Here is a 127,561-nt window from a genome sequence, read left to right as displayed (position 1 = left end):
ACATTTAAAAATATGTTATAATTTATTTAATAAAATTATAAATAAATTCTGAAAAGCCCGCAAAATAGTGAGGTAAAACCCAAGTTAAACCCCGTAATGTGTGAATTTTGGACCTAATTACAAATCCGCGATAAGTGAACAGCAAAGTAGCGAAGGACCGCTGTATTTCATTTTAGTATACTAAAGTACAATATAGTGTATTTTGAATCAGCAATTGTAAGTAAATTTTTGCTTTTTTTGGATTATATTATATTTTTGTAACTACTGAGTTTGAAATGCTTTTTATTAATTTCAAAACACACACAGTATAGTATCAGACACATACTGTATAACATTCTAATAATAAAAAAATCAGTCCGAATTTAATTTTTTTTATTTTTTTTGTTAATATACATTACAAATTTCATTTGTCTGTTTTTATTTTTGTTATCCTTATTTTCAACTATTGTCAGTTTTCAGGATATCTTTTCATTTTCCCATTCATTCATTCATTTTGGATTTGTTTTGGTATTTTGGCTGCCATGAACCAGTTTTCTTTCATTTCTCATGTTGTAATATACGCTTCATATATATTAACTTATTCACTGCCATTGACGGCTATAGATGTCAAAAATTCATTTGAACCATTTCTATTAGTTTTACATTTTTTCCATTTTTTTAACAAGAGTTTGAAAACCTAGAAAAAATGTTTTTTTTTATTGTACATTTAGAAAATATATAAAATTTGTGATTAATTGTGAGTTAACTATTGAAGTCATGCAATTAATTCCAATTAAAAAATTTAATCGCCCTGAAAAAAAAGAGAAAAGATTATTAAAAATTAGGCGGCGTCAGGCGATTAAATTTTTTAATTGTAATTAATCGCATGACTTCACTAGTTAACTCACGATTAATCACAAATCTCACAAAAAATTCTAGATTTTCATTCTCTTGTTAACAAAAGTGGGGGAAAAATGTTAAACTAATAGAAATAGTTAAAATGTTTTTTTTTTACGTCTATAGTCGTCAATTAAAGAAAATAGGGGCATACGCAAGAGTTTACTATAAATGGAGTTTTAAAAATAATAGCTGATTCGAATTAGGATTGCACTCCATTTTTTTTCCTCTTAAGAAGTACTAAACTTTTAATACACAATGACAAAAACAAATGCACGAGTGAAGCTTTAGGTTGGCGTGTCAGTCAAGCAGCAACACACTGGAGACAACTTAACCTTTGACCCCGGCCCTTTTGAAATGAGTAGACTACTTGACCCGAGGTGACAGCAAGCCCATGAGTCGCTGCGCCTTCCAAGCACTCAAATTGAAAGTGAAGTAAAGCGGACAAAGGAGTTGAAAAAGAAATGTTTGGCAAGAAAGGCAGCCAATGCTTTGAATCACAATGACGGAGCGGAATGTGGATTGTAGGATAACTTAAAAAAAAAAAAAAGGAATTCAACCTGATAAAGAATCAAAGTGAATCAAGGGTCTTCTGGTATGATGTGTTCAATGGGAATCAGTGCAAGAGAAACTATATCAGAACTTTCAGCATCTCTTTAAGTCATTCACTTCCTGCTGTGTTGGCTTTGTGCTCCTCCCTCCATGACACTTTTTTTTTTTTTTAACTTTGTATTCATTTGAAAATAACACTCAGCTCAACCGTCCAGCACGGCTTTGGACATGAACCAGACGCTCCCGACCGCTGTATTGTCCGGATGCCAGCGGGCACCACTTCAACCACAGCCCGATTTCCAGCCAGCCGAAAAAACAGGAGTGCTACGTCAACGTTTACATCTTTTTTTTGTCATGTTCTAACATAAAATTATTGTTTTGGTGCCATCTTGTGGCATCTTGATGGCACCAAAATCATCAACGTGCAAACTCCACCCAGGAAGGCCAGAGCCCGGAATCGAACCAACAAGAGCAATTTGAATTGAAAATTTTTTGACTTAAAAGATGAGTGCATTGATCGTATCGAATTGAATTGCAACCACACTGAATCAAACCGATTCAAATTATTCTCCTTTAAAATGTATCTTGCTTGAATTATATCACACCACATGTCTCGAGGTGCATATCATCAATTTATATTTGCACATTTGCAGTACTGACAAGTTTATTTATATTGCAAAAAAGCAAAAAGAAACTCCCTCCTATCCTCTCAAACTGAGCCGGACCGAATATCGAATTGAATCGTAACCCCACTGAATCGAACCAGAAAATGTTCAACACTCGTTTGGTGTGTAATGTACCATTAGCCAACATGTCTGCGGCACATTTCAATTTATATTGTGCTTTGTAAAAATGCCAGTGCTAAATTAATATTTTATTACAAAATTATAATTGTAATTAATTATAATAAATGCAATGAGAGTAAAAATTGGCCCGATTTTTTCCCCGGCGTTTTGGCTTTCGGTCAAGCATTTTTCATTTTCGGTTTGAGACTGATACGTATTGAATTGAGTCTTTCATTAGAGCGATGCACAACCTCAGATACAGCATCGTAGTTTGCTGCAAAATCTCCAAACTCCGACTTGCGGACTGTTTGAGTGTTCGGAATTTTTTGATAGTCACCAAGCCAAAGAAACGTCAGCCAAGACCTGCTTGTGATTTTGCAAAAAAAAAAAATATAAAAAAAATGTACTAAGGGGGTCTCTCTCTCTCTCCCTCTTCTCTCTCATCCTCTCTCCCTTTCTCTTCTCCTTTCTCCCCCTGTTTCTCTCTCCCTCATTCTCTCCCTCATTCTCTCCCTTTCTTTCTCTCCCTCTTTTTGCCTCTCTCCCTTTCTCTTCTCCTTTCTCCCCCGTTTCTTTTTCACTCATTCTCTCCCTTTCTCTCTCTCTCTCTCTCTCCCTCTTTCCCCCCTCTCCCTTTCTCTTCTCCTTTCTCCCCCGTTTCTCTTTCACTCATTCTCTCCCTTTCTCTCTCTCTCTCCCTCTTTCCACATCTCTCCCTTTCTCTTCTCCTTTCTGCCCGTTTCTCTTTCACTCATTCTCTCCCTTTCTCTCCCTCATTCTCTCCCTCTTTTTGCCTCTCCCTTTCTCTTCTCCTTTCTTCCCCGTTTCTTTTTCACTCATTTTCTCCCTTTCTTTTCTCCTTGCTCCCCTGTTTCTCTTTCACTCATTCTCTCCCTTTCTCTCTCTCTCTCTCTCCGTCTTTCCCCATCTCTCCCTTTCTCTTCTCCTTTCTCCCCGTTTCTCTTTCACTCATTCTCTCCCTTTCTCTCCCTCATTCTCTCCCTCTTTCTTTCTCTCCCTCTTTTTGCCTCTCTCCCTTTCTCTTCTCCTTTCTTCCCCGTTTCTTTTTCACTCATTCTCTCCTTTTCTCTCTCTCCCTCTTTCCCCATCTCTCCCTTTCTCTTCTCCTTTCTCTCCCTGTTTCTCTTTCACTCATTCTCTCCCTTTCTCTCCCTCTCTCCCTCTTTCCCCCTCTCCCTTTCTCTTCTCCTTTCTCCCCCGTTTCTCTTTCACTCATTCTCTCCCTTTCTCACCCTCATTCTCTCCCTCTTTCTTTCTCTCCCTCTCTCTCTTTTCTTCCCCTGTTTCTTTTTCACTCATTCTCTCCCTTTCTTTCTCCCTTTCTCCCCCTTGTTTCTTTTTCACTCATTCTCTCCCTTTCTCTCTCTCTCTCCCTCTTTCCCCCTCTCTCCCTTTCTCTTCTTCTTTCTTCCCTGTTTCTTTTTCACTCATTCTCTCCCTTTCTCTTTCCCTCTTTCCCCCTCTCTCCCTTTCTCTTCTCCTTTCTCCCCGTTTCTTTTTCACTCATTCTTTCCCTTTCTCTTTCTCTCTCCCTCTTTCCCCCTCTCTCCCTTTCTCTTCTCCTTTCTCCCCGTTTCTCTTTCACTCATTCTCTCCCTCTTTCCCCCTCTCTCCCTTTCTCTTCTCCTTTCTTCCCCCTGTTTCTTTTTCACTCATTCTCTCTCGCGCTCCCTCTTCCCCCCTCTCTCCCTTTCTCTTCTCCTTTTTCCCCCCATTTCTCTTTCACTTATTCTCTCCCTTTCTCTCCCTCTTTTTTTCTCTCTCTCTTTCCCCCTCTCTCCCTTTCTCTTCTCCTTTCTTCCCCTTGTTTCTCTTTCACTCATTCTCTCTCTCTCACTCTCTCTCCCTTTCTCTCTCTCCCTCTCTCTCTCTCTCTCTCTCTCTCTCTCTCCAGCTGCCTCTGATGATCGCAGGGATGGGTGGAAACGTGGAGAAGTGCGGGTCAACGGCAGGCTGGAATCTCCTCCCGTGAGGCCCAATCAGGATCAATAACACACAAACCACTGGGAAGCAGTGATGTCTACACAACTTGATGTGCGCTGGCGTTGGTAGGATTGAAAAGCAGTTTTCATTTTATTCAAAAGGAACATGGGTCATCTAACGGGATCTAGAGATGTAGCCGAATCAACAATAAAAACAGAACTTTTCCAGAAACAATACATAGTTCCCATGTGACAGCATCACGTCGTGCATCCGCCATTTTGTTTGCTTGTCGTACGTAGCATTGCGCGCTAGTAAATTGCAACAAACAAGTGTTCTTTTTCAGAACCGATATACATGAGTTGTTTCGTGTTGGGTACGTGGTTGTACTAATAAAGCTGATGGAATTTATAAGCCGGTTTTCTATTCCATTCCAAAGATCCGAGAACATGAAGGTGATTTCACTGAATCGCTCAGTGAGGAACATCAGAGACTGCGGTTAGCCAATATCAACAGAAAGAATGAACCTACAAAATATCTGCTCAGATCACTTCATTACTATTTATCATTTGTTCTTTTACTAAGCATATTTGCATTTTTTGCACACTGTCTTAGTCCGTTCCTGTTCAGTCTAGCCTACTGCCTACATGTTAGCTTGCGGCGGGCTAAATGTGTTAGCTCTTTTCAAATCACGACGACAACAGAAACTATCAAATGTCCCCAAACAAAAGTTGATCAACAAAAATTGTAAGCAGAAATACACTGACAAATTAAGCAGCTTTGGATCAGGGACATTTTGGTAGTTTTGGTTGTCATTGTGATTTAAAAACAGTAAACAGCTTTGGCTTCTATTGTTTTGAAGGGATTTAGTTGTTAAAATGAGGTCGCATTTATAAGTCGATGTAATGTCGATTGCATGTAACATCGCCCATCAGATCTTTCTTCTCCGGTGTTTCGGGAGCTCTCCCTGCGACCAGTCCAATTTTTGCACTGTACCTTTCGTAGACTTTTTCTGTACAATTTTGTCTTTTGCGTGTTTAATGCTGCCCATTAAACCTTTTTTTTTTTTAGAAGTGTCTTCTTATCAATTTGTCTCGGCCTTCAAACTGTGAAAGACCAAACAATAAAGGCGGACGTCAGCTGGACACGCCCAAAAGCTGAGTGCGTGGGAAATATTAAATATTCCTATCAATAAATATTACAATCCCATCTGGAACGCACAATTTGTGAATGTAAAATATATCAAATTTGAAAGTAAAAAAAAAATAATAATAATAATTTTCTTTCTTTGCAAATAAGTTTCCGTTTGAAGATCTATTTATTTTATTTAAAAAAAATAATAAAATAATAATTTTCTTTCTTTGCAAATAAGTTTCTGTTTGAAGATCTATTAATTTTATTTAAAAAAAAATAATAATAAATGTATTTCTTTGCAAATAAGTTTCCGTTTGAAGATCTATTTATTTTATTTAAAAAAATAATAAAATAATAATTTTCTTTCTTTGCAAATAAGTTTCCGTTTGAAGATCTATCTATTTTATTTAAAAAAATAATAAAATAATAATTTTCTTTCTTTGCAAATAAGTTTCCATTTGAAGATCTATTTATTTTATTTAAAAAAAATAATAAAATAATAATTTTCTTTCTTTGCAAATAAGTTTCCGTTTGAAGATCTATTTATTTTATTTAAAAAAAATAATAAAATAATAATTTTCTTTCTTTGCAAATAAGTTTCCGTTTGAAGATCTATCTATTTTATTTAAAAAAAAATAGTAATAATAATTTTCTTTCTTTGCAAATAAGTTTCCGTTTGAAGATCTATCTATTTTATTTAAAAAAATAATAAAATAATAATTTTCTTTCTTTGCAAATAAGTTTCCATTTGAAGATCTATTTATTTTATTTAAAAAAATAATAAAATAATAATTTTCTTTCTTTGCAAATAAGTTTCCATTTGAAGATCTATTTATTTTATTTAAAAAAATAATAAAATAATAATTTTCTTTCTTTGCAAATAAGTTTCCGTTTGAAGATCTATCTATTTTATTTAAAAAAATAATAAAATAATAATTTTCTTTCTTTGCAAATAAGTTTCCGTTTGTAGATCTATTTATTTTATTTAAAAAAAAATAATAATAATAATTTTCTTCCTTTGCAAATAAGTTTCCGTTTGAAGATCTATTTATTTTATTTAAATAATAATAATAATAATAATAATAATTTCCTTTCTTTGCAAATAAGTTTCCGTTTGAAGATCTATCTATTTTATTTAAAAAAATAATAAAATAATAATTTTCTTTCTTTGCAAATAAGTTTCCATTTGAAGATCTATTTATTTTATTTAAAAAAATAATAAAATAATAATTTTCTTTCTTTGCAAATAAGTTTCCGTTTGAAGATCTATTTATTTTATTTAAAATAATAATAATAATAATAATTTCCTTTCTTTGCAAATAAGTTTCCGTTTGAAGATCTATCTATTTTATTTAAAAAAATAATAAAATAATAATTTTCTTTCTTTGCAAATAAGTTTCCGTTTGAAGATCTATTTATTTTATTTAAAAAAATAATAAAATAATAATTTTCTTTCTTTGCAAATACGTTTCCATTTGAAGATCTATTTATTTTATTTAAAAAAAATAATAAAATAATAATTTTCTTTCTTTGCAAATAAGTTTCCGTTTGAAGATCTATTTATTTTATTTAAAAAAAATAATAAAATAATAATTTTCTTTCTTTGCAAATAAGTTTCCGTTTGAAGATCTATCTATTTTATTTAAAAAAAAATAGTAATAATAATTTTCTTTCTTTGCAAATAAGTTTCCGTTTGAAGATCTATCTATTTTATTTAAAAAAATAATAAAATAAGAATTTTCTTTCTTTGCAAATAAGTTTCCATTTGAAGATCTATTTATTTTATTTAAAAAAATAATAAAATAATAATTTTCTTTCCTTGCAAATAAGTTTCCGTTTGAAGATCTATTTATTTTATTTAAAAAAATAATAAAATAATAATTTTCTTTCTTTGCAAATAAGTTTCCGTTTGAAGATCTATTTATTTTATTTAAAAAAATAATAAAATAATAATTTTCTTTCTTTGCAAATAAGTTTCCGTTTGTAGATCTATTTATTTTATTTAAAATAATAATAATAATAATAATAATTTTCTTTCTTTGCAAATAAGTTTCCGTTTGTAGATCTATTTATTCTATTTAAAATAATAATAATAATAATAATAATTTTCTTTCTTTGCAAATAAGTTTCCGTTTGAAGATTTACTTATTTTATTTTTTTGAGCAAGTGTATCTAATGTTGGGGCCAATGAGTGTGCGCACGTGCATGTCAGCATCGCTTCAGAGTAAAATACAATGACATCCCACACTCAAATTGGTTCTAATTAAGACCAACAAAAAAAAAGAAAATAAAAAGGCAATAGTCACCAGAGACTGGACGACATTCCTTCACCATTACATGGTAACTGATATTCGGCGAGTGGACGCGCTGCTACGGGGTCGTTTCAACCTCACGCTGACCCCGAATGATCTAAGTTTACAAAGTGGTGACGAAACGTGAACCACGGTCTGCGGAATTAACTTCAATCGCACAGCCGGATTGTGGAGGGGGGTGGGGCTGAAGGGCGGGGTGGAGGTGGGGTTGTGGGGGTGGGCGCTTTAAAAGAGAACACACGCTTCTAATTTGTGCACGCACACACGCGCACGCACTGCAAATATGACATGTTCTGAACAGGGAGATGCCGAGCAGAGGTGGGAAGCAACAAAGTACAAATTTGATATTGTACATTTTTCAGGTATGTTTAAAGTAGGATTTTTTTTAATGACTTTTTACTTTTATGCTGTGCATTAAAAAAAACAACTGTACTTTCTACTCCTTATTTTAAGCTTGTTACTTTTTTCAACCACTGCAGCTGATGATGACACCTTGTCCTAACCTCCTTGAGCTTTTATTTTGGTTTTGCCAGAAACTGGACTTTTGAAATTGAAATTAAGAATTTAGTTTCATTCAGAATTAGATTAAAATGTTACATTTAGACTCAAAATTTAAATATAACCTTAAGATTTAGGTTTAGCATTTAGATTTAGGATTAACATTAATTTATAACATATTTTTTTATATTTATTATTTACAATATATTTAATTTAACATTAAAAATTTTATGTATATTTAGCATTAAGTATATCAAACATTTAAATTTAGACTTTAGTATTGTTATTTAATGGGATACTTGACTCATTGAACCGTTTTGTCCAGAATTAATTTGAGTACTTCCTTATTTTTCATCTACAATTAATACCTTTAATGCGATGCACTGTTTCCATGGAATCATTTTGATGGTCTAAACATGCAACATATGACGTTTTGCACACACATCAGGCCTGGCAAAAATATTTTGCATTGGAGCCATACCCTGAACCTAACAGGAAGACCGCCATTAAATATTTTGATTGTATTTTTAAATATAGTATCATAAATTGACAAATATAATTATCAATATGCAACAAAAAAAGACCTACAAAATTCACTCGTTTAAAAAACAACAACATTTTATGTATTTTATGTAGCTAAATGTGACCAAATGTTGCTGTAATTCTCAGTGTGAACTTACAAACAACACTACATTAAAAAACAAGAGTTGAATCTTTACTATGTACCTTTTTTTAATTGTTATTATTGTCGTTTTTTAATTTTATTTTTTAACACAAGTAGGTAAGCCGATTAACTGCTTGATACCACGAGATTCAACGAGGGGAAGGGGTGAAGAAATGCACTCATTTACACATGCTCTTCATGCAATTAAATCAGCGAGGTCAAAGGTTTGTGAGGATGGACAGCGCTTGTCTAATTTGAACTATCCGCTCAGAGAGTTTGAGGCAATCCCTGGGGCCACTGGGACCTGCTTCCACTTCCTACGCCGTAATTGCCTCATCCTTTTTTAGATGTGGAGGTCAACATGTAAACTACCCCCAAAAAGTAAATCTCTGAAAAATTATGTTTGTATTTTGGTGTTTTTTTGTTGTTGAGAGAACCTCAGTGGATCTATTGCAGCAGACAATTGAGTCTTTGATCAACCAAACATACATGTTTTTTTTTTTATTCTTGTAGGAAGCTGGCATACATGGAGAAAATCCACGCAAGCAGTGGGGAGAGCATGCCAAGTCCACAAAGCAAGGCCGCTTGTGGGAGATTCGAAACCAGAATCTCTTGACTGCGAGTTGGACTTGCTAACCAACGGCTAAATATATTCAGTATTACATGAAAAGGCCGCCCATATTCTATAATGTTTCTGCATAATTTTTTTTAAAAAACAGTAGTGACTTGACAGGCCTTCTGTGCTAGCAGCATCACTTGTCAGAATCATTGACCTACATTTACAAGTTATAACCCTAAATGCTAGTAGATAAATCTTGTTTCTGAATGATGTACGTAGCACAGTTGGGTGCTATTATATTTCATTTTTGTAAAGTATTGATGGGTTCTGTAAATGTGACATGATAGTGGTGTAGAGAGATCTTGTATATTTTATTAGCTCATTCCCTCCCAGTTATTTTCACTAAAACAACCCCCTTCACTCCCGGCTGTTTTACTGGATTTTGACTGATTTTGCAAGGCCCGCAGAATATTGTGTTCTATTGCTATAAAAACATGAAACCTACCAAAAGAAAGATTAATGTCTCTTTATCATCAGGAAAAATATACATTATAAAAAAGTATATTTCTATCAGTTTCAGTTTTGCAGCAATTAGCATTAGAATATAGCTAAGTTTAATCACAAATCTATTTCGAATTTTGAGTAATTGAGGGTTTTGTCAACGTGGTCTTGGTTTATTTCCTATGGTCTGCTGCCACCTGCTGGCCGTTTTGTGTAATAGCTACCCATTTCTTCAACTGTTCTTTGCAGTTACAAAGGCTGCTACAAAGTCTTCAAAAAAAAAAAACATGTACAAAAACCGTATAAATACATCTTTGGGACACTTCAAACGTTTAAAATAGAATGTATTCATACGTTTTCGGAGTACTGTACTGCACTTCTGTTGAGTTGAAGTCGAAGGGTTGGGGGGTGCTGAAAATAGATGAATAGTGCAAGAAATTGATAGAGTGTGTGTGTGTATGTACACGTATGTAGATATGTGCATACATACGTGTGTAAAAATATCCATTGTAAAATTATTAATTGAAATATGGCTAAACAATAAATCACACCATTAAATTATTTGTCTGCAATGGCCATTCATCATTAAAAAAAACAATCAATTATGAACAACACATTTACATAAACAAAAAATGATTATGTCGAATGTACATGAAATTTACATTTTAAGTAACACAAGCAATTAGGATTTTCCTATAGTGCATGAATGAGCATGAAGCATAAAAAATGTCATATTTTACATTTAGCTTCAAGTTAGAACAAATGCCTTTAATTATTTTTCAGCAGGTGTAGATGTTAATATTTTATTGTTGGGACTGTACTCAACAATTAACTGTCACATCTCGGCAAGCTAGATTGTTTTTGATAAAAAGCTGTGATATTTTTATTTATTTTTATTGTCCCCTTAATTTCTGAAGGCACTGCTACTTTTTGTCTTGCAAGGCAACAAAATTACTTTCACAAACAAAAGAAAAACTAATCACAATATATATATATACTTTTAAACCATTAATAAATAGATAAAGGGGCACTTTGGGGCAATACCCCCCCCCCCCCCCCCCGCAAAAAAAAGCCCCTTTAGCCATGTTGTGGCTACTACATTCACCATCAAAACTAAACAAGACATCAAGTAAAATTAGAATAAAAATATAAATTTGTTGGGAAAAAAATATATTAACAATTTTTCAGGTAATACCACATGATGTCCAAATACATACATGTTGCTAAAAGGGTAAAAAGGGTCTTATTTCAATTTTATTTTTTTACATAGTTGTGAGACACCTGATAGATGCTCCCATGGGTTCTTGGTTGTCTTGTGGATGATACAAACTCCTGTCTTTAAATGTATTTCAAAATAAAAGTCCCATATGGGCTATTTCTTTTTGGTTGAACCACATGATGATTCAATGGGCCTCGTCTGACAAATGCATCTCTCAATGGCCCATGTATTAAAAAAATAGCCTTCAACAAAAAGGGTTTAAATAATCAAAGAATAACCTCATACCCTCGTACATAAAAAAAGACCGTTCAAGGTCAAGGATGGCATAAAACGGATTCACAGCAAACCAAAATTAAGTGCAAAAACTTATTTGTCCAGAAAAATCAACTCACTCAAAATATGAATAATATTCTGGTATACATTTGTCCTGCATGTCATTCCAGATGTGGAAAAAAAAAAGTCTTTCTCATGTATAGTAGTATATAGCAATATGCTGATATACTCTTTTATTGCCAGATTTAGTTGAGCATGCCTTTAAGTCCTCCCTATGTGCATGACAAGCATACACCGCCTCTTGATAAACTGGAACCCTTGGCATCTCCTCTGTTGCACATGGAGAAGTTAGAACTCCATCAGTCTACGGGCAGGATCTGCTGTTGGGTTACCGTTGCATCGACATCAATGTCGCAATCCATGCATAATCCACGAGTTACATTAATGAGGAACTGTGAGAGAACAAACATTCATAATGAGAGCAAGAATGTGTACTTCTTTGCTGCGCGCGTCACGTATTGCATGCACTTACTTGTTGGATGATTTCTGTCGCGTTAACTCCCAGGGGATGGATAATCCGAGCTTTTATATGCCCGTACACTGTTGGGCAATACGAAGAAACTCAACAACTAAATACTTATTTCTTTACTCTTTAGTTGAACGTGACTTGCTTTTGTCCATAACAGAATTATGCATAATGTAGATTGAAAACGGCTGTTTTTCTCTTTGAGTGGCAATATTATGTCATCAGCCCAATTAAAGTGAAATCTAGACTACTATAACTATTAAGTGGAATAACATATAGACGCTTCTGTGTCTGTTGGTGAGTTTTCACAGCATTTTCTCACAGTGTATGAGTAAGAGCAACCATTTGTAGATGGTGCTTTGCTGCCATCTACTGGTGATGGCAGAGCAATGCTAGTTGTTTTTGATGAACAAGTAGATTTGCTCCCAGTGATTGGCAGTACATGGACCATGTGAGCACATGTGCGTGTGAATTTACAGTACCTCTTCCTGCTCCAGTGGTTTCCTCTTGAAGAACTACCAACAAAAGACAACATTTCTATTATTTCACATCTGAGTGGTAATAGTCAAAATTTATTTAGCTCCTTTTAAGAAAAAGCCCGACATGTCTTCTTTAGCAAACTGTTGTTTCGATTTTAGTCAACTGGTGGAAAACGTTTGTTAAAATTACTGTGTGGTAGAATGTGGGAAATTGAGAGCTTTACATATTAGTTGATGATGGCAAGGAAAATGATCTACTAATTAATCAATTATGTAACTGGTGAGGCATGGGCTTTTTTGAAGTCAAGAATAAAACTATGAATCCAAAATAGAATATTAGCCTCTATTTCAATTTTTACCTTAATTGGAACATTTGTTTTCAAAGCTTTTAATTGTGCTTTAATCAACACCACACTGTAAAAAAAAAAAAAAAAAGGTTTTACATTCCAGAATGAAGATTTCTGGTCAACTGCTTGCATATTCCGATCTTCCGTGTACATTCTCCGCTACCTTCATCAGATCAGCCATTTTACCGCCGTGGAGATTGAGGAGGCACGCGGAGATCGATGTAAACATGTGATTTATCAATACGAAGTTCATTGATCTGTTCTATAGTTTTTACACTTAAAGCAACATCTTGATTGAAAACAAGCTACTAGTACTTTAAAACAAGTTCTCCCATCGTAGACGTTTTTTTTTTTTTTTTTTTTGCTAACCTGGTTATGAAAGCCCCGATTATAAATGGAACCACTGGTATCATAACTGCATGTCTGTTTGTAAGTTGTGACAAACCAATCCGTGTTAAAATCAGCAACAATTTTTTTACAAGTTAGGATCAGTGTTCCTGATAATTTTCTGTGTGTGTTCCATGTTTCTGGGGCAATGTACAAAGTGTAGGTGTGGGACCTTACTTATGTCGCCGGTATCTGAAAAGGAAATAAAAGAGAAAAACATGTTATTTATCCCATTATGCTTGAGGAATGTACAGCATTGGTTATACATTAGGATTTTGTGAAAAAAAAAAGTGGAAATGACTTTGGTTATGAGATAATGATGAAGGTTGAGAAGTGGCAGCCAGATGCATGGCAAGTAGTGCATCCTTATAGTTTTAACATAGCTAGGCTATTTCATGTAATAATAATCATCATTATTGTTTTACTCTTCACACGCAGGACGGAGTAAGCTAAAGGAGCCTCCCCTACCTGCCTCTGACCGCAAGTCCCTGATAATAATGCATGCTATTTGTAATGTAGCTAGCTGTGCAGAGTGTAGTGTAGCATTACCTCATCTATTCATTAGGCATTTGAAAACAAAGTGAAAACAACTTAGGTTATGAGACAATGACGAAGTTTGTGAGGGGGATATTAGCTGGTGGCAGACAGATGAACTGCTAATAATCAATCCCTTCACTATATTTACAGTATAACGTAACTAGGCTTAAACTATTGGTTAGTCATCATTAGTAACTACAACAGGTTTTATAATAGACCTTAGGCATTCACTAAGCCTTTTTACTGGAGGCAAATGGACACTTGTGTCATACCGCGGTGAGGTTGTCTTGTCATTTCCTGTTTTATTTTGAAAATTTGGACTCCTTTCGTTTCAGGTCACTTGCTCTTCCTCATGTGGTGTCAGTGTCAACCCTGATTCCTGATTGTGTCCACCTGTTTCCCATTACCCTCATGTGTTAAATGGGCTGCGTCTCCCGTCTTGTGCCAAAGTGTTTTCGTCAGAGCCACTCAAGCCAGTCACAGTCCTCAGCCTTGTTGTTCTGTCTCTTGTGTGAACTTTGGTTTGTAACTTTGTAAAGCCACAGTTTAGTTTTAGTTAAGGAGTGATATTGTTTTGTTTGTAGTTTAGACATCCTCCCTTTTGGAGCGCCTTTCGTTTAACATTTAATAGCTTTTGTTTTTTCCCTCTAAACGAGGAGTTTTTTTTTTTAATAAATATCTGCCTCAGCCTCAAACTCCTATCTCTGCGTCTAAGTCCTAAATCTGCCACGTCGTGTCAACTTGTATGTTTGAGCTTGCCTTGCAAATATTTTTTCTGGTGTACAATGTGCTAAGTGTTGGTATGGGAGGTTACCTTCGCCGGGGATGGGAGCTGAAAATTAAATAAAAGGGAAAAAACAAGTTATTTATTCCATTTGAATTTATGAATATACAGTATTACTTTATCGATACATTAACCATTAGGTGAAAAAAAGTGAAACCTACTGAGTATTTGAGATAATGTGGAAGATAGTGAGGTGGGTATGAGCTTGTGGAACCCGGATCTAATAATGCATCTGCATACCTACACTGTAGGCTCAAATTATTAGTAAGATACTAAGTGGCAGCTACAACAGGCTTCATCTAAGACAGGGATGGGCACACTCGGTCCTAGGGCCAGAGTCTGGCAGGTTTTAGATGTTTCCCTTCTCCAACACAGATGATAAATGATCAGCAAGCTCTGCATAAGCCTGACAACGATCCTGTTGATTGGAATCAACTGTGTTGGAGCAGGGAAACATTCAAAAACTGATTGAAAACAAGCTACTAGCACTTTAAAAAAAGTTCTCCCATCGCAGACGAGGGCTGTGTCCGAATGCCCACCCTTAACCCCTAACCGCTCATTCACTATATAGTCCCAATGCTGCCATTTTAAAGTGCATATACAAAAATGTCGAGACGGAGCATTCACAGACCGGACGTAGCTTGGCTATTCTGACCAAACTTGCCAGATGAACTGCTAGTGGTGCATCCCTATGTTGAAGTTATAACGTAGCTGGGCTATTTCTTGTTGTTATTATGATTATTATCACTTTTATTTTTGGCCCCCGGTAGCGATACCCAGCTTTGCAGTATCGGTCAATACTGATACCATACCGATACCTAGTTTACTTTTTTTCTAACATGAAAAAGCTGCTCTGCTATTGGTTCGGAGCATTCAAGGGCCAATAGGATATCTTGGCTCGGCATGCAGTGAACACGTCACACAGCAGTGAATGTCGTGCACAAGCAAGACACAAAATGCTGCATCGTGTTTTGGCGTGGTTACGCCGACTGTAACCATTGCAAATTAAATTGGCATTGAATAATTGTTAATAACTAGCTCGTCGCTTGGCCTGATCATTTTTCAAACGTTACAATATACATTTGTATGATGCAAGCTAAAGACCCAGAAATGGCAGCTAATTCTTTTTTCCGCCTTTCGCTTCGTTCCGGAAACGGAAAAACGACCTCTGGAATTGCAGAAAATGCAGAGCAATCTCCACTCTGTGGCGTCTGAGCCAATACCAGCCCTAGCGACACCCGTGACTTGGAGTGGAACTGCAGCTTCCCTAGTAGATCACTATTGTGGTGTACAATGTGCAAAGTGCAAGTGTGGGAAGTTACTTGAGTCGACAGGAGCTGAAAAGTCAATAAAAGAGAAAAACATGTTATTTATTCCATTATGCTTCAGGAATGTACAGCATTACCTTGTCTATACATGAGTACAGTATTTGGAGAAAACGACTTAGGTTATGAGATAACGACAACGGTTGTGAGCTAGATATTAGTTAGTGGCAGCCTAACTAATAATCCACCTGCTCACCGTAGTTATAACGTATAGCTAGCCTAGGCTCCAATTAATGGTTAGACTACATCAGGTTTCACATTAGACCTTTAGGCATTCGCAAACGACTTATTACTGGAGGCAAATGGGCACTTGTGTGTTTAGTTTCCCTTGCAAATCCTCATTCTGGTGCGCAATGTGCAAAGAGGTGTGGGAGGTTACCTGGGGGGTTAGTATCTGAAAAGTAAATACAAGAGAAAAACATGTTATTTATTCCATTATACTAAAGGAATGTACAGCATTACTTTGTTTATCTGTGTCTTTGGTTATAAGATAATGACAAAGGTTATGAGGTGGATATTAGCTGGTGGCAGCCAGATGAACTGCTAGTAATGCATCTACTGTAGTAATAACGTAGCTAGGCTCAAATTATTAGTAAAAATCAGGGCGACTATCTAAGACTTTGAGAGAGACAATAATTGAAGTCTTTTGGCTGGGGACAGTGTGCACTTGAGGGTTTGAGCTTCCCTTGTTCTAGTGTAGAATGTGCAAAGTTTAGGTAACGTAAAATGTATTCAAATTTAATTTATGAATGTACAGTGTTTCCTAATCTATACATTGGGTTTTTGGTGAGAAAAAAAGTGAAACCAACTGTATCTATGGGATAATAGAAAACATGAGGTGGATATTAGCTGGATGGATGAACTGCTAACAATGCATCCTTAAACTGTAGTTTTTATGTAACTAGGCTGAAATTATTGGTAAGATATGCAGCAGCTACAACTTGTTTCATCTAAAACCTAGACATTCACTAAAGACTTTTGGCTGAATGCATTTGGACAGTTGTGTGCTTGAGCTTCCATTGTCGATGTTTTTTTTTTGGTGTACAATGTGCAAAGTATAGATGTGGAAGGTTACCGATCCGAAAAGTAAATAAAAGAGAAAAACATGTTAATGATCTCAGTTTTACTTTTGTACAGTAGGGATGGGATGAGAATTCGTAATACGAGATCTTGCGGGATGAGAATGGCACGAGATTTATCATCCTGCAAAGCACGAGATGTATTTTTTTCCGAGGCATAAATCTGCTTATTTGTGACAAAAGTGTGCTCACTGGTTAAGAAAAAAAATACATAAATAAAAATTGAGATATTCATATATTCAAATTCTACACTTATTTTCCTTTCAAATTATTTATAATACATGGACGTACCTAAAAAATATACAAAGTTACAGCAATTTTAATGTTGGCACGATGAAATTAGTTAAAAAAAATAAAATAATCGATATTGAATCAATTTTCCTTTTTGAGCCTGATATCAATTCATAAAACCATGAATCAATTATTTTAAGAAAATATAATTTTCAAGGCCATTTTTTAGGTATCTTACGGTCTTCTTGGAAAGTATTTGTAACCCACTCAAGTTGTACACTTCACTTGTTTCATATTGTTCACATGAATTTTAAAGTATTTTTTTACATTTATGAAAGACCTAATTGGTTGAACTTTAGAATCTTTATTTACAATTATTGAATTATAATTATGGAAATATTTTCATCTCATCCTTGCTGATGTGAATGTTTGTGTAACACTTAAGTGATTAACACATGTGTTACTTTCATTAAACTAAATCATTTAACCACTTACGACTTCAAAATAATTTAATTTGTAAGTTGTTTGTGGCGTTTTTTATCATTCCCTTGATTTTTAAGAAGAATTGATGTTCCATAATTAAGCAATATTGGTTGAATCGAAGCGGATCGAATTGGGAAAAATTTAAATCGAACCGAACTGAACTCCTGTGAATCGAAATCAAATCGATTGAGGAAATTAGAATCGATACCCAGCCCTATTACATTATGTACAATACATACAATACATTATTACATACAAGGTATTTAACAAATTTTATACTCATCCAGAGTCTGTCACTCTGGTCTGTTTGGATTACAAACCTTCGCCCCGGACCGATGATGACATTTCGCTGTTCTACTCCAATGTTGGATGCCGTTGTTATGATGTGTGTCTTCTGTTCACGTTCATGCTGAAGGGTCACATTATGGTGTATTTTTTTTTTTTTAACTTATTTTTGGTTTCCATTAATATAAATTATTTGTTAAGTGACATTAGAGGCGAGGAACTCTGGGTTATTTTGAGGCAGGTTTCCGAGACGGGCTACTAGCTAAAGTCAGCTAAAAACACGTTGCCCAAGTTGTTCCAATAATGACTTATTTTCATTCATTTCTATTACAAATTTAACTTTGGTGATGCTGGGAAATAATAATAGAGACATTAAGGAGGCTACTTTTTAGAAAATTTCAAAATCGACATTTTTGTCTAAACAATTTTTTTGTTGCCACAAACTCAAAACTAATGTCACCGTCATGCGGACCCTTTTTTTGGAGCAGGTCAAATTTAGCGTACACTGTCAGGAAGACAGTCGCAGCAACTTTTTATGACGGGAACACGCGGTGAGAAGGCCATCTTCAAAATAAGCCTTACTATACCAATAATATATGGACATTAATGCCTTGCTAGGCTCTTATTTTGAAGTTATTCCCGGCAGCGTGTCACGGCCTATGTCCCGAAGATGACTGGTACCCGGCTTCTTAGTTCTGCATTATTTTCAACGTTCTGTACTACCTTAATTACATATTTTAATAATGCAAATTTGGACGTTGTGGATCAATTCAGATTTGTCCCCATCTGAATCGGAAAGAATCTGAAATGTTCCCACCCCTGGTGTTAACGTCATGACGGCTTTTGACATTTGGTGAATCAAAGGTTAATATTAACTCTGAAACCCTGACAATTTGAGTTGAATTTAAATAAATTAAACATTTCAAAAGAAAATAAAGCAAGTAACTATTCATGTATTCAGTGTAAAAATTAATATACATTAAAAAATAATTCCATACCCTGTATTTGTTTGTTTTCATGTGCTACTAGCCATTTTTATCAGAATAATAAGAAATACACTGCAATGTAAAAAGTCTTGACTATATACAGTTTTCATTTTCTGAAAGACAGATACTCTAAATACACTGGATTCTCAGTGACCCTATAAAATGCATAGAGTACATGGATGTTGCAGTGGATGTTACCTGGTGGTGGAGGTTGGTTATCATCGTCAGTTTGCGCTGGAAAAAATGAAAGAGAAAAGTACGTGAATTACTGTATGACTTGCGCAAATACAATAGTTGGTGTCTTTTGATGCTGTCGAGCAAAATCCTCCATCACCACACAAGGAAAAACAAACATGTTTATTGAGCCATGAACATTTAATTGCTCAAAGATAGCGAGCCAATCTCAACACTTTATATTGGTCATCAATTTGTAAAAACAAAGCAACAGACCCATGTGACTGACCGATAGCATTGATTTAGAAAATAACAAATATACCAAATTTGGATATAGGAGATTTCGCTCCAACACCAGCTATTTTCACACACACGTGCGCGCGCACGCACGCATGTTTGTTTAACTATCTTTGTGGGGCCATCTCAATGACGTAATGCATTTCCTAGCCCCTTCTCCTAGCCCCAATCATCAAAATGATTGCCTAACCCTATTCCTTACCCCAGGGGTGCTCAAGTTTGGTCCTTGAGAGCCCCTATCCAGCCTGTTTTCCATGTTTCTCTCCACTAACACACCTGATTCATGATCAGGATCGTTACCAGGCTTCTGCAAAGCTTGCTGATTAGCTGATCATTAGATTTAGCTGTGCTGCAGGAGGGAAACATGGGAAACAGGCCGGATAGGGGCTCTCGAGGACCGAACTTGAGCACCCCTGCCTTACCCTAACCTCAACCATAACCCATTTCAAACCTAAACTCTAAAACCAAGTCTTGATCCTCAAAAAGAGGTCTAAACTTGTGGGGCACAGCTAAATCGTCCCATAAGTCTGTGAAATCCCAAAATGTTGGCCCCACTATGTAACAAAAACAAGACCAGAACAAGACAAGCCAGTCTACGAAAATAGAGCACATAATCTTTTTCACATCCCAGATACAACACATCTTCTAGATTCTAGAAGATGGGTCACAGCCGCTAATCTTGCACTGAAGGGTGAATTCTTTTTTAAGCGGCTGTTAACTTGCTCTTAAAGTTAACACACCTAGGGACCACCTCTAACTTTTTAACAGTGGTTTACTCTGTGTTGGCTTATGCTGCCTTCATGATGCCCGTTCAGTGCAAGGAAGAGAGTCTATCGAGGGCTTGACTTTGACATTGGTGATTATTCTGATGAAGAGTTACGTGCACGCTACCTCTTAGCAGTAATACAATGCCAAGTCCCATGCTGAGTCAAAAGATAAAGAATAAAAATGTGTTTTTTAAGATGAGAACAGAGACATTTAGTGGGAGGTGATTCCAAAGAGAGGTTACCTGTAATGTTTCTTGTTTGCTTTCACGTCAATAATCAAACAGACAACAACACTGTGAATAGAGGCAAATTATTTACGTTAAATTAATTATTTTATCCGTCCATCCATCCATCTTCTACCGCCAATCCGAGGTCGGGTTGCGGGGGCAGCAGCTTTAGCAGGGAAGCCCAGACTTCCCTCTCCCCAGCCACTTCAACCAGCTCTTCCGGCGGGACCCCAAGGCGTTCCCGGGCCAGCCAAGGGACATAGTCTCTCCAGCGTGTCCTGGGTCGTCCCCGGGGCCTCCCGCCGGTGGGACATGCCCGGAACACCTCTCCAGGGATGGCGTCCAGGAGGCATCCGAACCAGATGCCCGAGCCACCTCAGCTGGCTCCTCTCAACGCGGAGGAGTAGCGCCTCGACCCTGAGTCCCTCCCGGATGACCGAGCTTCTCACCCTATCTCTAAGGGAGAGCCCGGACACCCTGCGGAGGAAACTCATTTCGGCCGCTTGTATCCGGGTTCTTGTTCTTTAGGTGAGGGTAGGAACGTAGATCGATTGGTAAATCGAGAGCTTCGCCTTCTTAACCACAACGGACTGATAAAGAAAATCTAGTTGTGTTTATTTTATTTTATTTTTTTGAGGGGGCATTGAGGAGTCCTTGAATGTGGACCTCTTAAAACTTCACTGTTGGGTTTGTAAGGTCATGTTACTTTTAAACATGTCTCTTGTTTACAGACACAACTAAGACATAAAAAAGGTGTATGGTAATCTATGTTTATTTACTTTTTCCCCCAAAAAGAATCGAATCGTAAAAATCTTATCAATTCCCATCCCTATTGTGGGCTTAGCTTTTTACACCACAGACACACCGTAGAACTGGTGAGACAAACAAATGGTGTACATTGAAATAAACTTAGCTTTACAAAATATACATAAACATAAAATACAAATAAAACATATACATACCAGTTTGGCCTGCTAATGGACCAACAGGGGTAGTTACTTGACTTAATTAGCTTTACTTTAGTATCTGCAACTTGCGTGAGGTCGAGCGTTCTGCGAGGTACATCGGACTACTGCTTTGCTATGCTAGCGGAAAACAGGAAGTGACCTAATCATGCTCTAAAAGTTAGACATGTAAATTTTACCCTTTTAATTTAACTTTCAACTAGTTATTATTAACAATGTAGGCCTACAAATTAGGGTTAGGGTTAGATAGAAGATAATAGGAAAATAAAAACAATGCACATAAAAAATAAGTTGCGCACCATCTTAATTAAACGTTCAATTAGAATAAGTGAAACAACAGCTTCTCCTACTGGTGAAACACAAAATTACAGGTAGACGTCACTGTGACACCTTACAGTTGCCACGCAGCTTCAGGATCATCTCACACATAACAATTTGTTTGAAAAGTTGCAGTCCGGAGACAACCCTGCTAAGGGTGACAAACGATCTTTTGATAACTGCTGACTCTGATTCACCATCACTTCTTATCCTCCTGGACCTAACAGCGGCTTTCGACACCGTGGACCCAACAATTCTCCTTGAGCGTCTCTATAACACCGCAGGAGTGACTGGCAATGGATCAACAGGAACTCCTTTCAATTGAATAGCAATAAAACGGAAACACTCCTCATTGGTACATCTCATCAGATACTTTCCTCAGCCCCCCGAGCTTTTTGCGCAGCCGCACCGCGACTCTGGAACAGGCTCCCACCCAGTTGAGGGCCACCCCAGAGCCTGGACTCTTTTAGGCCGGAAAACCTTTTTATTTAAAAAGGCCTATGACATTTAATTATGAACATGATTTTTTCTCTCTCTCTGTAGCACTTTGAGATCATGTTGATAAAAACTGCATTACAAATTGAATTTATTATTATTATTATTATTATTATTATTATTATTAGTAGTAGTAGTAGTAGTAGCTCTGCGATGGTCTGGCAACCAGTTCAGTGTGTACCCCGCCTACTACCCGAAGCCAGCTGGGATAGGCTCCACTTGTGAGGAAAAGCGGTTAAGAAAATGGATGGATGGATGGATGTATGATTCATCCATCCATCCATTTTCTTAACCGCTTTTACTCATAAGGGTTGCGGGGGGGTGCTGTAGCCTATCCCAGCTGGCTGCACTCACGACAAAAAACTTACTTGGCCTATGTACAAGGGCAGGGCAAAATTGGAGCCTATCCCAGCTGGCTTCGGCTAGTAGGCAGGGGTACACCCTGAACTGGTTGCCAGCCGATTGCAGGGCACACATAGACAAACAACCACACTCACAATCACACCTATGGACAATTTGGAGTGTTCAATTAACCTGCCATGCATGTCTTTGGAATGTGGGAGGAAACCGGAGTACCCGGAGAAAACCCACGCAAGCACATGCAAACTCCACCTAGGAAGGCCAAAGCCCGGACTCGATCTCACATCCTCTGCACTGGGAGGCGGACGTGCTAACCAGTCAGCCACCGTGCTGCCTGGATGAAAAATTCTTATTATTATTTTATTATTATTATTATTATTATTATTGTGTTCGGGGGCGGGGACGAAAACAAGAAGCGCCGAAGCCGTGGGAAAAAAATTAACCTAATCACCGTTTCCTTGTTGAATGATATAGCTGTCCGTGCTATTTTTTATTTTTATTTTTCAACCTACAATGATAAGATTTTCATCCATAGCTGTGATTGGTCAAAACAAAAGTTTGGTAGACATGCATGCACAAGTTGCCGCATTGCTCAATCAGCTTGAAACTGAATGTGCCGCCTTTCCCGAGAAGATCACGTTGGAATGGTCCCAGATTGATATTGTGGAGAACTCCCTTGAGTGAATCCGGAAGGCCTCATTTGTGCTTCGTTTAACAAATATTTTAATAACTTTTTTTGGGCATATCTTCGTATATACCCATCGTTTTTTTTTAGACCCAACCCTGCAAAATGCAAAAAGGGGAAGGAAGTACTGCTTGTTTTTTTTGTTTTTTTTACATCGGTATTACACAAAGTGATAGGGTTAAATATGAATTAGACCTGCTACTTATAATTATTCAAGCCTTTAAATAAGAAATGTAACAAGAACTCACCATTAATCAGAGGTATAGACACCAACAGAAAGAAACACCAAACAAACTGATCCATCACTGAGTGTAGCCTCTCGCAACGTCTCACAACAAGGACACCTTCATAAATGGTTTCTGTGATTTTTTTGTTCCTTGTTCTCTACTCGTCGTCCACTGATTTGTTTTCATCTCAGTAGGCACACCCTCTGCTTTTCATTGGTAGGAATGTTGTCTGGTTACCCACAGGGGGAAGTCAGCTTCATGTAACTGACTTTACTTAGCCGTTAATGATCCAGACCTTTCTGGTTTTCAAATCAGCTTGTATTTACTAACAAAACACAAGTACAGCATGTTTTCTAGCAAAAGTCAACCGACAAACTGCAATAAAACATAGAACAGACACTGGCCCATTGCTAAACCGCAATTCTGTGGTCCGAAATCTATTTACTATGAGGCCATGTGCACATTTAAATGTCGTTGATATAAATGAGCTATGTGATAAATGGTGTACTTTAATTCCAATTTGATATGTGATTTTTACATTTATATAGAAAAGAGATACATTTTTTTCTCCTTCCAAAGAAATTTTGATATGCATCAGCATTATAGTATGGCAACAGTTGAGTTGAATGAACTCAGGCAATGTAAAAACAAACGTGATGTTAACTGTATACAAAGATGGGATTGACTATCCAGTTTTCTCAATGATGACTTTGTCACACTCAGGCTTGGGGAGTAACGGAATACATGTACTGCCACTACCTAATCAGATTGCAATTTTTAAAAAAAACTATATTCCATTACAGTTACAGGAAAAAAACATGCAATCAGATTACAGGTATTGTACATTTATTAAAAATGGGGATTACTTCGAGGGATTACCATTTCTACGATGAGAGACAGTGCGAAAGAGGGCGAGAGCGAGCGAGAAAGAGAGCGAGAGAGAGAGAAAGAGAGCGAGAGAGAGAGAGAGCGAGAGAGAGAGAGAGAGAGAGAGAGAGAACGCCCGCGCGAGTGGGACGGGACGGTTGCTACATGTCGGGGAGGTGTGAACGAACGAACTGACTCTTCGTGCCCTCCACACGCGGGCAGTTTGAAAAAGCTTCAAGGACGGGAGGAGGAAGTGGCGACCGGTAGTCACTGGAACTTGGAGCGAAAGTTTGAGCTGAGAGTCCAGCGGCATGCTACGCGCTGTAGCTTCTTGCTAGCCTGCCCGCTAGCCTACAACCATAATGTGAGTGACACCTTCCAAACAAATCTTCCTCCCACCAATTCACTATTTAAACATCATACACAACATATACACGGCTAAACTTGTGACTGGGATAAAAGTTCATTTTGCAGTTAGTGTCATACATTGTCATCCTTATTGGATGACTATCTGTCTATCTGTCTGTCTGTCTGTGAGGTGTGGTTGCTTTCAGTGACAGTTCGAAAACAGCAATGGCCTTAAATCAATCAATCAATCAATTAATTAATCAATCAATAGCCTACATGCTTTTTAATTACACAAGGATTTTTGCTATTTGTAGGCTGCCCCGGGTCCCTATCACCCGCAAATAGCAGGAGCACATTGTATAGAATATATATTGTGGTGATATTTATTTTTATTTTGTCTTCATGAGCATGAATATTGGAGTAATCCAAAAGTAATCCAGTTACATTAATTTAATATTATGGTCATTGGATAACATTACTAACTACATTTTTTAGCAGGTAACTTTTAACTGTAATGGATTACATTTTAAAGTAACCCTCCCAACCCTGGATATAAAGTACAGTGGTGCCTTGAGATATGACTTGCCAATGGTGAAGGAAGTATTATACCAACCAAGAGCTCAACTACATTAAAATAAAATATGGCTGCGTAGTCATCATTGAACTTCATTTCCAATGGTATTGTTTGATTATTAGTTACTGCTGGTTTCCCTCACAAATACAGGGGCTCGTTAAAAAATTTGAATATCCTCGAAAAGTTGAATCATTTTTGTAATTCCATTCAAAAAGTCAAACTTTCATAGATTATAGATTCAGAGCCCACAATTTAAGTGATTTCAAGTATTTATGTGTCTATTTTGACATCCTTTTGAAAATCATTCATCCATCCAGTATGCATGGTCATTTCTTCACAGTATTCAATTTTTTTGACATCCTGTTTTCTTGTGTTTTATGAGCTGGAAGCACAAATAATGTATAAATAAACAAATAAATACTTGAAATCACTTAAATTGTGGGCCCTGAACCCATAATCTATGAAAGTTTGACTTTTCAAATGGAATGACAGAAATGTTAACTTTTCGAGGATATTTTTTATTTTTTTGGACGAGCACCTGTATGTAGCCATTTTCTACCCCCAAGGCCGATTCAATCAAAGTGAAAAAGTAGTAGAACTAATCATGTTGTTTATTTACATATACCATTATAACAGAAGAGTCATGAAGGGAAAAACACAGTTGACCAATGTTAAGGACATCCTCTGATCTTAATTCCAAAGGAGGGTAAAGAAAAACAAAAACAACTACAGGCGAAAATGAGAAATCTTGAGAAGGGGCCGTAAGCTGTCGCATACTGATAAACAATTGTGTCTTTTAAAAATTAAGAGTAACAAGTAACCATTCAAAAAGAAAGGCGTGCCTCACTTTTATTATTTACTTCTTCTGTAATGATCACATATACCTTGCAAGCCTAATTAATGGTATGTAAAACTTTACTGTTGATGGGTCAGAAGGTTAATTACATCCTGTCCTAAATGTAGGGGTAGAGCTACTTTGTCTTGTCCAGTCAAATACAGTACATCAATAACGAGCTGATGCCATTAGCATATAGATCTTTCTCAAAATACAGATGAGTTGGCTGACTGGAACCCCCCCCCCCCCCCCGAAATATTACTTTTATTGACAATTAATTCAAAAACGAGTATTGAAAAAAAAAAAACATACCTAAAAGTACAAAGTATCTGTCCAAGTACCTGAATGTGGTAGTTTGTTCTGTCTATTCTTAGATTAGTTGTTGCTTCAGTGACTGGCGGTACGGTGGCATTTGCTACAGGTGGCCGAGCTGTCGCAGGGGATTAATCTGGAACATTCGCTGCAGGAAGTTCTGTGCCTGCAATTACATACGATGTGATACTTGGAGGAGGAGTTTGGCATTTTCTTTCAGGTTTGGCAGGGTGTGTCGTCACCACACCACTTGGCTCTAAACAGAAGTTAAGGGTGGAATTTTAAGGTCTTTTAAACAGCCAATCTTTTATTTAAGAAACGTGAACATTACCCATTGTAAAGTGTTACATGGTCTATGGCGATTTCAGATTCTTCATTGAAGCCTCTGCACCCTTCAATAATGATCGTTCCTCTTCTACCATCAGCTCTTTTGTCCTTTTTTGAGACAGCTGTAACAAAATATACTGTAGAGCAGGGGTGGGCACACTCAGTCCTCGAGGGCCGGAGTCCTGCAGGTTTTGGATGTTGCCCTTCTCCAACACAGCTGATATATGATCAGCTCATCAGCAAGCTCTGCATAACCCAGGGAATGATCCTGTTGATTGAAATCAGCTGCGTTGCAGAAGGGAAACCTCCAAAACCTGCAGGACTTTGGCCCTCGATGACCGAGTTTGCCCACCATTGCTGTAGAGGGAGGCCCATGGTATCGTCCGAGCCGTACATATGGTACCAGAACTGCTAGCACAGAGGACCGGAGGCAGAACATTCGGAACTGATGAGACGAGCTGTATCATGTGATGCGCTTGTTGGCTTCAATGTAAAGATAGTGCCCATGTGGATTATGAAATAAGACTTGTATGTGTGAGCTCTTCATTGTATAAATTGCAAATCATTTTTACAGGTAACTTTCCCACCACCAAAAAAACAACAGCAATAAAAAACAACAACACATCCTTGAAATACAAGGAAGTCGGTACCAAAAGGCGTGTCTGACGTAGACATCACCCTGACATACTTCTTATGTAATTTCTTTCCAGTCTAACAAAGTGTGCATCATCAGTATGGTTGAGTCCACTGGCGTGCACAGGTAGACCCCTAGTGGTGTCCCTGTGCCCTCTCAAAAAAAAAAAAAGTTTGGAAAATTAATTACATTTTTTTTAATTTTTTTTTTAATAAACACTTTATTGAGGACAGGTCAATGCTGACCCAATCTTTTAGAAAAGCTGGGTATAAAATAAATAAATAAATCCAATATGCGTTGCCTGCGCGCGCACCCGACCTAGCTCTCTCTCTCGCTCGCTTCCTTTGTCACGTGAACGCTAATTACCCACAGTCGCGGTGTGGGACGCACACGCGCATCTCCTTCCCCTGCTGCTCCACCCCAGTCAGGTAACTGTTATGAATCCAGTAAAATATAATTTTTTGTTTGCCTTCTATACATAATCATTTTGTTGTGAAGTAGGATGTCTCATCCAGCACAAACAACTGAGCATAAATTAGCCACCTAATTTAAAATGCTATATGTTTATGGTAAACCTGATTTAGAATCAGTATACATTATTGTTGTCTGAACATTTTGCACAGGAATCCTTTTTGAATAAATGAAACCTTTAAATAAATGTTTGTTGGGTTTATTAGAATAAAATCAATTAAAATCATAAACATCCTGAATGACTGAAAAATAAAAAATAAAATCAAGGTTTGTTTTAGCCGTATCGCCCAGCCCTACTTTTCACTTTTACGCCCTACATTTTAAATCAATATTGTTACTTACCACTCCTTGCATCATCAAAATAGGCTTGTTACTTTTTCAACATGTGCGGTTGAGGACACAACCGAAGATTGTGCTTATAATTTCCTAACCTCCTTGAGCTTTTGTTTTGGTACTTACAGAAACCGGAATTGAGAAATTGTACTGCATTACTAGTTAAATCTTTCTTTTGTTTTACCAGAAGCATTTAGATTTAGATTAACACGTTCGGCATAGCATTGTACCCTTATTAATATGAAAGAAAATATATAAATAAATAAATAAATAATCAACTTACAGTAAATAAATTTATTAAAATTGTTTTTTTTTAGTCCGTAAGAGAAAATATTTGAAGTGCATCAATTTACATGGAGTAAAAATTAGAGCACTACTGCCATCTACTGTAGTGGATGTGCAATTACATCTTATTCTAGCCAGACAAAAAAAAAAAAGAGCTATAACATATTTATAATTTATTTATAGGTGACAGTTGGCCTCAGGAAAGGATTAAGTGCAGATTGATATACTCTTATTATTGTCATAGATTTATGCGAGCATGCATTTAAGTCCTCCATCTGCGTATGGCAAACACACCATTCTTGATAAACTGGAACAGTGGGCTTCTCCTCTGTTGCGCATGGAGAAGTTAGAACTCTGTCAGACCGGCGGGGTCTGCTCTTGGGTTACCGTTGTATCGACCTCAACTCGGCAATCGGTGCAGACATTGCGAGTTATGTTGAGGAGGAACTGTGAGAGAGGAAACATTTATATTGAGAGCAGGAATGTGGACTCCTGTACTGCACGTGTTACGCAATGCATGCACTTACTTGTTGGAAGATTTCTGTCACGTTAACTCCCATGGCGTGGATAACCCGAGCTTTTATATGCGCGTACACTGTTGGCAATTAGGAAGAAAATAAATTATGAAGTGACTCTCAAACTAAATATTTTTCTCTGCTCTTGCTACTTGCTTGTGCCCAGAACAGAATTGTGGTTACAGTCAATAGATGGAAAACTGCTGTTTTTATCTGTGAATGGCAATACCATGTCATCAATCCAATTAAAGTGGCATCTAGACAAATATAACCAGATAAAAATCGAATAACATCAAAACACTTCTAGGTCTGTGTTTCTTCCTGTTGGTAGAGTTTTCCCAGCATTTTCTCACATCACAACAGTAATAGCAACCATTTGTAGATGGTGCTTTGCTTTTGCTTTGCTACTGGCGAATGCACAGCAATGCTAGTTGGTTTTGGTGCTTCCAGTAATTGCCAGTATAATGAGCATGTGATCATGTGTGTGTGACGAGATACCTTTTGCTTCCCCAATGGAGTCATTTTTGATACCTACAAACAAAAGATAAAATTCAATTATTTCATTATGTTTTAGTGGCAGTAGTCAAAATTGCTTTTGTTCTTTCCAAGAAAAATTTGCTTCTGACAATTGGTTGAAAAAAATTGCTAAGATTCCTGTGGCTATGGTATATGTGTGAAAATAGGAGGTCTGTATGAGTTGGTGGCTGGGAGATGAACTCCAAACTACTTTCTCGGCATATGATCCTATACATTTATAGTATCAAAAAATTGGAGAACATTTTAGACAGTATGTAGTAAAAACAGAATGATTTATGATGTTTTAAATTTGTTAAACATAAACAAGAGGACTTCAGCCATTTTACAACTTTCCTTAAATACATGTATAAATTATATGCTTGATGATCTTTACAGGAGGAAACTTGTATCTTTTTTTAAATTAAAGAATTATAACTGTAATTCAACAAAAGATGCCTCTGCCAAATCTAATATTGGGGTCTAAGGAACTGAGCGATAAAAGAAAAAGGCGGTCTTCAAGGCAGCACATACAGTCCACTTGTTTAACTCTTTCACTGCCAGACGTTTTCAGAAACGGGATGTCGCCAGTGCCAGCCGATTTAAGCATTTTGACTGATCTTTCAAGGTCCACAGAAAATGTTGTGTTTGGACTATGGAAACACACATACTACCAAATGAAAGATTGAACTCTCATCTTTCATCAGAAAAAAAAGTTTGTTTCTACCTTATTCCGTTCTTCAGTAATCAACAATAGAAAATGGTTAGTTTCACCGAAATGCTCTGTTTTGAAACAAAAAGTGGAGAAAAAGAGCTTTTTGTGAAATAATGTTATTTCATGCACTCTAGTGAATTGTACACTTCTTTTTGTCCATGAATGATGCCACAAACACCTAAACAGTGCTTTACTTCTGTAAAACACTATCACCAACAATGAAAAAGTGGTTTTAGATTGCAAAATACGTTTATTTCCATTCAACAGTGTAACAATTTGACAAAACAATTTCGCAAACTATTTACAAATGTGTGCAACTGTGGTACTATTTACAATTATGTGGATGTTTCAAATACAGTTTTTCTTTTTGCAACGCTCCCCTGCGTGCAAGGAGACGCAACAGGATTTGCACAACAGATTACTTTCACTTTTGATTGTCCGTTTCGCGTGCAGACGTTACACTTTCTTGACTGCCTTTTTTTCCGGGGAATAAATAGCAAGTAGCAGACTGTACACACTTCTCCGATGAATATGCATTGGACTCGGGGCACTCTTCGTCGTCCGATTGAACGTCCGCCTGAGCGTGCTTGGTTGTGCTCCGTGTTATGACGTCGTCATAGCCGCCGCGTCAACGCTTCCAACTTCGCCGTCAACCTCGGAGTCACCATCATCATCATCGATGATGATCATCGTCGTCATCAATGTGCTCTTTTAGCATTGGTCGATGCCTTTCGCCTTTAAAAAAAATTCCCAAGTGTAGAGCTGCTTGCAACCGGTCGCCATTGTCCGCTTCCTCAGCCATCTAGCTCCGCCTAACGTCTCCTACTGCCGCGTCAATGCTTCCAACCACGGAGTCACCATCATCATCATCATCGATGATGATCATCGTCGTCATCAATGTGCGCTTTTAGCGTTGGTCGATGCTTTTCGTCTTTGAAAAAAACTGCTCTAGCATGAGCTGCTTGCAACCGTCGCCATTATGGTTTCTTCAGCCATTGTCCCCTCACCACTCTAGCTCCGCCTCACGGTCTTCTGCTGACGCCTACCCAATCTTGTCAAAAGAGAGTCATTGCTGCCATCTAGGGGCCAAAAATAGTCATTAGGCTCACTAGACCTGCTTGAAACTTTCAACACAGCTGGGGAAGGGTTCCCTGCACCCGTTTCAAAAAAAAAAAAAATTAAAAAAATTGGATGACGTCTTTTAACGTCATTGGCGGCCCTCCGTAGGTTTTTACTTGATGTCTTTTAACGTCAGTGGCAGTGAAAGAGTTAAGAGCTGTGTTGGAGGAGGGAAACCTCTAAAACCTGCAGGATTCCGGCCCTCGAGGACTGGAATTGCCCACCCAGCCTTTCTTTAGTGTAAAGAAAATATTTGGGTTGACTTCTCTTTTAAGCATTTGTTTATTGAGCTTTCAGATTAGCAAAATGTTCTTTTTTTGTTATCTTAGTCAGTAGTGCGTACTGCGTAGCTTAGTTTCTGCTCATGCACATTCGTCAAAACTACAAGACTACACAATGGTTGAGATTTTAATAGCAAGCACAAGCAAAGCAAACTACATCAGCGGGACATTATTTTTTCCTTTCCTTCGTGGTGACTTCAAAGGAACGAGCTGCTGGGCCAGCCACTTCATTAGGGACAGTTAGATCGATAGAGTAGACATGTTCATGGTTGTTATTTTCTGTATTCAAAAGAGGCTTCTGTGCTTTGTTATTTGAAGAGGCAAAGAAACATGACTAAATTAGAGAAACTAAATCGATCACGCCGATAATTGAAGGGGACCCGCATGTTTTGTTTTGTTTTACACGCCCTGAAGACATAGTAATGGACTATATGCCACGGAGCAGGCGGGACGTCTGGGTTTTCACTCATCAACTTTGTTTCCGTTTCCGGTTTGTAACAAGTGTTGGAACGCGGCCAGCAGTGGCCGGAAACGGCGCTGATGTGTAAAACCCGGAAGTCGGAAGTCCGTGGCATCTACCCCATAGTGCACATATATTTGTACACTGGTGCAAGGGACGAGCAACTCCTCCCTGAAAAGTTCTTGGCAATAATATGTTGAATTATGTTACATGCCCACAAATCTAAATACGGTATTCTGGTTAACTCTTTCACTGCCACTGACGTTTAAAGACGTCAAGTAAAAACCTACGCTTCACTGCCAATGACGTCAAAAGACGTCATCCAATTATTTTTTATTTTTTTTTGAAACGGGTAGAGGAAACCCTTCCGCATGTCTGGTGAAAGTTTCAAGTCTGTCTGTTGTGCCTAATGACTATTTTTGGCCCCTAGAGGGCAGCGATGACTCTCTTTTGACAAGATCGGGTGGGCGTCAGTAGAGGCGGAGCTAGAGCGTCGAGCAGGAGATGAGAATGGAAGACAAAGGAAAAATGGCGGCCGGTCGCGAGGAGCTCACGCCCGAGCCGTTTTTTTCAAAGACCAAAAGCATCGCTGAAAGAGCACATTGTTGACGACGATGATCATCATCGATGATGAAGATGAGGGTGGTGACTCCGTGGTTGGGAAGCATTGACGCGGCAGTAGAAGACGTTAGATGGAGCTAGATGGAGGAGGGAACGGGCAATGGCGAGCGTTTGCAAGCAGCTCTACACTTACAAGACGAAAGGCATCGACCAACGCTAAAATAGTACATTGATGACGACGATGATCATCATCGATGATGATGAAGGTGAATCCGAGCTTGACGGCGAAATTGGAACCGCTGACGCGGCGGCTATGACGGTGTCGTAACGCGGAGCGCAACCGAGCACGCACAGGCGGACGTTCGATCGGACGACGGAGAGTGCCCCGAGTCCAATGCATATTCATCGGAGGAAGTGTGTACAGTCTACTACTTGCTTTTTATTCCCCAGAAAAAAAGCCCGTCAAGAAAGTGTAACGTTTGCACGCAAAACGGACCAATGTGAAAGTGAAAGTAAACTGTTGTGCGAGTCCTGGCGTCTCCTTGCACGCAGGAGAGCGTTACAAAAGGAAAAACTGTATTTGAAACATCCACATAATTGTAAGTAGTACCACAGTTGCACACATTTGTAAATAGTTTGCGAAATTGTTTTGTCAAATTGTTACACTGTTGAATGGAAATAAACGTATTTTGCAATCAAAAAACACTTTTTCATTGTTGGTGAAAGCGTTTTACAGAAGTAAAGCACTATTTAGGTGTTTGTGGCATCATTCATGGACAAAAAGAAGTGTACAATTCACTAGAGTGCATGAAATAACATCGTTTCACAAAAAGCTCTTTTTCTCCATTTTTTGTTTCAAAACAGAGAATTTCGGTGAAAGTAACCATTTTCTATTGTTGATTACTGAAGAACGGAATAAGGTAGAAACAAACTTTTTTTTCTGATGAAAGCTGAGAGTCCAATCTTTCATTTGGTAGTATGTGTGTTTTCATAGTCCAAACACAACATTTTCTGTGGACCTTGAAAGATCACTCAAAATGCTTAAATCGGCTGGCAGTGGGCACAACCCGTTTCTGAAAACGTCTGGCAGTGAAAGAGTTAATATTGCATTTGTGGAATATGAGTTAAGCAGCAAAATCTAGGAGTTTTCATCAATCTCAGACGGCGGCCATTTTACCACTTGCTGTCGAGTGAAAATGACATCACAGATGCTCAAATCTCAGGTAACCATTCACAGCTCAGCTTGAGAAAACAGGTGAGCTGTGATTGGTCGTTGCCTGAGCCCTGAGTAACTGTGATCGTCACTCGACAGCAAGTGGCAAAATGGCCGCCCCCTGAGATGGATAAAAACAGATGGATTTTGCTTAATAACTCATATTCCACATATGCAATATTAATCAGAATGTCATGATTAGACGAGTGAGGTCACATATGACATTATTGTCAAGAAATGCAAATTTAACATTAATCATGAGAAGAGCAGTGTAGAACGTTGAATACGTAGACATGTATTTTGGTCAGCAATTGTTTTCTAGAGAATTTAGCTGTTTTTGAGTGTAAAACGATTGCTCCGTTTTCAAGCATAAAATGTAATGTAATGTAATGTAATGTAATGTAATGAAATTAATGAATGAGGCATCCCGTTTTCACCCATTGCCACATCCAATATGGCGATGGCATCAACATACAGTACTACTTAGCGCTCAAGGCTGCATCTATTTGTCTGGACTCCCACCTGCTATCTCCTCCACCATGTCACAGATGCTCGTGATGAGAGAGCCCTCAATGCCGCTTATCACATCGAAGTCCACCACGTTAAAGACGTGCGTTTCGGGGGGCGGTGACGCAATCAGCCTCAGCTCGTCCTCGTTTGCATTACCCACACCTTTCCAATAAGAAACAAAAATCAACGGCACCTAGCGGGAAACCTCTTTGCCCGTCAACCGCAGAAACGTACCGACTGCGAATACTTGGATCCCGGCGTCTCTCAGGGCCTGCGCAGGTGCCCTCACGTTGCCGTTCGATTGCCCGTCTGTGATTAGGAAGAGAACCTTGGGAACATTGGCTCTGGATCCAAATTCTGCTGTGAAGCTGTTCTCCAGGACAAAGGTCAGCGCCGAAGCTGTGTGGAGGTCACAAGGGTTTATCAAGGACACCTTACAATCATCTTGACAGCTAAGAAATTGCTAGCATGTGATGCTACGTTAGTATAGCTGGCATGTACCTGTGGCTGTGCCTCCGGTTGCGTACGTCAGGTTCCTGATGGCGTCCACGACGGCCGCTTTGGTCATGTGAGTGGTCAGGTTCCACTCCAGCCTTGGCTGGGTGCTGAACTGCACCAAGCCTAGGAACATGCACTTCATCGTCACACGCACGTCACATGAACAACGCCGGCTATGACGTTAAAGGCACAAGCGAGCGAGCAAGTGAGCTCACCGACGCGTATTTGGTTGATGTCCACCATGAAGCCCTGCACCAGGTTCTCCAGGAAGATTAGGATCAGTTGGAAGTTGCTGAGGCCGATGCTCCCCGAGCCATCCACCAGGAACACCATGTCTGCGGCAGTCGTCGTGTCACATGTGACATTTTCCTCTTCTGAGCACGCCCGCACATGCAACACACAAGCGCTCACGTTTACCGATGCGGAATTGGTTGCTCCAGACAGTAGAGTGTTGGAACGCGGCCAGCAGTGGCCGGAAACGGAAACAAATAACGTGAGTATCGTAAGTTAAATAGTTTAATTATAAACAGAGGTAGCAAATCCATGTCCAGAAAGAGAAAAAACTCTGCCACAGTTTGGCTTTTGCCCCAGGTACTAGCTAGCTAGCTAGGCTCCCATGGTGCTCGTTTACCTGCTAGGGAGCTAGCTAGCTGGCTAGCAAGCATCAATGGCTAAAGTCAAACTGTGGCAGGGTTTTTACCTTCTGGACATGGATTTGCCATTTCTGATTATAAAGGACTCACTATTTTACTCCAGTTGCCATTTTAAAACACATGGTAGAATGCTTGTTACCATATTTTAGCATACATGCTACCATTTGTTTTTAGCATGCATGCGCCAAGTATGGTGCGGTGCGCTCATTCCAGAGTTGCAGTTACCTACAGTTAGCCACCAGGAGCTGTGTGTGTGTGTGTGTGTGTGTGTGTATGTGTTAAGTGAGCACTTGTGTGAATTGGAAAAAACAAGGCATTGCATAGCTTGCGGCATTTGGGCAGGGTGTGAGAGGTTACCTGGGCTGCCGGTAGCTGAAAAGTAATAAAAGAGAACACCATTATTTATTCCATTTTAATTTCTGAAAGTACAGTATTAACATACTCATGCATTTAGCGAAACAAGTTGACGCGACTGTGGCTAATGTAGATAATTTACAATATTAGCTTTTGGCATTCTGATGAGCTACTATTAGCGCATCGGTATACTGTAAGTAAGTAATTTGTGAAGGTGTTATGCAGCAGCCAACATGTTTCATCTTAAAGCTTTAGGCTTGGCTGGAGGCAATTGGACACTTGTGTGTTTCAGCTTCGAATGTAAATCAATGTTTTGGCGTACAATGTGTAAAAGTGTAGGTGTGGGAGGTTACTTGTGTTGACGGTAGGGGTGCGAACCTCTGGGTACCTCACGATGCGATACAAGGTTCACGATAACGATTATCTCACGATATGACGATACCGCGATTATCGATTTAGTGGTCAGGTCATAAAATCCACGATAATCTACGGTTTAACTACTCAAGACATAAATTGATGTTTTTTCAATGAGAAATTTGTTTATTTTTGTACCAACAGAGAAACTAAACATTAAAACTGGTGTCTTCTTCACAGTGAGTACTTAAGTATATATTTTTTTAAACAAATACAAATGTCTTCTTAACAGAGACCACTTTCTGTGAACAAATTTGTGTCTTTCTTAAACACTATTGTCATGCAACATGTCAGTCAGTTACATAGTGAATTGTTTTTTTGTGTAACATTGCAAAATTAAATAAATAAAATTACTTAAATATTAAATTTAATTAAATCAATATTAATATTCCTCAGAAATTGTCTGCTTCAAAAAGTCTAACCAGAATTATTATTATTTTTTTAAATGTTACGTATGCAAAATTGAGTCAGTTGCTGGACAGATAATAACTGTTACTCAAATAAAAGCTCATGAGTCTTCTTCGCCTGAAGACTTGCATACATTTCCCCGCCACTCTTATGAGGCGCTCCCCCTAGTGGCCTGCCAAGTAATTGCTCAATAAGTAATGAACAATGCAGCCGTTATAGTGGCTGTATATTAACTACAAATATCGCAATACTTGCGTAGGCTTATCGATAATCTATCGGGAAACAAAGTATCCCGATTTATTGCGATATTGATATATCATCACACTCCGAGACTTGACGGCAGCTGAAAAGTAATTAAAAGAGAAAAAAACATTTATTTATTAATTTTTATTCATGATTATTATTACCTTGGGACTTTGGCATTTATTGAAAATTTAAAAAAAAGTTCAAACAACTGTGGCTATGGGATTGTTATGGTGTACAATGTGTGGAGGACAAGTGTGGGAGGTTACCTGATCCGTTGGACTGGGCTGACAGATTTACTAAATAAAAAGAAAAGTTGGGGGTGGGGGGACATATTATTTCTGATTAACTTGGCTTCTTGTAAATATTGTTTGAAGATATTTGGGTGGTTACATCGTCCCATTTATTCCGGTGTACAATGTGTGAAGGACAAGTGTGGGAGGTTACCTGTTGTTATCTCGGACTGGACTGACAGATCTACAAAATATAAAAGAAAAAACATGTTATTACTTATTAACTTGGCGTTTTGTAAATATTGTTTGAATATATTTGGGTAGTTCCATTTTCCGACTCTTATGGTGTACAATGTGTGAAGGACCAGTGTGGGAGGTTACCTGTTGTCATCTCAGACTGGACTGGCAGATCTACAAAATATAAAAGAAAAAACATGTTATTACTGACTAACTTGGCTTCTTGTAAATATTATTTGAAGATATTTGGGTGGTTCCATTTTCCGACTGTTATGGTGTACAATGTGTGGAGGACAAGTGTGGGAGGTTACCTGATCCGTTGGACTGGGCTGACAGATTTACTAAATAAAAAGAAAAGTTGGGGGTGGGGGGACATATTATTTCTGATTAACTTGGCTTCTTGTAAATATTGTTTGAAGGTGGTTACATCGTCCCATTTATTCCGGTGTACAATGTGTGAAGGACAAGTGTGGGAGGTTACCTGTTGCCATCTCGGACTGGACTGGCAGATCTACAAAATATAAAAGAAAAAACATGTTATTACTTATTAACTTGGCGTTTTGTAAATATTGTTTGAATATATTTGGGTAGTTCCATTTTCCGACTGTTATGGTGTACAATGTGTGAAGGACCAGTGTGGGAGGTTACCTGTTGTCATCTCAGACTGGACTGGCAGATCTACAAAATATAAAAGAAAAAACATGTTATTACTGACTAACTTGGCTTCTTGTAAATATTATTTGAAGATATTTGGGTGGTTCCATTTTCCGACTGTTATGGTGTACAATGTGTGGAGGACAAGTGTGGGAGGTTACCTGATCCGTTGGACTGGGCTGACAGATTTACTAAATAAAAAGAAAAGTTGGGGGTGGGGGGACATATTATTTCTGATTAACTTGGCTTCTTGTAAATATTGTTTGAAGGTGGTTACATCGTCCCATTTATTCCGGTGTACAATGTGTGAAGGACAAGTGTGGGAGGTTACCTGTTGCCATCTCGGACTGGACTGGCAGATCTACAAAATATAAAGAAAAAACATGTTATTACTTATTAGCTTGGCGTTTTGTAAATATTGTTTGAATATATTTGGGTGGTTCCATTTTCCGACTGTTATGGTGTACAATGTGTGAAGGACCAGTGTGGGAGGTTACCTGTTGTCATCTCAGACTGGACTGGCAGATCAACAAAATATAAAAGAAAAAAACATGTTATTACTTATTAACTTGGCGTTTTGTAAATATTGTTTGAATATATTTGAGTGGTTCCATTTTCCGACTGTTATGGTGTACAATGTGTGAAGGACAAGTGTGGGAGGTTACCTGTTGCCATCTCGGACTGGACTGGCAGATCTACAAAATATAAAAGAAAAAACATGTTATTACTTATTAACTTGGCGTTTTGTAAATATTGTTTGAATATATTTGGGTGGTTCCATTTTCCGACTGTTATGGTGTACAATGTGTGAAGGACAAGTGTGGGAGGTTACCTGTTGTCATCTCGGACTGGACTGGCAGATCTACAAAATATAAAGAAAAAACACGTTATTACTTATTTACTTGGCATTTTGTAAATATTGTTTGAAGATATTTGGGTGGTTCCATCGTCCCATTTATTCCGGTGTACAATGTGTGAAGGACAAGTGTGGGAGGTTACCTGTTGCCATCTCGGACTGGACTGGCAGATCTACAAAATATAAAAGAAAAAACATGTTATTACTTATTAACTTGGCGTTTTGTAAATATTGTTTGAATATATTTGAGTGGTTCCATTTTCCGACTGTTATGGTGTATAATGTGTGAAGAACAAGTGTGGGAGGTTACCTGTTGCCATCTCGGACTGGACTGGCAGATCTACAAAATATAAAAGAAAAAACATGTTATTACTTATTAACTTGGCATTTTGTAAATATTGTTTGAATATATTTGGGTGGTTCCATTTTCCGACTGTTATGGTGTACAATGTGTGAAGGACAAGTGTGGGAGGTTACCTGTTGTCATCTCGGACTGGACTGGCAGATCTACAAAATATAAAGAAAAAACATGTTATTACTTATTTACTTGGCATTTTGTAAATATTGTTTGAAGATATTTGGGTGGTTCCATCGTCCCATTTATTCCGGTGTACAATGTGTGAAGGACAAGTATGGGAGGTTACCTGTTGCCATCTCGGACTGGACTGGCAGATCTACAAAATATAAAAGAAAAAACATGTTATTACTTATTAACTTGGCGTTTTGTAAATATTGTTTGAATATATTTGGGTGGTTCCATTTTCCGACTGTTATGGTGTACAATGTGTGAAGGACAAGTTTGGGAGGTTACCTGTTGTCATCTCGGACTGGACTGGCAGATCTACAAAATATAAACGAAAAAACATGTTATTACTGTCATGATTTGGGTCAGCTGGTGGGCTCCACCCACCATACACACCTGCTGCCCATCATGCAATCAGACCTCAATAAAAGCCTGATGGACACAGCAAGGAGTGTCGGGTGATCTATCCCGAGACGCCGCTCTCTTGACCTGACTACTCGTCTTACAAGTTTTCTCCTGCTGCCCACGTCTTACCTTTTTGCCGCCACTGTGCGTGCTTTTGAGTTTTGTTTGTGATCCGCCTGTGCGCGTGAGTTTGTTTGTTTTCGTCCGCCTGTGTGCGTGATTTTGAGTTTGTTTGCTATCCGCCTGTGTGCGTGAGTTTGTGTTTATTTTTGTCCGCCTGTGTGCGTGATTTTGTGTTTGCGTTTATCGCCACATTAAATCAAAGTTATCCGCATCCCTGCCGTGGCTCGCCTTCCTCACTGCATCTGGGTCCGCCCTTCTCAAGCCGTGACAGAATCACCCGACCAACTATGGACCCCGCAGATCCCAACAGCCCGCGCCAGGTCCTGGCCAGCCATGGACACTTGCTCGGCCGGCACGAGCAATACTTCCAGGATCTAAAGGAGGTGATGTCGGCACTAACTGCACAGATTGGATTGCTCACCTTAAAGATGGAGCGGAGACCGGAATCCACGGCCGCGGAAGACTCACGACCTGCCAGAGCGTCTCCTGTTTTCTCCACTTCCCAATCAGCAGGCAATCTTGTCTTCCGGGAACCCAATATTCCGCATCCCCCCCGCTACGCTGGCGAGATTGGTGGGTGTGACCAGTTCCTTCATCAGTGTAGCCTGGTCCTCGACCAACAGCCGTACACCTTCCCGGACGACGGCTCCAGAGTTGCTTTTATTATGAGCTTGCTTTCCGGCCAGGCAGCATTATGGGCGATGGCGGCCAGCAAAACCAACCCGGAGCTCCGAGCCTCAGTTCCTGCCTTCCTGACTGAATTCCGTAATGTCTTCGACCACCCAGTAAGAGGGAAAGAAGCAGGCAGCCGCTTACTGGACCTCCAGCAAGCCGGCTCCTCCGTGGCGGAATTCTCCATCTCTTTCCGGGTTTTGGCCGCCGAGAGTGGTTACTGCGACGCGGCGCTGTGCGGAATTTTCCGGCAGGGACTAAACCCGCGGATTAAGGATGAGCTGGCGGCACGGGACGAGACGTCCACGCTGGAGGAGCTCATCGGCTTGGCCATCCGGTTGGATAACCGGTTGCGGGAGCGACGGCGGGAACGGGAGGAGGAGGAGCGACGACCGGAGGCAACGGAGACGTCTGCTCAGCCGGTCTCGGCCACGTCCGCGGGGCGCTTCGTCGACGCCCCGCCTCCCAACGCTTCATGGCGACGCGCGCCTGCCAGAGATGGCGCGGAGCCTTTGCAGCTGGGAGGAGAGCGGCTCTCGGCAACGGAGCACACGGACCGGTGGAGACACCTAGCGGCCAAGTGTGGGAGGCGGCCTGAGAGACACAGGCACGTCGCACCTGTTCCAGCCCCAACCATCCCATTCCAACGTAACCCAAGGAGACTACTAGTCTCAGGAGAGATGACATGGGGGGGGTAAACGCTAGGATGACGGCTCTGGTGGATTCAGGGTCGGATGAATGCATTATTGACCCGAGGATGGTGGACATCCTGAAATGCCCGGTGGTTGAACTCAAGAGAGCCAAGGAGATGCGCGACCTCGACGGGCGCACCCTGGGTGTGATTTCACACCGAACGGAGAGCCTACAGATGCGTCTTTCGGGGAACCACGTGGAAACCGTTCAGTTCCTCATTATGCCGTCCCGGTCGGCCCCAGTGGTCCTGGGCCTGACTTGGCTGGCCAGGCATAACCCGGACATTAACTGGGCCATTCCCAGGGTGGAGAGATGGAGTGTTTTCTGTCACTCGCATTGCCTGCAGTCAGCAGTGGATGATCACCGTGGCCCAGCCAAAGCCACGTTAGAGGAGATTAACCTGGATGAGGTACCGGCAGAATACCACGACTTGCGGGAGGTGTTTAGCAAGGACCGGGCCATGTCTCTCCCTCCACATCGACCTTATGACTGCGCAATAGAACTGGTTCCTGGGGCACCGCTGCCTGGTACACGCCTATATCAGATCGCCAAGCCGGAACGTCAAGCCCTCACGGAGTACCTCACCACATCCCTGGCGGCCGGACTGATTCGGCCTTCCAAGTCACCGCTAGGGGCTGGGTTCTTCTTCGTGGAAAAGAAAGACAAGACCCTACGCCCGTGCATCGATTTCCGTGGTCTGAACGACATAACTATCAAGAACAAATATCCGTTGCCGCTAATGGACTCAGCGTTTGCTCCCTTACATTCAGCCACGGTATTCACCAAACTGGACCTTCGCAGTGCCTACCATCTAGTGAGGATAAGGGAGGGCGATGAGTGGAAGACAGCATTTAAAACACCTATTGGGCATTTTGAGTACTTGGTGATGCCGTTTGGCCTCTCAAACGCTCCCGCCGTGTTCCAGGGATTCATTAATGACGTTCTGCGCGACATGCTCAATCATTTTTGTTTTTTTTACCTGGACGACATTTTGATTTTTTCAAGAAATCAAACCGAACATCGACAACATGTTCGGCTGGTCCTGGAACGACTGCTGGAAAACCGGCTGTATGTAAAAGCCGAAAAATGTGAGTTTCACGCCAGTTCAGTCCAATTCCTCGGCTACATTGTGGAGAAGGGTCGATTGAGAGCCGACCCAACGAAGATCCAGGCCGTGGTCGAGTGGCCCACTCCCACATCCAGGAAACACCTACAGAGGTTCCTTGGATTCGCAAACTTCTACCGTCGATTCGTTCGCAACTACAGCTTAAAAGCGGAACCACTAACAAGACTGACATCCACCAAAATTCCGTTTGTTTGGACCCAACAGGCAGAGGCCGCATTCGTCAATTTAAAAGTATTATTTTCGCGTTCCCCGGTGTTGACACACCCCGATGAGACTCTTCCCTTTATCGTCGAGGTCGACACTTCAGAGACAGGAGTGGGGGCAGTGTTATCCCAACGGTCACCGGAGGACCAGAGGCTACACCCATGCGCCTTCTTCTCGCGCCGGCTCAACCAGGCTGAGCGCAACTACGACGTCGGCAACCGGGAGCTGCTGGCCGTTATCCTTGCGTTGCAGGAGTGGCGGCACTGGCTGGAGGGCGCGGCGGAACCTTTCCAGATTTTTTCTGACCACAAAAACTTGGCGTACCTCCGGTCCGCCCGAAGGCTGAATCCCCGCCAGGCACGCTGGGCTCTGTTCCTAACCAGATTTAATTACACCATCACCTATCGACCAGGAGCCCGGAACACCAAGCCGGACGCCTTGTCCCGAATACACAGTCCAGCTGCCGAGGGGTCTCCACCCGAAACCATTGTCCCGGAGGACAGAGTATTGGGAGCCCTCCGGTGGGAAGTGGAGCGGAAGGTGGCGGATGCAGCGGACGACACGCAGACCCCGGTCGCGTGCCGTGAAGACAAGTTGTTCGTGCCCACACACCTTCGGCAGGAAGTGCTGCAGTGGGGGCATGCGTCGAAGGTAGCATGTCACCCTGGGGTGGGTCGCACGCTGTCCTTGGTAGCACAGAGATTTTGGTGGCCTGGGCTGCGCAAGGACGTCCAGGACTATGTCACGTCCTGCACGGTGTGTGCCCGTAATAAGTCCTCCCGCCTGAAGCCATCCGGCCAGCTCCGACCCCTGCCCATTCCCCACCGTCCTTGGTCGCATGTGGCCCTGGATTTCATTACTGGACTACCTACTTCCAACGGGCGGTCGGTAATCCTGACGGTGGTGGACCGGTTTTCAAAGATGGCCCACTTTATCGCCCTGCCCAAATTGCCCACCTCGCTACAAACGGCGGATATCCTGATAAAAGACGTTTTCAGGATCCACGGGATTCCAGCGGACCTCGTCTCCGACAGGGGGCCCCAGTTCGTGTCCCGGGTTTGGAAGGCCTTTTGCAAGTCCTTGGGGGCTACGGCTAGCCTGTCGTCGGGCTACCACCCCCAATCCAATGGGCAGACGGAGCGTGCCAACCAGGATTTGGAGGCAGCACTTCGATGTGTGTGCCATCAGCACCCTTCCTCGTGGGCGTCCCACCTCCCTTGGGTCGAATACGCCCACAACACTCTCGAGTGCTCGGCCACAGGCCTGTCCCCGTTCAACGCGGCCTGTGGCTATCAACCCCCCTTGTTTCCTTCCCAGGAGGGCGGTGTTGCCATTCCCTCAGTCCAGACCCACCTCCGCCGGGCTTGCAGGGTTTGGCAAGACACTAGGAAGGCCCTGTGCCGCACCTCGGACCGCAACAAGCGGCTCGCGGACAGGCACCGGGTTCCGGCACCGCTCTACCGACCGGGTCAGAAGGTGTGGCTCTCAACTAGGGACCTACAGTTGGCGGGGAGTTCAAGGAAGCTGGGGCCGCGGTTCATCGGCCCGTTTGAGGTCAACGCTATGGTCAACCCGGTAGCGGTCCGGCTCAACCTGCCCCCTACTCTCAAGGTACACCCAGTGTTCCACACGTCCCTGCTTAAGCCTGTCTCTGCCAGCCCCTTGTGCCCGCCGACCGCGCCCCCGCCGCCTCCCCGGGTCGTGGGGGGGCAGCCGGTGTACACAGTAAGGGACATTCTGGAATCTCGAAAGCGGGGCAGAGGGTTTCAGTATCTGGTCGATTGGGAGGGGTACGGACCCGAGGACCGCCAGTGGGTTCCCCGCTCCTGGATATTGGACCAGTCCCTCGTTCGGGATTTCCATTTAGCACACCCATCGGCGCCGGGTGGTCCGCCTAGGGGCGTCGTTAAGGGGGGGGTACTGTCATGATTTGGGTCAGCTGGTGGGCTCCACCCACCATACACACCTGCTGCCCATCATGCAATCAGACCTCAATAAAAGCCTGATGGACACAGCAAGGAGTGTCGGGTGATCTATCCCGAGACGCCGCTCTCTTGACCTGACTACTCGTCTTACAAGTTTTCTCCTGCTGCCCACGTCTTACCTTTTTGCCGCCACTGTGCGTGCTTTTGAGTTTTGTTTGTGATCCGCCTGTGCGCGTGAGTTTGTGTTTGTTTTCGTCCGCCTGTGTGCGTGATTTTGAGTTTGTTTGCTATCCGCCTGTGTGCGTGAGTTTGTGTTTATTTTTGTCCGCCTGTGTGCGTGATTTTGTGTTTGCGTTTATCGCCACATTAAATCAAAGTTATCCGCATCCCTGCCGTGGCTCGCCTTCCTCACTGCATCTGGGTCCGCCCTTCTCAAGCCGTGACAATTACTTACAGTATTAACTTGGCGTTTTGTAAATATTGTTTGAATATATTTGGGTGGTTCCATTTTCCCGACGGTTATGGTGTATAATGTGTGAAGTACAGGTGTGGGAGGTATTTACTTTATGAATGCTTTTGACAGTTGGTGAAACAAAGTTTAATAAAGTATTATAGCAGAGCTTAACATTTGTTACATATCTCTGAATAACTCTGAAACCTTGAAAGTCTGAGTTGAATACTGGTATACAACCTGTGCAGTATGTTGTAGGTTTATGAGTTTACCAAGCAATGATAATTGAAATAAAATAAAGCAACTAATTATTGAAGCATTCAGTGCAGAAATTAATATACGTTTCACAGTTTTGACTTTGCATTAAAATGCATTTTCCTAATTTCTCCTTATTTTGTCTTGACTTTAGATAGTTTTCATTTTCTGAAACATAAATACTGAATCATGTGACTTGGACTTGAGTCATGAATTTGACGACTTGAGACTCGACTTGACAAAATGTTAAAACACTTGCAACCCGACTTTGACTTTACCAACAATGACTTGTGACTTCACACTCCACACTCCTTGTGGTTGAAACGGCTGAACTCTCAGTGGCCCCCTTTTCCAGAATGTCCATATCCATCGCTGTGCGATTGTAATATTTCTCCTGTCTCTGCCTGTTCTTCAACAAGCCTTGTGCATTGCTGGTCACCTCCGGCTCCAGTAATATGTTCCTGGTAGGAAGAAGGGTCCTCCTTCTCCTACTCAGAAGTCTATGTGCCGGGCTTGTGCCCAAGCCCTGGCTTGGAGTGTTCCGGTGGTCCAATATAGCCGAGTAAGCGTCTTGTCCTGCAGCTTTCAACATCAGCTTTTTAGCAGTTTTCACAGCATACTCGGCCTTCCCATTGCTTTGGGCATATCTCGGCGAAGATGTCCTGTGTTCAAACTCCCATCTTTTACTGAACAGCTGAAACTCTTTGGAGGTATATTGTGGTCCATTATCAGATATGACTACATCCGGTATGCCCTGCCTTGCAAAGTAGGCCTTCAACTTCCTAATTACTGTGCTTCTCGTAGTGTCAGGCAAATAATCCACTACCCAAAAGTTGGAATAGTAGTCCCCAGTTATTAAGTAGTCCTTGTTGTGAAATGAAAACAGGTCTGTTCCTATTTTGGCCCAGGGCCTGCAAGCTACATCATGGGGAACTAGCGTATCTTTTTGCTGCTTGGGGTCCACTGACCGGCAGATGTCACACTTGGAGATGAAGGTCTTCATGTACTCATTTATTCCCTGCCAGTACACACACGCCTTTGCCCTCTAAAGACAATTTTCAACTCCTAGATGAGAAGAGTGTACACGGTTTGTATTGTCTGCTGTGAGCGACTGTGGTATCACTGCTCTCTCTCCTCTGAACACTCTACCATCTTGGTGGCTCAGTTCCTCTTGAAATGAGTAATAGTGTTGAATATTTATTGGAATGTCTTTTTTGCTTTGTGGCCATTGAAGAGGGTCTTCTGCCCAGATTTAGTCATAACTGATTTAATTTTCCTTATTTCTTCAGTAAAGCTTTGTGAGTGTTATCGCAATTTCTGACAAGTGTCTGTAATCCATGATGTTTTTAAAGTCTTATCGTCATGACTGGGACCTCATCTATTTCCACAACAATGGGCCATTGTCTGTGGTTGAAGTGTCTGTAATCAATGATGTTTTTAAAGTCTTATCTCATGTCCGGTGAACTCCAGGTGGGCTGTTTCGTGGGGGCTTTGTGGTACCGCCCTTCAAGATAGTATAAGAAGGTTGTAAGTGTCTGTAATCGGGCACTTGCAAGAGGCTGCCACCATTGTCTGGGAACTCGCTTGTGCCCTGAATATTCTGTAGAAATAAAAGCTTCGAAGTGACTGTTCATCGATCTCCAGCCTGCATTCGGATAACCAACATTCTCACTACCCGAAAGAAAACGAACATGCGAAGAAAAAGATCATTTTTCTTCAACACCACCCAAATAGAATCATCCCTATCACTTGCTGCAGCTTCCCATCCTCTGTCGTAGCCTTCCTAATGGAGCGCAGCCTCTCAGCTGAAATAGGTAAATAGTGCACCATATTCACAGACTCTATCACAGTCTCTATGTGCGCTTTAGTGTCCTCTGGCAGATATGCCTTGCTCAGTGTGTCTGCCAGCAACATATCTCGGCCTGGTTCATAGGTCACCTTCATGTCATATTGCTGTAATCTGAGTAACATCCTCTGTAGCCTCTTTGGGGCACTCAGAAGAGGCTTCTTGTGTATATTTTCTAGTGGTTTGTGGTTGCTCTGTACAGTTACCTGCCTGCCATACGTGTATTGGTGAAATTTCTTTATCCCAAACACAATAGCTAAGCATTATTTTTCTATTTGGGCAGAGCCTCTTTCTGTCTGTGTAAGTGCCCTGCTCCCATATGCTACAGGCCTACCTTGCTGTGTGAGAGCAGCACCCAGACCCGTTTCCAATGCGTCACATTGTAGTACTGGTTGTAGTACTTCAAAACCGGTATAATAGCAATCTTGCCATTTTATTCTGTTGAACACTTCTTCCTGTATCTCAGTCCATTCCCGTACATTCTCTTTGTGTGTAAGTTGTCTCAAAATTTTAGTCATCAGACAGGTGGTCATAAAACTTCGACAGGTAGTTTATCATGCCAATCAGTCTCTGTACTGCTTTAACATCTGTTGGCCTTGGCATATCTCGGATTGCATGCACCTTCTCTGGATCCACACGCAGTCCATCAGCTGTCAACAGATGTCCAATGTATGGCACTTCCTGCCGTCGTAGTTTTATCTTGTCAAAGTTCAGTTTGATGTTCCGCTCCCTGCATCTGTTTAGGAAGCACCTGAGTTTGTCGTGGTGGTCATTACTCGCCTCTTCCAGCGATGCTCCTTCACCTGTGACCAACACATCATCTGCAATGATGTATATTCCAGGTATCCCCTCCAGTGCCTGCATGAGTCTTCTCTGGAAAACTTCATGTGCGGGGCTTATTCTCATCGGTATTCTCAACCAACGGTACCGACCAAATGGGGTGGCAAATGTGGTGAGGTAGCTTGACTGGTCCGCTAACTTGACATGCCAGAACTCGTGTTTCACATCACAGACTGTGAATATTTTAGCCTTTGCCATTTTTGGGAGTATGTCATTAATAGCACTTGTGTGAATTGGAAAAAACAAGGCATTGCGTAGCTTGCGGGATTTGGGCAGGGTGTGAGAGGTTACCTGGGCTGTCGGTAGCTGAAAAGTAATAAAATAGAAAACCATTATTTATTCCGTTTTAATTTCTGAATGTACAGTATTAACATATTCATGCATTTAGCGAAACAAGTTGACGCGACTGTGGCTAATGTATCCATTTTTATTCATGATTATTATTACCTTGGGACTTTGGCATTTATTGAAAATTAAAAAAAAAAAGTTCAAACAACTGTGGCTATGGGATTGTTCTGGTGTACAATGTGTGAAGTGCAGGTGTGGGAGGTTACCTGATCCATCGGTCTGGGCTGACAGATTTACTAAATAACAAGAAAAGTTGGGGGTGGGGGGACATATTATTACTGATTAACTTGGCTTCTTGTAAATATTGTTTGAAGATATTTGGGTGGTTACATCGTCCCATTTATTCCGGTGTACAATTTGTGACGGACAAGTGTAGGAGGCTACCTGTTGTCATCTCGGACTGGACTGGCAGGTTTACAAAATACAAAGAAAAAACATGTTATTACTTATTAACTTGGCTTTTGGTAAATATTGTTTGAATATATTTGGGTGGTTCCATTTTCCCGACGGTTATGGTGTATAATGTGTGAAGTACAGGTGTGGGAGGTATTTACTTCATGAATGCTTTTGACATTCGGTGAAACAAAGTTTAATAAAGTATTATAGCAGAGCTTAACATTTGTTACATAACTCTGAATAACTCTGAAGCCTTGAAAGTCTGAGTTGAATACTGGTATACAACGTGTGCAGTATGTTGTAGGTTTATGAGTTTACCAAGCAATGATAATTGAAATAAAATAAAGCAACTAATTATTGAAGTAGTCAGTGCAGAAGTTAATATACTTTTCACAGTTTTGACTTTGCATTAAAATACATTTTCCTAATTTCCCCAAATTTTGTCTTGACTTTAGATAGTTTTCATTTTCTGAAACATAAATACTTGAAATACACTGATATAATCTTCAGATTCTCAGTGACGCTGTAAATGCATAGATTACATGGATGTGGCAGTGGATGTTACCTAGTTCATCTGTGGTGACTTGCGCTGGAAAAAATGAAAGAGAAAAGTATTAATTTATCTTACGTGTTTTTACAGGATGACTCAAAAAATCAGATCACAAACATTAATAGGCAGCATTTATTCATGTTTTTTCCCCCCAATTAGGAGCGACTGCAGCAATAACTAGTTAATTGCAGAGATGTGGACTCGAATCATGTGACTTGGACTTGAGTCATGAATTTGACGACTTGAGACTCGACTTGACAAAATGTTAAAAGACTTGCAACCCGTCTTTGACTTTACCAACAATGACTTGTGACTTCACATGGACTTGAGCCCTATGACTTGAAAAGACTTGCTTCCTCCACAAAAACAAAAAGATGAATATGTATGTTAACGATTATATTCCGTCTCGGTGTGTGTATGTGTGCGAGCTGGGCTGGCACAGCGCCGTCATTCAGACATGTCAGGGAAGCCGCAAACACATACCGCCTACACTAAGGCAAACTTCAAAATAAGATGACCAAATAATACATTGACACCAATGCAATAGCCTTGGTGGATTTTACTTTGAAGTCTGCCTGCATGGTGGCGTGAACGCTGGCTTAACTTCCCTTTGACATTTTGGCTTGCATTATCAACGTTTTTATTGAAATTTACCATTTCGTTTCGTCACCGTGACCATGCTGCTTAAACATCACACTAAACAGATTGAGGAATTCTTAACATGGTAGATATTACTAAATTACTTGAAACACTATTGTATTGAATTCACTGCATTCCTTAACTCTTTCACTGCCACTGACGTTTAAAGACGTCAAGTAAAAACCTACGGAGCACTGCCAATGACGTCAAAAGACGTCATCCAATGATTTTATTTTTTTTTTTGAAACGGGTAGAGGAAACCCTTCCGCATGTCTGGTGAAAGTTTCCAGCCTGTCTGTTGTGCCTAATGACTATTTTTGGCCCCTAGAGGGCAGCGATGACTCTCTTTTGACAAGATCGGGTAGGCGTCAGTAGAGGCGGAGCTAGAGTGTCAAGCAGGAGATGAGAATGGAAGACAAAGGAAAAATGGCGGCCGGTCGCGAGGAGCTCACGCCCGAGCCGTTTTTTTCAAAGACCAAAAGCATCGCTGAAAGAGCACATTGTTGACGACGATGATCATCATCGATGATGAAGATGAGGGTGGTGACTCCGTGGTTGGGAAGCATTGACGCGGCAGTAGAAGACGTTAGATGGAGCTAGATGGAGGAGGGAACGGGCAATGGCGAGCGTTTGCAAGCAGCTCTACACTTACAAGACAAAAGGCATCGACCAACGCTAAAATAGTACATTGATGACGACGATGATCATCATCGATGATGATGAAGGTGAATCCGAGCTTGACGGCGAAATTGGAACCGCTGACGCGGCGGCTATGACGGTGTCGTAACGCGGAGCGCAACCGAGCGCGCACAGGCGGACGTTCGATCGGACGACGGAGAGTGCCCCGAGTCCAATGCATATTCATCGGAGGAAGTGTGTACAGTCTGCTACTTGCTTTTTATTCCCCGGAAAAAAAGGCCGTCAAGAAAGTGTAACGTTTGCACGCAAAACGGACCAATGTGAAAGTGAAAGTAAACTGTTGTGCGAGTCCTGGCGTCTCCTTGCACGCAGGAGAGCGTTACAAAAAAAACAAAAAACAACAAACAAACAAAAGGAAAAACTGTATTTGAAACATCCACATAATTGTAAGTAGTACCACAGTTGCACACATTTGTAAATAGTTTGCGAAATTGTTTTGTCAAATTGTTACACTGTTGAATGGAAATAAACGTATTTTGCAATCAATAAACACTTTTTCATTGTTGGTGAAAGCGTTTTACAGAAGTAAAGCACTATTTAGGTGTTTGTGGCATCATTCATGGACAAAAAGAAGTGTAGAATTCACTAGAGTGCATGAAATAACATCGTTTCACAAAAAGCTCTTTTTCTCCATTTTTTGTTTCAAAACAGAGAATTTCGGTGAAAGTAACCATTTTCTATTGTTGATTACTGAAGAACGGAATAAGGTAGAAACAAACTTTTTTTTTCTGATGAAAGCTGAGAGTCCAATTGTTCATTTGGTAGTATGTGTGTTTCCATAGTCCAAACACAACATTTTCTGTGGACCTTGAAAGATCACTCAAAATGCTTAAATCGGCTGGCACTGGCGACAACCCGTTTCTGAAAACGTCTGGCAGTGAAAGAGTTAAAAGGAAGTTGGACAACCACATATTTTGATTGGGACACTGTTTCATTTTATTGATCTATTTTTTGAAAATTCATTTTATTGTGTGCTCCATGCAAAATGACTTTTATGAGCAATTTGAAAATAAATAAATAATTTCAAGCAATTTTAAGGAAATTTGCTGTAATTGGGATATATAGGTATTTTTTAAAATGATCTGCCATTGTTTTTTTTTGTGGAAATTTTATGCATCATATAAGTACTAATGTTGTCGGCACTCGGTCTAAAAAAATTGTTATGAACATCCCTAGTCCTAAATACTGACACGTTCTCCTTAACAATTCTCATTTCAATATTATTTAAACAAGAAAAAAAAAACATTCTGGATAAAGGGCACATAATATAAAAAATAAGTATTTTTAAATATTGACATAATTAACACTTTGATTTTGCAGTACATATGAACATGTCTTTGTCAGGATGAAACTCTCTCATAGTTCATGTCTGAACTACGTCCCCATAATTAAAATTGCATAGTGTGTGCGCGTGCATGTGTGCTTATATATACATAATATATGAATAAAAGAGATAAAAAATGGTTCCCCTTTTAAAGGAATAGTAGCATGAACCTTTAAAGTGTAGCAACAGCTTGTTTTTTGTCAATTTAGGTCAAGTTAACGTCAAAACCTTTCACTTTCACTTTACTAGAATATCAGTGAACGTTTTACACCCAACAATGCCTACATGCTACGTGCAACATGCAAAGAGGGTGGTAAATACTGCTTTTTTTTTTTTTTTTTTTTTTTTTTACATCAGTATTACACAAAGTTTATGTTAGTGTTAAATATGAATTCGACCTACAACTCATTACAAATAATTCAGGCCTTTAAATAAGAAATGTAACAAGGACTCACCCTTAATCAGACGCATAGACATCAAAAGAAAGAAGTACCAAACAAACTGATCCATCACTGAATGTAGCCTCTCTCAACGTCTCACAGGGAAGACACCTTCATAAATGACTTCGTATTTGTCGTTGTTTTGTTTTGTACGAATTTGTTAACATCTCAGTAGGCACGCCCGTTGATTTTAATTGGTAGGAATGTTGTCTGATGACCCACAGATGTAAGAACGTGTCCTGTAACTATTAATTAGCCTTTAATAGTCTTGCGATGACAACTGAGAACACATTCTCATTTGTGACGCTTGCCTGGTGGGTTTCAAATAAAGCTTTTTATTTCCTAACAAAAAAAACAAATGTAGCATGTTTTCCTGCAAAAAAAAATGTAAAGTCAACCTACAGACTGCAATAAAACATCAGACTTTGGCCCACTCGATTCCGATTTTTGGATGTGTGATTCGTTTCAGAATGGATTTTCGATTGAGAACGATTTTTGATTCAAAATGATTTGATTGACAATGATTTTTGCTTCAATTTATAGATGTTCAAGGAATCGTAATGATCTACTCCAGTCTGACTTGCTAATGTTAATTAGCGCGCTACTCGCAGCACTTTTATCACTCAAAAGAACAGCTCCACGCTGCAAAAAAACAACTTTTATTGGAATAACTTAATCGTGACTTTTTCCTTCTACTCTCTAATGTGGCTACAACTTATCAGACCGCGTGGAACCACACTGCCCCTAAGTGGCTAAATCGGGTACAACATGAACAGCGTTCCCAATAAAGGCACACACAAAGAAAGGGAAGACAGTATAAAATAATTCAAATAAAATCGATTTTGGGACATTTAAAATCGATTCTGAATCATACTAAATGAGAATCGCGATTCTTATGAGAATCGATTTTTTTGGCACACCCCTAATGAACAATATTGTGCTGTCACTATTGAATATTTTTAGAAAACAAACAAACCTAACAGACGAATTGACGCTGCAATTAATTCTGTACTTGCAGAATTACTCACCGTTTCCCTGTTGTTGAACAGCGAGAGGAGCTTCGAACATTTTTAGCTGGTTAAGATGTTGGTGCTTTTTTTTTTTTTCTTTTCCTAAGACGGGACCGAAGACGACATTTTCATTCGTTGCCGTGATTGGCTAAAACAAACGTGCACAAGATACCGCATCGTCCAATCAGCTGAAAGTATTGTACCGAATGTCCCTCCTTTCACGAACGGATCTGCCGAGTGAAGTTCCAGATTGATAATGTGAAGAACTCCCTTGAGTGAATCATAATTATCAATCTGGCTTGTGAGGTTTGTTAAAATGAGATATGTGTTCATGTGGAGTATTCCTTGTACTGTATGTACATACCATAATGTTCTCACGTGTCGTTTGTTACAAATTTCATTAAAAACTATGGTGCGCACTATAGGTACAAGCTAAAAAAACAACACAATGTGTACATTTAAACTGGTACCTAGAGGTTCTGTACTTTAATTCCAAATTGATATGTAATATCAAGTGTTTTGAATTCATACACATAAAAAAAGAAATATTTAGTATTCATCATTATGGTATCGCAACAGTTGAGTTTAATGAATATAGGCAAGGTAAAAACAAACATGAGGTCAACTGTGTACAAAGATGTGTTTGACTATTCATGTTTCGCTTGGTCCGAAGAAAAAGAGCCGTAGTTTTATCATCCATGACTTTGTCACACTCTACAGCTCTCTCCAAACTCTTGAACGGTCTTGGCCATCGTACCATCCGGTTTCATCCAGTCATTCCGCTTTCCTTCCGTTTGTATGTTCGTGGTAGAGTTATTTCTGCGGGAACAAGTATTTGATTTTGGGTAAAAAAACACAAACACACACAAATGTTTTCTGTTTTTGTTTTTTAAATCCAGTCAGTTCTGCCAAATATTTTCTGAAATAGATATTTTTGTTCTTGTCAAGCAATTAACAATTGGTTATTGTTTATTTTCCTCACAAATGTTCTACCTGCCGTATGTACCCCTATACTACAAGTGTACGTGCTAAAAAATATTATATCAATATGATCAAATATAAAAATATATTTATTAACAAATATATTTATAATTGTTAATGGCATGTAAAGGGGTTGTCTAGAATGTCCAGTCGCACCAATTGCCAATAACAAAGTCGTTGATGGTTTAAAAGAGAAAAAACAAACTAATCACCTGCGCCACTTCGTGCATCAAATTTTACAGAAAGACCAAAGTCGGTAGTGAGATAAATGTGAGAGGAACGCTTCTTAATCTTTAGACCAAGAGACGGTGAAACAGGTGTCTTAGTTTTCTGTCCATCCACCTGTAGGGAAGCAGAACCACAACTTTTGAGCAATTAGAACAAATAATAAATATTGAAATGTGCAGCTTTAAAGTGTAAACCATAAACATTGCTTGACAATAGTATGTTATATGTGACCTCACTAGTCTAAACATGACATTCTGATTAAAATTAGTTTTATGGAATATGAGTTATGAAGCAAAATCCAGCCATTTTTATCCACCTCAGGGGGCGGCCATTTTGCCACTCGCTGTCGACTGAAGCAGGGTTATTATAGTTTTGGAATTTTTCATTTGAGTTATTTTTTATTTCATTTTGCGTTTTGGTTTTTAAATGTAGTTAGTTTTAATTCATTTTCAAGGTAGTTCTGTTTTTATTAGTTTTAGTTATTTCATAAATGCTTAGTTTCAGTATTAGTTTTAGTAAAAAAAAAAGAAGTGTTTTACTTGTGCGCAATATTTAAAAAACACCATGGGAGCAACGTCTCTATTGGCTGCAGCTAGATGACGTCACTTTTGTGTGACACACTTTCAAACGTCCTTATTCCGGTTAATATCCAAATAAATCTAATTAAAATCACATTTAAAATCATCCCAAAAGGCTCATGTATTAAATTAATTACCAAAGACTAAAACGAAGGACAGTTTTACTAATTATGTAGTTAGTTTTAGTTAGTTTTGTAAATATAAAATGTAGTTTCAGTTAGTTTTTGTTATCTAAAAAGCATTTTTGTTTTTATTTTATTTCGTTAACTAAATTTTTTTGGGAATTTTTGTTTGAGTTTTTTCGTTAGTTTTAGTTAACTAAACTAAACTACCTTGGACTGAAGATGACATCACTGGTGCTCACGGCTCAGGCAACGATCACAGCTTACTTGTTTTCTGAAGCTGCGCTGTGATTGGTTGTTACCTACGACCTGAGCAACATTGATGTCATCTTCAGTCGACAGCAAGTGGCAAAATGGCTGCCCCCTGAGATGGATAAAAACGGCTGGATTTTGCTGCTTAACTCATAGTCCACTAATGCAATATTAACCAGAATACCATATTTAGACGAGTGGGGCTGCATAAAATATATTGTGGTAAAAAAAATATATAATAAAAAAATTGGGGGTTGGCTCCTCCCTCCAATCCTTAAAACTCACAAACAACTTCTGATGCTTCTTGAACTCTTCATCACACTTTTCGCAGTCAATCTTTCCAATGCCATAGTACCTCTCACATCTGCATTTCTGACCGCAGTGTTTGGTATACCACACTTGACCAAACTGAAATAACACAAAGCCAACACAGTAACAGTAGTGCACTTGAACCAAACTGACAATGGAATTCGAAGTTGTCACTTACCCCGTATTTATTGCCGTCTGTGTCCACACATCCGCATTGTTGGATTGGCACACAAACTCCTCGTTTCAGCACAAAGCCATCATCACACACACACCCCGGTTTACAAAGTCTGTTGTGAGTACAATCTGGTGGACAATTCAAAAATCTGCAGGTTGGACTGCAGGCAGGGATACAAGGGCTATATTGACTGTTTCGTGGGCAGGAAGGCCGCGCTGCAGAAAGAGAGAAAGAGAGAGAGAGATAGAGAAAGAACATTAATAACATAATCAAATTGCTATACTGTATTTAGTAATGCTGTCAAACGATTACATTTTTTAAAACTAATTAATCACACAATTTCATGATTAATCACATTTTCTACTTCTGCATCTACTTTTTTTTTCAAACCTTGTAACATTAATGTAAAATCATCTAATAGAAAGTGTATTTAGCAACAAATACTATTCTAATCTAGTATATTTCTTTGATCCTTGAATAAAGTATTCCTTTAAAACCAAAAAAAAAGTTAACTCATTTGATGCCAGCCATTTTCACTGAAGAAACCCCTTTCGCTCCCGGCTGTCCACAGAATATTCTATTCTATTGCTATAAAAACATAACCTACCAAAAGAAAGATTAGAGGTTCTTCTTTTATCAGGAAAAAAATATATTTGTATCTGTTTCTGTTTTGCAGCAATTAGCATTCGAATATAGATAAGTTTCATCATTATTCACAAACCTGTTGAAAACACTGGGGAAAAGAGCTTTTTTGCAACATGGCCCTGGTTGATCTCTAATACTCTGCTGCCACCTGCTGGCAGTTTTTTTGTAATAACTACCATTGCTTTGAGCCACTGGTTTTCAACCCCGGTCCTGGAGTAACCCTATCCAGCCTGTTTTCCTTGTCTCCCGTAGCCAACACAGCTGAGGATCATTATCAGGCTTCATGCAGAGCTTGCTAATTAGCTGATTGTTTGAAACACATATGTTGGCTTTAGGAGACATAGAAAACATGCTGGATAGGGGTACTTGAGGACCGCGGTTGAGAATCACTGCTTTAAGTGACCTCTTCACGTCAGAAGCTGTATCAAAGCCTTCTCTATGCTCTGGCATAAAACCCCACGTATACTGTAAATAAGTTTTTAGGAGTGCAGTACAAAATATTAAAAAAACATATTTTTACGTTTTTGGGATTGAATAAAGAGGAAATCAACCTTAAACATGATGACATCACAGTTGCTCAGGGCTTAGGCAACGAGCAATCACAGCTCACCTGTTTTCTGAAGCTGAGCTGTGATTGTATGTTACCTGAGATTTGAGCAACTGTGATGTTATTTTCACTCGACAGCAAGTGACAAAATGGCCGCCTTCTGATATTGATAAATACTGTTGGATTTTGCTGCTTAACTACTATCCCACTAACGTAAAACTAACCAGAATACTGTATTTAGACTAGTGTAGCTGCATAGAACATATTGTCAGGAACATTTTTTTTGGGTTGACTTCCCTTTCAAACAAAATGATCAAAAGGGACTCAGCTTTACAATCCATCTATAGAAACAACTCTCAGAACGTCTTGCTTCCAGGTTTAGTTCTACTCACTAGCACCACACTCCAGCAGCATTGGTCTGCGAGGTCCCGTGGAGGTAACCTGAGCAAGGTATTTTACTCTGAGATGATACGCAAAAGGCGTATAAATAATAATAATAATTTTTTGGAACCTAACCCCAGCGGATAACGAGGGAACACTGTATACCATATTCGCGGTGTATTTTCATCAACAATAAAGTTTTGCATGGTTTATAGATCATGTCTGTGCACTAAATGGTAAAAAAATAACAAAATTATTATTTACTTCAATTACAGTACCATGTTTTTAACCCATCAAGGCCCGGACCGTGTGACCGCGCTTCTACCGTTAAAGCTGGAGCGCTCCGCAGCGCTCTTCTCCCTTTAAATCCATTTAAGTAAGTCTTTTGGGCGTTTTGGGGTTTTTGACCGATTAAATTAATCAGAATATGCACGAGAGGGTGACGTGGGTCTCGTAGCATGTCCTGGAATTTTATTCAAGCATTTAGATTAGTGGGATATGAAATAAATGACACGATTGACGACGGCGCGGGAGGAATTCGATTCAGTGTAACTAGTCGACAGTAACAAACTGTTAAGAAATATGTTTGTAGACAATGAGGATGTTGAAAAATTTTGATGGCCTTGTAACGGAATGGACGAATCGATTCCCCCGAGGTTATTACAAGCGTTGAAGGTAAATACAGGCCTATATAGTTATGTACCCGCAGATGCAACATTTGTTTGTTGACTTAAAAAAATATATTGAAGGTTTATAATAATTAAGCGGTTAAATGATTTTATCTGAGATATCAATTATTTGTAATATTGTTGAATTTCCAGGAAAACTTCAGGTTTTTGGGGGTGACTCAAAAGTCACCCATAGGTTTTAGAGGCATGTTTTGCCATGCGGTTTGCCATTCGCAGGCCAGTTGTGACAAACGGGGGTGGGCTGATGTTGGGTCACATAAAATAAACCACGGCTCTTTTTTTTTAAAAAAAGGCGGACAAACCAGCGTCCGGCTTCGGGTTGCAGGACGCCGGACTCACCACTGAAAAGTAGGACTCGCTTTCTGTTGTTTGAGGTGCGGGTCTAGCTGTAGTGCGAGGGTATGTAACAGGTGCTGTCATTTCTTCAGTTGTTGGTTCAGGTCCTGGTTCTTCTGTTACGTTGTCTTCTGTGTGCTCGGTTGATGATGGGTGAATTGTGGCAGTGGCCTGAGGTTACCCTTTAACATTACTGTGATGTTTCATACTTGCCTTCAAAAACTTGACTTAAATAGTGCAAATTTAACATTTATCATGAGAAAAGCTGTGTAGAACGTTGAATACGTAGACATGTATTTTAGTCATCAATTGTTTTCTCAAGAATTTATCTGTTTTTGAGTGTAAAACGATTGCTCCGTTTACAAGCATAAAATGTAATGAAATGAATGAATGAGGCATCCCATTTTCACCCATTGCCACATCCAATATGGCGACGGCATCAACATACAGTACTACTTAGCGCTCAAGGCTGCATCTATTTGTCTGGACTCCCACCTGGTATCTCCTCACAGATGCTCGTGATGAGAGAGCCCTCAATGCCGCTTATCGCGTCGAAGTCGACCACGTTAAAGACGTGCGTTTCGGGGGGCGGTGACGCAATCTCCCTCAGCTCGTCCTCGTTTGCATTACCCACACCTGTCCAATAAGAAACAAAAATCAACGGCACCTAGCGGGAAACCTCTTCGCCCGTCAACCGCAGAAACGTACCGACTGCGAATACTTGGATCCCGGCGTCTCTCAGGGCCTGCGCAGGTGCACTCACGTTGGTGCTCGATTGCCCGTCTGTGATTAGGATGAGAACCTTGGGAACATTGGCTCTGGATCCAAATTCTGCTGTGAAGCTGTTCTCCAGGACAAAGGTCAGCGCCGAAGCTGTGTGGAGGTCACAAGGGTTTATCAAGGACACCTTACAATCATCTTGACAGCTAAGAAATTGCTAGCATGTGATGCTACGTTAGTGTAGCTGGCACATACCTGTGTCTGTGCCTCCGCCTACGAACGTTAGGTTCCTGATGGCGTCCACAACGGCCTCTCTGGTCATGTGAGTGGTCAGGTTAAACTCCAGCCTTGGCTGGCTGCTGAACTGCACCAAGCCTAGGAACATGCAGTTCATCGTCACACGCACGTCACATGGACAACGCCGGCTATGACGTTAAAGGCACAAGCGAGCGAGCAAGTGAGCTCACCGACGCGTATTTGGTTGATGTCCACCATGAAGCCCTGCACCAGGTTCTCCAGGAAGATTAGGATCAGTTGGAAGTTGTTGGGGCCGATGCTCCCTGAGCCATCCACCAGGAACACCAGGTCTGCGGCAGTCGTCGTGTCACATGTGACATTTTCCTCTTCTGAGCACGCCCGCACATGCAACACACAAGCGCTCACGTTTACCGATGCGGAATTGGTTGCTCCAGACAGTAGAGTGTTGGAACGCGGCCAGCAGTGGCCGGAAACGGCGCTGATGTGTAAAACCCGGAAGTCGGAAGTCCGTGGCATCTACCCCATAGTGCACATATGTTTGTACACTGGTGCAAGGGACGAGCAACTCCTCCCTGAAAAATTCTCGACAATAATATGTTGAATTATGTTCCATGCCCACAAATCTAAATACGGTATTCTGGTTAGTATTGCATTTGTGGAATATGAGTTAAGCAGCAAAATCTAGGAGTTTTCATCAATCTCAGAAGGCGGCCATTTTACCACTTTCTGTCGAGTGAAAATGACATCACAGATGCTCAAATCTCAGGTAACCATTCACAGCTCAGCTTCAGAAAACAGGTGAGCTGTGATTGGTCGTTGCCTGAGCCCTGAGTAACTGTGATCGTCAGTCGACAGCAAGTGGCAAAATGGCCGCCCCCTGAGATGGATAAAAACAGATGGATTTTGCTTCATAACTCCTATTCCACAAATGTAATATTAATCAGAATGTCATGTTTAGACGAGTGAGGTCACATATGACATTATTGTCAAGAAATGCATATGGTTGAGTTACCCTTTAACATTACTGTGATGTTTCATACTTGCCTTCAAAAACTTGACTTAAATAGTGCAAATTTAACATTAATCATGAGAAAAGCTGTGTAGAACGTTGAATACGTAGACATGTATTTTAGTCAGCAATTGTTTTCTCAAGAATTTATCTGTTTTTGAGTGTAAAACGATTGCTCCGTTTACAAGCATAAAATGTAATGAAATGAATGAATGAGGCATCCCATTTTCACCCATTGCCACATCCAATATGGCGACGGCATCAACATACAGTACTACTTAGCGCTCAAGGCTGCATCTATTTGTCTGGACTCCCACCTGGTATCTCCTCACAGATGCTCGTGATGAGAGAGCCCTCAATGCCGCTTATCGCGTCGAAGTCGACCACGTTAAAGACGTGCGTTTCGGGGGGCGGTGATGCAATCTCCCTCAGCTCGTCCTCGTTTGCATTACCCACACCTGTCCAATAAGAAACAAAAATCAACGGCACCTAGCGGGAAACCTCTTCGCCCGTCAACCGCAGAAACGTACCGACTGCGAATACTTGGATCCCGGCGTCTCTCAGGGCCTGCGCAGGTGCACTCACGTTGGTGCTCGATTGCCCGTCTGTGATTAGGATGAGAACCTTGGGAACATTGGCTCTGGATCCAAATTCTGCTGTGAAGCTGTTCTCCAGGACAAAGGTCAGCGCCGAAGCTGTGTGGAGGTCACAAGGGTTTATCAAGGACACCTTACAATCATCTTGACAGCTAAGAAATTGCTAGCATGTGATGCTACGTTAGTGTAGCTGGCACATACCTGTGTCTGTGCCTCCGCCTACGAACGTTAGGTTCCTGATGGCGTCCACAACGGCCTCTCTGGTCATGTGAGTGGTCAGGTTAAACTCCAGCCTTGGCTGGCTGCTGAACTGCACCAAGCCTAGGAACATGCAGTTCATCGTCACACGCACGTCACATGGACAACGCCGGCTATGACGTTAAAGGCACAAGCGAGCGAGCAAGTGAGCTCACCGACGCGTATTTGGTTGATGTCCACCATGAAGCCCTGCACCAGGTTTTCCAGGAAGATTAGGATCAGTTGGAAGTTGTTGGGGCCGATGCTCCCTGAGCCATCCACCAGGAACACCAGGTCTGCGGCAGTCGTCGTGTCACATGTGACATTTTCCTCTTCTGAGCACGCCCGCACATGCAACACACAAGCGCTCACGTTTACCGATGCGGAATTGGTTGCTCCAGACAGTAGAGTGTTGGAACGCGGCCAGCAGTGGCCGGAAACGGCGCTGATGTGTAAAACCCGGAAGTCGGAAGTCCGTGGCATCTACCCCATAGTGCACATATGTTTGTACACTGGTGCAAGGGACGAGCAACTCCTCCCTGAAAAATTCTCGACAATAATATGTTGAATTATGTTCCATGCCCACAAATCTAAATACGGTATTCTGGTTAGTATTGCATTTGTGGAATATGAGTTAAGCAGCAAAATCTAGGAGTTTTCATCAATCTCAGAAGGCGGCCATTTTACCACTTTCTGTCGAGTGAAAATGACATCACAGATGCTCAAATCTCAGGTAACCATTCACAGCTCAGCTTCAGAAAACAGGGGAGCTGTGATTGGTCGTTGCCTGAGCCCTGAGTAACTGTGATCGTCAGTCGACAGCAAGTGGCAAAATGGCCGCCCCCTGAGATGGATAAAAACAGATGGATTTTACTTCATAACTCATATTCCACAAATGTAATATTAATCAGAATGTCATGTTTAGACGAGTGAGGTCACATATGACATTATTGTCAAGAAATGCATATGGTTGAGTTACCCTTTAACATTACTGTGATGTTTCATACTTGCCTTCAAAAACTTGACTTAAATAGTGCAAATTTAACATTTATCATGAGAAAAGCTGTGTAGAACGTTGAATACGTAGACATGTATTTTAGTCAGCAATTGTTTTCTCAAGAATTTATCTGTTTTTGAGTGTAAAACGATTGCTCCGTTTACAAGCATAAAATGTAATGAAATGAATGAATGAGGCATCCCATTTTCACCCATTGCCACATCCAATATGGCGACGGCATCAACATACAGTACTACTTAGCGCTCAAGGCTGCATCTATTTGTCTGGACTCCCACCTGGTATCTCCTCACAGATGCTCGTGATGAGAGAGCCCTCAATGCCGCTTATCGCATCGAAGTCGACCACGTTAAAGACGTGCGTTTCGGGGGGCGGTGATGCAATCTCCCTCAGCTCGTCCTCGTTTGCATTACCCACACCTGTCCAATAAGAAACAAAAATCAACGGCACCTAGCGGGAAACCTCTTCGCCCGTCAACCGCAGAAACGTACCGACTGCGAATACTTGGATCCCGGCGTCTCTCAGGGCCTGCGCAGGTGCACTCACGTTGGTGCTCGATTGCCCGTCTGTGATTAGGATGAGAACCTTGGGAACATTGGCTCTGGATCCAAATTCTGCTGTGAAGCTGTTCTCCAGGACAAAGGTCAGCGCCGAAGCTGTGTGGAGGTCACAAGGGTTTATCAAGGACACCTTACAATCATCTTGACAGCTAAGAAATTGCTAGCATGTGATGCTACGTTAGTGTAGCTGGCACATACCTGTGTCTGTGCCTCCGCCTACGAACGTTAGGTTCCTGATGGCGTCCACAACGGCCTCTCTGGTCATGTGAGTGGTCAGGTTAAACTCCAGCCTTGGCTGGCTGCTGAACTGCACCAAGCCTAGGAACATGCAGTTCATCGTCACACGCACGTCACATGGACAACGCCGGCTATGACGTTAAAGGCACAAGCGAGCGAGCAAGTGAGCTCACCGACGCGTATTTGGTTGATGTCCACCATGAAGCCCTGCACCAGGTTCTCCAGGAAGATTAGGATCAGTTGGAAGTTGTTGGGGCCGATGCTCCCTGAGCCATCCACCAGGAACACCAGGTCTGCGGCAGTCGTCGTGTCACATGTGACATTTTCCTCTTCTGAGCACGCCCGCACATGCAACACACAAGCGCTCACGTTTACCGATGCGGAATTGGTTGCTCCAGACAGTAGAGTGTTGGAACGCGGCCAGCAGTGGCCGGAAACGGCGCTGATGTGTAAAACCCGGAAGTCGGAAGTCCGTGGCATCTACCCCATAGTGCACATATGTTTGTACACTGGTGCAAGGGACGAGCAACTCCTCCCTGAAAAATTCTCGACAATAATATGTTGAATTATGTTCCATGCCCACAAATCTAAATACGGTATTCTGGTTAGTATTGCATTTGTGGAATATGAGTTAAGCAGCAAAATCTAGGAGTTTTCATCAATCTCAGAAGGCGGCCATTTTACCACTTTCTGTCGAGTGAAAATGACATCACAGATGCTCAAATCTCAGGTAACCATTCACAGCTCAGCTTCAGAAAACAGGTGAGCTGTGATTGGTCGTTGCCTGAGCCCTGAGTAACTGTGATCGTCAGTCGACAGCAAGTGGCAAAATGGCCGCCCCCTGAGATGGATAAAAACAGATGGATTTTGCTTCATAACTCCTATTCCACAAATGTAATATTAATCAGAATGTCATGTTTAGACGAGTGAGGTCACATATGACATTATTGTCAAGAAATGCATATGGTTGAGTTACCCTTTAACATTACTGTGATGTTTCATACTTGCCTTCAAAAACTTGACTTAAATAGTGCAAATTTAACATTAATCATGAGAAAAGCTGTGTAGAACGTTGAATACGTAGACATGTATTTTAGTCAGCAATTGTTTTCTCAAGAATTTATCTGTTTTTGAGTGTAAAACGATTGCTCCGTTTACAAGCATAAAATGTAATGAAATGAATGAATGAGGCATCCCATTTTCACCCATTGCCACATCCAATATGGCGACGGCATCAACATACAGTACTACTTAGCGCTCAAGGCTGCATCTATTTGTCTGGACTCCCACCTGGTATCTCCTCACAGATGCTCGTGATGAGAGAGCCCTCAATGCCGCTTATCGCGTCGAAGTCGACCACGTTAAAGACGTGCGTTTCGGGGGGCGGTGATGCAATCTCCCTCAGCTCGTCCTCGTTTGCATTACCCACACCTGTCCAATAAGAAACAAAAATCAACGGCACCTAGCGGGAAACCTCTTCGCCCGTCAACCGCAGAAACGTACCGACTGCGAATACTTGGATCCCGGCGTCTCTCAGGGCCTGCGCAGGTGCACTCACGTTGGTGCTCGATTGCCCGTCTGTGATTAGGATGAGAACCTTGGGAACATTGGCTCTGGATCCAAATTCTGCTGTGAAGCTGTTCTCCAGGACAAAGGTCAGCGCCGAAGCTGTGTGGAGGTCACAAGGGTTTATCAAGGACACCTTACAATCATCTTGACAGCTAAGAAATTGCTAGCATGTGATGCTACGTTAGTGTAGCTGGCACATACCTGTGTCTGTGCCTCCGCCTACGAACGTTAGGTTCCTGATGGCGTCCACAACGGCCTCTCTGGTCATGTGAGTGGTCAGGTTAAACTCCAGCCTTGGCTGGCTGCTGAACTGCACCAAGCCTAGGAACATGCAGTTCATCGTCACACGCACGTCACATGGACAACGCCGGCTATGACGTTAAAGGCACAAGCGAGCGAGCAAGTGAGCTCACCGACGCGTATTTGGTTGATGTCCACCATGAAGCCCTGCACCAGGTTTTCCAGGAAGATTAGGATCAGTTGGAAGTTGTTGGGGCCGATGCTCCCTGAGCCATCCACCAGGAACACCAGGTCTGCGGCAGTCGTCGTGTCACATGTGACATTTTCCTCTTCTGAGCACGCCCGCACATGCAACACACAAGCGCTCACGTTTACCGATGCGGAATTGGTTGCTCCAGACAGTAGAGTGTTGGAACGCGGCCAGCAGTGGCCGGAAACGGCGCTGATGTGTAAAACCCGGAAGTCGGAAGTCCGTGGCATCTACCCCATAGTGCACATATGTTTGTACACTGGTGCAAGGGACGAGCAACTCCTCCCTGAAAAATTCTCGACAATAATATGTTGAATTATGTTCCATGCCCACAAATCTAAATACGGTATTCTGGTTAGTATTGCATTTGTGGAATATGAGTTAAGCAGCAAAATCTAGGAGTTTTCATCAATCTCAGAAGGCGGCCATTTTACCACTTTCTGTCGAGTGAAAATGACATCACAGATGCTCAAATCTCAGGTAACCATTCACAGCTCAGCTTCAGAAAACAGGGGAGCTGTGATTGGTCGTTGCCTGAGCCCTGAGTAACTGTGATCGTCAGTCGACAGCAAGTGGCAAAATGGCCGCCCCCTGAGATGGATAAAAACAGATGGATTTTACTTCATAACTCATATTCCACAAATGTAATATTAATCAGAATGTCATGTTTAGACGAGTGAGGTCACATATGACATTATTGTCAAGAAATGCATATGGTTGAGTTACCCTTTAACATTACTGTGATGTTTCATACTTGCCTTCAAAAACTTGACTTAAATAGTGCAAATTTAACATTTATCATGAGAAAAGCTGTGTAGAACGTTGAATACGTAGACATGTATTTTAGTCAGCAATTGTTTTCTCAAGAATTTATCTGTTTTTGAGTGTAAAACGATTGCTCCGTTTACAAGCATAAAATGTAATGAAATGAATGAATGAGGCATCCCATTTTCACCCATTGCCACATCCAATATGGCGACGGCATCAACATACAGTACTACTTAGCGCTCAAGGCTGCATCTATTTGTCTGGACTCCCACCTGGTATCTCCTCACAGATGCTCGTGATGAGAGAGCCCTCAATGCCGCTTATCGCATCGAAGTCGACCACGTTAAAGACGTGCGTTTCGGGGGGCGGTGATGCAATCTCCCTCAGCTCGTCCTCGTTTGCATTACCCACACCTGTCCAATAAGAAACAAAAATCAACGGCACCTAGCGGGAAACCTCTTCGCCCGTCAACCGCAGAAACGTACCGACTGCGAATACTTGGATCCCGGCGTCTCTCAGGGCCTGCGCAGGTGCACTCACGTTGGTGCTCGATTGCCCGTCTGTGATTAGGATGAGAACCTTGGGAACATTGGCTCTGGATCCAAATTCTGCTGTGAAGCTGTTCTCCAGGACAAAGGTCAGCGCCGAAGCTGTGTGGAGGTCACAAGGGTTTATCAAGGACACCTTACAATCATCTTGACAGCTAAGAAATTGCTAGCATGTGATGCTACGTTAGTGTAGCTGGCACATACCTGTGTCTGTGCCTCCGCCTACGAACGTTAGGTTCCTGATGGCGTCCACAACGGCCTCTCTGGTCATGTGAGTGGTCAGGTTAAACTCCAGCCTTGGCTGGCTGCTGAACTGCACCAAGCCTAGGAACATGCAGTTCATCGTCACACGCACGTCACATGGACAACGCCGGCTATGACGTTAAAGGCACAAGCGAGCGAGCAAGTGAGCTCACCGACGCGTATTTGGTTGATGTCCACCATGAAGCCCTGCACCAGGTTCTCCAGGAAGATTAGGATCAGTTGGAAGTTGTTGGGGCCGATGCTCCCTGAGCCATCCACCAGGAACACCAGGTCTGCGGCAGTCGTCGTGTCACATGTGACATTTTCCTCTTCTGAGCACGCCCGCACATGCAACACACAAGCGCTCACGTTTACCGATGCGGAATTGGTTGCTCCAGACAGTAGAGTGTTGGAACGCGGCCAGCAGTGGCCGGAAACGGCGCTGATGTGTAAAACCCGGAAGTCGGAAGTCCGTGGCATCTACCCCATAGTGCACATATGTTTGTACACTGGTGCAAGGGACGAGCAACTCCTCCCTGAAAAATTCTCGACAATATGTTGAATTATGTTCCATGCCCACAAATCTAAATACGGTATTCTGGTTAGTATTGCATTTGTGGAATATGAGTTAAGCAGCAAAATCTAGGAGTTTTCATCAATCTCAGAAGGCGGCCATTTTACCACTTTCTGTCGAGTGAAAATGACATCACAGTTGCTCAAATCTCAGGTAACCATTCACAGCTCAGCTTCAGAAAACAGGTGAGCTGTGATTGGTCGTTGCCTGAGCCCTGAGTAACTGTGATCGTCAGTCGACAGCAAGTGGCAAAATGGCCGCCCCCTGAGATGGATAAAAACAGATGGATTTTGCTTCATAACTCCTATTCCACAAATGTAATATTAATCAGAATGTCATGTTTAGACGAGTGAGGTCACATATGACATTATTGTCAAGAAATGCATATGGTTGAGTTACCCTTTAACATTACTGTGATGTTTCATACTTGCCTTCAAAAACTTGACTTAAATAGTGCAAATTTAACATTAATCATGAGAAAAGCTGTGTAGAACGTTGAATACGTAGACATGTATTTTAGTCAGCAATTGTTTTCTCAAGAATTTATCTGTTTTTGAGTGTAAAACGATTGCTCCGTTTACAAGCATAAAATGTAATGTAATGAAATGAATGAATGAGGCATCCCATTTTCACCCATTGCCACATCCAATATGGCGACGGCATCAACATACAGTACTACTTAGCGCTCAAGGCTGCATCTATTTGTCTGGACTCCCACCTGGTATCTCCTCACAGATGCTCGTGATGAGAGAGCCCTCAATGCCGCTTATCGCGTCGAAGTCGACCACGTTAAAGACGTGCGTTTCGGGGGGCGGTGATGCAATCTCCCTCAGCTCGTCCTCGTTTGCATTACCCACACCTGTCCAATAAGAAACAAAAATCAACGGCACCTAGCGGGAAACCTCTTCGCCCGTCAACCGCAGAAACGTACCGACTGCGAATACTTGGATCCCGGCGTCTCTCAGGGCCTGCGCAGGTGCACTCACGTTGGTGCTCGATTGCCCGTCTGTGATTAGGATGAGAACCTTGGGAACATTGGCTCTGGATCCAAATTCTGCTGTGAAGCTGTTCTCCAGGACAAAGGTCAGCGCCGAAGCTGTGTGGAGGTCACAAGGGTTTATCAAGGACACCTTACAATCATCTTGACAGCTAAGAAATTGCTAGCATGTGATGCTACGTTAGTGTAGCTGGCACATACCTGTGTCTGTGCCTCCGCCTACGAACGTTAGGTTCCTGATGGCGTCCACAACGGCCTCTCTGGTCATGTGAGTGGTCAGGTTAAACTCCAGCCTTGGCTGGCTGCTGAACTGCACCAAGCCTAGGAACATGCAGTTCATCGTCACACGCACGTCACATGGACAACGCCGGCTATGACGTTAAAGGCACAAGCGAGCGAGCAAGTGAGCTCACCGACGCGTATTTGGTTGATGTCCACCATGAAGCCCTGCACCAGGTTCTCCAGGAAGATTAGGATCAGTTGGAAGTTGTTGGGGCCGATGCTCCCTGAGCCATCCACCAGGAACACCAGGTCTGCGGCAGTCGTCGTGTCACATGTGACATTTTCCTCTTCTGAGCACGCCCGCACATGCAACACACAAGCGCTCACGTTTACCGATGCGGAATTGGTTGCTCCAGACAGTAGAGTGTTGGAACGCGGCCAGCAGTGGCCGGAAACGGCGCTGATGTGTAAAACCCGGAAGTCGGAAGTCCGTGGCATCTACCCCATAGTGCACATATGTTTGTACACTGGTGCAAGGGACGAGCAACTCCTCCCTGAAAAATTCTCGACAATAATATGTTGAATTATGTTCCATGCCCACAAATCTGAATACGGTATTCTGGTTAGTATTGCATTTGTGGAATATGAGTTAAGCAGCAAAATCTAGGAGTTTTCATCAATCTCAGAAGGCGGCCATTTTACCACTTTCTGTCGAGTGAAAATGACATCACAGTTGCTCAAATCTCAGGTAACCATTCACAGCTCAGCTTCAGAAAACAGGTGAGCTGTGATTGGTCATTGCCTGAGCCCTGAGTAACTGTGATCGTCAGTCGACAGCAAGTGGCAAAATGGCCGCCCCCTGAGATGGATAAAAACAGATGGATTTTACTTCATAACTCATATTCCACAAATGTAATATTAATCAGAATGTCATGTTTAGACGAGTGAGGTCACATATGACATTATTGTCAAGAAATGCATATGGTTGAGTTACCCTTTAACATTACTGTGATGTTTCATACTTGCCTTCAAAAACTTGACTTAAATAGTGCAAATTTAACATTTATCATGAGAAAAGCTGTGTAGAACGTTGAATACGTAGACATGTATTTTAGTCAGCAATTGTTTTCTCAAGAATTTATCTGTTTTTGAGTGTAAAACGATTGCTCCGTTTACAAGCATAAAATGTAATGAAATGAATGAATGAGGCATCCCATTTTCACCCATTGCCACATCCAATATGGCGACGGCATCAACATACAGTACTACTTAGCGCTCAAGGCTGCATCTATTTGTCTGGACTCCCACCTGGTATCTCCTCACAGATGCTCGTGATGAGAGAGCCCTCAATGCCGCTTATCGCGTCGAAGTCGACCACGTTAAAGACGTGCGTTTCGGGGGGCGGTGATGCAATCTCCCTCAGCTCGTCCTCGTTTGCATTACCCACACCTGTCCAATAAGAAACAAAAATCAACGGCACCTAGCGGGAAACCTCTTCGCCCGTCAACCGCAGAAACGTACCGACTGCGAATACTTGGATCCCGGCGTCTCTCAGGGCCTGCGCAGGTGCACTCACGTTGGTGCTCGATTGCCCGTCTGTGATTAGGATGAGAACCTTGGGAACATTGGCTCTGGATCCAAATTCTGCTGTGAAGCTGTTCTCCAGGACAAAGGTCAGCGCCGAAGCTGTGTGGAGGTCACAAGGGTTTATCAAGGACACCTTACAATCATCTTGACAGCTAAGAAATTGCTAGCATGTGATGCTACGTTAGTGTAGCTGGCACATACCTGTGTCTGTGCCTCCGCCTACGAACGTTAGGTTCCTGATGGCGTCCACAACGGCCTCTCTGGTCATGTGAGTGGTCAGGTTAAACTCCAGCCTTGGCTGGCTGCTGAACTGCACCAAGCCTAGGAACATGCAGTTCATCGTCACACGCACGTCACATGGACAACGCCGGCTATGACGTTAAAGGCACAAGCGAGCGAGCAAGTGAGCTCACCGACGCGTATTTGGTTGATGTCCACCATGAAGCCCTGCACCAGGTTCTCCAGGAAGATTAGGATCAGTTGGAAGTTGTTGGGGCCGATGCTCCCTGAGCCATCCACCAGGAACACCAGGTCTGCGGCAGTCGTCGTGTCACATGTGACATTTTCCTCTTCTGAGCACGCCCGCACATGCAACACACAAGCGCTCACGTTTACCGATGCGGAATTGGTTGCTCCAGACAGTAGAGTGTTGGAACGCGGCCAGCAGTGGCCGGAAACGGCGCTGATGTGTAAAACCCGGAAGTCGGAAGTCCGTGGCATCTACCCCATAGTGCACATATGTTTGTACACTGGTGCAAGGGACGAGCAACTCCTCCCTGAAAAATTCTCGACAATAATATGTTGAATTATGTTCCATGCCCACAAATCTAAATACGGTATTCTGGTTAGTATTGCATTTGTGGAATATGAGTTAAGCAGCAAAATCTAGGAGTTTTCATCAATCTCAGAAGGCGGCCATTTTACCACTTTCTGTCGAGTGAAAATGACATCACAGATGCTCAAATCTCAGGTAACCATTCACAGCTCAGCTTCAGAAAACAGGTGAGCTGTGATTGGTCGTTGCCTGAGCCCTGAGTAACTGTGATCGTCAGTCGACAGCAAGTGGCAAAATGGCCGCCCCCTGAGATGGATAAAAACAGATGGATTTTACTTCATAACTCATATTCCAGAAATGTAATATTAATCAGAATGTCATGTTTAGACGAGTGAGGTCACATATGACATTATTGTCAAGAAATGCATATGGTTGAGTTACCCTTTAACATTACTGTGATGTTTCATACTTGCCTTCAAAAACTTGACTTAAATAGTGCAAATTTAACATTTATCATGAGAAAAGCTGTGTAGAACGTTGAATACGTAGACATGTATTTTAGTCAGCAATTGTTTTCTCAAGAATTTATCTGTTTTTGAGTGTAAAACGATTGCTCCGTTTACAAGCATAAAATGTAATGAAATGAATGAATGAGGCATCCCATTTTCACCCATTGCCACATCCAATATGGCGACGGCATCAACATACAGTACTACTTAGCGCTCAAGGCTGCATCTATTTGTCTGGACTCCCACCTGGTATCTCCTCACAGATGCTCGTGATGAGAGAGCCCTCAATGCCGCTTATCGCGTCGAAGTCGACCACGTTAAAGACGTGCGTTTCGGGGGGCGGTGATGCAATCTCCCTCAGCTCGTCCTCGTTTGCATTACCCACACCTGTCCAATAAGAAACAAAAATCAACGGCACCTAGCGGGAAACCTCTTCGCCCGTCAACCGCAGAAACGTACCGACTGCGAATACTTGGATCCCGGCGTCTCTCAGGGCCTGCGCAGGTGCACTCACGTTGGTGCTCGATTGCCCGTCTGTGATTAGGATGAGAACCTTGGGAACATTGGCTCTGGATCCAAATTCTGCTGTGAAGCTGTTCTCCAGGACAAAGGTCAGCGCCGAAGCTGTGTGGAGGTCACAAGGGTTTATCAAGGACACCTTACAATCATCTTGACAGCTAAGAAATTGCTAGCATGTGATGCTACGTTAGTGTAGCTGGCACATACCTGTGTCTGTGCCTCCGCCTACGAACGTTAGGTTCCTGATGGCGTCCACAACGGCCTCTCTGGTCATGTGAGTGGTCAGGTTAAACTCCAGCCTTGGCTGGCTGCTGAACTGCACCAAGCCTAGGAACATGCAGTTCATCGTCACACGCACGTCACATGGACAACGCCGGCTATGACGTTAAAGGCACAAGCGAGCGAGCAAGTGAGCTCACCGACGCGTATTTGGTTGATGTCCACCATGAAGCCCTGCACCAGGTTCTCCAGGAAGATTAGGATCAGTTGGAAGTTGTTGGGGCCGATGCTCCCTGAGCCATCCACCAGGAACACCAGGTCTGCGGCAGTCGTCGTGTCACATGTGACATTTTCCTCTTCTGAGCACGCCCGCACATGCAACACACAAGCGCTCACGTTTACCGATGCGGAATTGGTTGCTCCAGACAGTAGAGTGTTGGAACGCGGCCAGCAGTGGCCGGAAACGGCGCTGATGTGTAAAACCCGGAAGTCGGAAGTCCGTGGCATCTACCCCATAGTGCACATATGTTTGTACACTGGTGCAAGGGACGAGCAACTCCTCCCTGAAAAATTCTCGACAATATGTTGAATTATGTTCCATGCCCACAAATCTAAATACGGTATTCTGGTTAGTATTGCATTTGTGGAATATGAGTTAAGCAGCAAAATCTAGGAGTTTTCATCAATCTCAGAAGGCGGCCATTTTACCACTTTCTGTCGAGTGAAAATGACATCACAGTTGCTCAAATCTCAGGTAACCATTCACAGCTCAGCTTCAGAAAACAGGTGAGCTGTGATTGGTCGTTGCCTGAGCCCTGAGTAACTGTGATCGTCAGTCGACAGCAAGTGGCAAAATGGCCGCCCCCTGAGATGGATAAAAACAGATGGATTTTGCTTCATAACTCCTATTCCACAAATGTAATATTAATCAGAATGTCATGTTTAGACGAGTGAGGTCACATATGACATTATTGTCAAGAAATGCATATGGTTGAGTTACCCTTTAACATTACTGTGATGTTTCATACTTGCCTTCAAAAACTTGACTTAAATAGTGCAAATTTAACATTAATCATGAGAAAAGCTGTGTAGAACGTTGAATACGTAGACATGTATTTTAGTCAGCAATTGTTTTCTCAAGAATTTATCTGTTTTTGAGTGTAAAACGATTGCTCTGTTTACAAGCATAAAATGTAATGAAATGAATGAATGAGGCATCCCATTTTCACCCATTGCCACATCCAATATGGCGACGGCATCAACATACAGTACTACTTAGCGCTCAAGGCTGCATCTATTTGTCTGGACTCCCACCTGGTATCTCCTCACAGATGCTCGTGATGAGAGAGCCCTCAATGCCGCTTATCGCGTCGAAGTCGACCACGTTAAAGACGTGCGTTTCGGGGGGCGGTGATGCAATCTCCCTCAGCTCGTCCTCGTTTGCATTACCCACACCTGTCCAATAAGAAACAAAAATCAACGGCACCTAGCGGGAAACCTCTTCGCCCGTCAACCGCAGAAACGTACCGACTGCGAATACTTGGATCCCGGCGTCTCTCAGGGCCTGCGCAGGTGCACTCACGTTGGTGCTCGATTGCCCGTCTGTGATTAGGATGAGAACCTTGGGAACATTGGCTCTGGATCCAAATTCTGCTGTGAAGCTGTTCTCCAGGACAAAGGTCAGCGCCGAAGCTGTGTGGAGGTCACAAGGGTTTATCAAGGACACCTTACAATCATCTTGACAGCTAAGAAATTGCTAGCATGTGATGCTACGTTAGTGTAGCTGGCACATACCTGTGTCTGTGCCTCCGCCTACGAACGTTAGGTTCCTGATGGCGTCCACAACGGCCTCTCTGGTCATGTGAGTGGTCAGGTTAAACTCCAGCCTTGGCTGGCTGCTGAACTGCACCAAGCCTAGGAACATGCAGTTCATCGTCACACGCACGTCACATGGACAACGCCGGCTATGACGTTAAAGGCACAAGCGAGCGAGCAAGTGAGCTCACCGACGCGTATTTGGTTGATGTCCACCATGAAGCCCTGCACCAGGTTCTCCAGGAAGATTAGGATCAGTTGGAAGTTGTTGGGGCCGATGCTCCCTGAGCCATCCACCAGGAACACCAGGTCTGCGGCAGTCGTCGTGTCACATGTGACATTTTCCTCTTCTGAGCACGCCCGCACATGCAACACACAAGCGCTCACGTTTACCGATGCGGAATTGGTTGCTCCAGACAGTAGAGTGTTGGAACGCGGCCAGCAGTGGCCGGAAACGGCGCTGATGTGTAAAACCCGGAAGTCGGAAGTCCGTGGCATCTACCCCATAGTGCACATATGTTTGTACACTGGTGCAAGGGACGAGCAACTCCTCCCTGAAAAATTCTCGACAATAATATGTTGAATTATGTTCCATGCCCACAAATCTAAATACGGTATTCTGGTTAGTATTGCATTTGTGGAATATGAGTTAAGCAGCAAAATCTAGGAGTTTTCATCAATCTCAGAAGGCGGCCATTTTACCACTTTCTGTCGAGTGAAAATGACATCACAGTTGCTCAAATCTCAGGTAACCATTCACAGCTCAGCTTCAGAAAACAGGTGAGCTGTGATTGGTCATTGCCTGAGCCCTGAGTAACTGTGATCGTCAGTCGACAGCAAGTGGCAAAATGGCCGCCCCCTGAGATGGATAAAAACAGATGGATTTTACTTCATAACTCATATTCCACAAATGTAATATTAATCAGAATGTCATGTTTAGACGAGTGAGGTCACATATGACATTATTGTCAAGAAATGCATATGGTTGAGTTACCCTTTAACATTACTGTGATGTTTCATACTTGCCTTCAAAAACTTGACTTAAATAGTGCAAATTTAACATTTATCATGAGAAAAGCTGTGTAGAACGTTGAATACGTAGACATGTATTTTAGTCAGCAATTGTTTTCTCAAGAATTTATCTGTTTTTGAGTGTAAAACGATTGCTCCGTTTACAAGCATAAAATGTAATGAAATGAATGAATGAGGCATCCCATTTTCACCCATTGCCACATCCAATATGGCGACGGCATCAACATACAGTACTACTTAGCGCTCAAGGCTGCATCTATTTGTCTGGACTCCCACCTGGTATCTCCTCACAGATGCTCGTGATGAGAGAGCCCTCAATGCCGCTTATCGCGTCGAAGTCGACCACGTTAAAGACGTGCGTTTCGGGGGGCGGTGATGCAATCTCCCTCAGCTCGTCCTCGTTTGCATTACCCACACCTGTCCAATAAGAAACAAAAATCAACGGCACCTAGCGGGAAACCTCTTCGCCCGTCAACCGCAGAAACGTACCGACTGCGAATACTTGGATCCCGGCGTCTCTCAGGGCCTGCGCAGGTGCACTCACGTTGGTGCTCGATTGCCCGTCTGTGATTAGGATGAGAACCTTGGGAACATTGGCTCTGGATCCAAATTCTGCTGTGAAGCTGTTCTCCAGGACAAAGGTCAGCGCCGAAGCTGTGTGGAGGTCACAAGGGTTTATCAAGGACACCTTACAATCATCTTGACAGCTAAGAAATTGCTAGCATGTGATGCTACGTTAGTGTAGCTGGCACATACCTGTGTCTGTGCCTCCGCCTACGAACGTTAGGTTCCTGATGGCGTCCACAACGGCCTCTCTGGTCATGTGAGTGGTCAGGTTAAACTCCAGCCTTGGCTGGCTGCTGAACTGCACCAAGCCTAGGAACATGCAGTTCATCGTCACACGCACGTCACATGGACAACGCCGGCTATGACGTTAAAGGCACAAGCGAGCGAGCAAGTGAGCTCACCGACGCGTATTTGGTTGATGTCCACCATGAAGCCCTGCACCAGGTTCTCCAGGAAGATTAGGATCAGTTGGAAGTTGTTGGGGCCGATGCTCCCTGAGCCATCCACCAGGAACACCAGGTCTGCGGCAGTCGTCGTGTCACATGTGACATTTTCCTCTTCTGAGCACGCCCGCACATGCAACACACAAGCGCTCACGTTTACCGATGCGGAATTGGTTGCTCCAGACAGTAGAGTGTTGGAACGCGGCCAGCAGTGGCCGGAAACGGCGCTGATGTGTAAAACCCGGAAGTCGGAAGTCCGTGGCATCTACCCCATAGTGCACATATGTTTGTACACTGGTGCAAGGGACGAGCAACTCCTCCCTGAAAAATTCTCGACAATAATATGTTGAATTATGTTCCATGCCCACAAATCTAAATACGGTATTCTGGTTAGTATTGCATTTGTGGAATATGAGTTAAGCAGCAAAATCTAGGAGTTTTCATCAATCTCAGAAGGCGGCCATTTTACCACTTTCTGTCGAGTGAAAATGACATCACAGATGCTCAAATCTCAGGTAACCATTCACAGCTCAGCTTCAGAAAACAGGTGAGCTGTGATTGGTCGTTGCCTGAGCCCTGAGTAACTGTGATCGTCAGTCGACAGCAAGTGGCAAAATGGCCGCCCCCTGAGATGGATAAAAACAGATGGATTTTACTTCATAACTCATATTCCACAAATGTAATATTAATCAGAATGTCATGTTTAGACGAGTGAGGTCACATATGACATTATTGTCAAGAAATGCATATGGTTGAGTTACCCTTTAACATTACTGTGATGTTTCATACTTGCCTTCAAAAACTTGACTTAAATAGTGCAAATTTAACATTTATCATGAGAAAAGCTGTGTAGAACGTTGAATACGTAGACATGTATTTTAGTCAGCAATTGTTTTCTCAAGAATTTATCTGTTTTTGAGTGTAAAACGATTGCTCCGTTTACAAGCATAAAATGTAATGAAATGAATGAATGAGGCATCCCATTTTCACCCATTGCCACATCCAATATGGCGACGGCATCAACATACAGTACTACTTAGCGCTCAAGGCTGCATCTATTTGTCTGGACTCCCACCTGGTATCTCCTCACAGATGCTCGTGATGAGAGAGCCCTCAATGCCGCTTATCGCGTCGAAGTCGACCACGTTAAAGACGTGCGTTTCGGGGGGCGGTGATGCAATCTCCCTCAGCTCGTCCTCGTTTGCATTACCCACACCTGTCCAATAAGAAACAAAAATCAACGGCACCTAGCGGGAAACCTCTTCGCCCGTCAACCGCAGAAACGTACCGACTGCGAATACTTGGATCCCGGCGTCTCTCAGGGCCTGCGCAGGTGCACTCACGTTGGTGCTCGATTGCCCGTCTGTGATTAGGATGAGAACCTTGGGAACATTGGCTCTGGATCCAAATTCTGCTGTGAAGCTGTTCTCCAGGACAAAGGTCAGCGCCGAAGCTGTGTGGAGGTCACAAGGGTTTATCAAGGACACCTTACAATCATCTTGACAGCTAAGAAATTGCTAGCATGTGATGCTACGTTAGTGTAGCTGGCACATACCTATGTCTGTGCCTCCGCCTACGAACGTTAGGTTCCTGATGGCGTCCACAACGGCCTCTCTGGTCATGTGAGTGGTCAGGTTAAACTCCAGCCTTGGCTGGCTGCTGAACTGCACCAAGCCTAGGAACATGCAGTTCATCGTCACACGCACGTCACATGGACAACGCCGGCTATGACGTTAAAGGCACAAGCGAGCGAGCAAGTGAGCTCACCGACGCGTATTTGGTTGATGTCCACCATGAAGCCCTGCACCAGGTTCTCCAGGAAGATTAGGATCAGTTGGAAGTTGCTGAGGCCGATGCTCCCTGAGTCATCCACCAGGAACACCAGGTCTGCGGCAGTCGTCGTGTCACATGTGACATTTTCCTCTTCTGAGCACGCCCGCACATGCAACACACAAGCGCTCACGTTTACCGATGCGGAATTGGTTGCTCCAAGTAAGTTGTGAAATTCTGTTATGGGACATTTTTGGCCCATGCCATTCATTGGAGGAGAATATTGGCACGTCTCCGTATGTGTTGAGCATAATATCGGTGCTATTGGACCTTGCAACCTTGTGACGGGTGGAGGAGCTGCAACGCGGGGATCATCGTCAACATAGAGACAGAAAAGACGTGTAGAGGAAGGAGAGCTAAAAAGCCAAGTGAAGCTCACAAGACGACTAAATGGGGAATGAATTCTCTTGACGTATGCGTTACTCGTCATCAGCCAATCTGGGAGGAGGAGGTTGGAAGCATTGACGCGGCAGTAGAAGACGTGAGGTGGAGCTAGATGGCTGAGGAAGCGAACAATGGCGACCGGTTGCAAGCAGCTCACACTTGGGAATTTTTTTCAAAGACGAAAGGCATCGACCAACGCTAAAGAGCACATCGATGATGACGATGATCATCATCGATGATGATGATGGTGACTCCGAGGTTGACGCCGAAGTTGGAAGCGTTGACGCGGCGGCTATGACGACGTCATAAAGGTTTACCGGCTAGCGATGCTAACACCGGAAAACGCGGAGCACAACCGAGCACTTCTGCACAGGCGGACGTTCAATCGGACGACGAAGAGTACCCCGAGTCCAATGCATATTCATCGTTGGAATGGGTACAGTCTGCTACTTGCTATTCCCCGGAAAAAAAGGCCGTCAAGAAAGTGTAACGTCGAAAGGGACAATCGCAGTGAAACGACTCTGTTGTGCAAATCCTGCTCCCTCTCCTTGCACGCAGGGGCGTGTTACAAAAAGAAAAACCGTATTTGAAACATCCACATAATTCTAAATAGTACCACAGTTGCACACATTTGTAAATAGTTTGCGAAATTGTTTTGTCAAATTGTTACACTGTTGAATGGAAATAAACGTATTTTGCAATCAAAAAACACTTTTTCATTGTTGGTGAAAGCGTTTTACAGAAGTAAAGCACTATTTAGGTGTTTGTGGCATCATTCATGGACAAAAAGAAGTGTACAATTCACTAGAGTGCATGAAATAACATCGTTTCAAAGAAAGCTCTTTTTCTCCGCTTTTTGTTTCAAAACAGAGCATTTCGGTGAAACTAACCATTTTCTATTGTTGATTACTGAAGAACGGAATAAGGTAGAAAGATGAGAGTTCAATCTTTCATTTGGTAGTATGTGTGTTTCCATAGTCCAAACAACATTTTCTGTGGACCTTGAAAGATCAGTCAAAATGCTTAAATCGGCTGGCACTGGCGACATCCCGTTTCTGAAAACGTCTGGCAGTCAAAGAGTTAAACTACTCAAGACATAAATTTATGTTTTTTCAATGACAAAATTGTTTATTTTTGTACCATCAGAGAAACTAAATATTAAAACTGGTGTCTTCTTCACAGTGAATACTTAAGTGTATTTTTTTTTTAAACAAATACAAATGTCTTCTTAACAGAGTCCACTTTCTGTGAACAAATTTGTGTCTTTCTTAACTCTTTGACTGCCAAAAACGTTAAATAACCTTTAGTAAAATCCTACGGAGGAGCGCCAAAGACGTTAAAAGACGTTCACCAAGTTTTTTTTTTTTTTTTGGTGGGGAAACGGGTGGAGGAAAGCCTTGGCCAGCTGTGCTGAAAGTATCAAGCAGATCTAGTTAGTTTAATGCATATTTTTGGCCCCTAGATGGCAGCGATGACTCTCTTTGGACAAGATTGGGTATGCGTCAGTAGAAGACGTGAGGCGGAGCTAGAGTGTTGAGAGGACAATGGTTGAGGAAGCCATAATGGCGACCGGTTGGAAGCAGCTCACGCTTGAGCATTTTTTTCAAAGACAAAAAGCATCGACCAATGCTAAAGAGCACATTGATGACGACGATGATGATGATGGTGACTCCGAGGTTGACGCCGAAGTTGGAAGCGTTGACACGGCGGCTATGATCATGTCATAAAGCCTCATCGGCTAGCGATGCTAACGCCGGAAAACGCGGAGCACACGCTCAGGCGGACGTTCAATCGGACGACGAGTCCAATGCATATTCATCGGAGGAGTGGGTACCATCTGATCACGGAGAAGACACTGGTTCTGGACTACGATACCACCATGAATGGAGTGGATACGATGGATCAGAACATCTCTTACCACCCGGTATAGGAACAGAAGGACATGATGAAGCCAGACGTAACACCACCGTATCATGATCTGAGAGTACAGAACACACACTGCAGTATATACTTGCTATTCCCCGGAAAAAAAAGCCAGCAAGAAAGTGTAGCGTCTGCACGCTAAGGGGCCATCGCAGTGAAACTAATCTGTTGTGCAAATCCTGCTGCGTCACCTTGCACGCAGGGGAGTGTTACAAAAAGAAAAACTGTATTTGAAACATCCACACAATTGTAAATAGTACCACGGTTGCCCACATTTGTAAATAGTTTGCGAAATTGTTTTGTCAAATTGTTACACTGTTGAATGGAAATAAACATATTTTGTTATCAAAAAACACTTTTTCATTGTTGGTGGTAGTGTTTTACAGAAGTAAAGCACTGTTTAGGTGTTTGTGGCATCATTCATGAAAAAAAAAAGGTGTCAAATTCACTAGAGTGCATGAAATAATATCGTTTCACAAAAAGCTTGATTTCTCCGTATTTTGTTTCAAAATAGAGCATTTGGGTGAAACTAACCATTTTCTATTGTTGATTACTGAAAAACGGAATAAGGTAGAAACAACCTTTTTTTTTGATGAAAGATGAGAGTCCAATATTTTATTTGTGTGATTTCAGTAGTTTGTGTGATTCCATAGTCCAAACACCAAATTTTCTGTGGACCTTGAATGATCAGTCAAAAGGCTTAAATCGGCTGGCACCCACGGCATCCCTTTTCTGAAAACGTCTGGCAGTCAAAGAGTTAAACACTATTGTCATGCAACATGTCAGTCAGTTACATAGTGAATTGTTTTTTTGTGTAACATTGCAAAATTAAATAAATAAAATTACTTGAATATTAAATTTAATTAAATCAATATTAATATTCCTCAGAAATGTTCTGCTTCAAAAAGTTGAACCATATATACATTTTTTAAATGTTACGTATGCTAAACTGAGTCAGTTGCTGGACAGATAATAAATGTTACTCAAATAAAAGCTCATGAGTCTTCTTCGCCTGAAGACTTGCATACATTTCCCCGCCACTCTTATGAGGCGCTCCCCCTAGTGGCCTGCCAAGTAATTGCTCAATAAGTAATGAACAATGCAGCCGTTATAGTGGCTGTATATTAACTACAAATATCGCGATACTTGCGTAGGCATATCGATAATCTATCGGGATGCTTTGTTCAAACAAAGTATCCCGATAGATTATCGATTTATCGCGATATCGATATATCATCACACTCCTAGACTTGACGGCAGCTAAAAAGTAAATAAAAGAGAAAAAACATGTTATTTATTCCATTTTTATTCATGATTATTATTACCTGGGGACTTAGGCATTTATTGAAAATTAAAAAAAAGTTCAAACAACTGTGGCTATGGGATTGTTCTGGTGTACAATGTGTGAAGTGCAGGTGTGGGAGGTTACCTGATCCATTAGACTGGGCTGACAGATTTACTAAATAAAAAGATAAGTTGGGGGTGAGGGGACATATTATTACTGATTAACTTGGCTTTTTGTAAATATTGTTTGAATATATTTGGGTGGTTACATCTTCCCGACGGTTATGGTGTATAATGTGTGAAGTACAGGTGAGGGAGGTATTTACTTTATGAATTATTTTATTATAGCAGAGCTTAACATTTGTTACATAACTCTGAATAACTCTGAAACCTTGAAAGTCTGAGTTGAATACTGGTATACAACGTGTGCAGTATGTTGTAGGTTTATGAGTTTACCAAGCAATGATAATTGAAATAAAATAAAGCAACTAATTATTGAAGTATTCAGTGTAGAAGTTAATATACTTTTCACAGTTTTGACTTTGCATTAAAATACATTTTCCTAATTTCCCCAAATTTTGTCTTGACTTTAGATAGTTTTCATTTTCTGAAACATAAATACTTGAAATACACTGAAATAATCTTCAGATTCTCAGTGACGCTGTAAATGCATAGATTACATTGATGTGGCAGTGGATGTTACCTGGTGCATCTGTGGTGACTTGCGCTGGAAAAAATGAAAGAGAAAAGTATTAATTTATCTTATGTTTTTTTACTGGATGACCCAAAAAATCAGATCACAACCATTAATAGGCAGCATTATTCATGTTTTTTTTCCCCCAATTAGGAGCGACTGCAGCAATAACTAGTTCATTGCAGAGATGTGGACTCGAGTCATGTGACTTGGACTTGAGTCATGAATTTGACGACTTGAGACTTGACTTGACAAAATTTTAAAAGACTTGCAACCCGACTTTGACTTTACCAACAATGACTCGTGACTTCACATGGACTTGAGCCCTATGACTTGAAAAGACTTGCTTCCAAAAACAAAAAGATGAATATGTATGTTAACGATTATATTCCGTCTCGGTGTGTGTATGTGTGCGAGCTGGGCTGGCACAGCGCCGTCATTCAGACATGTCAGGGAAGCCGCAAACACATGCCGCCTACACTAAGGCAAACTTCAAAATAAGATGACCAAATAATACATTGACACCTATGCAAATAGCCTTGGTGGATTTTACTTTGAAGTCTGCCTGCATGGTGGCATGAATGCGGGCTTAACTTCCCTTTGACATTTTGGCTTGCATTATCAACGTTTTTATTGAAATTTACCATTTCGTTTCGTCACCGTGACCATGCTGCTTAGCATCACACTAAACAGCTTGAGGAATTTTTAACATGGTAGATATTACTAAATTACTTGAAACACTATTGTATTAAATGCACTGCATTCCTTAAAATGAAGTTGGACAACCACATATTTTGATTGGGTTATATTTTATTGATCTATTTTTTGAAAATTCATTTTATTGTGTGCTCTATGCAAAATGACTTTCATGAGCAATTTGAAAATAAATAAATAATTTCAAGCAATTTTAAGGAAATTTGCTGTAATTGTGATATATAGGTATTTTTTAAAATGATCTGCCATTGTTTTTTTTTGTGGAAATTTTATGCATCATAAGTACTAATGTTGTCGGCACTTGGTATCGGTCAAAAAAAAAGTGGTATGAACATCCCTAGTCCTAAATACTGACACGTTCTCCTTAACAATTCTCATTTCAATATTATTTAAACAAGAACAAAAAAAACATTCTGGATAAAGGGCACATAATATAAAAATTAAGTATTGTTAAATATTGACATAATTAACACTTGATTTTGCAGTACATATGAACATGTCGTTGTCAGGATGAAACTCTCTCATAGTTAATTAAAATTGCTTAGTGCGTGCGTGCAAGTGCATGCATGTGTGCTTATATATACATAATATATAAATAAAAGAGATAAAAAATGGTTCCCCTTTTAAAGGAATAGTAGCATGAATCTTTAAAGTGTAGCAACAGCTTGTTTTTTGTTTGTTGTCAATTTAGGTCAAGTCAACCTCAAAACCTTGCACTTTCACTTGACTAGAATATCAGTGAACGTTTTACACCCAACAATGCCTACATGCTACGTGCAACATGCAAAGAGGGTGGTAAATACTGCTTTTCTTTTTTTACATCAGTATTACACAAAGTTTATGTTAGTGTTAAATATGAATTCGACCTACAACTCATTACAAATAATTCAGGCCTTTAAATAAGAAATGTAACAAGGACTCACCCTTAATCAGACCCGTAGACATCAAAAGAAAGAAGTACCAAACAAACTGATCCATCACTGAATGTAGCCTCTCTCAACGTCTCACAAGGAATACACTTTCATAAATGACTTTGTGTTTGCCGCTGCTTTGTTTTATACGAATTTGTTAACATCTCAGTAGGCACGCCCGTTGATTTTAATTGGTAGTAATGTTGTCTGATGACCCACAGATGGGAACTAAATACACCCACACTAATTGGGTAACTAGTTACACCTGGGGCCAGGCACAATTGGCTGAGGGCCCTGAAGGGCCCGCGGAACCCGCGGAAGGGCGGGAACCCACTTAGGGCCCTCAACCAAAGCCAGATCTTCCCAGACACGACAAAATTAGTTTTATCAGTTGTAACAACGTGTCCTGTAACTATTAATTAGCCTTTAATAGTCTTGCTATGACAACTGAGAACACATTCTCATTTGTGACGCTTGCCTGGTTGGTTTTCAAATAAAGGTTTTTGTTTACTAACAAAAAACCCAAATGCAGCATGTTTTCCTGCAAAAAAAAATGTAAAGTCACCCTACAGACTGCAATAAAACATCAGACTTTGGCCCACTCGATTCGGATTTTTGGATGTTTGATTCGTTTCAGAATGGATTTTCGATTGAGAACGATTTTTGATTCAAAATGATTAGATTTTTGCTTCAATTGATACAGTAGATGTTCAAGGAATCGTAATGATCTACTCCAGTCTGACTCGCTAATGCTAATTAGCGCGCTACTCGCAGCACTTTTATCACTCAAAAAAACGTCTCCACGCTGCAAAAAAACTACTTTTATTGGAATAACTTGATCGTGACTTACTCACCGTTTCCCTGTTGTTGAACAGCGAGAGGAGCTTCGTACATTTTTAGCTGGTAAAGATGTTCGTGCTTTTTTTTTTTCTTTTCCTAAGACGAGACCGAAGACGACATTTTCATTCGTTGCCGTGATTGGCTAAAACAAACGTGCACAAGATACCGCATCGTCCAATCAGCTGAAAGTATTGTACCGAATGTCCCTCCTTTCACGAACGGATCTGCCGAGTGAAGTTCCAGATTGATAATGTGAAGAACTCCCTTGAGTGAATCATAATTATCAATCTGGCTTGTGAGGTTTGTTAAAATGAGATATGTGTTCATGTGGAGTATTCCTTGTACTGTATGTACATACCATAATGTTCTCACGTGTCGTTTGTTACAAATTTCATTAAAAACTATGGTGCGTACTATAGGTACAAGCTAAAAAAACAACACAATGTGTATATTTAAACTGGTACCTAGAGGTTCTGTACTTTAATTCCAAATTGATATGTAATATCAAGTGTTTTGAATTCATATACATAAAAAAAGAAATATTTAGTATTCATCATTATGGTATCGCAACAGTTGAGTTTAATGAACATAGGCAAGGTAAAAACTCCATGGAAAGCTGCAGTTCTTCTAACCTTTTCCTTATTTAACTTTTAATTTTTAACTTTTTTAAATTATGAGCCACTTGCTCAATCTGTCCACGAGTCACAGCACACGTCGGGGCTCCGAACGGAGCCTAATCTACTCATTGCGTGTGTAAACAAAAGAACAAAGGAACGACATGGCTTTGTTGTCCTACCTCAGAGACGCGCTCTGGGCCCTCCGCTCAACAAGCGACATACCACCCCCCGACCTGCCGGAGGAGATTCGGCGAGCAGACACGGGGAAATGCCGCCGGAGGAGAGGACAGCGAGGTGGAGCACGCCAAAGGGTCCGGAGGAGAGGATGCAGACCAGCGCTGCCGTCCTTGCTGCTTGGCAACGTGAGGTCCTTAAAGAGCAAGCTGGATGAGCTGAGGAGCCTCACCTCAGCCTGCCGCGAGCACCGGGACGCCTGCGCCATGGTGTTCACGGAGACATGGCTCCACAGCGACATCCCAGACTCTTTGTGTGAGATCGAGGGATTCTCACTCATTCGCGCCGACAGGACTGAGGCGTCGGGTAAAAGCAGAGGTGGGGGCGTCTGTATTTACATTAACGACAACTGGTGTCGGAATTACGCGGTGCGGCAGATCACCTGCACCCCCGACGTGGAGCTTCTCTGCCTGAGTCTGAGGCCGGGTTACCTGCCGAGGGAGTTTGGAAACATTTTCCTCTGCGCCGTGTACGTTCCGCCCGGCGGGAACGGCGCCAGCGCCGCCGCCTTCATCTCCGACTGCGTTTAACAACAACTGCGGCGGTGCCCGGAGGCCCCGGTTTTCATCTTAGGGGACCTCAACCACTGCAAATTGGAGCTGTCTCTCCCGGGTTTTCATTCCTGCCGACATCCATCAAACTGCTTAACAACCGACATTAACCCAGTGCAATAAGATATATGGTGCAATGTTGTGTGTGTGTGTAATATATGCAGCCATGCTGTACATACTCATGTGTATGTATATATATATATATATATATATATATATATATATGGGTGTGTGGAGTTCTCATGTATGTACTTCTCTACACTTGTACACTTCTGTGAAGACTTCTGGGAAGTCTTCTACTTATTGCTGCACTTCTTATTTATTTAATTTTAATTTTATCTATTTCTATTCTGTTGTTTCTCTTTACTGTAAACTGCAGCTGGACGGAGTCCAGGAAAAAGTTCCCCACGGGGAAAATAAAAGTATATCGTATCCTATCGTATCTTGGTGGCTAAGTTCGTCTTGAAATGAGCAATAGTGTTGAATATTTATTGGAATGTCTTTTTTGCTTTGTGGCCATTGAAGAGGGTCTTCTGCCCAGATTTAGTCATAACTGTTTTAATTTTCCTTATTTCTTCAGTAAAGCTTTGTGAGTGTTATCGCAATTTCTGACAAGTGTCTGTAATCAATGATGTTTTTAAAGTCTTATCGTCATGACTGGGACCTCATCTATTTCCACAACAATGGGCCATTGTCTGTGGTTGAAGTGTCTGTAATCAATTATGTTTTTAAAGTCTTATCTCATGTCTGGTGAACTCCAGGTGGGCTGTTTGGTGGGGGCTTTGTGGTACCGCCCTTCAAGATAGTATAAGAAGGTTGTAAGTGTCTGTAATCGGGGCACTTGCAAGAGGCTGCCACCATTGTCTGGGAACTCGCTTGTACCCGGAATATTCTGTAGAAATAAAAGCTTTGATTTTGCAGTACATATGAACATGTCTTTGTCAGGATGAAACTCTCTCATAGTTCATGTCTGAACTACGTACCCATAATTAAAATTGCATAGTGTGTGCGTGCATGTGTGCTTATATATACATAATATATAAATAAAAGACATAAAAAATGGTTCCCCTTTCAAAGGAATAGTAGCATGAATCTTTGAAGTGTAGCAACAATTTGTTTTTTGTTTTTTTGTCAATTTAGGTCAAGTCAACCTCAAAACCTTGCACTTTCACTTGACTCGAATATCAGTGAACATTTTACACCCAACAATGCCTACATGCTACGTGCAACATGCAAAGAGGGTGGTAAATACTGCTTTTTAAAAAATTTTTTTTACATCAGTATTACACAAAGTTACTGTTCGTGTTAAATATGAATTAGACCTACAACTCATTACAAATAATTCAGGCCTTTGATTAAGAAATGTAACAAGGACGCACCCTTAATTAGACGCATAGACATCAAAAGAAAGAAGTAGGCACGCCCGTTGATTTTAATTGGTAGGAATGTTGTCTGATGACCCACAAATGGGAACTAAATACACCCACACTAATTGGGTAACTATCCACACCTGGGGCCAGGCACAAGTGGCTGAGGGCCCCGATAGGTCAACCCGCAGAAGGGCGGGAACCCACTTAGGGCCCTCAACCAAAGCCAGATCTTCCCAGACATGACAAAATTGGTTTTATGGAATATGAGTTATGAAGCAAAATCCAGCCATTTTTATCCACCTCAGGGGGCGGCCATTTTGCCACTCGCTGTCGACTGAAGCAGGGTTATTGTAGTTTTGGAATTTTTCATTTGAGTTATTTTTGATTTAATTTTGAGTTTTGGTTTTTAAATGTAGTTAGTTTTAATTCATTTTCAAGGTAGTTCTGTTTTTATTAGTTTTAGTTATTTCATAAATGCTTAGTTTTAGTTTAGTTTTGGGTTAGTTTCAGTATGAGTTTTAGTAAAAAAAAAAGAAAAAAAGAAGTGTTTTACCTGTGCGCAATATTTAAAAAACACCATGGGAGCAACGTCTCTATTGGCTGCAGCTAGATGACGTCACGTTTGTGTGACACATTTTCAAACGTCCTTATTCCGATTGATATCCAAATAAATCTAATTAAAATCACATTTAAAATCATCCCCAAAGGCTCATGTATTAAATTAATTACCAAAGACTAAAACGAAGGACATTTTTACTAATTATGTAGTTAGTTTTAGTTAGTTTTGTAAACATAAAATGTAGTTTCAGTTAGTTTTCGTTATCTAAAAAGCATTTTTGTTTTTATTTTATTTTGTTAACTAAATTGTTTTTGGAATTTTTGTTTGAGTTTTTTCGTTAGTTTTAGTTAACTAAACTAAACTACCTTGTACTGAAGATGACATCACTGGTGCTCACGGCTCAGGCAACGATCATAGCTCACTTGTTTTCTGAAGCTGCGCTGGGATTAGTTGTTACCTACGACCTGAGCAACATTGATGTCATCTTCAGTCGACCGCCCTTCTACCGTTAAAGCTGGAGCGCTCCGCAGGAAGTTGGACAACCACATATTTTGATTGGGTTTCATTTTATTGATCAATTTTTTGAAAATTCATTTTATTGTGGTGTGCTCTATGCAAAATCACTTTTATGAGCAATTTGAAAACAAATAAATAATTTCAAGCAATTTTAAGGAAATTTGCTGTAATTGGGATATATAGGTATTTTTTAAAATGTTCTGCCATTGTTTTTTTTTTTGTGAAAATTTTATGCATCATAAGTACTAATGTTATCGGCACTTGGTATCGGTCTAAAAAAAATGGTATGAACATCCCTAGTCCTAAATACTGACAAGTTCTGCTTAACAATTCTCATTTCAATATTATTTAAACAAGAAAAAAAAACATTCTGGATAAAGGGCACATAATATAAAAACTAAAAAAAGTATTGTTAAATATTGTTATAATTAACACTTTGATTTTGCAGTACATATGAACATGTCTTTGTCAGGATGAAACTCTCTCATAGTGCATGTGCGCTTATATATACATAATATATAAATAAAATACATAAAAAATGGTTCAGTAGCATGAATCTTAAGTGTAGCAACAATTTGTTTTTTGTTTTTTTGTCAATTTAGGTCAAGTCAACCTCAAAACCTTGCACTTTCACTTGACTAGAATATCAGTGAACATTTTACACCCAACAATGCCTACATGCTACGTGCAACATGCAAAGAGGGTGGTAAATACTGCTTTTTAAAAAAAAAAATTACATTAGTATTACACAGTTACTGTTAGTGTTAAATATGAATTAGACCTACAACTCATCATTACAAATAATTCAGGCCTTTAATTAACTCTTTCACTGCCAGACGTTTTCAGAAACGGGTTGTCCCCACTGCCAGCCGATTTAAGCATTTAGAGTGATCTTTCAAAGTCCACAGAAAATGTTGTGTTTGGACTATGGAAACACACATACTACCAAATGAAAGATTGGACTCTCAGCTTTCATCAGAAAAAAAAAGTTTGTTTCTACCTTATTCCGTTCTTCAGTAATCAACAATAAAAAATGGTTACTTTCACCGAAATTCTCTCTTTTGAAACAAAAAACGGAGAAAAAGAGCTTTTTGTGAAACGATGTTATTTCATGCACTCTAGTGAATTGTACACTTCTTTTTGTCCATGAATGATGCCACAAACACCTAAATAGTGCTTTACTTCTGTAAAACGCTTTCACCAACAATGAAAAAGTGTTTTTTGATTGCAAAATGCGTTTATTTCCATTCAACAGTGTAACAATTTGACAAAACAATTTCGCAAACTATTTACTAATGTGTGCAACTGTGGTACTATTTACAATTATGTGGATGTTTCAAATACAGTTTTTCTTTTTGTAACGCTCTCCTGCGTACAAGGAGACGCCAGGACTCGCACACAGTTTACTTTCACTTTCACATTGGTCCGTTTTGCGTGCAAACGTTGCACTTTCTTGACGGCCTTTTTTTCCGGGGAATAAAAAGCAAGTAGCAGACTGTACACACTTCCTCCGATGAATATGCATTGGACTCGGGGCACTCTCCGTCGTCCGATCGAACGTCCGCCTGTGCGTGCTCGGTTGCGCTCCGCGTTACGACACCGTAATAGCCGCCGCGTCAGCGGTTCCAATTTCGCCGTCAAGCTCGGATTCACCTTCATCATCATCGAGGATAATCACCGTCGTCATCAATGCACTATTTTAGCGTTGGTCGATGCCTTTCGTCTTGTAAGTGTAGAGCTGCTTGCAAACGCTCGCCATTGCCCGTTCCCTCCTCCATCTAGCTCCATCTAACGTCTTCTACTGCCGCGTCAATGCTTTCCAACCACGAAGTCACCCTCATCTTCATCATCTATGCCGATCATCGTCAACAATGTGCTTTTTCAGCGATGCTTTTGGTCTTTGAAAAAAACGTCTCGGGTGTGAGCTCCTCGCGACCGGCCGCCATTTTTCCTTTGTCTTCCATTCTCATCTCCTGCTCGACGCTCTAGCTCCGCCTCTACTGACGCCCACCCGATCTTGTCAAAAGAGAGTCATCGCTGCCCTCTAGGGGCCAAAAATAGTCATTAGGCACAACAGACAGACTTGAAACTTTCATCAGACATGCGGAAGGGTTTCCTCTACCCGTTTCAAAAAAAAAAAAAAAAAAAAAAATCATTGGATGACGTCTTTTGACGTCATTGGCAGTGAAGCGTAGGTTTTTACTTGACGTCTTTAAACGTCAGTGGCAGTGAAAGAGTTAAGAAATGTAACAAGGACTCACCCTTAATTAGACGCATAGACATCAAAAGAAAGAAGTAGGCACGCCCGTTGATTTTAATTGGTAGGAATGTTGTCTAATGAGCCACAGACCCACAACGTGACGTTTACAGTAACTATTAATAAGCCTTTAATAGTTATGACTGTTACGGTGTGGTCACGGAGCGGCGTGGTGTCTGTCGGCATGTGGAGTAGAGGACCCAAAGTGCAGGGAGGCAGGAGAACCACGGCAGGAGTGCGGGTTAGACTGACGTACTTTATTGTACAGAAAAACACTAACCAGGGTACTGGTTAGTATTAAATAAACAAGGAACTGAAAAGATACAAAATCAAAGTGACAGACAAGACTCCAGGGGTGACCGTGACAAGCGGCAATGATCCCACACGAATTGCTCATCACCCGGGAACTAAATGCACTCACACTAATTGGGTAACTAGCCACACCTGGGGCCAGGCACAAGTGGCTGAGGGCCCGGATTGGTCAACCCGCGGAAGGGCGGGAACCCACTAAGGGCCCTCAACCAAAGCCAGATCTCCCCAGACATGACAATGACAACTGAGAACACATTCTCATTTGTGACGCTTGCCTGGTTGGTTTTCAAATAAAGGTTTTTGTTGACTAACAAAAAACCCAAATGCAGCATGTTTTCCTGGAAAAAAAATGTAAAGTCACCCTACAGACTGCAATAAAACATCAGACTTTGGCCCACTCGATTCGGATTTTTGGATGTGTGATTCGTTTCAAAATGGATTTTCGATTGAGAACGATTTTTGATTCAAAATTATTTGATTTTTGCTTCAATTGATACAGTAAATGTTCAAGGAATCGTAATGATCTACTCCAGTCTGACTCGCTAATGCTAATTAGCGCGCTACTCGCGGCACTTTTATCACTCAAAAGAACGGCTCCACACTGCAAAAAGACTTTTATTGGAATAACTTGATCGTGACTTTTTCCTTCTACTCTCTAATGTGGCTACAACTTATCAGACCGCGTGGAACCACACTGCCCCTAAATGGCCAAATCGGGTACAACATGAACAGCGCTCCCAATATTTTTGGGACATTTAAAATCGATTCTGAATCATACTAAATGAGAATCGCGATTCTTATGAGAATCTATTTTTTTTGGCACACCCTTAATGAACAATATAGTGCTGTCACTATTGTATATTTTTAGAAAACAAACAAACCTAACAGACGAATGGACGCTGCAATTAATTCTGTTCTTGCAGAATTACTCACCGTTTCCCTGTCGTTGAACAGCGAGAGGAGCTTCGTACATTTTTAGCTGGTAAAGATGTTCGTGCTTTTTTTTTTTTTTTTTCATAAGACGAAACCGAAGACGACATTTTCATTCGTTGCCGTGATTGGCTAAAACAAACGTGCACACGATACCGCATCGTCCAATCAGCTGAAAGTATTGTACCGAATGTCCCTCCTTTCACGAACGGATCTGCCGAGTGAAGTTCCAGATTGATAATGTGAAGAACTCCCTTGAGTGAATCATAATTATCAATCTGGCTTGTGAGGTTTGTTAAAATGAGATATGTGTTCATGTGGAGTATTCCTTGTACTGTATGTACATACCATAATGTTCTCACGTGTCGTTTGTTACAAATTTCATTAAAAACTATGGTGCGCACTATAGGTACAAGCTAAAAAAACAACACAATGTGTATATTTAAACTGGTACCTAGAGGTTCTGTACTTTAATTCCAAATTGATATGTAATATCAAGTGTTTTGAATTCATACACATAAAAAAAGAAATATTTAGTATTCATCATTATGGTATCGCAACAGTTCAGTTTAATGAATATAGGCAAGGTAAAAACAAACATGAGGTCAACTGTGTACAAAGATGTGTTTGACTATTCATGTTTCGCTTGGTCCGAAGAAAAAGAGCCGTAGTTTTATCATCCATGACTTTGTCACACTCTCCAGCTCTCTCCAAAGTCTTGAACGGTCTTGGCCATCGTACCATCCGGTTTCATCCAGTCATTCAGCATTCTCCCGTCAAAGTTTCCGCAAAGGCCCCCCACCTTCCGTTTGTATGTTCGTGGTAGAGTTATTTCTGCGGGAACAAGTATTTGATTTTGGGTAAAAAAACACAAACACACACAAATGTTTTCTGTTTTTGTTTTTTAAATCCTGTCAGTTCTGCCAAATATTTTCTGAAATAGATATTTTTGTTCTTGTCAAGCAATTAACAATTGGTTATTGTTTATTTTCCTCACAAATGTTCTACCTGCCGTATGTACCCCCATACTACAAGTGTACGTGCTAAAAAATATTATATCAATATGATCAAATATAAAAATATATTTATTAACAAATATATTTATAATTGTTAATGGCATGTAAAGGGGTTGTCTAGAATGTCCAGTCGCACCAATTGCCAATAACAAAGTCGTTGATGGTTTAAAAGAGAAAAAACAAACTAATCACCTGCGTCACTTCGTCCATCAAATTTTACAGAAAGACCAAAGTCGGTAGTGAGATAAATGTGAGAGGAACGCTTCTTAATCTTTAGACCAAGAGACGGTGAAACAGGTGTCTTAGTTTTCTGTCCATCCACCTGTAGGGAAGCAGAACCACAACTTTTGAGCAATTAGAACAAATAATACATTTTTAAATGCGCAGCTTTAAAGTGTAAACCATAAACATTTCTTTACAATAGTATGTTATATGTGACCTCACTAGTCTAAACATGACATTCTGATTAAAATTAGTTTTGTGGAATATGAGTTATGAAGCAAAATCCAGCCATTTTTATCCACCTCAGGGGGCGGCCATTTTGCCACTCGCTATCGACTGAAGCTGGGTTATTATATTTTTGGAATTTTTCATTTGAGTTATTTTTTATTTCATTTTGCGTTTTGGTTTTTAAATGTAGTTAGTTTTAATTCATTTTCAAGGTAGTTCTGTTTTTATTAGTTTTAGTTATTTCATAAATGCTTAGTTTTAGTTAGTTTCAGTATGAGTTTTAGTAAAAAAAAAAAGTGTTTTACCTGCGCAATATTTAAAAAACACCATGGGAGCAACGTCATCTGAAGGTGCTTCTCTATTGGCTGCAGCTAGATGACGTCACGTTTGTCACTTTCAAACGTCCTAATTCCGGTTAATATCCAAATAAATCTAATTAAAATCACATTTAAAATCATCCCCAAAGGCTCATGTATTAAATTAATTACCAAAGACTAACACGAAGGACATTTTTACTAATTATATTTAGTTTTAGTTTGTTTTGTAAACATAAAATGTAGTTTCAGTTAGTTTTCGTTATCTAAAAAGCATTTTTGTTTTTATTTTATTTCGTTAACTAAATTGTTTTTTGAATTTTTGTTTGAGTTTTTTCGTTAGTTTTAGTTAACTAAACTAAACTACCTTGGACTGAAGATGACATCACTGGTGCTCACGGCTCAGGCAACGATCACAGCTTACTTGTTTTCTGAAGCTGCGCTGTGATGGGTTGTTACCTACGACCTGAGCAACATTGATGTCATCTTCAGTCGACAGCAAGTGGCAAAATGGCTGCCCCCTGAGATGGATAAAAACGGCTGGATTTTGCTGCTTAACTCATAGTCCACTAATGCAATATTAACCAGAATACCATATTTAGACGAGTGGGGCTGCATAAAATATATTATTGTAAAAAATATATATAATAAAAAAATTGGGGGTTGGCTCCTCCCCCTAATTATTAAAACTCACAAACAACTTCTGATGCTTCTTGAACTCCACAGTATGATTGTACACTTGAATCTTGAGCCATTGCAATCTGTGGTGTTCTTCATGCTCGTTGCTGTCATCGTCACTGTCGTCGTCATCATCATAGTCTTCTTCACTACTTCTATCATCATCATCATCATCATCATCGGGTGTATTGATGCCCTCTATGTAAACATCCTGCAGATTACTGGGCAAGTTTTTGGTTTGGACCAGCACATATGAGTGTTCTCCCTCAAAGTCATGTTTCATGTTATCAAAAGTCTTGTACCCGGGGTCTCCATTTATCGTACACTCATCGAAACCTGTTGAATTGATTAGAAATATCAAATGTGTGGCCAGCTCTGACACATCGATTAATGGCGTCATTCACGATACCTGTTTTCTGGCAGTAATAATGCCCCTCTTCATTTTGAAGGCAAACGGTGTTTTCATCACACTTTTCTTCATCGCAGTCAATCTCTCCAATGCCATCGTCCCTCTCACATCTGCATTTCTGACGGCAGTGTTTGGTATACCACACTTGACCAAACTGAAATAACACAAAGCCAACACAGTAACAGTAGTGCACTTGAACCAAACTAAGTTTGTCACTTACCCTGTATTTATTGCCGTCTGTGTCCACACATCCGCATTGTTGGATTGGCACACAAACTCCTAGTTTAATCACAAAGCCATCATCACACACACACCCCGGTTTACAAAGTCCGTTGTGATTACAATCTGGTGGACCATTCAAAAATCTGCAGGTTGGACTGCAGGCAGGGATACAAGGGCTATAATGACTGTTTCGTAGGCAGGAAGGCGGCGCTGCAGACAGGGAGAAAGAGAGAGACAGAGATAGAGAAAGAACATTAATAACATAATCAAATTGCTATACTGTACTGTATTTAGTAATGCTGTCAAACGATTACATTTTTAAAAACTAATTGATCACACAATTTCACGATTAATCACATTTTCTACTTCTGCTTCTACTTTTTTTTTCAAAGCTTGTAACATTAATGTAAAATCATCTAATAGAAAGTATATTTAGCAACAAAGACTATTCTAATCTAGTATATTTCTTTGATCCTTGAATAAAGTAGTCCTTTAAAATCTATATTTTTTAAACTCATTTGCTGCTAGCCATTTTCACTGAAGCAACCCCCTTTGCTCCCGGCTGTCCACAGAATATTCTATTCTATTGCTATAAAAACATAACCTACCAAAAGAAAGATTAGACTTTCTTCTTTTATCAGGAAAAAAAATATTTGTATCTGTTTCTGTTTTGCAGCAATTAGCATTAGAATATAGATAAGTTTCATCATTATTCACAAATCTGTTTAAAACACTGGGGAAAAGAGCTTTTTTGCAACATGGCCCTGGTTGATCTCTTATACTCTGCTGCCACCTGCTGGCTGTTTTTTTAGGTAATAACTACCATTGCTTTGAGCCACTGGTTCTCAACCCTGGTCCTCGAGTAACCCTATCCAGCCTGTTTTCCTTGGCTCCCTTAGCCAACACAGCTGAGGATCATTATCAGGCTTCATGCAGAGCTGGCTAATTAGCTGATCGTTTGAAACACATGTGTTGGCTGTGTGAGACATGGAAAGCAGGCTGGATAGGGGTACTCTAGGACCGCAGTTGAGAACCACTGCTTTAAGCGACCTCTTCATGTCAGAAGGTGTATCAAAGCCTTCTCTATGCTCTAGCATAAAAAAACGTATTAATACGTTTTTAGGAGTGCGGGACAAAGTATTAAAAATCGATTTTTACGTTTTTGGATTGAATGAGTCAACCTTAAACTTTTCTTGACAATAATATGTTATATGTGACTTCACTAGTCTAAACTTGACATTTTGATTAATATTACATTTGTGGAATATGAGTTATGCAGTAAAATCCAGCCATATTTATCCATCTCAGGGGGCGGCCATTTTGCCACTTGCTGTCGAGTGATGATGACATCACAGTTTCTCAGGACTCAGGCAACGAGCAAACACAGCTCACCTGTTTTCTAAAAAAAAAAAAAATCCGAATCTAATCTTATCGTAAGACATTCAAAGATTCCCACCCCTAATTAAAATTAAATACAAATTTGAATTTGCCTCTCCAAAGTGCGCATATTACTTAAGAGTTCTCCAACAAGCAACAAGCAAGTAAATCAGAAAGTAAAACTACCTATAGTCCATATTTATTCATCTTCCAGTGACTCCTCCAAGTTTTGCTGCACACTGAACACTTAATTTTTTAAACACTTTAATGAATTAAAATGGATCTCCAGAGTTAATAATTTTGACAGCCGTAGTATTTGGTTAGATGCGAACATAGTGTGTCATGCTTGCTCTTGTTTTGGCGGATTCTTATAAGTGTCTTTGTTAGCGTACATATACCAGATTTGCGGTGTATTTTCATCAACAATAAAGTTTTGCATGGTTTAGAGATCATGTATGTGCACTAAATGGTAAAAAATATCAATAAAATGACTATTTATTTCATTTACAGTACCATGTTTTTAACCCATCAAGGCCCGGAGCGCGTGACCGCCCTGCTACCGTTAAAGCCGCAGCGCTCCGCAGCGCTCCGCAGCGCTCTTCTCCCTTTAAATCCATTCAAATAAGTCTTTTGGGGTTTTTGACCGATTAGATTAATCAGAATATGCACGAGAGGGTGACGTGGGCCTCGTAGCATGTCCTGGAATTTTATTCAAGCATTTAGATTGGTGGGAGTTAGGAAATAAATGACACGATTGACGACGGTGCGGGAGGAATTCGAATCAGTGTAACTAGTCGACAGTGACAAACTGTTAAGAAATATGTTTGTAGACAATGAGGATGTTGAAAATTTTTGATGGCCTTGTAACGGAATGGACGAATCGATCCCCCGAGGTTATTACAAGCGTTGAAGGTAAATACAGGCCTATATAGTTATGTACCCGCAGATGCAACATTTGTTTGTTGACTTAAAAAAAAATATTGAAGGTTTATAATAATTAACTTTTGTTTGTGTGAACGCCACAGGTGTAAGCGCTGAAATGATTTTTTGGAATTATGTTTCTATCTCCGGAGTGCCCTCTCCGGGTCGGGGAGGAGGTCCTGCCCCAAGTGGAGGAGTTCAAGTATCTTGGGGTCTTGTTCACGAGTGAGGGTAGGTTAGAGCGGGAGATCGACAGGCGGATCGGTGCAGCGTCTGCAGTGATGCGGACGCTGTATCGGTCCGTTGTGGTGAAGAAGGAGCTGAGCCGAAAGGCAAAGCTCTCGATTTACCGGTCGATCTACGTTCCTACCCTCACCTATGGTCATGAGCTGTGGGTCGTGACCGAAAGAACAAGATCCCGGATACAAGCGGCCGAAATGAGTTTCCTCCGCAGGGTAGCCGGGCTCTCCCTTAGAGATAGGGTGAGAAGCTCGGTCATCCGAGAGGGACTCAGCGTCGAGTCGCTGCTCCTCCACGTTGAGAGGAACCAGTTGAGGTGGCTCGGGCATCTGGTTCGGATGCCTCCTGGACGCCTCCCTGGGGAGGTGTTCCGGGCATGTCCTACCGGCAGGAGGCCCCGGGGACGACCCAGGACACGCTGGAGAGACTATGTCTCTCGGCTGTCCTGGGAACGCCTTGGGGTCCCGTCGGATGAGCTGGCTGAAGTGGCTGGGGAGAGGGAAGTCTGGGCTTCCCTGCTAAAGCTGCTGCCCCCGCGACCCGACCCCGGATAAGCGGAAGAAGACGGACGGACGGACGGATGTTTCTATCTGAGATATCAATTATTTGTAATATTGTTGAATTTCCAGGAAAACTTCAGGTTTTTGGGGGTGACTCAAAAGTCACCCATAGGTTTTAGAGGCATGTTTTGCCATGCGGTTTGCCATTCGCAGACCAGTTGTGACAAACCGGGGTGGGGCTGATGTTGGGTCACATAAAATCAACCACGGCTCTTTTTTTTTTAATTTTTTTTTAAAGGCTGACAAACCAGCGTCCGGCTTAGGGTTGCAGGACGCCAGACTCACCACTGAAAAGTAGGACTGTCCGGCCTAAATCCGGACGTCTGGCCAAGCTATGTAAAAGCATTGTGTCGGTGGTATGGACAGTAGATCATTGCAAGGTTCAAAGTCTCTCAATATGTTCATACTCACTTGGTTCAAGTGTAGATGGGGGCTGTGGTCTAGCGGTTGTTACTGGGTGAGTTTCATTTGGATGTTGTGGTTTAACGGTTGTTGTTGAATGTGATTCAGTTGTTGCATTTGGAGGCTGAGGTTCAGGATAAGTTGTTGATTGAGGTCCAGCCGTTGCTGGTGGAGTTTGGGTTGGAGTTTCTGGTTTCACGGATGTTTTTGGGTGCGATCCAGTTGTCGGTTCGTCGCTTTCTGTTGTTTGAGGTGCGGGTCTAGCTGTGGTGCGAGGGTATGTAACGGGTGCTGTCATTTCTTCAGTTGTTGGTTCAGGTCCTGGTTCTTCTGTTTCTTTGTCTTCTGTGTGCTCGGTTGATGATGGGTGAGCTGTGGCAGTGGTCTGAGGTTCGATTGTAACTGTCGCGTCAGGCGCTTCTGTTGAGGCATTCGGATTTGTTGTTGATTGAGGTCCAGCCGTTGCTGGTGGAGTTTGGGTTGGAGTTTCTGGTTTCACGGATGTTTTTGGGTGCGATCCAGTTGTCGGTTCGTCGCTTTCTGTTGTTTGAGGTGCGGGTCTAGCTGTGGTGCGAGGGTATGTAACGGGCGCTGTCATTTCTTCAGTTGTTGGTTCAGGTCCTGGTTCTTCTGTTAGGTTGTCTTCTGTGTGCTCGGTTGATGATGGGTGAGCTGTGGCAGTGGTCTGAGGTTCGATTGTAACTGTCGCGTCAGGCGCTTCTGTTGAGGCATTCGGATTTGTTGTTGATTGAGGTCCAGCCGTTGCTGGTGGAGTTTGGGTTGGAGTTTCTGGTTTCACAGATGTTTTTGGGTGCGATCCAGTTGTCGGTTCGTCGCTTTCTGTTGTTTGAGGTGCGGGTCTAGCTGTGGTGCGAGGGTATGTAACGGGTGCTGTCATTTCTTCAGTTGTTGGTTCAGGTCCTGGTTCTTCTGTTTCTTTGTCTTCTGTGTGCTCGGTTGATGATGGGTGAGCTGTGGCAGTGGTCTGAGGTTCGATTGTAACTGTCGCGTCAGGCGCTTCTGTTGAGGCATTCGGATTTGTTGTTGATTGAGGTCCAGCCGTTGCTGGTGGAGTTTGGGTTGGAGTTTCTGGTTTCACGGATGTTTTTGGGTGCGATCCAGTTGTCGGTTCGTCGCTTTCTGTTGTTTGAGGTGCGGGTCTAGCTGTGGTGCGAGGGTATGTAACGGGCGCTGTCATTTCTTCAGTTGTTGGTTCAGGTCCTGGTTCTTCTGTTAGGTTGTCTTCTGTGTGCTCGGTTGATGATGGGTGAGCTGTGGCAGTGGTCTGAGGTTCGATTGTAACTGTCGCGTCAGGCGCTTCTGTTGAGGCATTCGGATTTGTTGTTGATTGAGGTCCAGCCGTTGCTGGTGGAGTTTGGGTTGGAGTTTCTGGTTTCACAGATGTTTTTGGGTGCGATCCAGTTGTCGGTTCGTCGCTTTCTGTTGTTTGAGGTGCGGGTCTAGCTGTGGTGCGAGGGTATGTAACGGGTGCTGTCATTTCTTCAGTTGTTGGTTCAGGTCCTGGTTCTTCTGTTTCTTTGTCTTCTGTGTGCTCGGTTGATGATGGGTGAGCTGTGGCAGTGGTCTGAGGTTCGATTGTAACTGTCGCGTCAGGCGCTTCTGTTGAGGCATTCGGATTTGTTGTTGATTGAGGTCCAGCCGTTGCTGGTGGAGTTTGGGTTGGAGTTTCTGGTTTCACGGATGTTTTTGGGTGCGATCCAGTTGTCGGTTCGTCGCTTTCTGTTGTTTGAGGTGCGGGTCTAGCTGTGGTGCGAGGGTATGTAACGGGCGCTGTCATTTCTTCAGTTGTTGGTTCAGGTCCTGGTTCTTCTGTTAGGTTGTCTTCTGTGTGCTCGGTTGATGATGGGTGAGCTGTGGCAGTGGTCTGAGGTTCGATTGTAACTGTCGCGTCAGGCGCTTCTGTTGAGGCATTCGGATTTGAGGGCTTAGTTGTTGTCGGTTTGGTTGTCTGTATTGCAGAGCTGGTTATGCCAGTTGTTGTTTTAATTGTGGGTTGTAATGGTTGTGTTGTTGATATGTTTTCGGTTGGCGGCTCAGAACCTTCTGTTATAGCTGAATGAGTTGTCATTGGTACAGGGGGACTAGGTTTAATCAGGTCTGCAAAACAAATCACTTTTAATCAGATGCACTGGTCATAATGCAAGTAGGCTGTCAGTTGAAGTAAATGATTACCTGAGCAGTGCCCACTATACAGTGATATGTCATCTATGGCCACATCTGACTCATCATTAGAACCTCGTCGACCCTCAAAAATGATCTAAAATTAAGAGCAAATTAGTTGTCCACTCAGGACGTCCCTGAAAATATGCAAGTGAAACAGTTTGTTAGGTTTTCCCAACCTGAAAAGGTCCACTTGAGGTGAAGTCAACCTGGGCCAGACGCCACATATTCCCTTGGTTATTCCTGATCCAACTAATAGCATTAGCGTTTTTGTCTTGAAGCAAATATACATGGAGGCCCATTGTTTCAGCAGAGCCGTACATATGGTACCAGAAGTGTAGACACTGAGGACCGGAGGCAGAGCATTCGGAACTGATGAGACGTGCTGTGTCTCCGAGTGATGCGCTGTTGGCTTCGGTGTAAAGATAGTGGCCATCTAGATTATGACAGAGCTTGATTAGTTAACTCTTCACATTATGGGTGGAAAATATAATTTCACAGGTAATCTAACTCCCATACTGATCTTTTGAAGTTATAATATCTTTGACAGCTGGAGCAAGGTGTAAATATTAATAGATTGACAACTAACCTATTATCAAATTAATCAAATACTAATATTCGAGTCATCATTTAGAAGCTTTATCACTCACTTCTTCTGTAATTTATCACAAATAACTTACTAGCCTAATTAACAGAATGTAAAACTTTACTGTTGATGAGTCAGAAGGTAAATTACGTCCTGTGGTGTGATCTGAAGAGGGCCCTGTCCTAAATGTAGGGGTTGAGCCACTTTGCCTTGTCCAGTCAAATACATCAGTAACGAGCTGACTCCAATGACATAGATCTTTCTCAAAATTACAGTTGAGTTGGCATACTGAAAAGACAGAAATATGACATTGTTGGCAATAATTCCCAAAAAGATTGTAGAAAAAAACTAACTGTACCTGAGTGAGGTGGTCTGTTCTGTGCATCTTCAGCAAAATTGTTACTTGCAATTATGTTAGTGGTTGCTTCAGCGACAGGAGGTACTGTGTCATTTGCTACAGGTGGCCTAGCTGTAGTAGGGAATTGATCTGTAACATTGGCTGCAGGAAGTTCTGGAACTAGAGTAGCATTTCCTTCAGGTTTGGGAGGATTTGTCGTCACCACACCACTTAGCTCTGAAATTAGAAGTTAAGATCGGAATTTAAATGAGTTTGATATGGATGATCATTGAATTATGCCACACATTTATATTCCATGTGCATTTTTCAGACCTGAACATTGTCCATTGTGAAGTGCTACATCGTCTATGGCGACATCAGATTCTTCATTGGAACCTCTTCGGCCCTCAATTATGATCTAAGGAAGGGGGGAAAAGAGTATTTTTTTCTTATTTGCTAAACAGTTGTCTGGTTATCCTTATTTCAGCTTTGCAACAATATTGGCTGCAGTTTACATGAATATACCTGGAAATCTCCTTTGACCGTCAAATCCACTTGAGCCAAATGCCACATATTTCCTTGATCGTTCCTCTTCCTCCAAATGGCATCCGCTTTTTTGTCCTGCAGTAAATATAGATGGAGGCCCATCGTATCGGCAGAGCCGTACATATGGTACCAGAACTGCAGACACTGAGGACCGGAGGAAGCGCACTCTGAACTGATGAGACGAGCTGTGTCTCCATGTGATGCGCTGTTGGCTTCAATGTAAAGATAGTGGCCATCTGGATGATGAAATAACAGTTTAATTAGTTCATATACAATAATTAATTTAAAATGTGTTTTTACAGGCATTTTTTTCTCAGCTTTATGCTTTGTTGGGTTTATGTTATGACCGATGGAGCAATTTCAATTTCCTCAAGGGCTGCACTCACGACAAAAAACTTACTTGGCCTATGTACAAGGGCAGGGCAAAATTGGAGCCTATCCCAGCTGGCTTCGGGCAGTAGGCGGAGCGGGGTACACCCTGAACTGGTTGCCAGCCAAACGCAGGGCACACCGAGACAAACAACCATCCACATTCACAATCACACCTGTTGGCAATTTGGAGTGTTCAATTAACCTGCTGAGCAAGTCTTTGGAATGTGGGAGGAAACCAGAGGATCGAAGGAAACCCACGCAAGCACGGGGAGAACATGCAAACTCCACCCAGGAAAGCCGAAGCCCGGACTCGATCTCACGTCCTCTGCACTGTGAGGCGGACGTGCTAACCCGCCACCCACCGTGCCGCCTGAATTCAATTCAGTGGATGAATTTGCATTTGAATTGACTCCACCCCACAAGATGTTGAATTGTATTTGAATGACAGGAAGTGGAATTAAATTTATTGCAAGTTGTAAAAATTCAATCTCATCACATCAGTGAGAATGAGTCTTTTAACATACATTTTTCTTCCAAATGGAAGTACAAAGACTAACATTAGGTATACATGTCCTTAATGTTGGAAAGCTTAGCATTATAGGTTCATTTCAATGTAATGAAATAAAATAATGTTTTTGTAGCTAGGGGCAGGGTGGGCATCGGGAATTTTGGGAGTTTCCCGAACAGGAAGTACATTTTTGTGCCGGTTGCACCGCTGGTCAATGAACCGTCATCGGCGCATGTCGCCGGCCGCTGTGTGTACTCTCAAATAGTAATCGCTGGATGTCGGCTGGTGTCGCCCCAAATCCCCCGGCCAAGAATTCTATTGTTGGACGTACTTCTGGCTTGAGAAAATATTCGGCAGCCGTGGTGGGGTGTGTGGGTGCGTTGTCTGACATTAATGGTTGCTAGTCGTCATTTGTCTACGGGCAAAGGTGCGGGGGTTGGACAACTGGCCTGAAAATGAACCGGCTGTTTGGGGAACTCATAAAATTACCTAATCCACCCCTCTGTTGATGAATATTTATTAGGGATGAATTTTTGTCTTCAGATGTTTTGTCATTGAGGCGGGATCATTCTCTTCTACCATCATATGAAACAAATTCAAAATTATTCAATTTTAATTTACTAAAATTTTATTAAGTGTTTCTATTTTCTGTTTTATCTGGATAGGCATTTAATGTTATTTAAAAAAACAACAATTACTGCGCTCCACTATTTACTATCATTTATTGTGTTAGTCCTTACAATAATATTTGCACGAAACTGAAACTGAAATGTTGTAAATAGGCTTATACTGTAAAGCTTCATTGTTAAATACACTTCAATTTTGCATCATGAATTTCTTTGAATTTCATGGAATTTCAATTCCACCTCCTGCCATTTGAATTTCAATTGCAAATCTGCTTCAAGTTTGCCACCTCAATTCAAATTCATATTCAAGAATCAAATTGGATTTTAGGGCTAATTCTTAATTAAATTCTGAATGTTGCTCAGATCTGGTATACAATGTAGATCAAAGATAATAAATTGTGTTCTCAACAAGATGAGAGTCACTCAAAACGAAAGAAGGAAGTTGGGACCTAAATGCGTGCCATGTGTGCTGTCATTGACATCTGTAATTATCATAAATACCTTTCTAGTCAAATTAACAAAGTGAAACTTCACTGTGGATGAGTCAGAAGGTTAATTACCGGTACGTTCTGTGGTATGATCTGAAGAGGGCCCGGTGCTAAATGTAGGGGTTGAGCCGTTTTTTCTTGTCCAATCAAATGCATCAGTAACGAGCTGTTTCCACTGGCATAGATCTTTCTCAAAATTACAGTTGAGTTGGCACACTGGAAAGTCAGAAATGTTACATTATTCACAGTAAATCAATTGAGGGTGGAAAAAAATCATTTCAAAAGTTTACTCTTTACCTGAGCGTGGTCTGTTCTGTGCATCTTCAGTAAAATTGTTATTTAGAATGATATTAGTTGTTGCTTCAGCAACAGGAGGTACGGTGGCATTTGCTACAGGTGGCCGAGCTGTAGCAGGGAATTGATCTGTAACACTGGCTGCAGGAAGTTCTGTTACTGCAGTTACATCTGATGGCATAGTTGGAGGAATGGTAGCATTTCCTACAGGACTGGGAGGCTGTGTCGTCACTGCACCACTTAGCTCTGAAACTGGAAGTTCAGGTTGGAATTTTAACAAGTGTTAAACAGACAATCTTATAATTAAGAAACACATTTTTATTCCTTGTACATTCTTCAGACCTGAGCATTTCCCATTGTGAAGTGTTACATCATCTATGGCGACATCAGATTTTTCATTTGAGCCTCTGCGCCCCTCAATAATGATCTAAGGGAGGGGGGAAAAAAAAAATGTTTTTTTTTTCAATTTATGCTAGACAGTTGGTCCTTTTTACAGCATTGCAAAATCAATGGCTGACAATGTTTACATGAATATACCTGGAAATCTCCTTTAACAGCCAAATCCACTTGAGCCAGACGCCACATATTTCCTTGATCGTTCCTCTTCCACCAAATGGCATCTACTTTTTTGTCCTGCAGTAAATATAGATGGAGGCCCATCGTATCGGCAGAGCCGTACATATGGTACCAGAACTGCAGACACTGAGGACCGGAAGAAGCGCACTCTGAACTGATGAGACGAGCTGTGTCTCCATGTGATGCGCTGTTGGCTTCAATGTAAAGATAGTGGCCATCTGGATTATGACATAAGAGTTTCATTAGTTAGCTCCTTATATTAAAAATGTGTTCTTATGGGTAACTATAATGCTGTTCTTGTGACAGATGGAACAGGTTTCATTTGTGTCAGAGGTGCATTAACAACAAAACAAAACGTTGTATGAATATTTTGTCAACAAAGTTCACGCTTTTTTAAATAACAAAGTAAAACCACATTTAAAAAACTACTTTGACTTGAAAAAAAACTGTAATACTGTCAAAGATAGTATCCTACTTGGAAGTTGGTACCAAAAGGCATGCCTTACATTGATATCAATCTGACATGCTTCTTATGTAATTACTTTCCAGTCTAACATGTGCCTCAGAAGGTTAATTACGTCTTGTGGTGTGATCTAAAGACGGCCCCGTCATGAGTGTAGGGGTTGAGCCACTTTGTCTCGTCCAGTCAAATACGTCAGTAACGAGCTGTTTCCACTGGCATAGATCTTTCTCAAAATCACAGTTGAGTCGGCACACTGGAAAGTAAAAAATGTTACAGCATTGACAATAAATCCAAACACAACAAACAAACATGAAAGTCGGCAGATCAATGACCCTACCTGACTGTGGTCTGCTCTCTGCAGCTCCCGTGACATTATTTATAATCAAATTGGTTGTCGCTTCAGTAACAGGACGTCCTGTGACATTTGCCACAGGTGGCCAAGTTGTAACAGGGAATCGATCTGTAACATTGACTGCAGGGAGCTCTGTTACTGCAGTTAAAGGCAGTGTGACACTTGGAAGAGTTGTGACGTTTCCATCAGGTCTGGGAGGGGGTGTTGTCATGACGCCACTTAGCTCTAAACATCCAATAGAATTTTAGAATAGAATAGTTACAAACTGCTGACCTTTAAATTAGGAAATATATTTGCTCCATATACTATTTATCTTTCACACCTGAACAATGGCCATGATAAAGCATTACATCATCTATGGCAACATCAGATTCTTTACTGGAGCCCCTGCGTCCCTCTATGATGATCTTAGGAAGGAAAAACAACTGATTGTTTTTTGGTTTAAAATATCTTAAACTGCTTTTGTTCTATTTTTGTAAAAAGTACTAGCTGGAATTGTTCAGTAGAAGTGACTGACCTGGAACGCTCCTGTGATTGTCAGGTCTACCTGAGCCAAGTGCCACATATTTCCTTGATCATTTCTCCTCCGCCAAATAGCATCCGCTTTTTTGTCTTGCAGCAAATAAAGATGGAGGCCCATAGTATCAGCCGAGCCATACATATGGTACCAGAACTGCAGACACTGAGGACCGGAGGCAGAACATTCGGAACTGATGAGACGAGCTGTGTCTCCATGTGATGCGCTGTTGCCTTCAATGTAGAGGTAATGACCATCTAAAGAAGAGAAATCAAAGGGTCACTTTTGTCTAATAAGTTCTTCATATTAGTCATTTGTGCTTGCCGTATCTAAGTTCAAACCTCCAGTGTGGTCAGAGGAGGGTCCTGTCATTAGGGTCGGCGTTGAACCGCTTTGCCGAGTCCAGTCAAAAGCGTCTGTGATCATCTGATTCCAGCTGCAGACATTTCTGTCAAAGCTACAATCCAAGCTACAAACTGCAAAGGGAAACAGAAGTAACAGGAGTGCAATTTGCAACTTTAATTTCTCTTCAAAATTGCAATTTTAATTTGTCCTTCCTTTGCACTAACCTTGGTCTGAGGGAAGGACTTCTGCTTCACTTCCCTGACTACCTAAAGAAAGTTACAGATAACATTAAAAATTGATATACTGGGATTTTAATGCAACACGTACAAGATGCATTCTTATATTTTAATTGTTGATTACTTGAGCAAGAGCCGAACTGGATGGAAATGTCATCTATTGCCACATCTGATAGCACACTGGAGCCTCTGATTCCCTCCACAATGATCTGAAAGGATCCAAAGTAACACCAGATAAATTTCAGGGATGTGATTTTTCCGCTAATTCGCGGAATTCCGCTTTTTTATCTCCCCCCCAAAAAAAAAATTTTTTTTTTTTTTTTTTTTTGGGTAGTTCATTGTGTATGCACATGACTCCGACAGATAACATCTTCTGCTATAACAAAGACATTTGTGGTATGCTCTAATATGAGTTACTTTTCATTTGGTCATGATACAATTATTTGTTCATGAAATTTGAACTCTTCAACATTATTTATGTGTTAACTTAGTAATCACATTAGTTAGATATGATGATATTCTCAGTGATAGTTTTTAAAAGCAAAGGCAGTCCAATGTTTTTGAATGTGACTGATTTTGAGTTGACTAAAACTGCCATTTTATATGGGATAGTTCAATATACATTGAAAATTTATGCTGTTGTTTTGTCTATTTCTTTGTCATGTGAGTGCATTGAAAGTACTTAAAAACACGGAAAACCCATGAGCTCCCCCCTTGTCCCCCCACCAGGGCACTGCCCTGGACCTAGCTGGGTGCCAGCGGCCCCCAGACCCACGGCTAAATTTTCAGATAATTTCACTTTGGTCAAATCACATCCCTAAAATTTGTATAGAAATCAATGGAACATTGATTCACACATTATCTAAGGCTAACCTGAAAAGGGCTGAAGACGTTGATATCAACTTTTCCTAGATGCCATTCTTGCCCATGGTTGTTTTTCATAGACCAAATCTTGGTTGCTGTATTTCCTTGGAGCAGGTACATATTCAGGACCATAGCTGTGGCAGAGCCATACATATGGTACCAGAAGAAGAGGCAGACTGGGCCACTGTAATGACACTCTGAGCTCAACAGACGAGCTGGATCTCCTTGGGCTACACTGTCGCCCTCAATGTACAAATAGAATCCCGCTAGAGGGATAATCACACAGATTGGAGTTCAGTACGGAGTCAGGAAAAGTCGATAAAACCATGTAGTATGATTGTGACAAGAGGTTTTACCCCCAGTGGTGTGGTCGTGGTTTGGCCCAGATCCGATTGTTGGTGTGGCACCGGAATATCTTGTCCAATCAAAGGTGTCCTGTATGAGTTGCTGCCACCCACACAGATTTTTCTCAAAGTCGCAGTTTATGGAACACACTATTGGAGAAAAAAGGGTTAGGAATTGAAGAATTGAATTTCATGGTGGGATATTACATTGCAATTAAAACTTGACAAATTTTGCTTAATCTACCTCATACATTTATGAAATAAATAAAATGTACTGAATCTTCCAAAAACTAACAGACTATGTGCCGGCGGAAGTGTGTTTTCATCCATCACCGGAACTGCCAATAACCGGGTCAATATCGACGGACCTATCAGTCCGTCACTGACAGACTTCCATTTCGCTGGCATTAGTTTAGAGCGCAGTTCCTGTATTTTACGTCAGGCATGTTGTCGGACAGCTAAGGGAACCCAAGAGCGAGTGTATTGAGTCCACTTGGCCGTTCGTGGGAAGTTATGACGGTGCAGTTCTCTTACAAGGCGACATTAGTGAGGAAGGAAGAGAATATAAATAGAGCAGACATTGAGTGAGTGAGCTTGTAAATTGGAACTGAATTGGAACAGTCACGTCTGTTTTTTAATTTATTTTTTACTTTATTTGGATGAGACTATGTCTCTCGGCTGTCCTGGGAACGCCTTGGGGTCCCGTCGGATGAGCTGGCTGAAGTGGCTGGGGAGAGGGAAGTCTGGGCTTCCCTGCTAAAGCTGCTGCCCCCGCGACCCGACCCCGGATAAGCGGAAGAAGACGGACGGACGGACGGACTTTATTTGGATATGTGTCTGCTTTGTGCTAACCCTGGGTGACCAAGTAGTATCTTCTCGATGCGATTTGCTGTCGCTGATGCAACGGTCCTAAAGTAGTGGTGACAAACTAATGTAGGAGTGAAAAGCGATGACGGAGTGACAGACTGATGATTACAGTTTGGTTCAGCTTGAAATGACAGATTGACGATGATTGACGGGTGGCCCAACCGCTGGCGAATGATGAATGGATTGCAAAATGTATTGACGCCACACACACCTCTGAAAATAATTGGATTATACGACTGAAGAACTAAAATCTTTCATCTAGCTTACTAGCTGGATCTGGTGTCTGAGATGGAAGAGTTGGAGAGGGTGGAGTTGTTACAGGTTTTTCTGTAGTTTGGGGTTCCCCTGAAGAGACCAAAACAAGAACAGGAAGTTAAATTACCAACACAAACCACTTATGGTTGTAAACTAAGATCTCACGCTTTGCACAGAACATTGAATTAAGTTATTTCTACACGCTACTACGCTCATAATGAATTCACAGCCGCACGCAACTCACCACAGGCTGAACCTGTCGCCCAATTGGGCAGCTCCACTCCTGCCACACGGCAGGCAACTGCATAAGATTTAAGAGATTCACATAAGATGTATTGGTTGCCACTTGTGGCACAATAGTCGTGCACACAACTATTGATGTAGATGCTTGGGTGAATGGCTTCATGGCAGGGCTTGAAAGCGTCCCCAAGGATGGCAAAACACTCAGTGTAGGCCTCATCCTCCTCCTCCACGTTTTCACAGGGCCGTGGATCATTTGGGTGGGAAAGACATCTTGGGAGATCAGTGGAGAATGATGACTGTTACAATTTCTTGGCTTTATATCCTATAGTAAAACAACTCACTCATTGTGCGGTGCCTTCCAGCTATCACCAAACTCAAATGGGTCCGTAGCGTTTTGGCCGCTCGGTTTTATGAAGTCATCGTCCTGCCGTTCTGAGTAGGTACCACACAGGCCGCACAGTTGATATTTGTAGCTCTCATCCACTTGCAAGAATAACCTGTTTTGCCCATCTATCAACATTCTTAGTCCAAAGGTTGTCTCCAAGACAACATAGCTATTATTCTTGTAAACCCAGACAGAACCATAAGAAGCAGTGGCGGCATAAGGGAGTCCGACATTGCTTTTATTCACCTGAAGAGAGACAGAGAGAGACAACTTTTGTGATACCCTATTATTTAATATATTTTCTAACACTGAATTGCGATATGAGCTGTTAAATGTGCAATTAAATGGGTCATCTGTGAGTCTAATGTTCAGCAACTGACTTCCTCTCATGATCGGACACAGTAAAATTTGACCACCATACATATGGGTGTACGCAATCATGCTAGTGAAAGTAATGAATTACGACAGATGATTTAGAACAAAATGCACTGGCCTTTGCGTCGTAAACGTCATGAGAATGCCCTGTGTTATTTTTGCATTTACCAAGGTTCAATCAAATACTGATATGAGTATTCGTTTTGTGAATAAATGCACTATGACTACCTCATTTGTAATTTGAAGAACAGATGAGCCAATTTTACAATATGAAATGTTAACGTCTAAATGTATTTTTGCGATCCATTTTGTCACATTCAAGGTCATGGAAAGTCTGTGTTTGAGTGGAAATTGAACCCATGCTACCGACATACTGTAGAGGTCAGGCAAACTGCTACACCATCATTGTGCAAACAATTACAATCAGTCAGCGAACCTAATATTTGAGTGGAAATTACCAGTTGAGCCCCAGACCCTGAAAGTAAATATTTTCTGCAGTAAGAACATATAATTCAAGAGTAGAGATAGACCGATATGCTTTTTGTAGGGCTTATTAGTAGTCAAGTAGGCTGATGACCGATATTTGGAGCCGATATTAAATTGAAGCAAAAAGGAAATTATTGGTGTCAGCAGCATCTTTTATAAAGCTACGTAAAAATTTTGATAAATAAATAAATAGTTACCCCAGTTTTAAATTGATCATGTTGGCCTTCATATTTAAAAAAAAAAAAAGAGCCAGATATTTGTTTAAATGGCAAATATCGGTGCAAATAATTGGCCTGGCCGATAGTAATCGGTGTATCCCTACTCAAAGAGCCAAACAAAATTCAATATTAGAGCAACCTGGCACCCAACCACGCAAGTGTGGAAGAGGTAGACTTTTTAATTTGCACAAACTACTCCCAACTATTCTAGAATTTCTTGTTTTGGCTCCCTGCGAAAATATTCGCACAAATACAAATCAGCTGAAGGTTTTACATTCCACTTATAGGAGATACAATGGATATGCATGTTCATAACAGCTGAAAAGTTTACATTTGAACATTCAAGAATTTCAAAACTATTCTGATGAGGATCTTACTTACATAGACTTTGGTGCTCTGATTCAATGTAAGGTGCAAATCCTCAATTTGGAGAGTCACAGCGTCCAGCTTGGACCGGGTCAAGTTATGAAGGAGAGGATGCAAGTTGTGACCGGTCACTGTGAAATGAACTGAGCTTTCTGCTCCACATGTGCTAGCCAGTGTGTAACCGCATCCGCCTTGAAAGTCGTACGCATTTCCATCAAAGGTTATGTAGTGCGGATCACCGTACACGCTACAGGTGGCAGGTTTGATAGGGAAGCATCCTTTGACCCCGGCCTCAACCTTACAAACTTCACCTCTGGCGCATTCCATTTTAGTGCAGTAGACATTATTGCCACCCGTACATTCACACAGCTGCGAACACTCTTCTCCCAAGAACGTTTGTCCTTTCTGCAAATTGATTTGTGAGAATCAAAAGTGGTGTGTGATAGGCAAATAAAGTGATTGACTCATCTACAGTATCTTTCTTACCTCATAGTGTTTGCCATTATACCAGCACCCGCAGTCATCTGCTGGAACACATTTGCCCCCGCTAAGTTTGAAGCCATAGTCACACTCGCATCTTTCCTCGCAACTTCCACAAGATCCAACTATATCCTGACTGGAGCACACGTCCAGACATCCTTCAGCGCACGAGTTGTAATGACTATTCTCACCACATTGTGGAGCTGTGAGGTCAAGAGAGAAATAGCACACATTTAACCATCATGTTTTTATTAAAGTCATCAATTTCAATCGTATTTATTGCAACAGATGCTAGAGGAATTTAATCAATGAAGCAACATACGGCACATTGTAGAGTTCCACAATGTAGGCACGGTGACTCCAGCATCGCTGCAAATATCAGCGTACATCTGCAATGTCTCACAGAGCACTGAAGGGTCACCGTGAGTGGAACACATTTTGTTCACACATCCCCTGAAGTAGCTTTCTGCTACCAGAAATGAACGACACGCTGCAAATGGCCCAGTACTAGACAGGAGGCCTCCACAGTTGAGCTCATTGCCGTACTCGGCCTCTTCTGCAGGATCACACTGGTGAGGAACTAGAACGGTTTCACAGGGGGCGTTTGTTTTCCCACTCTGCCAGCTGTTAGCCAAATCTGTGGCATCGTGCACAGGTGCTCCGTCAGGATTTCTCAAGTCATCTTCTCGAAGATGGTTGAAGTTTCCACATAAGCCACAGATCTTCTCAGAGTAAACGGATGGCAGCGTGATATGTACATCACCCGCATTGTCAAATGACACGGAAAGGCCAAAACTGGTTTCAAGGACAACAGCTGCCAGGTTGCTCTTGATTTTGACAGTGCCACGCCGGAAGCTTAGTGGAAGATTCCTCCAGATCCCGTTGACCTAAAGGACAATATCAGATTTTTTTTTCTTCTTTTTCTTAGATATTAGCGTTAGCATTAGATCATTAGCATTGTCACGAAGAAACAGATTAGCTAATGACAGACGATAAAAGAACTGCTCAATGTGTACATTACTTGGTTCAACTTTTTTTTTTATTCCCCCGAATACAGAGTAGTTAATTCAAATTTATAGCCTTTATGTTTGCGCAAACAACAGTAAACAATAGATTCACATCATTATTGAGTAGCCTCAGATAAAACCATGTTGTCATTAGTCATACGCTGAATTGTTTTCGATATCACAGCACTGATTGCATCAATGTGTTATTTTGGTCTTACCACGGTAACTCACCACAACTCGGTGTGTCTGCCATTTTAGAAGACCCACTCTGTCATTCCCCACAGATACAATGATCTGCTGCACAGCTGGAACTGATGAATTCCCATCATGGTCACTGACCACTTCCACGGTAAAGGAGGACAAAACCTCAGAGGAAGAGCAGGTCTTTGCCAGAATATAGTTGCAGGGGGTCATGAAGCGAAATAACACTCCATCAAAAGTGCTGCAGTCAGTGTCGCTATGTATAGTACACGTCCCAGTGCTAGACAGCTCCCTGGGGCTTCGTATTTGAGGACCACAGCTTTGGCCCTTAGGACACTGAGAGGGAGCACAGTAGAGCTCTCTGTCTGAGCAGAGGCAGCGAGTGGACTGGTCTGTCCATATCTCTTTGTTTGGATCGCACTGGTACCCTGTGGGAGATAATACGTAATAAATGATCACTTTGAATAAGGAGTGGGACAAAGAAGTGTTATGTTGAGTCGTTTTATGGCCTGAACCACAATTTTAATGGAAATGTAATGGTAATTGTTGAAATTATTGAGACAGACAACTGATTTTGTTAAGGTACTGATGAAGCCCTCCAAATGCAAAGAATGTCTTTGAGAAATTTAAATCATGTAAAACATATTGGCCTCTCAGGTGCTGTTCAAAAATGGTTCTCTTCTTACTTCACAGACAGGACTTTTATGGTAAGTTTGGTATATGCTGCGCTCGGGTCCATAATATCACATGCTGTGCCCCAGGGTTTGATTTTCGACCCAGTGCTTTCTAATCTATACATGCTCCCTGTTGGTGATGTCATCAGGAGACATGAAGTCAACTTTCACCTATGCTGAGGATACACAGTTGTAAATTTCCATGTCTCCTGGTGACACAAGGCCAATGGACGCATTTTTTAATTGTATCGTAGATGTGGAATTCTGGATGCCGGTGCAGATGGATGGTTTCCTATCTTGATCTGAACCCAGCCATACTGTATATTCTAATATGTTCGTCGGTTTAACGTTCATTAGTGTGTGTCTGCGTGCATGTGTGTGTGTGTGTGTGTGTGAGGGGTTGAGTACAACAGCAATCATGTTTGACCTGGCAAGGGTGGGGCCTGGGAGGCCTTTGTATGATTTAAATTTGTAAGCACTGAGTTACAATCCTTGTCCTTTGTATGAAAAGCACTTTGTAAATAAAGTTTTGATTGATTAATGAAATAGATGACACTCTAAAATGGATCTTTGGTTCCAGTAGTACTGGCTGGTAACTGACCAGTGTTTTTGAAGTACCGGGCCTAACATGTATAATCTGTGAGTGCAGTACTCACCGCACGAGCCTCTTCTTACTCCGATGCTGTTAAATGTGACCGGATTCTCCAAGGACACCGTTCGGACTACTTCAAGAACAACCTTGTCAAAGACAATATTGACACGTTGACTTGCATATTAACATATGATAAAAAAAAATCAGATTCATTGTTATAAACTGTTCTTCTTACCTTTGTCCCAGACTCAATAATGTTGAGAGGCACAAACACCTGTCGCCAAGAATCTCGAGCCAGCGCAGGCGAGGTCCAGATTTCTACTAGACCAGCACTGCTTTTGAGAAAAGCTCGAAGTTTTAAAGCATCAGGAGGGACCAAGTACCAGAACTCGAGACAGGCTTCACCTTGATCCAGTGCATCACTTTCTATTAGATCCTCCGTTAGATCCTCTGATGGTGAAATGACAGTAAGACGATCTACACATGCTTTTTGCCTCGTTATAAAGGAATGCTCAAGTTTTTATCTAGTGCAGCACATATCACCTTGACATTCCCCAGTTTAGAGAAGCTTTAACTCCAAACAGTTAAAGTTAAAGCTTTAACTTTTAACTCTTCTAAAGTTAAAGCTTTAACTCTGCAGTTAAACAGTTAAAGTTAAAGCTTTAAAGCTTTACCTCCTGAGTTAAAGTTTTAACTTAGGAGTTAAAGCTTTACAGCTTTACCTTTGACAGTACTAGAATTAAGTTAAAAAAGAAAGCAAATGCAAACAACTCTAAACAGTTCAATATTTGTGCCCCCCCATCCCCCAAATACTGAAGTAAAATTATTTTATGTGTCTGTACATTTAGTCCGAGATATGTTATCATTCTTACTTGATCTGTGGTGACTCTTTGTCCAGTCGCACACTGTGCCATGTTTGCCAAATGAACATTGTGCAACATATTCTGTCAAATAGTAGATAAAGATTTATGTACTGCACATATCAAATTATGTCATTTTTTGAATGATTTGAAAAGTAATAGTAATGACCTCATACCTGAATCTCTTCTCCAGTCGGGTAGTTTAATGGATGAAATGTCATTTTCCGCCCTAATAAAATTGGGAAATATTTTAGAGCATTTCGACAAATTACCATTTTCTTAAGTGGAAGAGTGTGACGTTTAATTTATTACCTGCATTGCGTTCCAGTCTGAGTTAGAAAGAGTAGAGTCACCGTGACCAACAGATCTGTGCAGGAGCCTTCAAGCATGGCTAATCCCGTAACGCCAGCTCTTCTCTTGCTAATACTCTCACCTTGTTGATCTTTAGAATGGATGATGAGGAGTGACTTGTTTGTGAGGGAACACAGATGAATGAATGTGCCCGGACAGAGTGGGAAAGCTCGCTTGTGTCGCTCTGCGGAGAGAGCTTTGGGCGTAAGGTTTTTATAGCCCACCGCTGAACCAGGTAACCACTGCGGTGGGTGGGACACAACAGGTTAAAAATAAAGAACTGGGTCTGTGACATAAAAAAAAAACCAGCTGCAACATAGTTACAGGAAATGGCAACAGATAAGGACAGCGTTTTAGTGTTGCTAGGCCATAAAGAAACAGAGGTGAGTAAATGCTTGAAAACATGTAGTGATCAAGCTAAATATGTCGGTTGACAAAAAAAATAAATAAATAAAAGAGATCATCAAATGCTAATATTTGCCTCTGGGTTAAATGACAACAACAACAAAACCTTAGCTTTAAATAAATTGTTAGTGTTTTCTTCTTCATACCAAGATTCAAGATTGGATATCGTCTCACTGATTAAGCGGTTCAGAAAATGGATGGATGGATGATTTATTTGAAGTTTAACTTTTTTTTTATGGGGGCTCTTTCATAAAACTTTGTGAGTCTTATCATTAGGGCAGGTTTAAAATCAATTAAAACAATTAATTGATTTGAATCTATTTTTCTTTTCATAGTCCAATATTAATTCATAAACCATATATTGATTACGTAATACGTCTTTTTCCATAAATTTTCTGATACCTTGTATAAAAAAAAAAAAACCTCATCACATTGTTAATTTCACAAATTGAGAATCTGAAGATGCTCATTCAGTTCTCATTAGGTTACATTGAGGTATTTTTCAGGTCAAATTCTCAAATTCATCAACCCTGTCCAAAAATGAAACGATAATTTAACCCATTAATTTAGTTATCTTAGGTAATCTATGTTCCTGAATAAGTACACAAGCAGTCATGTGCTTGTCCTGATAATGATTTTTTTAATTTTATTTTTTAAGAAGACCTTAAGTGCTGTTTGGCAGAGGCTGAGCACGCCATTGAGCATCCGCAGGTTGGAAGATAGATAAGAGAGATATCCGCCTGTTACATTCCAGAAGCCCAGCCAATATGTGTCAACAGAGAGAGCAGCCCAAAAACAAACATTAGAAAATGACCACCTGAAGAGAAGGCCTTTGTTAAGCAGCTGCTATCACTGCTGTACATCTCAAGTATGAGTACTTACACGGTCTATTATACTTTGACAGCACATAAGCGCTTTTTGGGGAATGTGATGCAATCTATCTGTTGTTATCTAATAAGGTAGCGGCAGATTTCTCAACAGACAAGGCAAATTTATCTTTGCGGGCCAGGGCTATTCAACGCAAGTTATACATGAAAGCACCCACGGAGTTGAAAATGAGAAAATTAGTGATATAACTGACGGTATGTGGGCTCTCATTATGGTAGCTTTTAGCACAGGTATTTAAATATGTCTTCTCAGTTTGGTTAATGTTTTGTCATGCTTGGTTATTCATTTGCTTTGTATTGCACATACAGTACACGCTAAACGAATTGTGAAATTGTCAGTATCGTAATACGTACTGTAGGATTACTGGAAAGGGTTTGCCTGTCTGATGATAAGGTCTTAAGTGTGATATGTTCAAAAGATACAACACATTTGACATTGCCGGCAAACTTCTCGAATGGCGTCTGGCATACCTCTTTGGGCGGAAACAGTTTGTGACAGTTGGAGATTCTAACTCTGAATTAATTTAGGTCATTTCTGGTGTGCCTCAAGGGTCTCTACTCTGCCCGATATTTTGCTTACTTTTATTAATGATTTAAATTTGGTAGTGCAATTTCTTTGTGTTAAGCTTTTTTTATGCTAACCGTTACAGTTATTTTAGTTCTTGTGATCTGATTTGGATAGCAGCTTGTTGTGTATTATGTGTATGCTAATCCAAAATTTGATTTTGTGACTGGATAGATTTTTCTTAAAATGTTACGTTTTCTCATCAGTTTTCAACTATACAGATATGTGATTTTTCCGCTAATTCGCGGAATTCCGCTTTTTTTATCTCCCCCCCAAAAAAATTCCGATTTATTTTATTTTTTTTTTGTAGTTCATTGTGTATGCACATGACTCCGACAGATAACATCTTCTGCTATAACAAAGACATTTGTGGTATGCTCTAATATGAGTTACTTTTCATTTGGTCATGATACAATTATTTGTTCATGAAATTTGAACTCTTCAACATTATTTACAGTATGTGTTAACTTAGTAATCACATTAGTTAGATATGATGATATTCTCAGTGATAGTTTTTAAAAGCAAAGGCAGTCCAAGTTTTTGAATGTGACTGATTTTGAGTTGACTAAAACTGCCATTTTATATGGGATAGTTCAATATACATTGAAAATTTATGCTGTTGTTTTGTCTATTTCTTTGTCATGTGAGTGCATTGAATGTACCCCCGGCTAAATTTTCAGATAATTTCACTTTGGTCAAATCACATCCCTGACTATAGCAAATAAATCAAAGTTAATCTTAATTTTTTGCTAATTTTCACATTCATAATTGATTTTTTTAGTGGAATTAGAATTTGCAACAGGTATGGTCCCTTTATTTAAAACAAGAAATTCAATTAATCGAGACTCATACATAGAATGTCAGGCTTATAGGCACTCATATAATGAGTGTTTAACCAACCTTAGTCTTCTGTCCCTAACTCATCGTCATTTGATCTAATCATGGTGTTTGGGGTTGGGATTAAGCTACCGGACAAGGGCCCACCTCAGTGCTTGCTGGTCAATTTACCTATTTAGCTTTAAGGTATGTATGAGTTATGGTAAATAAGTGAACCCTGAAGTACGAATGTAATCCTCCTAATAGTGACTGTACAGTATATACAGTAATCAATCTACAGTATTTACTTTACAACATGCCACTAAATCCATAACCATGCAGCTGTTCTCACACATCCTGCATGTCTCAAGCAAACAAAAAGGCCATTTGTTATCAACCTCGCCCATTGAAGGCGGAAGAGATTGTAGCAAAAGGTCGGTATCAGGTTCAAGTTAACTGTACAGATATAAATGTCCAAATATGTTAGACTGTGAGCTCCCTTGTTTGATTTATGAATCTTTTTTTGTGCAATCATCACTTTGTTGCAGGTAACACTAAATGCAAAGGGCAAATGCCAAGTTAGCCATTTTAACGACCTCTTCTTTCTGCAATTCCTCCAAAAATATTTTTGGAATGCTGAAGCGAATTCTTATAGTTTTGCTGTGGACTGAAAACGTTTGGGTTTGGCATTAAATCAACACAAAAATAATATTAATGAATTAATATTGCTTTCGTGGAATCTGCGTTGATCCAGCCGTTAATATCCATTTCAGTGGGCGGCCATTTTGCCACTTGCTGTCGACTGAAGATGACATCACAGTTGCTCGGGGTTCAGGTAAAGACCAATCAGGTTAAGCTTCAGAAAACAGGTATTAACTCTTTGACTGCCAGACATTTTCAGAAAAGTGATGCCGTGGGTGCCAGCCGATTTAAGCATTTTTGACTGATCTTTCAAGGTCCACAGAAAATTATGTGTTTGGACTATGGAAACACACATACTACCAAATGAAAGATTGGACTCTCATCTTTCATCAGAAAAAAAAAATTGTTTCTACCTTATTCCGTTTTTCAGTAATCAACAATAGAAAATGGTTAGTTTCACCTCTGTTTTGAAAAAAAAACGTCTTTTAACGTCTTTGGCACTCCTCCATAGGATTTTACTAAACGTTATTTAACGTTTTTGGCAGTCAAAGAGTAAATAGGGTTGCATCCTGACGACCTCCATGCGCTTTTGAGAATTTGGTTCAGCTCTCTGCAGCATGCTGGGCACTCCCGTGTTCCAAAGGTGTTTCCTTTTAGATATGCCCGGCGCACCTGACAGTTTGGTGGCTGAAAGTTGACCGAGTGTTTCGCCTGACGGAACAACGTCAATTTTCATTTGCCTAATCTCTGGGCCAACACAGTGATATCCCCGGGCTTTAGTGTCAGGCCAAGGTCACATTTGGTAGATAACAACATGCAGCAGGTAGTGAACTGTCCTTCATGTCACACACAGCTTTAGTGCTCTTATTGTTTTTTTAACCTACTTTCGTATGTTCTAGTCTTTCGGATGTGTGACTTTAACAAGGACAATTTGTCTCACATTTCATCATAGTTTATTGTAGAGTCAAGGTCATCATATATTAAAAAAAAAAGAAAAGAAAAAAAACTTTTTTGATTTATACTTTTTTCATGAAAGTAATTGTGTGTGGGATTTTCAACTGTATGCAGTTTATAGGTTATACTGTAAATCACAGAATTGTAGTATATCCAAATGTGATTGCAAAAACATCTGTCACGACTTTGGTAGGTCTTCCAACAGTGCATTTTATTAAAGCCCTGGACTTTTTTTTTACAAGACTGCCTCTATGTACTGAGAAATTGGCCTTTTCCGGAAAGACTTTTAAAATAAAAAGTTCTCACTTAAGGGTGAACAAAAGCAGCAAATACTGCTCAAGAGTAAAGTAGGCCATGCCAAGAAAATATGTGGACTAAGCTAAGGGGTGAAAGAAAAATTTGCTAACTTGGCTAAGTCAACCGCAAAAATTGGTTGACACACCATTTCTGCAACAAAAAATATATAAATATATACATGTTTACTTTGAAGTGAGAATAATGCTATATCATTTCTTTGGATGTCATAATTTACAGAACATTTCTGTACCGTTATTTAAATTCTCAAGTGAGGAGGTGACTGCAGACAAGCCATCTGCCCGTCCATCGTCCAAGAATCGCCTCGGAACCCTGTTAGAAAGACCTTCCATGAACTAGTGGGACATCTTCCGGTCACCTACGGCATTAAGCGGATATATTGTCGTCGCGGCTCAGACATAAGAAGGTTGCTAGAATGATGTAGCCTCCATTTTTTGGTGAACTTTGGTTTCATGCATTCAGCAGACACATTTAATATTTTTTTTTCAATCATTCAAATTTGGCAAATTTCTCTATGGTTGCTCACATTAAGAAAACTTTTAGAATATTTTATTTTATTTTACTGGTACTTTAAATGAACAACGCCCTGGTTCCGCTCATCAGGCAGACTTACTTGATCAGTCCTGTTAGCAGGCATCGGTTAATTTGTCCTTGTTAGTCTACAGAACATCATGTGACCTTTTTTTTACCTTCACCTTTTAATCATGATCTTTTAATTTAAATTTGTTACAACTGCATCACAATCTCAGGACTTTCCCCCCCTGAATATGAGTCCATTGCCCAAAATTCAGAGCATTATTTCACAATCCCTGAGGTCTGTTTGAATAATTATTTACTTCTGCTACTCAATGGTGTTTTGACATTAGGAATGTGCACTCTCTAAGCTTCATTTGCACCGTTCACCACAAAAAACAACAACATATACAATAGAATAGAATAGAGAGTATTTTTTGAACATGGATTTTCGGTGGCTGTCAGTTTGAATGGTCCATTCATGCTCCAGAAATGGATGAAAAAAATATGAATTTAATTACGATAATAACTGATCTCACCATCTACTCTGTTAAACCAAGATAATTGTTATTTGCGGTCTGATAAGGCATTGGATCCAGTGATTTTTTTCACTGACAAGCTCCATGCACTGTTATAATACTCGGCGGACGGTGACCCAGTGTCCAGCCGCCATACACGGCTGCCATCTTGTGGCTGTATTGGAGACGTTTCCAGTGGAGTATGAGAAAGCCCAAGGAGAAATAACTGTGTATGCCAATTAAGTGTCAAGCCAGCCGGAGCTGGGAAATACTTAAAAACATTTATATATTTTTTATAGTGGTGTCGTTAGTATTACAGAAGTTTCGGTTCACTTTCAGTGTGTTCATTTTATTCACATACAATTATATATATATATATAGCCTATAGATTAATTGCATTGAAAATATTTTCTGTTGAATTCATTGTATGAAGGCATAGGCTATTACAGTACTTTTTTTTTTTTTACGTGCTTCTACATTTACATAATTAATCCAATAGGTCATTCCAGTTTCAGCATAGGTCTATACCAAATATTCACGTGACGACGGCATCCTTTTTTTAAGTTCCAAAATTCACGGTTTACCATAATTCACCATTTTGTATACCAAAATTCACCATTCATTTATTTCCAATGGCAGATTCCAAATTTCATATTTACATTGTTTCAAATTGACATTCAAAATTTCGCTCATTCAGATTCTGGATGAACATTAGGTACACTACGGATTCTCGCTTCTGCGAACCATTGCGAGGGGTGGCCATCTTGGAAATTTTGTTTGTTTGTTTTATTTTCAAATACAAACAAAATAGGTACAGTAAAACCTTGAAAATACACATAAAAAAATATAATCAAGACGAGTGTCTGTCCTGCCGCCTAGAAAACGGCGCTGGTGAAGAAAGGCAATTTGGACTCCAGCAGTTTTAATAATTACCGAACTGTATCCAACTTACCGTTTTAAAGTATACTTTTTTTTTTTATCCAATTAAATTATTTTTTAGATACAAATAATATTTCAGAGAAACATCAGTCTGGTTTTAGAATGAACCATAGTACCGAGACTGCCCTTTTAAAGATTTTAAATGATATCAGGTGTGATGGAGACCTGTAAAAACTTAGTCTTGGTGCTACTGGATTTAAGTGTTGCTTTTAATACGGTAGATCACCACATTTTATTAAACAGACTTGGAAGCCTGGTGGGCATCTCTGTTACTGTTTTTAACTGGTTTTATTCCTAACTCACAGATGGATATTTCTTTGTAAGTATGGGTGCATCTTCCTCTGGAACCCATGGAATTAAATGTGGGGTTCCTCAAGGTTCAATTTTAGGCCCATTACTTTTTAATCTTTACATGCTTCTTCCTGGGGAAGTCATCAGGAGACACGGCGTCAACTTTCTCCTGATGACTTGGGGCCTATTGATATCCTTTTAATTTGTATTTTAGATATTAAGTCATGGATGGCAGAAAATTTCCTGCAGCTCAACCAGGACAAAACAGAGGCTTTAGTCATTGGTCCTTAAGGTCAGAGAGAGAAACTTTTACCATAGTTACAAGATTTTAAACCCTCACAATGTGTGAAGAACTTGGCGGGGGGGAGGGGGGGGTGCTCCGCACTGGGAGGGATGGCTGGTCTTCTCCCTTGGCCCCGGGGGACTGTGGCGCGCTTCACTTTATGTGGGGCGAGCCGCAGTAAATCTGGGCCGGGCCCGGATCTCTGTAATGACATTGCTCCTTGTGGTGATTGGTAGTCATCCCTCTCAGTGTGGATAAGCTCCTCCTGTGTGCCTTTTCTCACAGGGTTTTTCTGTGCCCTGCCATGTTTTTGCCAAAAATACAGAGCATTATTTCACAATCCCTGAGGTCTGTTTGAAGAATGATTGACTTCTGCAACCCAATGGTGTTTTGACATTAGGAATGTGCACTCTCTAAGCTTCATTTGCACTGTTCACCACAAGGTGGCACTCTGTCTCCTTCTGAAAATATCCTCAATGTCCCAGCCTTTATCATTTATCACTGGCATCTTATTTTTAAAGCCACAATAGTTTCTGCCACTGATGGAAATTCAACTCAAATGGAATGAATTGGGCAAACATAATTATGTTGATTCTGAAAAACATATACAAGTAATAGAATAGAGTATTTTTTGAACATGGATTATCAGTGGCTGTCAGTTTGAATGGTCCATTCATGCTCCAGAAATGGATGAAAAGATATGAATTTAATTACGATAATAACTGATCTCGCCATCTACTCTGATAAACCAAGATAATTGTCATTTGCGGTCTGATGAGGAATTGAGTCCAGTGATTTTCTCACTGATAAGCTCCATGTGCTGTTACAATACTCGGGCAGACTGTGGCCCAGTGTCCTATCTCCCCTCAATTAACTTCAAACTGCTCTCCATTACACGCTACAATGAGATACGCGATTTCATTACCTCATACGGCCTCCATCAGCGCCACTAATTGTTTTTTCTTTTCCAACATCTCTCCATCGTATGAGTTGTGTGAAGATATCCCGTGTTCATAGAGAAATGAATGGATGCAGGTGGCCAAGGAAAAAGAGGGTGCATGTGACACAGACTTTGTCCCATTGTGTACTTGTGTGATTTATCAAGTAGTGAAAGAGCAAAAGGGTTCGCTATAACCTTCAAACACCACAAACATGACAGTTAACTTTTAAGTAGCATTTTCTGAAGAGGATGAACAAATTATGCCACCTCCAACATGTACTTGACGTTAACAAGTTGATTTTTTTTTTTTTATAAACAAGTGAACATGTCTGAATCGTACGGAAGCGTATTGCATTCACTTGAAAAAAAAAACATATTTTTTTCTGTTTTACTGAATATTTTTTTTCTGTCAAAAAATATTCCGAAAAACAGGAGGAAAAATTACTCCGAAAAACAGGGGAAAAAAATATTGCAAAAAAAAAAAAGAAAAAACATTTTTGCAAAAAAACTGAAAAAAAATTATTCAGAAAAAACAAAACAAAAAAATATTACGGAAAACAGAGCAGAGTGTTCTGTTTTTCTGAGTTTTTTATTTGTATTTTTTTTTTTACCTCTGAACTCCAAGTGACTTGTTGCAGACTCGCTAATAGCAGAAGCGGACACTTTCCCGCATACCTACATATGCAATAAGATGGTCATGTTTACTTACTGGCTCTCAATAAAGAAATGAATGTGTATACTGTATTGTGGTTTGTTCTCTAATCTCCGAGGGAAAACCCTTTTAAAAAAATATTCAGAAAAAATTATAATCTGAAAACCAGGATTTAAAAAAAAAAACAAACAGAAAAAGAATGCTAAAAAAAACAGAAAAATAATTATTTTATAAAACAGGGAAATCTTACTCAGAAAAACTGAAAAAAATTACTCAAAAAAAAACAGGGAAAAATATTCAATAAGACAGAAAAAAATACTAAAAAAAACAAAGCTCCCCCCAAAAATTAGTCAGAAAAACAGAACTTTTTTTTTTCAAGTGAATGCAATACGCTTCTGTAGAATCGCGCATTTTGTTAGTGCCGCTGTAATTACGTCATTGACAAGCTGGAAGGCACTTCAATCAATTTTTTTTTGTTTCTTCAATCTTAAAGTATCCTGCTTTTATATTTGCATTTTGACAATTTCAGTCCATATATTTTGTTATTTAAATTACATTTTTAATATTTTCTTTCCAACGTTTTGACCAGACCTGCAGTAAGAAATCACAAGTGGGGGCATTACATTTTTTGTAATGCCCCCCCTTGTGATGTCCCAAATACATACTGTCTTTGGGACACTAAAACATTTAAAATAGCTCAGGGGCCGCATGGAGGAAAATATTTTACCAAGTGGGCCGGATCCGTAAAATATTGGTATATAACTTAAAAACAAATGTCGTCAATTATATGCAGATTTTTTGCTATTTGCGGGCCAGCCCTAAATTACGAAGCTCAGCTTTAATCATTTTGTTCCAAAAAAATAACACAAATGCATATGGGGCAACATTTTGCCTGTATGAGTTCCGGACGTGTTAAATCTACCTGTTTTGCATATATATTGTTCCCAAAATGCATTGTGTGGCGCAGTTAATGAAGTTATAAGGACGTTAATCCTTGTCATCTGTGTTTATGTTACCAGTAACTGAATTTATGTCGTTCTATAATTTTATTTTTTATTTTTTTTTAAACAAAGCGTAACTTTATGTTGTGTGTAAAATAATGTCATCCAGGACGATTCCGTGTACAAGTTGCATTGCTCATCTGAGGACTGCTTGTGAAATTAGGAATTTCTCTGTTCTGATTGTGGCAGGCTGATTAATTGGTCCAACATTATTTTAAATTTTTTAATTTTTTTAACTTTACAAAATCGTCTTGTGGGCCGGATTAAACCCCTACCCGGGCCATATGTTTGACCCCCCTGCTTTAATGGGAAAATAACTGTGCTATTCTTTTTTCTATTTATTTATTTATTTATTTGTGTATTTACATATGTTTTCTCGCTATATTGCAGATTTTCACCTGTAGCAGGTGGGTCTGGAAAGAACGAAGATTCACTGCATAACAGCAATAAAATAAATTGTTCCCATAGCCGATTAAGGAAATGAAGTCAAATGCCCGTTCCTAATCTAATAAAAGGCTCCAGACACAAATACTGTAGAACGTAGAGAGACCTGTACGTGATGCACTGATCAAATTGTAATTCTTGGGTAATGCTGATTTATTTTCATGTCATTATTTAGTCGTGAGCTTCAAAAAAGTCTTTACTGTAGGCCCATCATTAGAATTGAGCAGAATGGCAGGCCAATCAGTACAATGGTGTGCAAGCACTGTCCAACAAAAGCAGAGGGATCCATAATCACGCATGGTCCACTACTCTTCTCTGGTCAGGTGAGCCAAGGTCTTTCTGGTCTTTTAAAAGAGTGGGATTTTTTTTTCTCTGCCTAAAACCAGATGCCTGTTGTGGCTAAAATCGATGGGAATGGAAGTGGTAGGCCTGAAGCAAACCAGACAAGCCTTTTATAGTTAAATAGAAAAAAAAAAATTCTCCTTGTCTTTGGATCCATGGTTGTCATGAAAGCGAACTGCATTGTAGCCTTTAATTTGTGTACAACAATCACAGATGGACTTTTTTTTTTAAATCCCATATAGATCCTGACGTCACGTGACTTTCTCTGCCATGCGGCAGAAAAGTGTTGGCGCAGCGTTAGTGGGCTACAATAACGCGGAGCGCGAAAAGTAGCGTTTATCCGTCAACTCTCCGCCCAAGTGCGTTGACAGTCACTTTGATAAAAAGGACATGGTATACGTGCGCGAGCTGGAGATGTTGGATTGCCGATAAAGTGTCAGGAGTTTTTTTGTTTTGTTTTTCAACTCGGCGATGCTGCAAACTTGCCAAATTGCCTCCTCTGAGTGTTTTCAAATCTGATCACACAAAGGCTTTACAAGTTTGTACAATCCGGATCAATTTCCCTCTTTATGTGTGGTCAAAATGCTATCGAAGTTGGCAGTTTCACGCAAGTCTCGGCAGTGTTATTTATGTACATTAGCAAAAAGTCTTCTTTATGGTGTTGGTCAGTTATTGATTCAACTATGTAATATATATCAAATCGTAGTAGCATAAATGAACAAAACTGATTATTTCCTCCACATTTTGTGTGTGGTAACACTTAGCATCTGCTCATTTAGTCACCATAAACAAAGTGCAACATTGCCTACTCATTGGTTCCTCTTTTGGTAGCCTGGAGTATGTTCGATCCCTATTTTTAATAAGTGTACCTGTAATCTGATTACATGTTTTTTCCTGTAACTGTAACGGAATACAGTTACATTTTTTGGGTAATCTGATTACGCAACGGCGGTACATGTATTCTGTTACTCCCCAAGCCTGTCGTTGTATTGTTTCAACCAAAAACAACATACCTTTGGCTTCCACTTCCACCTTGCCCTCCTACCAACTTCATTTTTTGTAGCTAGCGGCTCCAAACGGCTGCGTCCCATAAGTCGCAGTAATGTAGTGTCCTATTCGGGACGTTTTTTTCTGCCACTTGACATATTTCCCACCTTTTAACAAAAACGCTTGCCGAAAATCAAGCTCTCAACATTCATTTGTTATGGGGGGCTTGTCCTCGGGGAGGCGGGGCGGTAGCTAAGCAGTGACGTCAGCCAGAAGGGTCTATTGTGCATAAACAAAGCTAATGACATCAGCAGCTTTTAGCCCATAGAGACACTGAGAGACCAAAACTCAGAAATGTTACTTGACCTCCCAGAGAAAACAAGTCTCTTAATTAATAATTCAAGTAGCATATGAGAAGGTGATGTCATACCTGAGTGGACCTCCAAGGTCAAAAAGCACACACACTCTCTGTTGGCTTCATTTCATATTTTAGGTTTTGTTTCATAGCCACAGCAGTCAGTCAGTTATCGCTTTCGTGGTCCTTTTGGCCGAATTGAATCCAATTCATCCGTACACTGATGAGGCTCGGTAACCCGTCTCCAGCTGAATTCGTTTCGGTCATGCCATCCGGCATT

General features: G+C 41.0%; 4 protein-coding genes and 2 long non-coding RNA genes across 9 annotated transcripts; 1 reads left to right on the top strand and 5 right to left on the bottom strand.

The window, feature by feature from the left end:
* Positions 1-11,514: 11,514 nt before the first annotated feature.
* Positions 11,515-23,445, bottom strand: LOC144044888 (uncharacterized). 2 transcript variants are annotated; one of them, XM_077559586.1, is made up of 9 exons: positions 23,300-23,445; positions 18,962-18,997; positions 16,079-16,093; positions 15,697-15,711; positions 14,405-14,422; positions 13,231-13,245; positions 12,323-12,355; positions 11,847-11,914; positions 11,515-11,766 (listed from the first exon to the last, which is right to left on the bottom strand). In XM_077559586.1, exons 1-9 carry the CDS (start codon positions 23,352-23,354, stop codon positions 11,674-11,676), a joined length of 348 nt encoding a protein of 115 aa, XP_077415712.1. In that variant the 5' UTR covers positions 23,355-23,445; the 3' UTR covers positions 11,515-11,673. The 2 variants fall into 2 exon arrangements, with proteins under 2 accessions (XP_077415712.1, XP_077415713.1); XM_077559587.1 differs by lacking the exons at positions 15,697-15,711; positions 16,079-16,093.
* An 816-nt stretch (positions 23,446-24,261) lies between these two features.
* Positions 24,262-114,769, top strand: LOC144043440 (uncharacterized). The gene is made up of 3 exons (XR_013291106.1): positions 24,262-24,509; positions 106,386-106,529; positions 114,468-114,769. It is a non-coding gene; the product is annotated as an uncharacterized LOC144043440 (long non-coding RNA).
* LOC144044360 (collagen alpha-1(XIV) chain-like) lies at positions 28,425-38,197 on the bottom strand. The gene is made up of 16 exons (XM_077558715.1): positions 38,177-38,197; positions 38,007-38,036; positions 37,840-37,869; positions 37,673-37,702; positions 37,503-37,532; positions 37,336-37,365; positions 37,169-37,198; positions 36,991-37,020; positions 35,660-35,674; positions 34,865-35,023; positions 34,653-34,772; positions 34,386-34,550; positions 34,164-34,313; positions 29,278-29,310; positions 28,792-28,859; positions 28,425-28,711 (listed from the first exon to the last, which is right to left on the bottom strand). Exons 1-16 carry the CDS (start codon positions 38,184-38,186, stop codon positions 28,622-28,624), a joined length of 1,020 nt encoding a protein of 339 aa, XP_077414841.1. The 5' UTR covers positions 38,187-38,197; the 3' UTR covers positions 28,425-28,621.
* Positions 39,528-52,258, bottom strand: LOC144044099 (uncharacterized). The gene is made up of 6 exons (XR_013291193.1): positions 52,176-52,258; positions 49,074-49,097; positions 48,497-48,517; positions 48,319-48,348; positions 48,056-48,070; positions 39,528-39,542 (listed from the first exon to the last, which is right to left on the bottom strand). It is a non-coding gene; the product is annotated as an uncharacterized LOC144044099 (long non-coding RNA).
* Positions 53,733-87,327, bottom strand: LOC144044398 (collagen alpha-3(VI) chain-like). 3 transcript variants are annotated; one of them, XM_077558783.1, is made up of 50 exons: positions 87,284-87,327; positions 82,047-82,070; positions 77,690-77,848; positions 77,478-77,597; positions 77,211-77,375; positions 76,998-77,138; positions 75,881-76,039; positions 75,669-75,788; positions 75,402-75,566; positions 75,189-75,329; positions 74,072-74,230; positions 73,860-73,979; positions 73,593-73,757; positions 73,380-73,520; positions 72,266-72,424; positions 72,054-72,173; positions 71,787-71,951; positions 71,574-71,714; positions 70,457-70,615; positions 70,245-70,364; positions 69,978-70,142; positions 69,765-69,905; positions 68,648-68,806; positions 68,436-68,555; positions 68,169-68,333; positions 67,956-68,096; positions 66,837-66,995; positions 66,625-66,744; positions 66,358-66,522; positions 66,145-66,285; positions 65,028-65,186; positions 64,816-64,935; positions 64,549-64,713; positions 64,336-64,476; positions 63,219-63,377; positions 63,007-63,126; positions 62,740-62,904; positions 62,527-62,667; positions 61,410-61,568; positions 61,198-61,317; positions 60,931-61,095; positions 60,718-60,858; positions 59,601-59,759; positions 59,389-59,508; positions 59,122-59,286; positions 58,909-59,049; positions 55,819-56,030; positions 55,617-55,739; positions 54,364-54,493; positions 53,733-53,989 (listed from the first exon to the last, which is right to left on the bottom strand). In XM_077558783.1, exons 1-50 carry the CDS (start codon positions 87,303-87,305, stop codon positions 53,937-53,939), a joined length of 6,999 nt encoding a protein of 2,332 aa, XP_077414909.1. In that variant the 5' UTR covers positions 87,306-87,327; the 3' UTR covers positions 53,733-53,936. The 3 variants fall into 3 exon arrangements, with proteins under 3 accessions (XP_077414909.1, XP_077414908.1, XP_077414910.1); XM_077558782.1 differs by lacking the exon at positions 87,284-87,327 and adding an exon at positions 83,675-83,829; XM_077558784.1 differs by lacking the exons at positions 58,909-59,049; positions 59,122-59,286; positions 59,389-59,508; positions 59,601-59,759; positions 87,284-87,327 and adding an exon at positions 83,675-83,829.
* Positions 92,395-115,600, bottom strand: LOC144043438 (uncharacterized). The gene is made up of 37 exons (XM_077557084.1): positions 115,394-115,600; positions 115,258-115,310; positions 115,094-115,165; positions 114,457-114,671; positions 114,286-114,367; positions 112,986-113,383; positions 112,070-112,634; positions 111,754-111,950; positions 111,283-111,672; positions 109,779-110,068; positions 109,439-109,707; positions 109,207-109,284; positions 108,085-108,222; positions 107,738-107,994; positions 106,989-107,073; positions 106,853-106,894; positions 106,625-106,759; positions 106,284-106,540; positions 106,089-106,173; positions 105,752-105,991; positions 105,530-105,667; positions 104,913-105,169; positions 104,718-104,802; positions 104,379-104,627; positions 104,154-104,297; positions 102,067-102,323; positions 101,875-101,959; positions 101,563-101,778; positions 101,355-101,492; positions 100,798-101,054; positions 100,631-100,715; positions 98,447-100,555; positions 94,936-95,147; positions 94,716-94,869; positions 94,323-94,642; positions 93,057-93,186; positions 92,395-92,682 (listed from the first exon to the last, which is right to left on the bottom strand). Exons 1-37 carry the CDS (start codon positions 115,468-115,470, stop codon positions 92,540-92,542), a joined length of 8,904 nt encoding a protein of 2,967 aa, XP_077413210.1. The 5' UTR covers positions 115,471-115,600; the 3' UTR covers positions 92,395-92,539.
* Between the last annotated feature and the right edge of the window lie 11,961 nt (positions 115,601-127,561).

The sequence above is a fragment of the Vanacampus margaritifer genome, chromosome 2 (assembly GCF_051991255.1).
Source record: "Vanacampus margaritifer isolate UIUO_Vmar chromosome 2, RoL_Vmar_1.0, whole genome shotgun sequence".
NCBI lineage: Eukaryota > Metazoa > Chordata > Actinopteri > Syngnathiformes > Syngnathidae > Vanacampus > Vanacampus margaritifer.
Note: the sequence above shows the minus strand (reverse complement) of the source record. Positions and strands in the feature narration are given on the sequence as shown.

What these genes read in the sequence shown, in the direction of transcription:
- LOC144044888 (XM_077559586.1), bottom strand. Translation starts at nt 23,354, where the DNA reads ATGGATCAGTTTGTTTGGTGTTTCTTTCTGTTGGTGTCTATACCTCTG. An exon ending in GTCTATACCTCTGATTAATG is followed by an intron (nt 18,998 to 23,299) that starts GTGAGTTCTTGT and finishes CATTTTTTCCAG; the next exon opens with CGCAAACTGACGATGATAAC. An exon ending in CGACAGAAATCATCCAACAA is followed by an intron (nt 11,767 to 11,846) that starts GTAAGTGCATGC and finishes GTTCTCTCACAG; the next exon opens with TTCCTCATTAATGTAACTCG.
- LOC144044360 (XM_077558715.1), bottom strand. An exon ending in CCAGTCCGAGATGGCAACAG is followed by an intron (nt 37,533 to 37,672) that starts GTAACCTCCCAC and finishes CTTTTTATTTAG; the next exon opens with TAAATCTGTCAGCCCAGTCC. An exon ending in TGACAGAAATCTTCCAACAA is followed by an intron (nt 28,712 to 28,791) that starts GTAAGTGCATGC and finishes CCTCTCTCACAG; the next exon opens with TTCCTCCTCAACATAACTCG.
- LOC144044398 (XM_077558782.1), bottom strand. Translation starts at nt 83,729, where the DNA reads ATGGATCAGTTTGTTTGGTACTTCTTTCTTTTGATGTCTACGGGTCTG. An exon ending in CATCAACCAAATACGCGTCG is followed by an intron (nt 72,174 to 72,265) that starts GTGAGCTCACTT and finishes GCATGTTCCTAG; the next exon opens with GCTTGGTGCAGTTCAGCAGC. An exon ending in GATCCAAGTATTCGCAGTCG is followed by an intron (nt 64,477 to 64,548) that starts GTACGTTTCTGC and finishes CTTATTGGACAG; the next exon opens with GTGTGGGTAATGCAAACGAG.
- LOC144043438 (XM_077557084.1), bottom strand. Translation starts at nt 115,470, where the DNA reads ATGCTTGAAGGCTCCTGCACAGATCTGTTGGTCACGGTGACTCTACTC. An exon ending in CGGTCAAAGGAGATTTCCAG is followed by an intron (nt 101,960 to 102,066) that starts GTATATTCATGT and finishes CCCCTTCCTTAG; the next exon opens with ATCATAATTGAGGGCCGAAG. An exon ending in CCCATCTACACTTGAACCAA is followed by an intron (nt 95,148 to 98,446) that starts GTGAGTATGAAC and finishes CCCTGTCTGCAG; the next exon opens with CGCCGCCTTCCTGCCTACGA.